This window comes from Heptranchias perlo, chromosome 4 (genome assembly GCF_035084215.1).
Source record: "Heptranchias perlo isolate sHepPer1 chromosome 4, sHepPer1.hap1, whole genome shotgun sequence".
NCBI classification, from domain to species: domain Eukaryota; kingdom Metazoa; phylum Chordata; class Chondrichthyes; order Hexanchiformes; family Hexanchidae; genus Heptranchias; species Heptranchias perlo.
This window is the reverse complement of record NC_090328.1, coordinates 40,370,420-40,514,598: the sequence shown is the minus strand read 5'-3', so window position 1 is coordinate 40,514,598 and position 144,179 is coordinate 40,370,420. Positions and strand designations below refer to the sequence as shown.

General features: G+C 41.3%; 1 protein-coding gene and 1 long non-coding RNA gene across 4 annotated transcripts; one reads left to right on the top strand and one right to left on the bottom strand.

Annotated features, from left to right (window-relative positions):
- Positions 1 to 32,598: 32,598 nt before the first annotated feature.
- LOC137320476 (uncharacterized) lies at positions 32,599 to 67,097 on the bottom strand. Its single transcript, XR_010962541.1, has 3 exons — positions 66,924 to 67,097; positions 38,956 to 39,147; positions 32,599 to 35,966 (listed from the first exon to the last, which is right to left on the bottom strand). It is a non-coding gene; the product is annotated as an uncharacterized lncRNA (long non-coding RNA).
- Positions 67,098 to 67,379: 282 nt separating this feature from the next.
- On the top strand, positions 67,380 to 135,676 carry tmem161b (transmembrane protein 161B). Of its 3 annotated transcripts, XM_067982810.1 has the most exons (12): positions 67,380 to 67,545; positions 75,743 to 75,846; positions 87,866 to 87,949; positions 91,162 to 91,259; positions 96,666 to 96,822; positions 109,849 to 110,000; positions 115,164 to 115,224; positions 120,477 to 120,617; positions 125,138 to 125,251; positions 126,841 to 127,015; positions 129,700 to 129,796; positions 131,591 to 135,676. In XM_067982810.1, exons 1-12 carry the CDS (start codon positions 67,477 to 67,479, stop codon positions 131,866 to 131,868), a joined length of 1,530 nt encoding a protein of 509 aa, XP_067838911.1. In that variant the 5' UTR covers positions 67,380 to 67,476; the 3' UTR covers positions 131,869 to 135,676. The 3 variants fall into 3 exon arrangements, with proteins under 3 accessions (XP_067838911.1, XP_067838913.1, XP_067838912.1); XM_067982811.1 differs by lacking the exon at positions 67,380 to 67,545 and having other exon boundaries at positions 75,765 to 75,846; positions 91,130 to 91,259; XM_067982812.1 differs by lacking the exons at positions 67,380 to 67,545; positions 91,162 to 91,259 and having other exon boundaries at positions 75,759 to 75,846.
- The last annotated feature ends 8,503 nt before the right edge of the window (positions 135,677 to 144,179 follow it).

Sequence of the window (144,179 nt, the reverse complement as noted above, 5' to 3'; positions counted from 1 at the left end):
TTATATGGCTGGTCCAGTTAAGTTTCTGGTCAATGGTGACCCCCAGGTTGTTGATGGTGGGGGATTCGGCAATGGTAATGCCGTTGAATGTCAAGGGGAGGTGGTTAGACTCTCTCTTGTTGGAGATGGTCATTGCCTGGCACTTGTCTGGCGCGAATGTTACTTACCACTTATCAGCCCAAGCCTGGATGTTGTCCAGGTCTTGCTGCATGTGGGCTCGGACTGCTTCATTATTTGAGGGGTTGCGAATGGAGCTGAACACTGTGCAATCATCAGCGAACATCCCCGTTTCTGACCTTATGCTGGAGGGAAGGTCATTGATGAAGCAGCTGAAGATGGTTGGGCCTAGGACACTGCCCTGAGGAACTCCTGTAGCAATGGCATTACTGAACATAATATTATCCATTAACATGCAAATGATATGAAACCCCAACCAGAAAATAGTTCCCATCAATGCTTCCCAGGGACAATGCATGACCCCATCATTCAGTCACACAGCTCTTTGAAATAGAAAAATAAGAATGGCTGGCTCCTTGGAGTTATGAGCTACTCAGTACATTTATGATTGATAACACCTGTAGATAATCAGGTATGTTGGCAAATCAGGGTGTTCACTGCGTAGACACATGGAGTTCTGAAACAACACTTCAGATGCTTAGACCACTTGGAGGGCTTTCCCCGAGAAGGGTGGAAAACCTTATTCTACATGCTGCATAATAATGCAGTAGTGGGAGGTCTCACCATGAGTTGAATGTTCTTTTTCTCTTTCAAAGAGCTCAGTGACAGAATGAAGGTATCATACATACATCCTAGGTAGTGTGCATTCAAGGACATTATTTTCTGAATGGGGTTGCATACTATTTGCATGATAATAAGAACTTGCATTTATATGGTGCCTTTCGTGTCCTGAAGATGTCCCAAAGCACTTCACAGCCAAAGAAGTACTTTTGAAGTGTAATCACTGTTGTAATGTAAGCAAACATAGCAACCAATTTGCACACAGCAAGGTCCAACAAACAGCATTGGAATGAATGGCCAGATAATCTATTTTAGATGTGAGAAGTATATGTTGGCTAGGACATCTCTCTTGCTCTTCTTCATATAGCGCCATGGGATATTTTACATCCATCTGAGAGAGGAGACGGGGCCTCTGTTTCATGACTCATCAAAAGATAGGATCTCCAACAATGCAGCACTCCCTCACTATTGCACTGAAGTGTCATCCTAGATTATGTGCTCAGTCTCTGTAGTTGGGCTTGAACCCCACGACCTTCAGGCTGACACCTTTACTAAGCGGTAGAATGGAATAATAGCCCTTCTAACTAAGTAATGTCACAGCACTGTTGATAGGTGTATTAATGCCTCTGTGCCATTTAAGTTGGGGAAGCCATAATTCTGAAAACATCCTGCTGGCCCCTGCAATAGATAGGTGTATACTGAAAGAGGCCTTTAGTACCTGCTTAATAAAGAGAGCAAAAGAAATAATGTCCGACTCCTTCATTGTCCTCTGTGGCATAGAAGTTGAGGTCAGTAGTGATCTTGATAGTTCCCAGTATAGCCAGTCAGCAGGAATCCATGGAAGACTGAGACAATGCTGGTGAGCAGCAGGTGCTAGCAGCAAACTAGGCACTGCATCCAGGAAAACAGGTGCAGGAGGATTGCATTGCCTGGTTCTTGTCTCAGTGAACTCTGCAATTGGTACACAAAAGTGGACATATTTAATGACAGGAAGCAGAAGCTGGCAGTTGCTTTTTTCTTCTTCTTAGTACTGAAATATGTACCAATTGCTTTACTTTAACAGAAGTGACCCTTAAGTTAAATGCACAATAAATAGACTGCTACATATATTCAGAGTAACACAATTTTATTGTCTTTCATTGCAAAAGATGCTGGAGCACATGTGATGTAAGTGCACATACTATTTATGTGAATGTGGTGTCTCAGTGCATGTATTCTAAGAATTTAAGGAGGGTTTTTTTCTGAAACAGTCCTCACTTCTGACACACATAATTATTCTTCCTGGCTCTCTAGATGGTCTGATTCTAAGTACTTCCCCAGCAAAGAGAGTGGAAATGGTGTGTCCACTCAGACTAATAACCAGATATATGAGATTCAGACATCTGTGTGTTCTTCTGATGTACCTTTATCAGTGCTAGCAGATCCCTTGCTGGAATTACTATAGGCTCAGTGCTTTTGGATGTTGCATCTACAAGTCACTTGTGCATGGCTACAAACTATTCACAAAACTGCTACTCATGTGAGAACTGGCTGCTCCTGTACAACTGTGATTGTTAAATGGCATTTTCCCAAAAGACTCCAAGATTTTTCACAGGGTGAAATACTGGGCAGTGTGAGTTCTCAGAATCCATTGCTGATGGTTGCCTCAATGTAGTGGTTGTATCTCATTGTTCTACAAGCAAGTTGAAGCCAGCCATGGTGCAAAACATCCATACCACAGATGGAGTCAAGCAGCTCTTGAACACTGTGCATGCATCATAATATCCTGTCTGTGAAAGCAGGCCCCAGAAAATGTGTAGCCTGAGACAGGTGAAGAAGGTCAATCAGTCTGTCAGACTTCCACCCTGAAATTACTCAATCCTCATCATCCCCCATCTCTTCTACCCTTCACCACCTGTGTTCTATGTTTCACCCAATATTTTTTCAACCACATCACATTCTAAGCATTGTAAGGAGCTTATGTCTTAGGTGTTTTTTGATCAGATATAGGTGTGGATAGTTGATGCGACATTGTGTTGTCCTGAACGCTCCAACCCACTGGTTTCTCCGTTGTGAAAAGAGTAGAATTGCGAGTACACAAGTAAATGTATCCATTTTGTTGTTTTATTGTTATGCATATTATTAACTATTAAATCAGTCTGCATAGACATCTTAAAGTAACATTTGAAGGAATAGCTATGATAAATAGGATTCATGCCAATTTCTCTACAATATCATCAATCCAGTGCTGCTCCATCGCATTTTGCATTCTTGGTTCTTTTCTTATGTGCCACTTTTTCCTAAATATTACAAGAGTATGCATGTGGCAGTGTGAATTGGCAGTTTTAAATTCATTCATATTTCTGAGTCAATACAAAAGTCAATTTCACCCCCCCCCCCTCCCCATCTATATGTATTGTTTCTATATTTAGGCACCATTATGTAAGAATTTTAGTTTCATTCATATATCAGATTGTAAAAATTAGCCAAGTTCACATCCATACACAGCCATCATATTCATATCTGCCCTTACAATAACACCTTACCTTGATGGTCTTGTTTTCATATTGTAATCTTTTTACATATTTCTATCAGATCCCGTTTGTGACGCTGAGTTCATCCAGTCCTGGATGGATTGCCAGGCTAATTGCCTGTCCATTACAGGAGTTGACTGCTCTGCATCACCAAAAAGACCAATTTTTCCTTGCAGTATTTCATCAGAAAGGTCTTCCATATCACAGTCTGTGAATCTAGCTTTGAGAATTTGGCAGTCAACCATAACAGAAAAGTTTTTCTGTCTCCTGCCCTCTCTGCAGCTGGCTGGAAGAAAATATTGAAATTAATAAGGATTGGCTGGCAATTTAGATCATTGTGAAGTGTTAAAGCAGCATTATTAGTGACGAGTTGGTCTTCGGGCATTGCCGCCGTCAAGTCTGTGTTTCAGGAATTCATTGGCGGGAAAAAGGCCGCTTGCTGCCATTTTGATTAATCGGTGTTAAAACGCTGAACTAATCACAGAAAGAGGAATGGCTTCACCAGTGAGGAAAACATACTCAGTGCTTTCTGTTTCCATCTATTCCTGTGCTGTGAATTCTCATCTCGCTACTTTTTCCCATTGCTTAATGTTTCACGTAAGAATATACCCAGCGAATGTTGAGGGATGAGGTTAAAGGGACGGCACCGCCACAAAGCTCTCTGCAGCAGTCTCAATATTCTCGCAGCAGATAGGCCAGAGTATTTATGTTTTGCTACCATGCAGAGCCACAAACAAAAAAATAATGATCACTGTATACGTTACTATGCTGCAGAAATACAGAAATCTGATCATTAAAAAGTGTATCTACTTTTATATAAAATTACTATGTTTTTATCCACTGAAAACCATGATTGGAAACGTTTCTTATCTGTTGCTGTTCTGTGTTTTCTCTGAATTGATATTGAAGGTAGCATCTTAAGGAACCGCACTCTTGCCTGATTAATATTTTAACCATTACCGTCTGGCTGTCAATCCTTCTATCCAAGTCAGTTTTGCTTCTCTGTAAGTCTGAAGATAGCATAATTACAGTCTCAAACATGAATTAACCATGTGACGCTGGGGTTGACTTATGACTGGTATATTTTGAGGGTTGAAATTCATTTACTTCCCTGATTTGCAGTGTGCAACCAAGCAACCTTCCATTGCGACTAATCTTGTATTTTTTTTTAAAAACGGGACTGTAAAAATAAACGTGGTAGTAAATAGTGACATATATCTGTAGGCTGTGTAATACTTTGAAGCCCAGTTTGTTTGTGAGGTTTTAACTCACTTTATAAACGCGCACCACAGTGACGGATTTCGAGTATAGAATAATTGGGCTAATGATTAAGCAATGCGTGAAAAATCCAAATAAACAAAAAGAAAATGTAGATATAAACACAATTATTCAGTTTGAATCAATGCAAAAATGAATTTATGTTAACATTATTTGGATATATGTCTGAGCTATTATTCATCAAATGCAACTTGATTGGAAACAAGTATGACCATGACAGCTGCTTTCTTTTTTTAATGATACCAAAACACGTGAATGTGTTATTGTTCCAGTCATATTCAAACAAGTCTGAGATACGGAAATAATTACACAGACGAGAATGGGACAGCATCCACACTCGAAGGGAGGAAACTTACCATTGAGCTTGAAATAAGCCAGAGAAAAGGACATCTAAAAGATACACGGCGAAATTGGTACAGAAAGTTGCTTATAATCTGCAGCACTGCAGTCTAGAACATTTGAATTTCTCAAAAGGAATTGGCTGTAAACTCCTATGAGTTGATTATTTGCACAGATCTAGGGCAGCGTGGCTTTTTAAAGGCAAAAGGCACGGTCTATGCAGCAATTTATTTAATATTTTTACTACACCCATCACATGTTTTGAAACCACAAATTTCTCCACCTAGTTAGCGAGGTCATATTTTATTTGTTGCTTAGGAAAATATTTTGTTAGACTGAGCATGCTACACTGTAAGAGAGGGCCTGCAACATTTATAACGCGAGTGATTTGTGCTGCTTCCATCAAGCTCTTTGAGCAAACGTAATCAAACGTAAACGTTGTCATGCGATGCAAGACAGATAAATGTTCGTGAGGAAGAAACCATCTCTCAAAGAAACAGGAACTTGCAGGTGGGCCCATTCCTTCGCCGTGTTCTGCAAATCAAATTGGAAAATAAACCTGGAATACTATTGCACAACAAATATACAATAAATAGCACCAAAATAAAGTTTACCTACCATACTTCAATAGGAACATTATTAAAATGCCACGGGAAAACGGATCCATTATTTATAAGGAGTTGAAATTGTTCTGATCGGTGGAAGAAAGTGTTAAAGCAATGTCGTTAGGTCAGCAGTGTTTGTAATGAAATGGGTTAATCAACTGGCGTGGAACTCTGCTGGGCATAGTTTCGTTAGGTCTAATGAAGTTTTCATTGCAGCCAATGCAAACTTACTTTCAATAATGTTTCGCGTGCCTTTCTCAAGTATTATCAAGGCCATTTGCGGTTTTGAACGGCTGAAATTTAGAAATCTGCTATAGTGCAGTGTGCACTTTGAGCTGGAAGTGAAGGAGGACAACAAGCAGCAGCCGCCCAATGTAAGGTTCTTAGATGATACGCACTATGTGCTTGTGGAGGGTATAATGAATAAGCGAAGGGACATCTTCAGGGGGTCAGTGCAACCCACGGCAACCCAATGCAGAAGGCAACTATGACAACAGATCATTGACATAGTGAATGCGGTGTCTGCTACTTTTTGAACCTGCCGTGAAATGCAAAAAAATGAATGATCTGAAGAAAACCCAAAGGTAGGAATCTTAACAGGGATCATCGTTGCACTTATAACGCTATCATAGCTGATTGCAATGGTGATAAGGTTACGCATGAATGACTCAATTACGAGGAAAATCCCGTTCAGGAATTGATGTCAGTATATCTAGATTAAGTATAAAAAACGTTGGGGACAGGCAAAGGTTTCTTGGCTATCAAATCTCATCTCTCTAGTACACTAACTCTCCCATTTTTTAAAAACAACCCCAGTATACTTGCCTTTACTGTCCTGTATGGTAGGTTGTTCCAAACATTTAGCGCTCTTTGAGTAAATAATTTATTTCTGATAAATCTGTTTGAAGTTTTTCTTTCACTCATTCCCATTTACGTCCTTTGGTCTTGACTTTGAAGTATTATGTGTTTATCATCTTTATACCATTTAATATTTTAAAAGAGGTTATACAGCTTGAGCGTCTCTTCTTTCCTCATAACTCATCCCCTTTACACTTGGAATCAATCTTGTGGCACTTCTCTGTAACTTTTCAATGCATTTATATCCTTCAGTGGCATGGTAGTCAAAACTGAATACGGGATTTTAAATGTGGTCTAAGCAGTATTATATAGGGTCAAGAGCCCTAGCTCATTCAAATAGTACTGTAGAAGCCAAGCCAGGCATTTCTGGCATCTAATACTATTGCAGGGTGACCTCACTGCTCTGATATGTTTTCTTCTTTTACAAGATAATCTAGCATTTAATAAAGTAGAGCACTGGGGAAGTAGCACTCACTCTTCTCCCAGCTTGATCCACATGCTAACCAACTTTGAACAGGCAATTTCAGATATGATAGGCCTGGATTCAGACCATTCCAAGCAAACTGGGAGCAAATCACTCTCAGTTTGCTTTGGGTTTGGAGAGCCAATTTATACAAGTTTATTTAAAACCCAATCTTATTTCCTTTTAAATGCTGTGAAGCCTGTTGACGTGATTGCATCATGATGATGTCACAATATTTAGAACGCATGCACGCATGACAGCATGTGAAATTTACCAGCAATGATAGACAGTTCTTATTATCCTTAGGAGGGGCATCTGATTGTTTAAGTACTTTTTGTAAAATTTCTAATTTACCTGCCTTGCTAGCAAAGTTACGCTTGTTCCCTCACTCTACTGTGCATTTTTAAGTCATCCTGCAGAACTGCGGTCTGGGATCTGCACTTCACGTGTAAAATCTCCAGCTTCTGGGGGTTTCACTTTATCAGTTCCAGTGCCACCTGCTCTTAGATTGCTGGTTTCAATTTCTGATTATACATAAAGTTCAGCATTGGAATGACTGCTGCATGACAACACTGAAGCTGATGTGTAAATATGCCCTTAGAGGATCCAGGTGACGCTATAGCTGTTGTGGAGCCCACATCTGTTAGTTAGTGCCTCAGGCAGCACACATTTTTATTTTCACAAATATTACCTTCACTATAGCCTACACAGTAACTACAGTGCACCACTGCAGGCATAAATACAGTCAATCCTGTAGTCATTTGGATAACCTGGCAAGGGAATGCCTAACCTCCTTTCTTGTTGTAGGTTCCTCAGAAGAAAGGGTGCCAAACACAGCCATTCTGCAATCACCACCCAGCTCAACCCTGACACTCACTGAGAATAATCTGGTGAATTTGAGGAGGGAATACAGCGTGACACATAGGAGCATGAAGGTTGAAGAAAGCCCACCCATCATGGACTGGAGTTCATGCATGGATACTGGTTCTTCAACAATGCTCAGGGATTTAGACTACACTGGACTGGCTTTGAAAAGGAAGATGCTGTGTTTGCTGCAACAGAGTCCTTAGATTACAGCACAACATACTAGAGGGTGATATATGTAATTGCATGAATCATGCAGTGAACTCAATACAGTGTATAGTCACAATTGCAGAAATGGGTGTACTGTACACCATGTAGGAGCATCATTTCCAGGAGTCTCTGGCACTACCTCCTACTTGAACATTTTGATTTTTGGCATTTTTGTGCATTTTCCAGAATTGTGAAGTAGACTTTTACAGATGCATAAATATTTTCTGCTATGTATGCCATTTCATATGAAAGAATGTACCCCACTAAACTGGACTGAAACATATACGGTTGAATTATGAATATAGAAGTAATCTAATAAAATAATATATTTGTTTATTGACTTCTTTCTATATTACTATATCTTTTGTGCCAAGATATTACCATTGGTGAATGATTAATGAATCAATGCTTACCATGTTCATATGATATTTTAATGCAGATGTTAACCCATTTATTTTAAATGGAGTGTCTTCAAAATTTGAGTTTGATTAAAATTGGATAAATAAGTTTACTAAGCAATGCTACTGGAAAAAAAATCATAAATGAGAGCTTTGATGAGGAGGAGGAGAAATATAGTTAAGGATGGGATGTATTTAAATCATTAATCAGGTAGCAGATTTGAGAAATTGGTGAGGCTAAATCAATATATGGGCCACAAACAATTCACAATTGTCCATTTACTAGTCAATGGGATTTCTTATCAGCCCACTTTAATAATAAAGTTGTCCTGAAAATATGGAATATTTAAGAGTGAAGTTTAAGTATATTATGCAATAGTAATGAGGAATGTATAAGAATGTGGATTACACAGTATAATGAAGGGGGATAGAGTATGACTGTGGATCAGCATAGTTTGTATATGTATGGCAAAGATATGCTGAAGAGGACTAAGCATAATGCACTGTTTAATCCTTCTTCATCTGTTTTCCAAAAATCTGTTGGTTTCCAAAAATAAAGAGTGGATATACTTAGTACACCCTCCACTACATCCTGGATAAATAGTTATATGACTCACATTATGGTGCTATCAAAAAGCATGTGCTTGGCCTGCAGAATATCATTGGCACTGTGACAATGTCAATGGCAGCTCAATAGAAACTGCAGGTACATGCCCAAAATGTGCAAAAGAGGCCTCTCTCATAGTTGCCCCCAACTATTGATCATGCATTGCAGATAACAATACAAGATGATACAGATAACTGCTTTGACACACCTTCAACAATATTGCAAACAGGTGTTCTGGAGGAATTCAGCCATATTGTAGCAGTACATCATTCTCTGCTCATACAAAGCACAAGCTACCCTGAGGAGTTACCATCAAGCAACATTATACATGCTGCACCACAATGAGGGGCATTTAGCCCCTATATCAGTGCCAGCAATTTTGTAAGAAGTTACTCAGCAAAACTTGAAGTCAGTGCCAGCACCTCCTTCCATGAGATGTTCAGGTAGAAATAATTCACGAGGTAGAAGCTGTTGCACTAACACAATGAACAGCACTCTGGCACATATATACATATATTCTTAGCTCATTATGACTTTAGTGATATTTGGTAATCAATCATTTTTGTTATAATTAGTATGTAAACAGTCAAAGGGAGTGACAATAATAAGGGACATGTGGGAATGATCTGTAACAACTGGTATTCATCTGAATGGATTGCATGGAGGTGCTCTGTTGAACGGGCCATGCCTATGCATCAATCAATGATGCCATCAATCAGAGACTGATAAACTAATCATTCACCCACCCTCCCAACCCTGACATCTGTAATGGAAGTGGCTGCTCTGCATTTTCATCTTCCTCCCCCTTATGTATATTGCTGCCAGTCTTTGCTGTTAACTCTTCAAAATCCAATAATTAGGTCTCTGTTGATTGCAAGATGGTGCAGCATGCAGCACACTATCATTATTCCGCTAATACATTCTGGGGCATATTACAAGCCCCCTGAGAAGTCTAAGCATCAGAAGCATTGCTTCAAATCTCCAAATGCCCGCTGAGTCAAGCACTTACAGACAGCAGGTTAATTTGTGTACCTATTCTGTGTTCGTGTTTGAAGATGAGATATGGGTGTCAGAAGTTAGAGGTGCACCTGATAAGTGTGGGTTCTAATAGCCAGCCTTTCAACCTCTTCTCGTTGGAAGAGTTGTGAAACACTACTTTGCCTCAAGGTGTAGGCATCGTGAATGTGTTGTGCATGTGTTCACTTGCTTCCATGATTTTCAGACTGATCGTATATTATTTGGATGGCTCTTTCGATGGATAAACATGGAATTGCCATAATGTGTTGGCACTCAGTTAGCCACGTGTTGTCTGTTGCACCTTGTATTCTGGATAGCTACTACCACCATAAAATTGAGTATGTCTTTCCTTTGCTGATGGCGATCCTTGCTGAATTAGATAAGGCTGTTGTAATTATCTGGAAGAACTCAAAAATGTAAAAGTTGACTGTGTTTGTTACTTTCATTGCGGTATTTTGTATTGACTGCTTCTTCTGGTCTAACTGCAGGAGACATCATGGTTTACTGACTGCTTCTTCTTTAAGTCTATGGGTGCGTTTACAATGCAAGCTTTTGCATTGATCTAAAACGATTTTGGCTTCACAACAATGATAAACTGGCAGTGTAAATCTGGAGTCAGGACCAACCTGATCCCAGCGTAAAATAGAGTCAGACTCCCTGCACGAGCAAGCCTCACATCATTTCAGCTTGACACCAATTGGCGTTTAAATCCATCGGCCCCCCTAGGCACTTCGTGAACATCTAATCTTGATTTCAATGTTCACAGAGCGAGAATTCTGCTCTCTCTGCTTTCTAAACATGTCAATTTTTAACTTTTAGGAGAGAGCTCTACCCTAGCCACTATCTAGGCACGTGCACGGCTTTCTCCCAGTCAAGACTATGAGAGTACCAGACAGGCAGGGGCCACGCGATGTAAAGGAAGTCTTTGCATTGCCTGTATTTGCCATGTAAATACATTCCCTGTGATACAGGAGGGGCCCAGAAAGCTCCGGTGGGTGTAACAGACACAATGCAGGGAATATCGATCCTCCTACAATGTCCTATTTAGGGCCACCCTCTCTTACTCCTCATTATCCAGGAACGCGGAATAAGACTTCATAAGACACCCATACTGTGACACATGTAGAAACATGTTTTGGCGCTCATTCCATGGTTGCACTGCGATTGCTGCGACTCTAATGCCATTTTCATGCGACTTTTCAAAGCCACGTAATAAACTGACCCAGTCTTTGATGTGAAACATTCATTATTTTGCTGGTCCCTCGTTAACGCCAAAGTGGGATTTTTTTGGAGAGGCTATAGGGACGTCAAAGAAAAAAAAACCTTTATATAAATTTCCAAATTGCACAGCTAGAAACACCACAAGAAATAGTCGCTCGATATCACTAACACCAGGCACAATTTGGACTTCAAATATTGCAACTGTAAGTACTATTGAAAGAGTAGGGGATGTTTTTAGAAATTTGTATTATTTACAATCAATTTCCAAAAAATGAAGTCGAAGTGGCAGTATATTAAGTGGGTTATTTTATAGCGCAAAATCACTCTTTCGTGTGTATATCAATTCCCCACAGTGCTCATAATCCCCCCCCCCCGCGACAAAATGGCATTTGCCAAACACAAGTGTATGAAATTAAAATGCATTCTGCCATTTACATATCCCCTTTTAGAAAAAAAAACATTTAATTACATTATGTATAAATAGATATACATCGTTTGTATTTATAGCTCATATTTAGGTTTCGCCCATTCTGTACAATGTTCTCTGACACAGTGATTCTGGAATTGAAATCAAAGAGTCCTGCTGATGTTTTATTCTGCCAGTAATAAGCTGACGCTCCTCCCGCCAGTCTCTGAGTAGTGCAGTCACACAATATTACGGTTCCCTGTAGGAAGCAACATGGGAATTAACATGCAAATTATTTCAATTCAAAGGGAAGCAAGTGCGGGCGCTAATGAACACGAGAGCCTTGTGTTGATTCCTCTATGTGATCATTCTTTTTAAAGATGTTAATATTACATGCACCTCGTTTTCCGTCGGTGAGGGTGCAGTATTACTAAAAAAAACCGTCAACCTTCCTACCCCCAACACACACACACGAAACCGATGTAAAGTACTAACCATCCTGCAGTCTCACACTATGAAGACCGATACTGTAAATGTGGCAGCTGAATATGGAAGCATATTAATAAACTAGCAACTTCGCAGTCTTTTAAAGCTCAAGTAGACCCATTCTGTTTACCCTAAAGAAATACATTTTGGACACAATCAAATCCAAATATGGAAAACATTCACCTGACATATTTTCTGCGAATCTGGTGCTACATCAACATTTGCTGCAAATTAGCATTTCCTCCTCGAGGAAACAATGTGTGTATAATATTAGAATGCAATTTCCCAAAAGTCGTGTCACCTGTACCTATTTGAAACTAGGCTGAACTATGTGGCAAGTTTATAAGTTCTGCACTGTAAACATTTGAGTTTAGAAAGTATATTTATGCTTACAAATTCTTCCATAGTAAAATATTGCTGGCAAGGAACCTTATTCAAATTAATGTGGAATTTTTTAAAAAATGTTGCCGAATTTAGTATTTTTGATAAAACACAGTCACGTGACTACAGGGGCCAGTTTCATATGTATTTTGTGGATCTTATGCAAATCTCATAAGAACATTCATTTGTCCTTATCCTAAGCTAACTATTTCTCACATAGTAACAACAAAAGGTGCAAACATCTCAGATAAAAAAAACTCGGTTTAACCTCGGCAGTATAGCACGAATGAAAATGTAGGTACAGTATAAATCCTATCCATCGGTCAAATAGTTAAAAAGTATTCGCCTACTTTGACGTCGTCGAGCTCTAAATATTCCCTCATTTGTATTTAACAACAATACGGCCCATTCTGCTCTAAAAGTAAAAGTCGAGGAATGTCTGTGTAAGTTTTCTTTTATCAATACCTCCAGTCAAATATGTGAAATATCAGACTCCATCAGACCTTAAAGTGAATTCTTCATCGAACAGCATAAAGATTCAGTTTAGGTGCCTTATTAAAATCAAGCGCTCAATAGTTCAAAATATTGAATCTAGGCCTTAAATGTTGGTGCCCGAATGATGTTTTTTTCTACTATTAACTAATCCACTGGGTGATGTCATAAACTGATATCTGGGGTGCTGGTTGATATTTAATCCATTACATCAGAAGTGATTTAATCCGCTGGAAGCAAAGGGAACGACATAAATAAATTTGATAAAACTGACGGATAATTTAAAAACTTTGAAATCTATATTAAATGGGTTCATTAATCAATCTTATTATAATTTAGTTGGAGACATTTTGGTTGCAACTGTCGTTGTGTTTGTTGTAATTTTAAAAGATTTTTCAGCTTTGCAAGCGCTCCCTGGCTACTCTTTTAAGGTAATATAGAAATGGATTATTAGTTTTGGTTTTGATGAAGTAGTTTATCCCAAGAACCATTTTAATATCAACCAAACACCCTCTGACCCATACCTCCCTTCATTACTGCTTCAATTGGCTTCGCCCATACACTGCCTTTCATATTTACATCAGCTTTCCATTATATTTATTCAAAACTACTTTCTGTAAAAATTCGACTTAAGCACATCGGTTCTACTGGAAATGAACAGCAAATGTCCTCGCAGATTTAGCACATACAAGTTGCAACGTGCGAATTTAGGAATCACTTTTCTTTGTTCAATGTCTACTTGAAAAAAAGACTAACTTATTTTCCACTCACATCGATCAATCAAATGGAAGAACTGGTGTCAATGAGCTAGCCACCCAAAGACCTTGATAGACCACAATAAAGCAGAAAGAAAACAGCTGATCCACAAAGGGCCAGTCTAGACGAAGCCCCATCAGTCCCGCCAAATTTTTGTTGTCATTCCCATAGGGACTGTAATATAATTGTCCTGATGTCTGTGTTCATTCCCAGAGCTAAACACCATTCGGAATGCAGTCATTACTAGTGCATCTGGGTGACAAAAAAACACCTACTACAACAATTGGGAAGCTTGTTTGGAATGGATCACTAATAGTAAACAGCTTACAAAAACTAGAATCATTCAAAGATGCTTTAAAGAAGTGTCTTTTTTCTTGGCATGGAAAAACTACACTTCAAAATTTAAAATTACATATTTCTTAATGCATTTCGAAGGGCTATAACTGGTATTAAAAACCCGCTCATTTCTTTACAGATTCATTTTTGAATCACGTAATGGATGGTACATAAAGACAGCAGTGTTACTGCCATCTTATTTGTTTAATTAAGATTCAGATGTCTGGAATATAATACAAAGAGTGCAGTATGTAAAAGTGGACTGAATGTAAGTTCAATTTTGGCAGGTTTATCTGAAAAAATGAAATGCGCAACACGCAAATGAAACTGGTTCCCGTGTTAGGTAAATGATTGAGACTTTTTAAAACTCTTCCAGCGCTAATCCGCCAGAACTTTTCGCTACATTTGCATCAGATTTGGCAAATCGATATTCAAACATATGATGATTCTTCAAAGGAGGTGGGGGTGGGGGCGCTTTTGCTGCAATGGTGTCCTGTACAAAGTTATTGCCATCGTTACGTTTGACATTAAACAACCGGCGTCAAAAATGAAAGAACAAACATGTGAATGGGAAATCGATGCACATGGTAAATGTTGAATACATTTAGTGAGGTTAAAGCCTTTTCAGCCTCAAGCTTTTTTGCGTCTACTCGTACGTTATTTTCTTTCTTGCTCTCATTCTTTCATCTGCGCAATTTAGAATATTCTAGATCCCAATAGAAAGTGTTTTAAATACTCTCCCAACAAGCCCATCAACTCTAAACTGTATTTTTTTATAAGGCTGTAAAGTTATTGTCTGCAAAACAACTTCGAACGTATGTTTAAAGCTTTTTTTTTGGAAGTGTTAAATTCTAGGCAAGGGAAAACAGACTACAGTATAAATTTCCCATAAGAATGAGGCCAACCCCCGAGGTAAGTGTTTGGAACTTTTTGTTTCACACTGTATGAACATTAAATCCAGTGTGGGATAACTTTTGGAACACAGGAGCATTTTTAAAAAGGACAGTTTTGAGTTGTGGACTTGCAGCTGCCTCATTCAAATTGAATGTGTTTTTTTTGGTGGGGGGGGGTGGTGGTGATGAAGAGCGGGCTGTGAATGCTTTCAAATGAGAGATGAGGCATATTGAAAACTATATTAAATTACCCTGATTAACAATTTAGCCACGAACATGGGAGGTTTGCGCTCTTTATACCCAGGACTAGGGACTATTCATGCAAGCAACTCAGAGGTCGAAAGGTTTCTGAAGTTCACAGGCTCGCTCTTTTGTTATGCTAACAGACAATATAGAATCAGCTGCTTAGTGGACCGTGAAATATAAATGATTCCTTGAGAACTTCGAATAACATGTCAGTCTGTCCTCAAATACCAGTGTTGTCCTCTCATTTCTGTCAGAGTCTTGTAGATGCAGTGTCTCATAAGACCCAATAAAAGCCCATTTTGTAGTTCAATAATTATTTTAGAAGAGGGTGCTAAATCCAAGACAAAATGTGTCTTGGTTTGCTTAATAAGAATAAAAAATCATTACACAAAGCCAAGTCTTGGTCAGTTGGAAGTTTTCAATAGCTGGGCGATGATTTGGAGACGGTGTCAGGTTTCTCGTCATAAACTGTTAACAGCAACTGCAGGGTGCTGGGGCATTTATAACGGTCCACCAATTGATTTACTGCAAAATATTAGTCACACGTAAAACTTCAATGCAAAAATTTACATTGTGGGGCACAAGCACACACATGGCCGTTCCCATCTGTAACGGAATCTCTCAAATATACAGGGAAAGCAAAGAGTACATCTTTGTCTTGTTCCAAGTATTTTTTTCGAATACCTCTCCCCCTCCCCGCTCAAAAAAATCATCAACATATGGAGCGGTCGCAAAAACTGTGCAAACGCGATGATGTCGGTTGCAGAATTCTACGTATGGGAAAACTTTCTGAGATACAGAGGTCGCTACAGTTTTGTGCATGCTAATCAGATCACTGCTTGGTGCATTCCATAGTGTGGCAATGTTTTGAGATAATCAAGAAAAAAAGCAAAATAAGTGTAGGAATCAATGAAAACCTGTGATGATGACGGAGCAGTAAATAAATTTACCTCCATGTAAAAAAAAGAGCATTTTTCTATTTTAAAAAATTCTAATCACTTAGATTGATGGCAAGTGGCTGGAACGCTACAACCAGCGTATCTGGATTATGGGTTTGCCTGTCTGAAATAAATGAATTAATTAAACTGAAAAATACAATTTATTATCTTATTAGGTCTATTCAATGTTCGTTGTTTCCCGTACACTCTTCTTTAACCCACACACATATCTGTAGAAATTGTATTTTAGCCAGTATGAAGTTGCAAAAAAAATCCTACTAATTGTGTCTGACTATCATATCTATTTTCTTGATTGGGTGGAGAATTGTGTATGTTGCATCTGAGAGACAACAGTGCAAAGATTTTATGATCATTAGTAAACTATCTTTCATACCAGTTTAGCTTTCTAAGAGAGTTTTAGTTTTATAAAGTTAGTCACAATAGTCGTATCAATGTTCATTATAAGAATCGGTCAATCAAAGCGTTAACAGCAAATATGATTCGTTGTTTTTCATTTTGCGATTTTATTTGGGGGTGAACAAGTTTACATGCGATTATTTAAATTATAGTGCTTATCACATACAAAAATCTTTTGTAAATGTACAATTACTTTTAAATAAACATTGCTATAGTTGCCAGAGTTTCAGAAAGATGCTTCATAGCACTGTTATTGCATCGTTATTAGTTACAGTATTTCCTCTATATTTAGTCCTAAAAATAGAAGCACTGATAATTTGACATTATATAGATGCGCTTTGACTTAACCTTAAATAGCACTTTATTTAGGAAAAAAGATAATCGCCCTCTTGATTTTTAAAAGAAGGAAAAACTAAAAGAAAAAAATGGACAAAAACATACTTGGTTTTCGGTGTATTTTACATATTTTAACTCTGTTACCATTGTGAGTGTTCTTTTTGTATTTTTATAGTTGTTTTGATGCATATGTAGTAGTTTAGGTTCAATAGCAAATAGCACAATTAGAGAACGGGAAAACCTTAATTAAATGCACAAAACCTAATAATTTAATACCCATTACTATTTTATATTGAAAACTATTCTCTGAAAAAATAAATAATTGTAACGTTTTCCTCCTAGAATCATAGAATTATAGAAAGGTTACAGCACGGAAGGAGGCTATTCGGCCCATTGAGTCCGCGCCGGCTCTACGCAAGAGCCTATAAACATATTAAGTACAGTTTTATTGTGACAACCTTATATTAGGATAGTGGTATTTTCTCACTTTGTATATTACATATTTACCTTTATTTAGAGTCTATTTAAATATGACAGTGTCGTCAAAAATAGATTTGCAAAAAAAGAGTTGTTTATTGAATAAAAGCTCTTGTGGATCTCAGTGGCTATCGAGACAAAACTACAATAGAATTTAGAGTTAAGCTTTCATAGACTATCATCATTTCAACATTGATTACTTGATATATTATCCTCTTATAAACGATGTTACTCGTTTAAGGATAATTTGCTTTAAATTTTCGATATGTTTAATAAAGCGACCATGTATTTAGTATCCAGACCGCTGGGTGTTGGCTACTTTTAGCATGGGCTTTTGCTCCTGAGGCATGTATCACCTTGACATTGGATATCTCTACTATCAGGACTATTGGTGTTTTATAAAATTGTTTCCTTTTTCATTTCAGAGCTTCGGATTTGAATTAGTTTAAAGCACTTCTTATATAAGAGTAGGCATAGTCAAATCAAATTAACGTACAAATATTTCGGGGGAGAGGTGGTCCGATATGCCCTACTTCCGGCAACTATAGATTTGTATAGCGATAATTCCTTACATTTAACCCCTTCACTACAGATATTTAATTGGCTTGATCAATCCACATTGGTACCATGTTTATGCAGTTCAGGATTTTTGAAACAGTGGATTTTTTTGTAAATAAACCTCAATACTACCCATGCAACCTCCTAGGAAGCTTACTCTGAATTATTTATTTGTTTATTTATTGAGAATAGAGGGACCATTCATAACGGGAAACTAGGAATGATTACAGGAGAAATGCTTGCCTTGATTTCATTATACATCCATTTTTTTGTAAAACTCAAGGTTTTCATAACTCGTTTCAATTTTGGAGCAACAAAGCAGTATTTGGCATGAAAGGATATGAGAACGCTTTCCTGTATTAATCAAATTGTGCGAATTTACTTTTTAATAGTAAGACCGGGCTGCAGAAACACGTGATGTCTTTATACCAGGTCTCTACCGTGTGCGTGTGGAACATATAATACAATTCAACAAACCAGGACAATAAACCAACATAACACGCATATTAAAAATAAAACTTTCCATATGTTCTTACGTTGAAATGTTTGTAGAAATTTTGACACGCATGTCTATGACTCACATTTAAGTTGCTTACCTCCACAACAATTCTACAATAGGTGGTTCGTTTGTGAGGAAAGGTAACAAAAATTCTTTCAATAATTTAGGGACAATTTTCTAGCTTGCGAAATGAAATCTGAAAAATATACCGCAGCTTTATTTTTTCCAAAGTTGTGATGTCTTTTTAACTAAAACATGAAGGGGATATTTACTTTTGTGCCCATATTGTGCTGGTGACCTTCTTTAACATAACAATGACTCGCAAGTTCATTGCTAAGAGACGCCTTCTAAAATGGTCACCCCTAAACTTATTCAATTGTTTGAAAACAGTTTAAAACAGACCAGCAAATCCCGTGCATGTGTATATTTATACGTAGGCAATTGATCAGCTAAATGAGGAATTTAATAAAATATAGCCCAATTACATCACTGAAATAGATCCGTTTAAACATTACACGTTATCTTCCCGCCGTCATTTGATAACCAGAGTGTTGTCTATCATCTATAGGTAATCTGCATCGTCGCCTCGACAGATAATGTAAACATTGTGAATTTTGTAATTCTGTTTCCTTTAGCTGATTCTTACACTAGGAGATTTGCACTGTGTTTATGAAGGACGTTATTCTAAATTTTGTTCTGGCAGACTAATTCTAAGCGTTGCATTTTTGTCACCTAGTAGCTGCAATCAGCTCTGCTTCCTTCCTTTATCTTTTACACAGTGCAGAACATCAGCACACATCCACAGAACCCCTGGACTGGGACACACCTATCCCTTACTTTTTGTTCCTCGCTGCTCGCTTTCTCGCGTATACAGCCATCTGCATTATTTATATTTTAGGTTGAGATATATTAAATACATTATTTATGCATTTTATTTTTATTTTTTAAGCAGCATTTTATTTGTTCTATTGTGTACTCGAATAAGGCAGGCCCAAGTCTATAGGTAACTGATATATCAATGGCACTAGTTTGGAACTTTATGTTAACGGTTCATTTTGTGTGTACCTGTAAAGTTGCTCCCTAAAAGATTTCCAAACCTCTATTAGTTTTCACTCAGCCCTAAATGACACATTGATAAATACAATAAAGTTATTCCAAGTGGAATTTAAAAATATTTATTTTTTCTTTCTTAATCTGCTTTAAGATGAACTATTTTAGATTAAAAGTATACCAATAATATTTCTATGAGGTTTTTTATCTACTTTAACTCAATATAGTTCCGTTTTTCTGTCATAATACAAAGCAGTCTATTTTATTTAAGTTAGTCTGTTTGCTTCCACTCTACATTTTGCAACACGCGCTACAATGATAAAAGGGGTCATTTTCTTGGGGGTAGGCGATCAGCCCAAATAGAATCTATTGTGAGGAAAATGGTATTTTTTTCGGTTTTGTGAAACGCATGGTATAAAATATGTTTCCAATTTATAGAGTTTTGACATATAAAATACATTAATTACTTCTATGATATTTTGCAGAGTTATGCATGGTTAAGAATTATTTTGTCTTCCTGTAACCTTGGTTTTCTGTGACTTCAAAGATTAAAGCTCTATATAGGCTCAACGTTTAAATACTCTTTAAAAAATTGAAAGTATTTTATTATTAATAAAATAGTTTTTAAAAAAAACTTTTGAAGACAGTGCCTGAAAAGAAATGCCTCCCAAAATGAAATTATGCGCATAGACGAACGCTCCACTGAGAATTTTAAAATATTTAATATACATATTTATGATACATTAAATCTGCATACACGGACACCTGAGTTTACTCACCTTTGTTTGACAACCTTTCTGTTCTAAAAGTCCGTTTTGCTCCACAGAAACCCCAAAGCATTAAACAAGGACTAACCGCATGGATTCAGTTAATGTTAGTAAAACCAAGCAACCTTAATCAGCATGCTGATTGCATCGCCAACTAACAAATAATTTACTACATAGAGCATTGCATTCCATTCCATTAAAACCTCGTTAGATTTTCTGTGCTGCAGTGGCGATTTTTTTTCTTTTGCGATGTGGGCACTTGAAAATAATTAACATATATAGAATCTGTGCTAAATGTTTCAGTGTAAAGCATTTTGGACAAAGATTTTAATGCATTAAAAAATCACGATTTTGTGTAAAGGTTTAGATAATATGGGTCTCGCATCTATTCCAAAAAACACTGCGGTAGGCATTGAAACATAATGCACGAAGAAATCATTTAAGGTGTTTATGTTGTGTTTTATTTTGCACTAAAGGATATAGCTAACATACATAAAGTATATCTAAATATACATACACCGGATGTATCCAGACATATACATACGGACATGTGTACATACCATGACAATATACACGTATGTGTTTGCATTTGTATATTTGGCAGTTGTGGATATATGGCATATCAGATTCTGAATTTCATATGAAGTGCGTAAAGTTGTAGTAGACATAGTTTCACACTCAGTTTTTTCTTGTTTAGGACCATCATACAAAGAAGATGTTAACGGAATCATAGAGCACCAATTGAAGTTTAGAATTATTTTATTCTTTGTATTTCTCTGCGACATCAAAAGTAACTTAACAAAATGAGTCTAATATCGAAATCTTTGTTATACGAGTAATTCAAGTGGACGATACAAATTCAAAATATGTCTCCTTAGTGGTGGTGGTGGAAGGATTGGAGACACACGGGACATGAAAACACCGTCTACAATTTACTGCTTTCTCACTGAATTGATTGCACAAAGCCACTGTATACAGCAGTGTTTAACCTTTGCATTTTCGGATTCGTCTGTAAAACGATGCAACGTGTCGATTTATGTTCGTTCGTTCCAGCTTTATTTACAGAAAATTCCTATTTAATTTTACAATTGTGTTTAAATCCAAATTACCACGAATCGTTTCTGCAATGTGATGTATTTAACCATTTAATAATTAATTCAATGTTTTATATATATACTTTTTAATTGATATACATATATAAATGAGACAATTATAAAAGTTAGGATATACGTAATTTTCAAATGGCACTACTGAAACCTTTTTATAAATGGCAATATACTGGAAAACGCCAGGTTTTTAGAATAAAATCACATATCTACCACTCTAATTAACATACAGTCATGAACTGCTAATTATGTTCATGCACATTTGGGTCATTGTGCGTGAGTGGCTTCCATGTGCCGAACAATCTCAGCTGTTCAGATTGTTGCTGTGTTGCACTGCACTGCCCTCTGCTAATACTGAAATCACTGTCTCTGTCAGGTGTAGTTCTGCATGCTTCAGCAGTTGTCTCATTCACATCCATTCAAATAAAGCAACTCTTACAAGTAAGAGCTTAAATATCTACAGCTTTTACGCTGCAGCAAAGTGGAAAACAACCGATCTCACCGAAGACGCTCTGTTCATTCTCAAACACACACTCGATGACACCCCGCTATAACACGGCACTTCATTGCCACTATTACTAATTGAAATTCAGTTCAATTAACATTTCAGTGCCGTTTGCAGAGGCTGGATTTTTTAAAAAGATATTCATTAACTACTTTAACGATTTCAAGGGTTGAACCTCTTACAGAGAGAGGGGTTGTTGCAATTTATATTGTACAGGGGATTTGAAAGCATGTCAGGTATCATTTAAAAATGAATAATCAATCGCCACACCATATATGTAGAAGATAACATCTGATTTCTCCCAGCCCTATGCTCAAAGCCATGTTTCAAAACAGAAGGAGTTCTACCTGGTCCAATTCCAATGTCTAAAATGTTTAAAGAATCAATTTTACATCCCATTTACTAGTAAGTATTACATGAATGAAATGCGCGAGGGCTATGGCGGTATCTGATGCAATTGTTATTAGTTCTCTGGATCATTATGCGGTGTCACTAGTAGGATACACCCTTGGTGATAGTGCTCATGTATCGTCTATATTAAATTATTAGCGTTGCTTCTGCAAATCTGGGTGAGATTCCGAGGGAGTTACTCACAAACTGAAGAACAAAATATTTTCTAATACTAGCTGCAACTGCAGTATAGTATTTCCATAATATACACCAACAGTAGTAACAATTCCGCCTTGATCTATTATCTCACGTTAAGCACATCAGTTTATTAATGCCAACTCCAAAAAGTTTATTGTGATTTTCGACAAAGGCTTTAGATCAGAGGACTGTTTGCAACGCCTGCCCGCGTTTCATAGCGTATGTTCTGTACCTATGGAATTAGTACACAATTTCGCAACGTCAGTCCCCAGGTGAGTCTGAAGTCTAATGAGGATAAAAAACCTAGAAAACCCCTTTAGAATTATTGCAGCCGCAGGATTTGGCATATCCATTCTTAACGTGCTTGCTCCCTTGACAATGAGAATTTGTTTATGTGCGTACTTGATGAGTGACCTTTGCAGTTAGTTGCTTGTTAATTATGGCAAATAAATCCAGCTCAATATTGTGCGCAGATTATCTGACCAAATTTCATTTTGTTGTTGTGTGCAAACCCAGTACTTAATCTTGACCCTGGAATCATTTTCTTCTGGATGCTTTTTCTCCTAGAACTGTTGTTTCTATTTGGGACCCGATCTTATATCGTAACTGATCCCTGCTTCCTGTAATATTGACGTTGAACCGCTGTACTCTTCTCTTTCGTCTTCAAGCCAAACTATTCAATTTCACTGCAGATAAAAGAACCCAAAACTCATTCCAGAGTTCCCTTTTCTGGAATATCATCAGACTTTATAGGCTATTCTGACTGATAAAGACTGAGGGTCAAGGTCCAATTGACTATGTCTGGCTGTCGTGCAATTCAACTAAGATGGTACAAATAGCTAGGGAAATTTAATGGCCCAGCTAAGGCACTTGATAGACCTAGGCCCCATCATTTATTAGTGCTCAGTTTCATACTGTAAACTTCTTGATCCGAAAGAAACACAAAAAGTAATTAGACCCTGTAATTTCCTCCAGCCCTATGTCCCCATCTGAACACTCCTTTCTTCTGACTCTGCCTCTTGTACAGGTCCCATCCCTTCACCCCACCATTGGCAGCAAAGCCTTTAGCTGCCTGAGTCTTACTCTAGAATTCTGCCTCCCTAAACTCCTCCACCTCTCCGCTTCACTCTCTTTCTTTTAAAAATCTGATAACAATACATCACTTTGAACAAAGTTTTGGTCATCCCTCCTAATCTCTCCTTCCCTAGCTCAGTGTCTATTTGTCATATACTTATCTGTGAAGTGTCTTGGGAAATGCTTTATGTTAAAGGTACTATATAAATGTAAGTTATCGTCATTGGCTCAGAATTTGCTGGAACGGCGCACTTGGCCACAAATGTCATAAGTTAGACCATTGTGCAGCCCGATCCTCCAATGGTGAATTTACGCCAAAATTTGCTGAATAATTCATTAGAATATGCCACAGCGAGGACTGTGGTAATTCTGAAGTGGCATAGCCACTGGAACGAGTTTTGGATTCTTTTATCTGCAGTGAAATGGCCAATATATTAATCTCTCAACATTAACGGCTAAAGTCTAAGAAGGTGCTGCAATCTCCAGCTAAGATACTGTGCTATGTTAAGTTAATTATTTGGGTGTTTATCCAAAGTTAAATGTTAAAGCATAAGTGATTAAAGAGCACTGAATGATGGAGGATCTGCCATGAACTGCAAGAATCCTATCAGAAAGAGCGACTAGGAAGTGGTCAGGAGATACTTGGAGACATATTACCAACTCATTTCAAATCCTGTGTTCCCAGATAGGGTGAATGAACCATTAAGCTAAAACAACTATAGTTGTCTTTTAAAAAGCTATTGTGAAAGGCCTTGATATTTGCAAAGCGTAAAAATTCTGCTTCGGGTCGGCCAGTATATTCAACTACAGGGTATTCAACTTGCTCTTTTATCTGCACATACGTATCTCAATTTGTGTTTAGTCTACCAAATATAATTGCCATTAAATTAGTTGTGCTCGCTGACCTACATTGGCTCCCAGTCCAGCAATGTCTCGATTTTAAAATTCTCATCCTCATGTTCAAATTCTTGCTCGCTCCTCCCTATCTCTGTAATCTCCTACAGCCCTACAACCCTGCGAGAACTCTGCATTCCTACAACTCTAGCCTCTTGGTCACCCCACTTCCTTCACCCCACCATTAGCAGCCATGCCTTCAGCCATCTAGGCCCTAAACTTTGGATTTCCTTCCCTAAGCCTCTCCACCTCTCCATCTCTCTCCTCCTTTATGATGCTCCTTAAAACTCTTTGACCACCTGTCCTAACATCTCCTTTGGCTCGGTGTCAATTTTTGCCTGATTACATCCTGCGAAGCGCCTTGGGATGTTTCACTACATTAAAGGCGCTATATAAATGCAAGTTGTTGTTGTTTAACACTTACTAAGCCAATGCCTTTTCCAGCTTGTTGAAGTTCTCCAATGAATGTTTGCATTCCTGTTCCTTCAATACACATCACGCCGTTGCCAGGTCACCAGGTCCATTCTAGTTCAGTGTAAGTGATCAAAGCAGCATTAATGCAGCAAATTAAACATGATCATTAAATTCTCACTGTTTCGGTGAGGTCACGGCGGAATGGTGCAGAGAGTCCCAGGAAACGCAAGTAATGGCTTAAGAACATAAGAACATAAGAAATTGGAGCAGGAGTAGGCCAATCGGCCCCTCGAGCCTGCTCCGCCATTCAATAAGATCATGGCTGATCTGATCCCAACCACAAATCTAAAGAACACAAGAAGTCGGAGCAGGACCCGGCCACATAGCCCCTGGGCCCTCTCCGCCACCCACAGGGCATTGACCGATCCGAACTCAGCTTCATGTCCAATTTCCTGCCCGCTCCCCATAACCCCTAATTCCCTTTACTTCTAGGAAACTGTCTATTTCTGTTTTAAATTTATCTAATGATGTAGCTTCCACAGCTTCCTGGGGCAGCAAATTCCACAGACCTACCACCCTCTGAGTGAAGAAGTTTCTCCTCATCTCAGTTTTGAAGGAGCAGCCCCTTATTCTAAGATTATGCCCCCTAGTTCTAGTTTCACCCATCTTTGGGAACATCCTTACTGCATCCACCCGATCAAGACCCTTCACAATCTTATATGTTTCAATAAGATCGCCTCTCATTCTTCTGAACTCCAATGAGTAGAGTCCCAATCTACTCAACCTCTCCTCATATGTCCACCCCCTCATCCCCGGGATTAACCGAGTGAACCTTCTTTGTACTGCCTCGAGAGCAAGTATGTCTTTTCTTAAGTATGGAGACCAAAACTGTATGCAGTATTCCAGGTGCGGTCTCACCAATACCTTATATAACTGCAGCAATACCTCCTTGTTTTTATATTCTATCCCCCTAGCAATAAAAGCCAACATTCCGTTGGCTTTCTTGATCACCTGCTGCACCTGCATACCAACTTTTTGATTTTCTTGCACTAGGACCCCCAGATCCCTTTGTACTGCAGTACTTTCCAGTCTCTCGCCATTAAGAAAATAACTTGCTCTCTGATTTTTCCTGCCAAAGTGCATAACCTCACATTTTCCAATATTATATTGCATCTGCCAAATCTCCGCCCACTCACCCAGCCTGTCTATATCCCCTTGCAGGTTTTTTATGTCCTCCTCACTCTCTACTTTCCCTCCCATCTTTGTATCATCTGCAAATTTTGATATGTTGCACTCGGTCCCCTCCTCCAAATCGTTAATATAGATTGTAAAGAGTTGGGGACCCAGCACCGACCCCTGTGGAACACCACTGGTTACTGTTTGCCAGTCCGAAAATGAACCATTTATCCCAACTCTCTGCTTCCTGTTCGATAACCAATCCTCCACCCATGCCAGAATATTACCCCCAATCCCGTGATTTTTTATCTTAACTAATAATCTTTTATGTGGCACCTTGTCGAATGCCTTCTGGAAGTCTAAATACACTACGTCCACTGGTTCCCCTTTATCCACCCTATACGTTATATCCTCGAAGAACTCAAGCAAATTTGTCAGACATGACTTCCCCTTCATAAAGCCATGCTGACTTTGTCCTATTAAATTATGCTTATCTAAATGTTCCGTTACTGTCTCCTTAATAATAGACTCCAAAATTTTACCCACCACAGATGTTAAGCTAACTGGCCTATAATTTCCAGCCTTCTGCCTACTACCCTTTTTAAATAACGGTGTTACATTAGCAGTTTTCCAATCTGCCGGGACCTCTCCTGAGTCCAGGGAATTTTGGAAAACTATCACCAAAGCATCCACAATCCCTACTGCCACTTCCCTCAAGACCCTAGGATGGAAGCCATCAGGTCCAGGGGATTTATCCGCCTTGAGTCCCATTATTTTACTGAGTACCATCTCTTGAGTGATTTTAATCGTATTTAGCTCCTCCCCCCCGAGAGTCCCCTGTTTGTCCAGTGTTGGGATATTCTTAGTGTCCTCTACTGTAAAGACTGAAACAAAATATTTGTTCAGCATTTTTGCCATCTCCATGTTTCCCACCATTAATTTCCCGGTCTCATCCTCTAAGGGACCTATGTTTGCCTTAGCCACCCGTTTACTTTTTATATAACTATAGAAACTCTTGCTATCTGTTTTTATATTTTTTGCTAATTTCTTTTCATAATCTAACTTCCCTTTCTTAATCAATCCTTTAGTTACTTTTTGCTGTCTTTTGAAGAATTCCCAATCTTCTATCCTCCCACTAAGTTTGGCTACCTTATATGTCCTTGTTTTTAGTCGGATACTATCCTTGATTTCTTTACTTAGCCACGGATGGCTGTCATTTCTTTTACACCCTTTTTTCCTCAGTGGAATATATTTATTTTGAAAGTTGTAAAATAACTCCCTAAATGAACACCACTGCTCATGTACCGTCTTACCCTTTAATCTATTTTCCCAGTCCACTTTAATCAATTCCGCTCTCATACCATCATAGTCTCCTTTATTCAAGCTCAGTACGCTTGTTTGAGAATCAACCTTCTCACCCTCTAATTGGATATGGAATTCAACCATGTTGTGGTCGCTCGTTCCAAGGGGATCCTTAACTAGGACATTATTAATTAATCCTGACTCATTACACAGGACCAGGTCCAAGGTTGCCTGCCCCCTTGTAGGATCAGTTACATACTGCTCAAGAAATCCATCCCTGATGCACTCAATGAACTCGTCCTCAAGGCTGCTCTGCCCAATTTGATTTGTCCAGTTAATATGATAATTAAAATCCCCCATAATTATGGCTGTTCCCTTATTACATGCCCCGACTATCTCCTGATTAATACTTCTTCCAGCAGAGTTGCAACTATTAGGAGGCCTATATACTACGCCCACTAATGTTTTTTTTTCCCTTATTATTCCTTATCTCCACCCAAACTGTTTCATTATCTTGATGCTTTGTCCCAATATCATTTCTCTGTATTACAGTGATTCCTTCCTTTATTAACATAGCCACCCCACCTCCCCTTCCTTCCTGCCTGTCCTTCCTGATTGTTAAATACCCTGGCATATTTAATTCCCAGTCGTTGTCACCCTGCAGCCATGTTTCTGTAATGGCCACAAGATCATACCCATACGTAGTTATTTGTGCCGTTAACTCGTCCATTTTATTACGAATGCTACGTGCATTCAGATAAAGAACTTTCAAATCTGTTTTGTGACGCTTAGTTCCTGCTTTTTCCTTTTTTAACACTTTACCTATTACTCCATACCTTCTGTCCCTTCCTGTTACGCTTTCCTCTCTCTCCCTGCTCAGGTTCCCAACCCCCTGCCACTTTAGTTTAAACCCTCCCCAACAGCACTAGCAAACACTCCTCCTAGGACAGCGGTCCCGGCCCTGCCCAGGTGCAGACCGTCCGGTTTGTACTGGTCCCACCTCCCCCAGAACCGTTTCCAGTGTCCCAGGAATTTGAATCCCTCCCCCTTGCACCATTCCTCTAGCCACGTATTCATTTGAAATATCCTCCTATTTCTACTCTGACTAGCACGTGGCACTGGCAGCAATCCTGAGATTACTACCTTTGAGGTCCTATTTTTTTAATTTACCTCCTAACTCCCTATATTCTGCTTTTAGGACCTCATCCCCTTTTTTACCTATATCGTTGGTGCCTATGTGCACCACGACAGCTGGCTGTTCGCCCTCCCCCTCCAAAATGTTCTGTAGCCGCTCCGAGACATCCTTGATCCTTGCACCAGGGAGGCAACACACCATCCTGGAGTCTCGGTTGTGGCCGCAGAAACGCCTGTCTATTCCCCTTACAATTGAGTCCCCTATCACTATAGCTCTGCCACTCTTTTTCCTCCCAGCCTGTGCAGCAGAGCTACCCGTGGTGCCAGGAAGTTGGCTGCTGCTGCCTTCCCCTGATAAGTCATCCCCCCCAACAGCATCCAAAGTGGCATATCTGTTTGAGAGGGGGATGGACACAGGGGACCCCTGCACTACCTGCCTGCATCTCTTACTCTTCCTGGTGGTCACCCATTCACTTCCTGCCTGTATACCCTTTACCTGCGGTGTGACCAACTCGCTAAACGTGCTATCCACGAGTTTCTCTGCATCGCGGATGCTCCACAGTGAGTCCACCCGCAGCTCCAGCTCCGAGATACGATCGGTCAGTAGCTGCAGGTGGACACACTTCCCGCACACATGGTCGGCAGGGACACTGGTAGTGTCCATGACTTCCCACATCTTGCAGGAGGAGCATATCACGGGTGCGAGGTCTGCTGCCATGACTTGCCTTAGCTGAGTTACCCCTTTTAAATTACGTTGAAATTAGAAAATGTTAACTATACTAGGGACCTAGGTTCACTAAAAAAAAACACTATCTGCTATAAAACCTGCAGATCTTCCCTTTCTTATTACTTTACTTACAGTAAAATGGTAGAAATACTCACCTGAACCTACTCACCAATCAGCTGCCTCCCCTTGAGGCACCTATGCTACAATTTCCTGGAAAATCTGTGCCATAGTAATGGCGTATGTCATAGATGTGCCATTACTATGGTACAAGGATCCAGCAAATTCTGACCCTATGATTCTTCTGATTCCCTTCTAGTAGTAGTATCATTGCTGGAAGAAGTCACATCACTATCGGAATATACAATTTGTTGCATGGGCACAATCATCAACTGTCTGATGGCAGGGCGTCAAATCAAGGAATGGCTTGAGCCATCACAGTGGAGAGTTTGATGTCATGGAGAGGATGATGGAAACAATGAATAATTCCTTTACTTTGTAATGAGTACAATTTTAACAACCTTCATAGAATCTAGGAAGGTTTTATTGAAGTTTCTTGATACCCACAGTGCAATAGAGGTTGAATTCACACTCCTTCAGTTTCGTGTCAGTGTGAAATGGTTGCCACCAAACTTGGAGTGTAAATCGGATGCCAAGATCCAAAGCAAAATGGAGTCAGACTACTTCAGCTTTCTTCCGGTGTCATTTGGGGCCCTGTTGCCAGATACACGTTGCTTTTCCACTATAACTGCAGTGACAGTATGAAGCTAAACTACTTCTTATCCTTGCTATAAATGAAGTATGAATGCCCTGTTAGATGCTTAGTGTACTTGTTTATAAAAAGGCTTAGTTGAAGTCATCTGATCTAGGGGTCCTGAATGTACATATTGAATAAATTGTTTGAAATATTAGGGTTATTCCTTTCTGTGAAATGATTGGAGATTCAGGTCCCCTCACTGGGTGAGTTGGATCCCAAAAAAAGAATTAAGGTCTCTGCTCATGCTGCACATTGTGAGGTGTATGTTTTTTCTTGGAAGTTTCTGAATTAGTAATTAATACCTTCAGAGGGGATTGTAACTTTATCCTTGGAAGTAAACAACCTCTAAGAACAACTATTTTAAGAAAATGTGCTGAGAGTCTATCTGTTCTACGTCCATGCTTCAAAATATGTGCCATTGGCCTTAAAAGGGGTCACTAATAAGACTGCACATATCCTCTTGAAAAATATTAGGTTGGTTTTGCTTCCTGCCGTGATCACGGCTCCTAAAGTGCAGCCATGTCCAACACCATATTCACCCCCAGGACAATTATATGATAGTTAACAAATTATATTATTTCCACCATAGCAATGTTAACATATAGAATGTGAAAAATAAAACTGAGAAAAAACTCACTAGTTGTGAATAATAGAACTATTTCTGTCTCCCTCACAACAGCCACAAATGTACCACATTCAGATAACTAATGGCAGAGGTACCACCTGGCTTACCTACAATAATGAAGTAGTAAGTGGAGTGTTTCTTTCACTAAGACAGAGGGTGGTTGTAGAGGGTTGTTTTCAAATTGGAGGCCTGTGACCAGCGGTGTGCCTCAGGGATCGGTGCTGGGTCCGCTGTTATTTGTTATTTACATTAATGATTTGGATGAGAATTTAGGAGGCATGGTTAGTAAGTTTGCAGATGACACCAAGATTGGTGGCATTGTGGACAGTGAAGAAGGTTATCTAGGATTGCAACGGGATCTTGATAAATTGGGCCTGTGGGCCGATGAATGGCAGATGGAGTTTAATTTAGATAAATGTGAGGTGATGCATTTTGGTAGATCGAATCGGACCAGGACCTACTCCGTTAATGGTAGGGCGTTGGGGAGAGTTATAGAACAAAGAGATCTAGGAGTACAGGTTCATAGCTCCTTGAAAGTGGAGTCACAGGTGGATAGGGTGGTGAAGAAGGCATTCGGCATGCTTGGTTTCATTGGTCAGAACATTGAATACAGGAGTTGGGATGTCTTGTTGAAGTTGTACAAGACATTAGTAAGGCCACACTTGGAATACTGTGTACAGTTCTGGTCACCCTATTATAGAAAGGATGCTACCAGGACTTGATGGTTTGACTTATAGGGAGAGGTTAGATAGACTGGGACTTTTTTCCCTGGAGAGTAGGAGGTTAAGGGGTGATCTTATAGAAGTCTATAAAATAATGAGGGGCATAGATAAGGTCGATAGTCAAAATCTTTTCGCAAAGGTAGGGGAGTCTATAACGAGGGGACATAGATTTAAGGTGAGAGGGGAGAGATACAAAAGGGTCCAGAGGGGCAATTTTTTCACTCAAAGGGTGGTGAGTGTCTGGAACGAGCTGCCAGAGGCAGTAGTAGAGGCGGGTACAATTTTGTCTTTTAAAAAGCATTTGGACAGTTACATGGGTAAGATGGGTACAGAGGGATATGGGCCAAGTGCAGGCAATTGGGACTAGCTTAGTGGTATAAACTGGGCGACATGGACATGTTGGGCCGAAGGGCCTGTTTCCATGTTGTAAACTTCTATGATTCTATGATTCTAAGTGGCCAACACTGAATTTAATCATTTGTTTTCATTTTCTGTGGTTATCCCACATCACTGAGCTAAATGCTCCTACTAGTTTATTGGCTCACCAATGAAGGAGTAGTATTTGGGGTCAAGACTGCCTGTCAAATTTTCCTTCAGGTGAATTTATGTGTACATGAAAGTTTGCAATTTCAATTTACCTCTTTCCAGTATGCTGGTATGGTATGGCAGCAACATACGTCTTCACCTCAAGCAGCTGCATCCTCATATGAAATGCACGTTTATCATTAGGGAGTCCTTTAGTTTATTTTAAATTATCACGAGGCATTTGTATATTATAAGTGGCCTACCGCCTGAAGCAGACAGGCGTTCCGGTCACCCATATCAACATCCTATCCAAGGTGGCAGCGGTTAAAGTACCTGCCAGCGTAAAGCAGGGGTTAAGTTACTCAATGCCATTTTCAGGCTGCTCCTGCCCCATTTATGCCAAGTGGGGATCTTTAAAATCAGCCCCGGAGACTGGAAATTGAAGAAGTATTTGAAATGGAAGAGTATAAAAGGATGTAGGGAAAGAGTATTGAAATGGGATTAGAGTAGATAGTTCAACTTGAACAGGTAGCATCAGAACAGGCATGATGGGCCAAATGGCTTCCTTCTGTGCCACAATATCAATGATTCTATTATTATTATTCTATATTAGGACTTTTGTGTATTTTGAGGTGCTATTTTAGCATGATCAAGATAAAATATTGTAAAAATAGTTCACTGTATTGTACATTGATAAAGCCATTTACTAAACTACTCTCATTATAATGTGCATATATTAGAGTAAAGTGGTCCAGTTAAATTTTTGCAGCCTAAATGTACAGGTAATTTAATTCAAACAAATGGGATTTAGTCAAGGTTTGGTTACATTTTGGATAATTACATTTTTGAAGTGCTAGTGAGATGCAGGATATTTTTGAATAATAAAGACAACATAGAACCTAGTTCGATTAATTACATTATTATTAATATTTTGTCAGATAGTCAGTCATTTTATTCTGAAGATCAGCACATCTCCTTGTTGCTCTGCTGGTCTGTACAAAGACTAGGCCGAGTACCATAGGCTTTACACAATCATGGTTGGGGAAATACAAGTATTTAGTTACATTGTATACGTACATGAGCAACAGGTGCAGTATTACACTTGTGAAGCCCTTAATTATCTACATATAACTAATTAAAAGTGTCATGAACTGTGTCTAATCATTCATACTGCCTCTGAACATATTTAGTGAGTTTTCCACCTTCACTGATCTGTACCCTGCTGAGGAGAAGATAAATCAATAAACAAAGTGGCATGAACGGACCCAAGCAAGATTGGCACTTACCAAAATTGTGATGGACCAACATTGTGCTAGTGCCTGATGTTGGCCCACATTATTTATGCAAAGTGAGCTCCTGATCCAAATTGGGCTGGCACTCAAATCTTGCCAAACTTGGGAGTGGGGGAGGAATCGGTCTTTAAAGGGCTGTAGTCAAAATCTATAGGGAATCTGTCCTTTAAATAGCCACACCAGGGGACAACAATTATTTCAGTCTTTACAAAAGCTGCATGGGGCAAATGAAATGGCTGGCAAAACTCAAGAGAAAATAAAGTAAATATGGAGGCTAGAAACAAAGTCTGTGGGTAAGTGAAGCAGTGATGCAGTATAATAACCCCGTTGCAAGCAGTAGCGACAAGAAAGGTTTTCCTATTTGGTACTACAGGGAACCTTGCCCAGAAGATAATAGTGTAACATGCCTGGCAGAAGGTACCTGCAACACCCAGGAACAGATAATGCACGTTTTATATTTTTGTATTCCCTTGAGTATAGAAGATTAAGGGGTGGTCTAACTGAGGTATTTAAGATGATTAATCATCTTAAACTATTTCCTCTGGTGGGGAAGTCCAGAATAGGGGGGCATAACTTTAAATTAGAGCTAGGGCCGTTCAAGGGTGATGTCAGGAAGCACCTCTTAACATAAAGGCTAGTAGAAATCTGGAACTCGCTTCCCAAAAAAAGGTGTTGATGATAGGTCGATTGAAAATTTCAAAACTGCGATTGATAGATTTTTGTACGGCAAGGGTATTAAGGGTTAGGAATCAAGGCGGGTAGATGGAGTTAAGATAAAGATCAACCATGACCTAATTGAATGGTGGGACAAGCTTGAGGGGCTGAATGGCCTACTCCTGTTCTTATGTTCCTACCTTCAAGGAAGTTACCAAGTTACCCAACAGTACCATTTACCAGGTAAATGGTCCAAGAATGCATGTAAAGTGTTGCATATCAACCTATTTGATATTTGCTGCTGGTATATGCTAACACCTCGCACAACCTTACAGCTTTTTCATTGCTTATCATGCATGCACATACTCCATAAAGACACACAAACAGTGGGAAAGGACATGAAATTGCTAGCCATCATAACCTATGTATCAGTTACCTGTTTGATACATGTTTGGACAGCAAATTGACTAGTCTGAAGATGGCACATGCTAGTCTGAAAGGAGGTAGAGGCCAAAAAGTTGAGGGAGGAGGTGACCATGACTGCAACTTGGCAGTGCCAACCTTATGGTATAAATTGGCTGCAGGTGCCCTCACAGCAGGTAGCACAGATCTGGAATTGGATCCATGCTGACCTGGAGCCTATGGAGACAGTTTCCTATGGTCACTGTCAGGTAGATGTGCTGGATCTCCCAGATATGGCCGGTGGCATAATTGCCAGTGTTGGCAGTCCATCTCTGATGCCTGCTGATTTCCTTGGCCTGCTTTCTTTCATCTTGTACCACTTCAATCATCAAAATCTGTGCTCACGGTGCTTCAAAACCAACCATTAGCTCATTTTAATTTAACTTGGCAATTGTTACATGAATCGTCACTTGGGTGTGTTGCCACTTCCTGTGCTCTCATGCAAATTTGTATTGTAAAAGTACATTTTCACATCCCCTTTTCCTCAGCTCTTCCTGTTGTGCTGGTCTTAGAAATGCTTCAATTATAGTTGGCTTTCTGCTGAATTAGCAAACAGTTTAGCTATATTAGGTTCTACACATACATTACCTACTGTTGGATGAAAAAAATTTCAAAGCAAAATTTATAAAACAAAGATTAATTTCTTTTTCATAAAAATGCCAATAAAAATTAATTTTAAAAGTATTAAAATGTACTCTAAAGCTGAAAGGTAAGAGGCCTGAGAGCTGCACTGCCCACAGTTGGCCCAATCCTTTGGGGCAAAGGGAGTGCACTCCCATACTAAGTGGCTGGAAAATCACTCCATGCTTTATTTAAATGTATTATAATATTTAAATGAAAATATAGGTCATTTTCAATCATACCACTTTAAGCAGATCTATAAAGCCTGTTCTTGACGTTAATGTACTGCAGATTCAATTATATAGAACTGAGCCAGATTTTCTGGTTCCCCATTACCTGTTCTGTTCCTGTGCCACCGACCATAGCAACTTGAAAATATACTTTTTGGTATCAGCCTGTTCATTTGATGAATTGCTGATTGGGTAGCCATTATCATTAGCAGTAACAAGTGGCAATCTAGGAACATAAGAACATAGGAACAGGATTGACCATCCAGCCCCTCATGCCTGCTCCGCCATTTGATAAGATCATGGCTGATCTGTGATCTAACTCCATATACCTGCCTTTGGCCCATATCCCTTAATACCTTTGGTTGCCAAAAAGCGATCTATCTCACATTTAAATTTAGCAATTGAGCTAGTATCAATTGCCATTTGCGGAAGAGAGTTCCAAACTGCTACAACCTTTTGTGTGTAGAAATGTTTTCTAATCTCACTCCTGAAAGGTCTGGCTCTAATTTTTAGACTGTGCCCCCTACTCCTAGAATCCCCAACCAGCGGAAATAGTTTCTCTCTATCCACCCTATCTGTTCCCCTTAACATTTTATAAATTTCGATCAGATCACCCCTTAACCTTCTAAACTCTAGAGAATACAACCCCAATTTGTGTAATCTCTCCTCGTAACTTAACCCTTGAAGTCCGGGTATCATTCTAGTAAACCTTTGTTTTGCTGATAGGTCTGAGGAAGTTGACTCATCTCAATTGATAACCTATGTCAGCCCAATGTCATTTAGATGTGACATATCAAACGATACAAGCTTCAGGTCGTGATATTTAGCTCTCTATTGCAGTGCCAACACATAGATTCCTCAGGAAGTGTACTTCATTCCATGCATCTTCTAGTTGATTAATGACTTGGTAGATGTCTTCAAAAGACACGTCAGGGTCAATTTTGTGAGGTCATACTAGCACTGCAGGTCCTTGCTCATGGCAGGTGGGGGCCAGGAAATCACATGTCTGATTCTGTAGAAAGTGCAGGGGTGAAATTAAAAAGGAAATTAGGAAAGCAAAGAGAGGGCATGAAAAAATATTGGCAAATAAAATTAAGGAAAATCCAAAGATGTTTTATAAATACATAAAGAGCAAGAGAATAACTAAGGAAAGAGTAGGGCCTATTAGAGACCAAAAAGGTAACCTGTGTGTGGAGGCAGAAGACGTGGGTATAGTTCTTAATGAATATTTTGCATCTGTCTTCACAAAATTTGGGGATGATGCAGACATTGTAGTTAAGGAGGAGGAGTGTGAAATATTGGATGGGATAAACATAGTGAGAGAGGAAATATAAGGGGTTTAACATCCTTGAAAGTAGATAAATCGTCAGGTCCGGATGAAATGTATCCCAAGCTGTTAACAGAAACAAGGGAGGAAATAGCGGAAGCTCTGACCATCATTTTCCAATCCTCTCTGGCTACAGGTGTGGTGCCGGAGGACTGGAAGACTGCTAACGCTGTACCGTTGTTTAAAAACGGAGAAAGAAATAGGCCGAGTAATTACAGGCCAGTCAGTCTAACCTCGGTGGTGGGCAAATTATTGGAAAAAATTCTGAGGGTCATCATTTAGAAAGGCATGGATTAATCAAAGACAGTCAGCATGGATTTGTCGTGTCTGACTAACTTGATTAAATTTTTTGAGGCGATAACAAGGAGGGTTGATGAGGGTAGTGAGTTTGATGTAGTCTACATGGATTTTAGCAAGGTTTTTAACAAGGTCCCACATGACAGACTGGTCAGAAAAGTAAAAGTCCATGGGATCCAAGGGAAAGTGGCAAGTTGGATCCAGAATTGGCTCAGTGGCAGAAAGCAAAGGGTAATGGTCAACTGGTGTTTTTGTGACTGGAAGGCTGTTACCAGCGAGATTCCATGGGCTCAGTACTAGGTCCATTGCTTTTTGAAGTGTATATGAATGATTTAGACTTAAATGTAGGGGGCATGATTAAAAAGGTTGCAGATGATACAAAAGTTGGCCATGTGGTTGATAGTGAGGAAGAAAGCTGTAGACTGCAGGAAGATATCAATTGACTGGTCAAGTGGGCAGAAAAGTGGCAAATGGAATTCAATCTGGAGAAGTGTGAGGTAATGCAATTGGGGAGGGCAAACAAGGCAAGGGAATACACAATAAATGGTACGATACTGAGAAGTGTAGAGGAACAGAGGGACCTTGGAGTGCATGTCCACAGATGCCTGAAGGTAGCAGGACAGGTAGATAAAGCGGTTAAGAAGGCATACGGGATACTTTCCTTTATTAGCCAAGGCATAGAAAATAAGTCCATCACCGGCATCTCCACATCATAGAAAATAAGAGCAGGGAAGTTATGCTAGAACTGTACAAAACACTAGTTAGGCCAAAGCTAGAGTACTGCGTACAGTTCTGATCGCCACATTACAGGAAAGATGTGATTGCACTCGAGAGGGTACAGAGGAGATTTACGAGGATATTGCCAGGGCTGGAGAATATTAGCTATGAGAAAAGATTGGATAGGCTGGGGTTGTTTTCTTTGGAACAGAGGAGGCTGAGGGGAGATTTAATTGAGGTGTATGTAATTATGTGGGGCCTAGATAGAGTGGATAAGAAGGACCTATTTCCCTCAACAGAGAGGTCAATAACCAGGGAGCATAGAATTAAAGTGATTGGTAGAAGGATTAGAGGGGAATTGAGGAGAAATTTTTTTCACCCAGAGGTGAGTCTATGATTTGCAACATGCTGCTTCTCCAGTCTATCCATGTAACTGAAGTCGCTCATCCCTGGAACCATTCTAGTAAATCTTTTCTGCACCCTCTCTAAGGCCATCACATCCTTCCTAAAGTGCAGTGCCCAGATTGGACGCAATACTCCAGCTGTGACCCAATCAGTGTTTCATAAAGGTTCAACTTAATTTCCTTGCTTTTGTACTCTATGCCTCTATTTAAAAAGCCCAGGATCCCGTATGCTTTTTCAACCGCTTTCTCAACCTGTCCTGCCACCTTCAAAGATTTGTGCACATATACCCCAAGGTCTTCCTGTTCCTGCACCCCCTTTAGAATTGTACCATTTAGTTTATATTGCCTATCCTCATTCTTTCTGTCAAAATGTATCACTTCGCACTTCTCTGCATTAAATTTCATCTGCCATGTCTCCGCCCATGTCTGTCTATGTCCACTTGAAGTCTATTACTATCCTCCTCACTGTTTGCTACACTTCCAAGTTTTGTGTCATCTGCAAATTTTGAAATTGTGCCCTGTACACCCAAGTCCAAGTCATTAATATATATCAAGAAAAGCAGTGGTCCTAGTACTGGCCTTTGGGGAACCCACTGTATACCTTCCTCCAGTCTGTAAAACAACCGTTCACCACTACTCTCTGTTTCCTGCCACTTAGCCAATTTTATATCCATGCTGCCACTGCCCCTTTTATTCTATGGGCTTCAACTTTGCTGACAAGCCTATTATGTGGCACTTTATCAAATGCCTTTTGGAAGTCCATATACACAACGTCAACCGCACTGCCCTCATCAACCCTCTCTGTTACCTCATCAAAAAACTCAAATCAAGTTAGTTAAACACCATTTGCCTTTAACAAATCCGTGCTGGCTTTCCTTTATTAATCCACATTTGTCCAAGTGACTATTGATTTTGTCCCGGATTATAGTTTCTAAAAGCTTCCCCACCACCGAGGTTAAACTGACTGGCCTGTAGTTGCCGGGTTTATTCTTACGTCCATTTTTGAACAAGGGTGTAACATTTGTAATTTTTCAGTCCTCTGGCATCACCCCCATACATGGATATGTTTAGAGGAGACCTGTCTTCACTGTCTCCACTTCATGAATCAGGATGCCACAGAGTTGGACCATCAACTATGAGATGACTTGCAGACAACCTCTGGAACAGGGATGGCTCTTTCTGCAGAAGTGAAGGTTATCACAGAATGAAGCTTTCATGCTACTGGATATTTCCAAGCCACAGCAGAAGATACCTACCTCATCAGGCAGTCTGCAGTGCACAAATTTATCAAACAAGTGACAAATGCAAGCAGCAACAATTTCATCATTTTCCCTGTGGAAAGGAGGCATCAATTGGAGCTATTACCAAGTGGCAGGGTTCTCTTGAATGCAAGGCATTACAGATGGCACTCAGATGGACACCAGGACTCCTTCCATCAATGCTATGACCTACATGAACAGCAAAGGTTTACATTCAATTAATGCTAAGGCAGTATCTGACCACAGAAACATCATTAGGCACATCAATAGCCATTATCCAGAAAGCAGATATGATGACTTCATTGAACAAAAAAAAATGCAGAAGGTAGAAATCTGAAACAAAAACAGAAAATGCTGGAAATACTCAGAAGATCTGAGAGCATCTGCGGACAGAACAGAAGTTGATGTTTTGGGTATAATCCCTTCCTCATGTGGGATGGATGTGTGGAGTTTCAAGGGGTGGGAGAAGGAGCAGACTGGTGCTTCGACTGGGCATCCCCGGTTGGAACACTGCTGACAAAGTGATCTGCATCTTTGTTTTTGACCTGTGTTTTGCACATTTAAGCAGCCTTATGCTTGTTTCAGGCAGGTGGGCTGCTTGTCCAGTTACAGGCCCGGCTAAATATGGCATCAGGTGGGCCTTTGACATCATTGCTCAGGCCAAGGTGGACACCGATGTTCAACTGCTGGGTACTTGTTTTTCAAGCGCAAAACGGGTGGCCATGAGTTGAATTTCTCCCCAGTGGCAGTGTGGTCAAAAAGTTCTTGTGTTTAGGCAGTTGCTTACCTGTATTTTTTTTGTATATCAGGTGGTGGAACCAGAAAGGTAATTGGAACAGGGACAGATGCATCATGAGTCATGAATATACAATGAATAATTTTCTAACTTTGTGCTTTTGCTAGGGGGCTTCTCCAATTGGTAGCACATTTCGGAAATGGTCGGGCAATCGCACATAGCGTGCGCCCAAATTGCCAACACATCTGTCAGCGGATGAAGCTGCCCTGAAACGCAAAGTCAGAAAATTACTCCTACAGGCTGCAGGAACATCCAAGAGTTGGATGGAGGTTCAGAGACACATGGAGCAGTATGTCTGTTGGGGCAGCATCAGGAGGTAGGCTGCCAGCGGCTCCTGGGTGCACTGCACACCGAGGAATCTGCGACTTGCTCTTAAGTACCTTAGTGCAATTTTTTCAGAATATTTTTGTGTGCCCAGCATACACCAGAGCCAGATTCATGGTACATTTGTCCTCGTTCTAAATAAAATTGTTGTTATATCACATAATATGCAAACAAAAATACAAGTGTCACTGACAACCTCCTAAACACCTGACAGAGTTTTTGACTACACTTGCCATAAATAACAACTTCATCTAAATATATTAAACATATTTGTCACAAAGCTTTTTAACAATTGATCATGAGGGCTCCCAGTCATTGGTGCGACTAGCATAACAAGTAACCGATCAAGGCCATCTCCAGTAATGAAAGCAGTTTTTCATGAATGTCCTTCAGCAAGTACCACTTGCCAGCAGCCCACTGGATACATCGAACACTGGAAATCAGCAAGTGTGTCCAGTGCATCATCAATCTGTGAAAGTGATACCAATCCTCTAAATGTGACACTGTTTCAGTTTCAAATAGACAATGCCTAAGGATTTGATAGTTCAATAACTCCAATATTCTTGGATCATAGGGGTCTAAATTCCACGTGATTGCGCCCGTTTCTCAGGTGAGAAATGGGTGTAACGATAACTAATTTTGAAGTGCGACCGTCCATGCTCGATTTACGCATGCACCTGGGCACTGCTAAAATCATCCAGACATTTCTTTAGGCGGCCCTGGCTCTCATGTTTGACAAATTTAATGAGTTTTTTGAAGAAGTGAATGAGAAGTGCAGGTAGATAAAGTCATAAAAAAGGCCAATAGCATTTTGGGTTTTATAATAGTGCATAGAATACAAGAGTAAAGATGTAATTCTAAATTTGTACAAAATGTTGGTTAGACCTCAATTAGAGTATTGTGTGCAGCTTTGGATAGATAAAAGGAATGCAGTCGATGTGGGGGGATTCTGCTCTTCAGCTTGGTGTTCCGGCAGGGCAGGACTTCCGCCCATTCACCCCTCCATATCTGCCCCAGCGCCTCCATATCTGCTCCAGACCAGATCCTTTTTCCTCGATGGGCTATCGGCAGGATTCCTGCCATCAAGAGGGATCCCACCGGTGCAATGGTGGAGAATCCTGGCAATGTTGCAGTAGGCACACCGCTGCAGCACCAGAAGATCCAGTGAGGGAACTTAATGAGGCAGAAGCGCCCCAAGATTACAGGAGATGTCCCACCAAAGGCTTTGGCTGAGACCATAGCCTTCAACAGGTAAAGGGAGAGGACACCATTACAAGGCCCTGTTTCTCCACTAGGCACCTCAAAGCTGTTACCGCCACTTTCTGGGGCCCACCGTCACCTTCATCATAAAGCCCCAAGAAGCAGCAGTAACACAGGTGGAAAGAAGGAAATTCCAATGATAACCGGAACTCACATCCCTGCCAACATTTGCACATGGCGGGCGGGGAAGGAGAGGCAGTGGCAGTCTCGGTGAGACAAAGGAAGGGAAATCCCATTTGGGATGGTGAGACAGAGGTAGGCCTCACTGCCCATTTTCCTGCTGTTTTTGCCACAAAATTGCCTAATTTGACAGGAAGGATACAAAAAGTTAGAATAAATGGGTGTTGATCAGACTGGAAAAGGGTTGGAAGTAGTGTACTAGAGTGGTCAGAGCTGGGTCCACTTTTGTTATCATACATATAGATGATTTAGATTTGGGCATAAGGAACAAAATCTCAAAATTTGCTGTTACCTCAAAAGTTATAGGTTTGGCACACAGTGAGGAGGACTGTAAAAAAAATGCAGGAAATTATCGATAGATTAGCAGAGTGGGCTAACAGGAAGCAGATGCATTTAATGTGAATAAGTGTGAGATAATACATTTTGAGAGAAAAGCAAGGGACGGAAATATACACTCAATGGAAAGACACTGAAGGGGGTGGATGAACAAAGAGATGCAGAGATTCAAATACATAATTCCATGAAAGTGCAAGTGTAGGTAGATAAAACTATAATAAAGGCTAATAAAATGTTGGGCTTCATAAAAAGAGGCAAAGAACACAAGAGAAAAGAAGTAATGATTAATTTCTACAAAACATTGGTTAGAGTACATGTTAGAGTATTGTGTATAGTTTTGAACATCTAATTTTATAAAGGACATTAAAGCCTTTGAGAGTATATAGTATAGATTCACCAAGATGTTGCCAGGGATGGAAAACTACAGTTAGGAGAAGAGACTTGAGATACTTGGACTATTTCCCCTGAAGCAGGGAAGGCTAAGTTGAGATTTAATAGAAGTTTTAAAAATTATAAACAGTTTTTATAAAGTGAATGGGGAAATACTATTTATCTGATTAGGGATTCAGTGACAAGAGGCCTCTAAGAGCGAAAGGTAAGAAGATATTTCTTTAAGCATTGTGTTGTTGGAGCATGGAATGCTTTGCCTCAGGAACTGGTTAAGGCAGAGACAATACATCTTTTAAGGGAAAATTAGATAAATATTTGAAGCAGAGGAAGATACAGGGCTTTTGTAAGTGTGGGATTAGTTTTGGATTGCCTTAGCACAGACACGATGGGGTGAATAACCTCCTTCTGCACTGTAATCTTCAATGGTACTATGGTCTTGCTCTGCCATTGTTTGCGGGTAGGTTTGCTCCTCCTTCATTTACTCTATTATCCTGGTGGCTGTGTGGACCTTGTTTTATCTTTGTTGTGCTGCTGTTCATGGCTGTCTTAATGGGCTGAAGAGGGTTGCCTTGGTCTCCTAGATGCCATCCTTGTATTCTGCCTTCACTTTCCAGCCACCCTTCAAGTCTGCCTTCTCTTTCAAATACCCCAGACGGAGAAGATTGTCTTAAAATGAAGACAGCATCACCGCTGCTTGGGAAGCAGACATTGAGCTATATGATTTTATGTGGTTGGTCTCTGATCGCCTACACATTGCAGGAATGGAACCAATTGTGGTTCGTGAAGCCCATGGGATTGTGTGCAGGAACCCTTTTAGTCACATGGGTGTCACCAATAATGTCCTGAAATTTGGGGAACCTGCAACGTGAAAATTTTTCAGCATCCTCTCATCCAGGGGGAAAATTATGAAGTTGTTTATCCTAGGAAACAACATATCAGTGACCTGCTTGAAGCATCTGTGTACTGTGGATTAACTGACATTGTTCATGTCCCTTGTGGGAGCTTGGAATGGGCCTGGGCATAAAAGTTCTGGACTGTGGTGACCTTGTAATGATATCCCTACGTGGTAGAGGTCAGATTCAAGTAAACATCAAAAGTCTGTCACTGCCTCCTTGATAAAATGGAGCCTTGTTGGCAGTTTTCCTGGGACATTCCCTGATAGATTTTTTACAAATTCATTCTTAGGATGTGGGCATCGCTGACAAGGCTGGCATTTATTGCCCATCTCTAGTAGACCTGTGAAGGTGGTGGTGGGCGGCCTTCTTGAACTGCTGGGAGCAGTTTTGATACAACTGAGTGGCTAGCTAGACCACTTCCAAGGGCAGTTAAGAGTCAATCATGTTGGTGTGGGACTGCAGTCACATATAGGCTAGACCAGGTAAGGACAATAGGTTTTCTTCCCTAAAGGATATTAACGAACCAGTTGGATTTTTACAACAATCTGACAACTTCATGGTCACTATTACTGATACCAGCTCTCTATTTTCCAGATTTTTCTTTTTGCTTGGGTCAGTTGAGTTGGCTGAATGTGTAAGGGTGAATGCAGGCAGTCTGCATCCAGTGCAATCAAACTGCCTCACATCCATCCTTTCATCCCCTTCCTCCTTCTCCAAATATTAGAAAGAGAGTGCAATACTCACTGGAATTTCTATATCTAAAATTTTGATTGTAGCTATGGTAAACTTTGCTGCCAAAAATTCTGGGACAAAGACCTCCCAGAATAACTATCCAAACAAACACACTAAAAATTTCAGCAATCGCAAAGTCAAAGTTAAAGTTTGTTTTCGTATATAAGGTTGTCTCCCCTTTGAACACTGAATGATGTCAGCCTAGAATTTGCCTGACCATATTTACAAATTTTATATAGGTGACCTGAGTGCACAGCTCATTTCCTGCAAGGAAATCAAGCAGTTGTACCTGTGCTGATTTACATCTCATTTACATTGATTGTAATATTCTTTCACACATTGCACTCTGATACCAGCAGCCAAAGCAACCAAAGAAATTGATCCTAATATCTCCTTAGCTTTTAGATGAATTTTATGCTTTTCAAGGTGAAGCATGTCATTGATGGGGAGTGTCCAGTTTACAGACAGAAAATTGATTTTCATCCCATAAATCTGGATTGGATGCGAACTCAGATCCAAAGTGAATGTACAGTATTCTAACCCTCTTCCCCACTGAGTCCTGTCATACACTAATGTGTTAAAACATCAACAGGCATGTCACTCTGAAAAATTTTAGTAAATAAAGCAGAAATTCCAATCGGCAAAATTTACATACAAATGCTTCATGCGTTCATGTGTGCACTATTTTTACACAGGCTTCAATCCGCTTAATTTAAAAATGTTAACACCTGCTTAAAATAGCACACACAGGAACATAGTACAAGAACATCAAGAGTTTGCACATGCACTTCACTGATTGGAATGTTTACCTTAATACATCTATTATTTTGTAATTAGAGACATTTGTAGCATTTAATATCATGTATCAACAATACATGAACATCACACAAAGTAGGGTCACCTGATGCTGAAATGAGTTGTCTTCAAGCGATTTTTTTTTGGCAAGCCACAAGCTCAGCAAATCCTGTTGCACTTGGGATATAACGGAAGTCAGCCTTTTTTGTGAGTGACAGCAACATCGTAATGATACCAAGGGCTTACAGAGCTCCTGCTTATTTCCCTGGCAACCCTCAATAGCACAGCACCAGAGGTACTGCCTCAAAGCAAATCAGACTGATGTATCTGTTGGCACTGCTGCTCAGTGATTTCATTTGAAAATCAAGAAATTTATTGGTGGTGCTTTATCTTAAACGTGTAAAGAAAATGTGGGAAAAATAAATATTTATTTATATTTTTTTAATAAAGATAGTAAGGTTTTAATATTTAAATACATATGCATTACATTGACCAATCCAGCAGTGAGGATTTCCTCCTTATTTGGAATAAACTTGCCCATCTGCCTCCAAGAGCACTTTTACACTGCAGATACTGGTATGAGACTGGTAGCTGCAGTTCAGGTTTCAGCTAGACAGAACCTTGTTTACACTGCTTCAGTGAAACTTGAATTATGCTGTCCAGGAGAAAGCTGTGCATGTGTGCTTACCTTCATGTGCAGAGTTCCCCTCCCAGCAGTTAAATTTTAAACGTGTAGAGAGTGTGAGTGGCAGCATCCACAGTGTCTAAACATTTAAATTAATTGCAAGTGGATTTATGTGTCCAGGAGGTCCATGGAATGTTGTGGTACTTTTTCCACTCCATTTGATACCAGATTCTATACAAGGTCAAAAAAGTAACACTGTAAAACTCCGTCTCCAAGGAGTCTTACTCCACTTTCCCCTGTGGTCAGGCCAGTCCTAATTCTTAATTTACCCAACTTTAGTGCATACATGCCAACCCCACTTTTTTCACAGACTGTCAGGCCGAGAAATTTGGGCATGCACATACTTTGGCCTGCGGGGGAGGGGTGGGAGGCGGGGCGCAGGGATTAATCTCTGTACCTGAATGGTGAGATCCGAGGTGCCCCTGATATTGGACCTTGGGTCACATTTCCATCAAGCCGGCGAGAAACGAAGAGCCTGCCGGCAAAGAGTGAATGAAGATTGGGCCGCTGCTAGTGTTGCTGCAACCCTCAGGTAAGTGATGGCAGGGGGTGGGGGGGGGGATCAGATCAGAGGTTGGGTCGGGGGAATGGGAAGCTGGGTCTGGGGGGTGGGGGTGTGGAGGTGATCAGGTGGGGGTGAAGCAGCACCCCCCGTTCTTTAAATGTAGGATCAGGAGGAGCACTCTTGCTCCTCCCGGTTCCACATTCTGGTAACTACATTTGAAAAACTAACCCTGTTGGTCCCAAGGCATGGTTTTCCTGAGTGCAGCCAGTGCTGGCGCCATCTGCCTCAGGGCAAATCAATCTTTCAGTGAGTTCCCAAAACAGGCGTTAGGCCCCTTATCTGCATATACAAAGGGCCTAGGGTTGCCAACTCTAATTGGAGGTTTGACCACGTGACATTTGATCATGACATCTGACCACATGACTTCTACAAATGTTAATACATTTACCTTATAAAGGTTGGGTCCCCTGTTGTTGAGAATCTTTGCTTGTGGTTTCGTGCTAGCAGCTGTTTTGCGAGAAGCTCGAAGAACCATGTGGCCGCCATGAGCAGGCGAAGAGGGGCAACCGAGGGCGGGGAAGAGGGGCAACCGAGGGCGGGGAAGAGGGGCAACCGGCTCTGTAAGAAATGCTGGTCCCCACCCCCGCTCCATTCTCTTCACTCCAATTTATAGAGGGGAAATCAAAGGTGGGAGGGACTTTGATTCCACCAGTAACTAATGGTAACTCACTGAAATTGCACTGAAAATTAGTGGTAATACTGATTGAGAGTACACTGATGGAGCGGTAATTGGCCGGATTGGATTTGTCCTGCTTTTTGTGGATAGGACATACCTGGGCAATTTTCCACATTGTCGGGTAGATGGCAGTGTTGCAGCTGTACTGGAAGAGCTTGGCTAGAGTAGGCTCGTTAGCGCCCAAAAAATGGGCACTGAGCGGCTGAATTTCTGGGTCTCAGTATTTTGCATCCGGTATCCGCATGTCTACATTTGTTAGTAAACATCAGAGGAGGTTTACACTGCCCGAGGCACTAAGGTTACCCCCATGAACCACCGCAGCTTCTTTTTAATGGTCTAGCTTGATGCTTCTGTTAATAAGGATCTAACTCTGTAAAAACTAATGATAACAACTGGAAATTATATCACATGAACATGGCCTAACAAACTTTATTACCTCCTGGAAATTCCCGACCTTGCAATAGTTTAGTAAGATGTGAAACTCATGCCCACAGTTTGCAGCAGAGCTGAATTCCTGAGCAAACTAACAGGTAGGAAAGAAACAGGTGTTATGGTGAATCAGGGGAAAAGAGTCTCTATGAACAGGGCAGGGGGGAAAGACTGCCTCTGTGAATGGGAGGGGGGATAGGAACTGGGGAGCAGGAAAAATTCTAAATGCAAAATACTGGCCGTTCTTGTGAAATATGGGGTTGGCATGTATGCACTAAACTTACAGAGGCTGAATTTCCATGGAGGTTTTCCTGCTTACCCACCGTAACTTCAGCAGAAGAGCCACCTCATTTTTACGGTAATTCTGTGGCTCCTCTGTATGGTAATGGAAATTTACCTATGTGAACTGAAGAGAAGAGGAAAATAGTATCACTGTAAACTGGGGGAAAGGGAAAAGAGAGTCGCAGTGAACTGGGAAAGTAGGTACGGTTGCAGTCGAGGGTCAATGGCATATGCCCACTTTAAAATTTTGGAGGCTGTAAACTGACCTCAACGAGCCGATAAAATCCCTCTAATGCTGCAGCAGTGACAGAAACAGCACCAGCAGAAAATGCAACTCAAGAGTTGGCAGCAGCACAAGGGATAAGAAAATTGGAATGGGAGAGATGCACTTGGTACATAAGATTTTTACATGAAGCTATTAGTCAATACAGATGTCTTATGCTCTTGCTGCTGCCGCCTCTCCTGCTCCCACTGCTGCTCCTGTTCCCAATGCTTCTTCCACTCTCAGATTGCTGCCTCTCCCCCTCCTTGTGGCTCTTAGTTGCAGATTCTGCCACTGCCTCTCCTATTCCTGCTGACTCTCCTGCCATCAATTTTTCTCTCAGTGCCAATTCCTTGTATGCTCCTACTGGCTCTCCTGCACCTGTTCCCATAACACGAAGAACTATTCTGCTGGTGGTTATGCATGTTATATTTGTTTTAATTATACAATGTGTTTTTGCACATTACATTACAGGATTAGGGGGAGAAGAGTGCCTCTGAGCTAGGGGAAGGAGGCTTCCTTCACAGTACTGTAAACATTGGTATATACTTACCTCAACTACTAGACAGAATACATCCGCTGCTGCAGAAGTGATAGAATTAGCAGTGTAAGAGGCAGCAGGAGAATCTGCAACCCCAGAGCTGGCAACAGCCTGAGAGATGCGAGAGCTGAGAGTGGGAGAGGTGCACGTGGTACACAAGGCTTTTACTGTGAAGTTATTAGTTAATACAGACATCTTGTGCTCTTGCTGCTGCTGCCATCTCTATGGTTACAGATCTTACCGCCTCCTCTACCAGTGCCACTGCCTCTCTGTGACTCCTGTGGAAACTAGTAAGGTTTAGCAGAGAGCACCAATACATATCCACAATTTCTCTGCAAGAAATAAAGGATAATTTTTGCCACAATTGTATACTAAACAAGTGATGAAATGTTGGGTAAACTTGCACCTTAAGTTATGACGAGCTCATATATTTTCAGTGTAACTATATGCCATAGGCCTATATACCATAAGTTTTGAGTTGTCAGCATTTGGAGGATTGTGTTGGCTTTTTGTAACCTGTGGGTCATCTTTTGCTAATCATTTGGGTTGGCATGTATGTTACTGCTTTGCACCAACCCTAAAATGGCAATGTAAATACACTGCAAATCATTCCAGGGCATTGATTGCCCTCTTCTGTAGCCAGATAGTATAGGGGTGGGATTTAGAATCTTTTTTTCCAAATTCTACATATTAAATGAGTCTTTGTAAAGATCACATTTCAATTTATACGCCTTGAGATTTAGTATAGGAGTAATTCTTGGATTTGATCCAGTTTTAGGTTAGGTTCGCTATCCTCTTATGTCCTGCAGGCATAGTTTGTTGTGGTGATCAGATTTCAGTTCAATATCTCATATGCCTCTCATTTCAAGCAATGCACTGCCTATTAACCAGTATCAATTTAACACAGCATGTGGAATCCAACTCTTTGACTTTTTAAATCATCTGTCAATTTTTTTCTTTTTCCGTTTCCCATCTGATCAACATAATTTTGCGCTGTTTTAAGAAACTATCTTTGTAGACTGTGGATCTGTAGTCAATGTATTACATCCTTATTGCGTCAAACATTGTTTGCTGCTTTGATAGTTAGAACAAAAATAGTTCACCTCTTTTTTATATTAATCAATATTAAACAACAATGGAAAAGCGACCTTGTGCACCACTGAGCATGGACTGTAGTATATATGGTGCCATGATGCAGTGTTGAGTATAGCTAGCTGAATGCGCAAATTGTAACTTAATTGCTTTTCATCAGACTTTCCTGTCCCTGTTTCCACCATTTTTAAGCTGAATCATACGAGGGAAAAGTAGTAGTTGCCCCAGCTAATCAAAAGCCAAAAACACTTTAAAAATGGTACAAAGATTGTGTGGAAACTTTGCTAAGTCAAGGACAATTGACAATTCTGTTTAGTGGTTGAAAATCTGATCACAACAGACCACAACTGCAGGACATAAGAGTACAGCAAACCTAAACCAAAACTGGATCAAATCCAAGAATCACTCCTATGCTAAATCTCAAAGTCTATAAATTGAAATGTGATCTTTAAAAAGACTTAGTTAATATGTAGAAATTTGAAGAGGATGAAAGTTTCATTGCACCAGAGGCAGATTGCCCCACTCTCGCCTGTGCCCATGCAGCCATATCTAAACACTCAGACGCATAATCCAGGAATTATCCAGATAAAATTGCCTCGAAGGCTCCATGTCACCAGGAAGACAATGACAAACTTATGGGGGGTAATTTTAACCCACAAGAATGTTTGGGTTGGGGGCGGGTGGGCAGTAAAAATAGTTCATTTTTGGAGCGGGACCACATCCTGCATCCAACACTTACAGGTTTAACCCAGGCGCATTAGGATGTGCGCGCGCAACAGACACCCGGAAGTCCTGCCGGCACTTATTGCACTGCTTGTGGACCAGGAGGAGCAGCAGTGCTTCATTCAAGCCCAACAAGCTCACCTGGTCGACAGGACCCATGTGATCGGCCGACCCTGACCCCCCTCCAATCAATGCTGGACGCCCCTCTGCCCCTTCCCCGATGGTAGACCCCCCCCCCCCCACAATGATCTTCTCCCATGCCCATCCAATGTCTTCCCCAACGTCCCACTCACTCCCCTTTTTTTTTAAGTGTCTCATCCTTTGCCAATCCTCTCTTTGCTCCTCTGCTGCTTCTCTTCCTTACTGCTACTTTCTTTAATTTCACACAATAACCTGCCTCACACTTCTCTTCTGAGTCTCCCTTTACTTATTTTTGCTTGTCTCCTCTCTATTCCTGCTGTATTTCTAGATCTCCCTTCACTCTCACCCACTATGTCTCTCTGACAGTAAAACATTCCTCCAATCCCAGCATCCTTTCATTACCTATATTTTCTCCTTTCCTTCTTGAAAATGATTCCACAATTTATAATTTATCCCTGAATTACCTTTAATCCCAGCCACCAATTTTTAACATTTGTAGTATTTCCAATAAAGGTCGATTCATTGGGCTAGCCCCAATAGGTATTGGACTGTTTGACTGCCAAAAGCTCTGGAACTTCAGGCTCCTGAGCCAACCAATTTTTTCAGATTTCAGCTCACACATAGAGACAGTGAAACAAGCTTTAATATTAGTGTTAAAGCTGCTCAGATATTAGCAATAATGTTATTACTGTAATATAACAATAAACCACTAAAATACTTTTTTTAAATTGCACATTGACTTCCCCAGTCTTTTCTCTTTTCTCATGTTTTTTCTTTAATTTTGCTGTTTAAATTTTAGTCTTGTTATTGCTAAATGATATACTTTATTTTAACTTTTCTGTTTTTCTTTTGAATCATTTAAAAATGATTTACGGCCCAAGATCTCTCTTTCCCTCCTCCCTCTCCGATTCATGGCTCCTTTCCCTCCTGACAAGCAGCTAGCCTGTCAATCTGGTTGCCTCACACGTGGGATACCCGGAAGCACAAATACTTACTATCAATTGAGTTGCGATCACAGATTGTGACGCACTTAATTCGCTTACGGGTTTCCCACATGAACATCTACCCACCTGCTCAGTTCCCAGCTCCATGCTAAAATCATGCCCATGACGTCTGCTGGAAGTAGACCTATCGAGAACCTCTACCACAGGAAATGCACTATCATAGAATAGAATCATAGAAAGGTTACAGCACGGAAGGAGGCCATTCAGCCCATCGAGTTCGCACCGGTTCTATGCAAGAGCAATCCAGCTAGTCCCACTCCCCTGCCCTTTCCCCATAGCCCTGCAAATTTTTTCCTTTCAAGCACTTATCTAGTTCCATTTTGAAGGCCATGATTGAATCTGTCCCCGCCACCCCCTCAGGCAGTGCATTCCAGATCCTAACCACTCGCTGTGTAAAAAAGTTTTTCCCCATGTCACTTTTGGTTCTTTTGCCAATCACCTTAAATCTATGCCCTCTGGTCCTTGACCCTTCCGCCAATGGGAACAGTTTCTCTCTATCTACTCCGTCTAGACCCTTCATGATTTCGAATACCTCTATCAAATCTCCTCACAATCGTCTCTGATCCAAGGAGAACAACCCCAGCTTCTCCAGTCTATCCACATAACTGAAGTCACTCTTCCCTGGAATCATTCTAGTAAATCTCTGCTGTATCCTCTCTAAGGCCTTCCATCTTTCCTGAAGTGCAGTGCCCAGAACTGGACACAATACTCCAGTTGTGGCTGAACCAGTGTTTTATAAAGGTTCATCATGACTTCCATACTTTTGTACTCCATGCCTCTAATTATAAAGCCCAGGATCCCGTATGCTTTTTTAACCGCTTTCTCAACCTGCCCTGCCACCTTCAACAATTTGTGCACATATACCCCCAGATCTCTCTGTTCCTGTACCCCTTTTAGAGTTGTGCCCTCTAGTTTATATTGCCTCTCCTCGTTCTTCCTACCGAAGTGAATCACTCTGCATTTTTCTGCGTTAAATTTCATCTGCCACGTGTCCGCCCATGCCACCAGGCTGTCAATATCCTCTTGAAGTTTATCATTTTTCTCCTCACTGTTTACTATCCTTCCAAGTTTTGCATCATCTGCAAATTTTGAAATTGTGCCCTGTACACCGAAGTCCAAGTCATTAATATATATCAAGAAAAGTAATGGTCCCAGCACTGACCCCAGGGCTACACCACTGTACACCTCCCTCCAGTCAGAAAAACAACCGTTCACCACTACTCTCTGATTCCTGTCCCTTAGCCAATTCTGTATCCATGTTGCTACTGCCCCCTTTATTCCATGGGCTGCTATCTAGATGACAAACCTACCATGCGGCACTTTATCTAACACCTTTTGAAAATCCATATATACCACATCAACTGCATTGCCGTCATCTACCCTCTCTGTTACCTCATCAAAAAACTCTATTAGGTTAGTTAAACACGATTTGCCTTTAACAAATCCGTGCTCGCTTTCCCTAATCAATCCACACTCGTCCAAGTGACTGTTAATTCTGTCCCAGATTATCGTTTCTAAAAGTTTCCCCACCACTGAGGTTAAACTGACTGGCCTATAGTTGCTGGGTTTATCCTTACACCCTTTTTTGAACAAGGGTGTAACATTTGGAATTCTCCAGTCCTCTGGCAGTGGCAGTCAAGATCACCATTGCTCTGAAAGTTTATGCCTAGGGCTCATTCCAAACTACTGCTGGGGACATGAACAGTATGGGGGTGATTTTAAACACTAAGACGGGTGGGTTGGGGGCGGATGGGAGTTGAAAATAGTTGTTTTTTGGGTCGCGACCGCAACCCGGTTTTATTTCCGGGATTAACGTCAGCGCGTAAAAGTAGAGGCTTCCCACTGGGAATGCAAAGTCTGAAAATTTTGCAGTTGTGACCCAAAAAAACGACTATTTTCAACTCCCACCCGCCCCCAGCCCATCCGTTCTTGGGGTTGAAAATCACCCCCCATAAGTTAATCCACAGTGCACAGATGCATCAAACAAATCACTGACATGTTGTTTGCCAGGGCAAATGTCTTTATCACTTTCCCCCTGGAAAACTAGCAACACAATGAAAGATCTCTGCAATTTTTCCACATGCATGTGGGGTCTGAATCCCAGGGCTGAGGAAGGATGCAAGCTGAGTTTCCAGACACCGTTCCTGTAACTTCTCTGCTACTGACGATCCGGATTCTTTCCCCTCAGTCTGGTTCAGTAATAACTGAAGTCGAATACATTTTAAAGTTCAACACATCTTTAATAGCAGGGTTCTTAGTCTGCAGCATTGATTTGGACTCCTGATAGAGTCCCTCTATGCTGGCAGAGCAAGAACAAAAACATACAGAAATCCACACGTTTTTATACAAATCAATAGGGTTGGAACATACTTAACGAGGGTCAACACCAATCATAAGCCGGGCATAGGTTGCCATGCGAGGTTACATTATTTCCGGCCAATCATAAATCGTCCATGTGCTGATCATGCTGCTGTTAGACATCAAAGGGGATACTTCCTCATCTTCCAACTTGGAATGTTCTTCCCTGTCCCTTCTGTTCCTTATCTCCCAACCTGGAATGTCTTTCAACTTTGGCTAAGCTCGTTACCTATATTGATCTGCCATAAACATGGAGACATTCAGACCAGTCCTTGACTCACATCAAAGACCTATCATTGATAAGACAATGCAGGCCTGCTGACGAAGCAAACATATGGCCCAGCAGGAGGGCCAGGCCACTTGTATCAATCTCAGTTACTAACTAATTAACCCTTTCTAACCATTTTGCATTCTGCTTCTTTGCCACGTAGGCATTTTAATATTTTACTGAAAACTGACCATGTAGGGATTCTCACTACCACCACACGTTCTTGCTCACTCAAACTCCGCCCTTCACTGAGTGCCCACTCTTCAAACTAATTTTCCAAATCCCCTGCTGGATGCCTGTGCTGGTGCTTGCTATGGAGTGCTTGACATAGGCTTCTGTCATTGGTGCTGGGTTACTGGCTATCTGGGGCAGGTACAAGTGGTTCTTGGTAGTTGCCTATAGAAATAGAAGAGGAACATGTGTTAGAATGCTGTTTGCCAAAGATCCCTTCAAACAGTACTTACATAGTTAGAGCATGTATTATGGTGGCATACTGGAGTGTGAGAGAGTAGGCAAGTGAGTGAGCAATGGGGTAGAGAAAAAGTAGCTGGAAGGATTGTACTAGCCCACAGCTTCAGAGAGATCCTTGGCTTTACCCCAGCCATCCCTCAATATTCTTTGACCCTCAGATGTCCAGCATGGCCTGTTTTAAGAAATTTAAGGCCCCAAAATTCTACTGAATCTTTCAAGATACCTAAATGCAGCAGGACAGGATTTTAGCCTTCCGGTGATTCCGTACTAAATCCCAGGAATAGGGCCATTTAAATATTTAGGGTGGTTATCCCATACCCATGGAGGAGCAACAGAGTGAAATTGATCTTTGGCAGTAGCACAAAATAGCCGTTAATGAATCAGCAGCCCGTTTTACACTCCGCCCATTTTACAACCGGCCCAGTTTACCCCCATCCCGTTTTATAGCCTGCCGGGTTTACACCCCGCCCAATTTTCTTTTCCAGTGACTTCAATTCACTATCGCCCGTTTTGCGCAACCGCCGAAGACCAATTTCACCGTCACCCACTCTAATGAGATGGTGGAAGTCACAGCAGCACCCTGTTGCTCGGAATGGAGGCGCCCAAAGTCCTGAAAGAGAAATGGCCTTGCAATTTTCACTGTTCCTCAGGAGCCTTTTAATTGCATCTAGACAGATAGGCTCTGTGAAATACTAACAATTCAAATGATAACATGTTGAGGATTCCAACTCTTCTCCCACCTTTCCTAGCATGTGATTACCAGGTCAATGTTAGATTTCTTCAGTATCTAACATTCAAAATGTTAGATACTGAAGAAAGCTTGTTACCCTTATAGAGAGTTACTGATTTTATATTCTTAGTGCTGAGGATACACCATTTGCCTGTCCACTCTTAATATTTCACTGCAGTAATTTGGTTGCTCTTGTCTTTCAGATATGGAGTTAATCATTGTATAAAGTTTGGCATCATCAACAAAGGGAACAAATGATTTCTGAAGACATCTTCAAGGACATTGATGAAGGTAAAGAAAAAGTATCTCGTGAGCATATAGACTCCAATCCCTACTGGGATGTAGATCGTAATTAAACAGGTTATTGCGTGCAATTTCAGACACCCAATCATCAAAGGGACATTGATGCATTGGAGAGGGTTAAGAGAGTGAAAAGTAATGATGATTCTGCGACTTAAGGCTCAACATTGTGAAGAGTCTCACAGATTTAAACATGTTTTTGTTGGAGAAAAGAAGATTAAGAGGGCCATGACTCTCAAATTGCTGAAAGGCTTTGATAATATAGTTTTAAGTAGGTTATTTAACTTAGACTGTGAGCATAGAACTAGGGAACCAATTCCATAATTAACAAACCTGAAGCAAGAACAAGAAATTAGAAGAAATGTGTTTCCCGCAGAGCAGTAGAAATGCGTAACTGCCTTTCAGAGAAAGTAATAATGTTGCACACATTAAATTCTTTAAAATAGAGTTAGATATATAACTAGTTAGGAATACAATGACAGGAGCTACTCCATTACTCAGTGAGTTTATCCACTCAGTAGTGAGTAGCTGAGCCATACAGACCAGGAACGCTCTAGTTTAATCACCAGTCTATCTTGAGTAAGTTGATCTCAATTGGGGCAGGGGTATGGCTGCTATAATTGCCCTCAGTGCCCCTGCACTAGGAAGCGGAAATTGTGCAAGCTTTCCTGCTCTCGATCGTTATCCAACAATCTCTATTGTAGTTGAGGACAAGACAAGGCTCGGTTGTGTTGCCTCATTGTAGGTCATTTAGGAGTAGTTTCAGAGGACAATTGCTCTCCTTGGATCACAATAAGGAGTCAACGCCTTCAAATTATGAATTAGCAATAAATGCTGGCCTCGCCAGCGACGTCCACATCCCATGAATGAATTTTTTAAAAAAGAGCACACGAGAAAATTAGTGAGAAGAAAATACAAGATTGAAAGTTTGAAGGATGACAATAGACATAAATGATTAAATACTCCATGAAACAGGCCAATTGTAACTCCCGATGGGACCAGATGGCAATCCCGTGCGGGAGTTTGAGTTGGTGGTCCAACAAATTTTAACTGCCAGGTCTCAGTTGAATCAGCTAATCGACCATTTCTGCCACAAAGGCGAGGATGAAGATCAGCGGCCAGGCAAGCTGACATCAGAAGAAGGCTGCCGGCAGCAAGATAAGGTCCGGTGGGAGGGTGATCTGAGGTTCTAGTGGCAGGGAAGGGGATGAGAGCCCATGGCAGCAGAGGCCTGCACTTTCCTTGTGGGGCCCGGAAGAGCACCCCTGCTCCTTGTGGCTCCACTAAGAAAAGTTTTTTTTAAAGTTATCTTAGAGGGTCACGCTGCCTTCCCGCCAACTTTACCTGGTGGGAGTGCCTCACTCAGGAGCGGGTTAAAATGCCATCAGGGTCCCATGTACGTCATTGGACCTTGATTTGCATTTACTAATGAGACTCTCACAGGAGTCTGACAGAAGCTTCATCCACTGTCAAAACCAGTGACATTAAAATCACAAATTGGCAAGAATACAGCAAGAAATTGAGCCACTCCATTTTAAGTGCTCCCCGCTTTTTTTCCGCTGATCGCAGAGAGTTAAAATCACCCCCAGTGATTCCTATGTTACTGAGACCATGGAAATGCAACTAGGGTTGAGTAACATAGGTTGCAACATTAGATTGGAAATAATAACATTAAATATAAGGCAACGCTTGTGTAGATCACAAATGCATCAACAGAATAATCAGTGATGTCAGCTATCACATATTTACATTACAATGTCATTCATTGTGCCACTTTACTGAATGTGACTGAAGTAACTGTAGGTACCAACATGGAGACTGAACAAACGTTTGAATAATGATATATTTAGATAACAAGACTTTAATCTAAGTACTACTGCAAATAGAACAGAGCAATTGTGTGACATTGTCTCAAGAGCCAATGACAAAATTAATTGGTGAACTGGTTTCAAACAACTATTTATTTCCACTTTTACACAGGTCTCTGACCATTTTTGTGTAAAATACAATTTTTTTTTAAATGTTTCTCTTTTTGTCCTAGTTTTATCTCCTCTTGTCCTGAAGGAGCTGACTCATGCTCGGGTAGTTTCATGGTCTCTAAAATTCATCCATTCTTTGTGTGTAAGCCTGGACAATGAGTGTCAGCAGGCTAATTGACCAAAGGGCATCATAACTAAGCCTAATACTATCATCACCCAAAGACCACACAGATGCATTTACCAGCAGGGGCACTGGATAGTGATTGGGAATGGGAACTATGCTTGATTCTTCCTTTCCTAGCTTAGGGGCAGCGAGGCCAGCCATCTACCCTAACTCCGCCCTGAAAGTGCGGATATTGTAAAATCAGACTCAAATGCCATTATGATGTTTGAGGAATGTAAAGATATTTTAAAACATGAGTGATGCTATGTTGTTGCACCCTGATAAACAAACCTCAAAACTTTCCTAACAGCCTAGTGGGTGTGGCGATGCTTCTTTGAAATGTGACACAAAGATCTTGTCAACTAACTACCTTTATTTCCCATTTATAAAATCATGACCAACCATACTCCTAAGCATGAAATCTCCGAGCAAACCAGTTGTGTGTTTATTAAGACTCGGCTATATTATATATAAGCTAAATCACAGGTTTTGAAACTGATGCCCATCAGGTTTCTAACTTACCACAAATCTCATTCTGGATTTTTTTTCCCACTATTTGTTGATCTATAATGTATTCCCAATATGGTAACATGCCCATTATTAATTATTTTTTAACTCAACCTAGATGAACTTGGTCTGTAATCAAGTCTTAATTAGTAAGATTGTCCTGTTACATATTTGCGTTTTTACTATAGAAATGTTTCTCAGATTCAGCATCTCAGGCCACTACCATAGGTGAGCCCTTGCTCTCTCTGAACTGGATTGTACCTTTACCTGCTCAATATCTAGGTGATTTGTGGCAAATCCAGAGTTTGAACAGAAAATCCTTGCCAATGTATTTTATCTTATTGGATATATGTCTTCCACATGATCTTCCTCAACTATGAAAGGTGAGAGAATAAACACTACACCGTAGCTTAGGCCATAAGTTGCCTAACAGATTTATTAAACAGTAAAGAGATAAGTGAATAGTAATAATGACACCCTGTAGATTTACAGTAGTTACAGGCTCGACCATCTACCATCAAAAGATGGAAAATAACAAGAGTCCTGTCTGCTGTGCTTCAATGTAAACTGGACGAGGCACAAGTTCCCTAAATATTAACTTTTCGTGGCAGTTTGCTGCTGACTGTTCAGAGTCTCTCTGACTTACCTATATCTTTCTGATGCTCTCAAACTACTCAATTTGAACAAAATAGACTGAAAGGAACAAAGAGATCTATGCTTCGAGGCAGAGGGCATTGCTGAGATACTAAATGAGTACTTTGCATCTGTCTTTACCAAGGAAGAAGATGCTGCCAAAGTCACTGTAAAAGAGGAGATAGTTGAAATACTGAATGGGCTAAAAATTGATGAAGAAGAGGTACTTGAAAGGCTAGCTGTACTTAAAGTAGATAAGTCACCCGGTCCGGATGGGATGCATCCTAGGTTGCTGAGGGAAGTAAGGGTGGAAATTGCAGCGGTGCTGACCATAATCTTCCAAACATCCTTAGATATGGGGGTGGTGCCGGGGGACTGGAGAATTGCAAATGTTACACCCTTGTTCAAAAAAGGGTGTAAGGATAAACCTGGCAACTACAGGCCAATCAGTTTAACCTTGGTGGTGGGGAAACTTTTAGAAATGATAATCTGGGACAAAATTAATAGTAATTTGGACAAGTGTGGATTAATAAAGGAAAGCCAGCATGGATTTGTTAAAGGCAAATCGTGTTTAACTAACTTTATTGAGTTTTTTGATGAGGTAACATAGAGGGTTGATAAGGACAATGCGGTTGATGTTGTGTATATGGACTTCCAAAAGGCATATGTTTAAGTGCCACATAATAGGCTTGTCAGAAAATTGAAGCCCATGGAATAAAAGGGGCAGTGGCAGCATGGATACGAAATTGGCTAAGTGATAGGAAACAGAGTAATGGTGAATGGTTGTTTTTTGGACTGGAGGAAGGTATACAGTGGTGTTCCCCAGGAGTCGGTACTAAGACCACTGCTTTTTTTATATTAATGACTTGGACTTGGGTGTACAGGGCACAATTTCAAAAACTGCAGATGACACAAAACTTGAAAGTGTAGCAAACAGTGAGGAGGATAGTAATAGACTTCAAGGGAACAGACAGGCTGGTGGAACGAGCGGACATATGGCAGATGAATTTTAACGCGGAGAAGTGCAAAGTGATACATTTTGGCAGGAAGAATGAGGAGAGACAATATAAACTAAATGGTACAATTCTAAAGGGGGTGCAGGAACAGGAAGACCTGGGGTATGTGTGCACAAATCTTTGAAGGTGGCAGGACAGGTTGAGAAAGCGGTTAAAAAAGCATACGGGATCCTGGGCTTTATAAATAGAGGCATAGTGTACAAAAGCAAGGAAGTTATGTTGAATCTTTATAAAACACTGATTCGGCCACAGCTGGAGTATTGTGTCCAATTCTGGGCAATGCCCTTTAGGAATGTTGTGAAGGCCTTAGAGAGGGTGCAGAAAAGATTTACTAGAATGGTACCAGGGATAACGGACTTACATTATGTGGAGATACTGGAGAAGCTGGGATTGTTCTCCTTACTGCAGAGAAGGTTAAGAGGAGATTTGATAGAGGTGTTCAAGATCATGACGGGTTTAGATAGAGTAAATAAAGAGAAACTGTTCCCATTGGTGGAAGGGTCGAGAACCAGAGGACACAGGTTTAAGGTGATTGGCAAAAGAACCAAAGGTGACAGGAGGAAAAACTTTTTTACACAGTGAGTAGTTATAATCTGGAACGCGCTGCCTGAAAGGGTGGTGGAAGCAAATTCAATCGTGGCTTTCAAAAAGGAATTGGATAAATACTTGAAGGGCTACAGGGAAAGAGCGGGGGACATAGGCAGGTGTAGGGGGTAACATATTAGCATGGATAAAGGATTGGTTAACGAACAGGAAACAGAGAGTAGGCATAAATGGGTCATTTTCAGGTTGGCAAGATGTAATGAGTGGAGTGCCATAGGTATCAGTGCTTGGGCCTCAACTATTTACAATCTATATCAATGATTTGGATGAAGGGACTGAATGTATGGTTGCTAAATTTGATGATGACACAAAGGTAGGTAGGAAAGTAAGTTGTGAAGAGGACATAAGGGGCTCGATATTACCAGGGCGGCGGGTTTGCGGCGGGGGGTCTATTGGGCGTGTGGGTAACGCGCCCGGTGAAATCAGTCTGCCCCGCGTGCGATCGCAGGCTAATTGGATCCACTTACCTGGTCTTCCGGGTTCCCCGCTGCTGATCTGCGCGTCGGGCGGACTGCGCATGCGCAGTAAGGTCTGTCAGCTGGAGGAGCTCTATTTAAAGGGGCAGTCCTCCACTGACTGATGCTGCAGCAAATAGGAAAAAAGTACAGCATGGAGCAGCCCAGGGGGAAGGCTGCTCCCAGGTTTAATGATGCCTCACTCCAGGTATCATTGGATGGGGTGAGGAGGAGGGGGAGGACAGAGATCTTCCCCCCGGCGGGCGGGAGGAAGTGGCCTGCCTCTGCCACCAAGAAGGCCTGGCTCAAGGTGGCAGAGGAGGTCACCTGCACCACCAACATATCGCCCACCTACATACAGTGCAGGAGGCGCTGCAATGACCTAGGTAGGTCAGCCGAAGTGAGTACACTTACTCATTCCCCTACACTCCGTCTGCCACATCACTGCCCCCACCCCACACCTCCTTCTGCACTACTCTGTCACATCACCCCTCACACCCACTCAAACCTCATCTTCATCTTACCTGCACTTACTCACCTCGCCAGTACTCATCCCGCCACTACCACTCAACCCAATCCTCATACAATCTCATGGATCTATCTCATACTCACCCTCTCATGCATCTCTTTCACGGTCAGCCTCACTCAACCTGCCACTACCTGTGCTGCAGCCACAGGGCATGCATCACATATGTGCAGTAGGCAGCGTAAGGCAAACGTGTCGTGAGTATGAAAGGGATGCACAAGGGTGTTTGAGGGTTTGTCATGGTTTTTACTTGTATTGAATTTCTGAGCAACTCACATCACATATTATATTGGCACCACTACTGCCACCTCTTTGCGAATCTTGTCTGGTTTGTGCAATAATGCCCTTTCCTGAGGATCACAATGAAGACCCACACCTGATGCCACCCATTGTGTCACTGCAGAGTGGGTGTAGGTGTATTTGCAGGGCTCTTTTGTGCAGACGACTGAGAGACGTCGGCAATGTCCTCGGTGGCACCCTGGAAGGATGCGGAGGAGAAGTTGTTGAGGGCAGTGGTGACTTTGACAGCGACAGGTAAGAAGATGGAGCTCGGGCCAGCCGGGAGCAGCTCGGCATGAAGGAGGCTGCAGATGTCCACGAATACATGTCGAGTGACTCTGAGCCTCCGTGTGCACTGCTGCTCAGAGAGGTCCAGGAAGCTGAGCCTCGGTCTGTGGACCCTGTGGCGAGGGTAGTGCCCTCTGCGATGCATCTCTCTCTGCCGTTGCCCTCCCTCCTGCTGTGCAGGTGGATGTGTCACATCACTGTGCTGTGGAGCTCCACGTGTCAGAGGTTGACGGCGTGGCCGGCGAGGCTGGTGATGCTGTTCGCCCTCCGAGGAGGTCATGACTGCAGCTACGGCGGCCCCCATCCGGAAGATGTACATCTGAGGGGGTCCGCAAGGTAGGTACATGTGTCTGGACACCGGGGTAAGTGTGCAAGTTGGTGAATTTGATTGTTAGGAGGAGGGTGGTGGAGGCCAAACTTTGTCCAAAGTGACAGAGTGGCCTCCTGCAATGAGTGAGGGTCTCCCCCCACCTGTCAAATGGACCTTTGCAGCTGCCACAGGCTGATGGCTGCAACACATCCATTTGAACTGGGAATGTTTCCCCCAGTACGGGAAAGAGTCCCAGTTGTTTGCAAAATCCCACCCCATGTAAAATATCTCCTTAATCAGGTCTGTAAACGACCTGAAATACCTAAATAAATAGCTTAAGTGGCACCCCGCCGGCTTTAATTGCCTGTGGGAGTCCCACATGTGGGGGCTGCGCGCGCATGTCAGCGCGTCTGTGAGAAACCCGGAAGTGGGCGGGTTGGAGCCGGGCTCCCGACCCGCCCCGGGAATCCCCGATTTTCAGAGCCCCCCCCCGCCAGGAACGCACCCGATAGCAGGTGCTAATATCGAGCCCAAGGAGTCTGCAAAGGGATACAGATAGGTTAAGTGAATGGGCAAAAATTTGGCAGATGGAGTATAATGTGGGAAAATGTGAACTTGTCCACTTTGGCAGGAGGAATATTTAAATGGAGAGAGACTGAAGAACTCTGAGGTACAGAGGGATCTGGGTGTCCTAGTACATGAATCACAAAAAGTTATTGTGCAGGTACAGCAAGTGATTAGGAAGGCAAATGGAATGTGGTCATTTATTGCAAGGGGAATGGAATATAAAAGTAGAGATGTTTTGCTACAGTTGTACGGGGCATTGGTGAGACCACATCTAGAATACTAGGTGCAGTTTTGGTCTCCTTATTTAAGAAAGGACATAATTGTTTTGGAGGCGATTCAGAGAAGGTTCACTTGACTGATTCCTGGGATGAGGGGGTTATCTTATGAGGACAGGTTGGACAAGTTGGGCCTGTATACACTGGAGTTTAGAAGAATGAGTGGTGATTACATTGAAACATAAGATCCTGAGGGGACTAGAAGGGGTAGATGCTGAGGGGATGTTTCCCCTTGTGGGAGAGACTAGAACTAGGGTCCACAGTTTAAAAATAAGGGGTCTCCCATTTAAGACAGAGATGAGGAGAATTTTTTTCTCTCAGAGGATCGTGAGTCTGTGGAACTCCCTTCCCCAGAGAGCAGTGGAGGCAGGGTCATTGAATAATTTTAAGGCGGAGTTAGATAGATTCCTGATTAAGAAGGGAGTCAAAGGTCATAGTAGGTAGACGGGAAAGTAGGGTTGAGGTCACAATCAGATCAGCCGTTATCTTATCAAATGGCAGAGCAGGCTCAAGGGGCCGAATGGCCTCCTGCTCTTAATTTGTATGTTCGTATGTTCTTACAAAGAGCCGGCTCGATGGGCCAAATGGCCTACTTCTGTGCTGTAACCATTCTATGACTCTATGATTCTAAGAAATTTAAACATGTATCACAAACTCAAATAGAGCTGTCAATAAAATAGATATTCAAACAAATCCTACAGGGTGCTTATATTTGAACTAAATGGGTTGGCCCCTCCCTTAAATACCTGTTGCAACAAATGAGTGACTGAGAAATAAAACTAGCCCTGTGGTAGACAGTAACTCGTATGGAAACCTGACTTGAGTTAATATTTCTAACAATATTATGACCATTACATCCACGCCTTTTGATGTGAGAGCTACTGTGTGTAGATAACGAGGCATTTCATCTATCATAGTTAATTTATACCATTTCCCTGATTGACTCATCACAGGCATGGGGCCTACCTTTAGGAAATCTTTACAGTATGCCCACAGTATGACTCTCTGTCAGATCTGTAACGGTTCTTGTCCCATGATTTGTAATGTTAGACCAAAAGCTCATCTTCTTAACTATATTCTACTTGTTCAGGCTGCAAGGCACTGATGCCCTGAGCCTGTGAATCCTCTAATGTAGGGTCACTGTCCTGACCCTCTCCAGATTACCAAGCACACAGGGAAACCTCGGCCCTCACATGCTCCTATGCTGCCCATCATCACTGCGGCAACAGGGCAACCTGTCGCCAGGAACTGGATGCTGGCTCTGTTGCCAGGTGGCCTGAGCTAACCTAGCATGTTAGTACTAGAGTCTATCTTAGCTTCACAGTCTTTGTCTAACTCCGAGTAACCATGCAAGCTTTCTCCCTTTTAATCATGCTAGCTATAACATCCCTATCATTCAGATCATTCTCCTGCAGAACCTCAAATGGCACAAGTGTATACACTCTTACTTCTTTCATGAGTGATATTTCAACTGAAGTTTGACCAGCCTACATCAGCTAATCCCATAAATGTGGATTGACTTACTATCCAGAAATTGGTTGTTCAGTACCAGGTCTGGTTGGACATATCCTGCAAACCTTTGATTCAGAGCTAACTATTCTGCTTTTTAATCTAACATTTAGCTCCTCAAATTTCCTTTGCAAAAACTGTATCCTGTTATTCCCTATATTAATGGTTCTAATACAAGCCATGACTTCAAGCTGCTCATACTCCCTGTCCAGAATCTTCTACACCCACTTATCTATGTCCCTTACCCTGGCATCTAAAGGCACATCATATAGGATTCCTGGTCATAGCTGCAGAAAAGACAATCTACCCCTTTAACAAACAAATCACCAACAAGTACCATTTTATTTTTCTCATCACTATCACATCTTTCCCCTGAGTAACCACTTGCTCCACAGTGCTGTGGCATTGATCGTGATTGCCTTCCCCTGCTAACTGTCCTATCTGCATCATAGATATCCAGCCCTGTATATCTATCAGACAACTTCAATCCCCCTTCCCCCCCAGGGGTTTCTTGCACTGCCTCAGTTGGACTACTACTTCCCTTCCTCAGTCTGACTATTCCACTCAAGCTGTGGGGTGATCACTGCCTGCAGTGCACATTCCAATAACCATTCCTCCTCCTTGATAGTAAAGAGAGTGTTTCTGAGAGTACATAGATTATTTTGTGTCCAATGTCAATTCTGCCAGTCACCCAGCTCTCTTTTTATACATGCCAACTATTTGCATTCGATGCGGACAGTCATTGATTTGGAGACACTGTCCGCATGTCCACGTTCACAGGCGAATATTAGCGTGGATCAGGCCCCTCTCCAAATGTTGCTCTGGCACTCCTGCTTTGATTCAGCTGCTGTACACTGTGGGTGGAATTCTTTCAAGGTCAGGACTTAATGCCTACAGTGTGTAATGGCATCAATCACTTACAGCCAGGTGGTAGAAGCTCTTTGGCAGCACTTGGGGGGAGGAGAAGGGGAGAAGCCAAAAATAACAATTTTGGGGAGGGAAAGACATTTAGTAGAGGGAGAGAGATGAGAGAAACTGGAAATGGCACTTTTGAGGGAGAAGATAGAGGGGAGAAATTTGGAGTGGTGCTTGGAGAGGAGGGGGAAAAGCCAGAAGCTAAACTTTGGGGGAGAGAGACAAGAAGTTGAAGGCAGCACTTTGTGAAGGGAGATATGAAAGAAGCCAGAAGTAAAACTATGGTGGGCAGAAGGATGCCAGGAGTAGCATTTTGGAAGGGAAGCTGGAAGTGGTGCTTTGGGGTGAAAAAAGTGCCAGTATTAATGGGTGGGGGAAAAGGAGAATGCCAGCATTTACCGAGGGCTGAGAGCAAGGAGAATGCAGCATGAACTAGCAGCAGTAGAAAAAGTATGTCAGCTTGAATTGAAGGGAAGGAGAGGGACAGCTTAAACTGGGTGAGGGGGAGAAGTGCCCCCTAACTGCGGGAGGAGAGGGAGAAGAATGCCAGCGTGAACCGAAAGGATTGGAGGAGGAGAGAGTGTGAACTGGGTGGGGGACGTTGAATGTGGTACAGTGCCTCTGTGAACTGGGAATGGATTGGAGGGAGAAGAGTGAGTGTTGAGGCACCTTTTAGGTCTGGTTGGTCACTTGAAAACCCAAATGTCATTTTACTTTTCCTTTATTTTAAGATTTAAAATGTATTATTTGTGAAATTTACAATGTTCAAAATTAATCAGAATTTTAAAGGTAAACATTTTTTTTTCTAGTGGAGTATGCCACTAGACTGCTGTAGAAATACACATCAGTATGGAGAGCGGGGAAGGTAGTTTTTGGAAAGTGTGTGTGCAATTATAATGCCCTGATTGAAATGATCATATTGTTAGTAAACTGTGTGAATCCTTTGCATGCTATTAGGCATTTTTTTTAATTAGAAGAAAATTTATTAAAGCTCTTTCTCCCAGTATCAGATTATGGGCTGATCTTGAGAAAAACTTTTAAAATATAAAGAGAAATAATTAATTCCTAAAATGGCAAATAAAGAATAGTTTTTAGAAAACTGTTTGGGGTGCCTGAGGTAGGAGATTACCAGCATTAACATAGAGCATGGGGAGAGTGTCGTTATGAACCGAGGAAGGAGGAGGGAGTGCCAGCTTTAAGAGATAGAAGAAGAGTACCAGCTTAAGTAGGTTGGAGGAGAAGAGTGGTAGGTTGAATTGATAAGGGAAAAGAAGTATTGCGATATGAACTGGGAAGAGAAATGAGTGTTTCTATGAAAGGTTGGAGAGTTTGATGGGATGCAATGTCTCTGTCAACTGGGTCTAGAGAGGGCAGAGGGCCTTTGTGAACTGGGGCAGTGGGCTGTTGGATGTGGAACAGTGGAAGACTGACTTAAGGTAAGTTTTAGGCAAATGATTGTTTGATTAGTCTGTTGAAAATCCAACGGTCACTTTGTTTTTCATTTAAAAAAAATAAAAAGGTATTGCTTGTGGAATATAAACGTGCTTAAAATGAACCAGAATTGGTACTTCCATGTAAAAAATATATACTCTTTCCGGGGAAGGTCCCTGGATTCCCCCCCGAAATGCACCATATTACACGTATTTAAACATTTTGTTATTGCACTTTAGGTATCTTTAGTAAGTGTCATTTATTAAAACCTACCTCTCTGACCAAGCTTTTAGTCACCTATCCCAATATCTCTTTATGTGGCTCGGTATGAAATGTTGTCTGATAACACTCCCGTGAGGCGCCTTGGGACGTTTTTACTACGGTCAAGGCTCAAGTTGTTGTCAGTGTTCTAGCCAGTACATTTGATCATTTTGTTCTCCGTCAGCAGTTCCTATACCAAGATGGCGGCGGCACGGCTCCTTTCCACCGGAGCGACCGGCGCTCGGGGGCCTTTCAGACCTCCGGGCGCGGCTGTCAACAGCAACCAATCATAGAGTGATGTCTGCACTTTGTAAGGATCCATTGAATTTCGCGTGTGGATTCCATAGCTCAGACACAGACGTTAAAAATAAAATCACTGAGTTTTTGTGACTGATTTAACGCCTTATGTTCCCTCCCTCCCCCCCCCCCCAAAAAAAAACTAAAGTAATTCTGCGGGGAGCGGGGCAGGCGCGGGTCCTTCGTGACCTCTGCTGGAAGTGGAGGTTGAGACATGGCGGCAGTTCGTTACTTCAAACCGCTTTAGACAGACGAGCGAGCGGGACTTATGAGCGCAGCGCAGGGGAGGCGCTTCCTGTTCGTTGACTTTCCTGGAGCCGAGGTGTCGGACGACATGGTGAGTGCGATCGCGGCTGCGGCCTTGTAATTGGTGAGGGTGCGGGTGAGGGTGGGAGTGGGGGGGAGGTCTGTGTCCTCACTCAGCCGGAGCTGCTCACAAACCCCTTTAAACAGCCTGTTTCAGATTGGGATGCACCAGGCCGACTCACACATTTAAACCCGAGGGAGTGCAACTTTGGCAGGCTCGCTTTCCTCACTGTCAGAGGACTGGTTAATTCATATATATGGAAATAAAGCTCTATTTTTAAATACATTTCTCTCTCTTCCTCCCCCGCCCAATCTTTTAATTATCCTACTTATAACCTGTTGACAAGTGAATCTCCTGACTCTGGTTACTGTGACTCTGGATGGCACTAGACTGGAGTGGATTAGTGGAGATGTGAGGATGGACAAATAGTTTCATTGTTTTGCTTGATTTACCCTTAGGGATCAGTGTTTTTTTTCAGATGCAAAGCTTTCCCTCAGGAAATTAATAGGTGGGGTAGAGTCCATGCTGGTGTGAATTGTATGTGGTCTATGGAAGGAGGGTGATTGATGAGGTAGTTTACCTTTAGGTCCACCAAGTGTCGTTAGGCTACATATATGCTCCTGCTGTACCATAGATGTTGAATGGTTTCACTATGCTTGTGCCTCAGCTATTTACAATCTATATTAATGACTTAGATAAAAGGAACGAACATAACGCATCCAAGTTTGCTGACTAGGTGGGAAAGTAAGCTGTGAGGAGGACACAGAGTCTGCAAAGGGACATGGACAGGTTAAGTAAATGGACAAGAAGGTGGCAGATGGAGTATAATGTGAGGCTATTCACTTTGGTAGGAAGAATAGAAAAATTGTATATTTTTTAAATGTTGGTGTTCAGAGAGATTTGGGTGTCCTCGTACAAGAAACACAAAGTTAGCATGCAGCTACAGCAAGGAATTAAGAAGGCAAATGGCATGCTGGCCTTTATTGCAAGGGAGTTGGAGTACAAGAGTAAGGAAGTCTTACTGCAATTATACAGGGTTTAGGTGAGACCTCACCTGGAGTACTATGTACAGTTTTGGTCTCCTTATCTGAGGAAGGATATACTTGCCTTAGAGGCGGTACAATGAAGATTCACTAGATTGATGCCTGGGATGAGAGGGTTGTCCTATGAGGAGAGGTTGAATAGAATGGGCCTGTACTCTCTGGAGTTTAGAAGAATGAGAGGTGACCTTGTTGAAACATACAAGATTCTGAGGGGGCTTGACTGGGTAGATGCTGAGAGGTTGTTTCCCCTGGCTGGAGAGTCTAGAACGAGGAAGTATAGTTGCAGGATAAGGGGTCGGACATTTAAGACTGAGATGAGGAGAAATTTCTTCACTCAGGGTTGTGAGTCTTTGGAATTCTGTACCTCAGAGGACTGTGGATGCTGAGATTGAGTACATTCAAGGCTGAGACAGATAGATTTTTGGACTCTAGGGGAATTAAGGGATATGGGGATCGGGTGGGAAAGTGGAGTTGAGGTCGAAGATCACCCATGATCTTATCGAATGGGGGAGTAGGCTTGAGAGGCCATCTGGCCAATGCCTTTTATGTTCTTGAACAGAAATGGTAGATGAGGGAAATGCAGTGGATGTAGTGTATATGGACTTAAAGAAAGCCTTTGACCAGGTACTATGTGGGAGGTTACTAGAGAAGATTAAGGGGAGGATGGCAAACTGCATTAAAATTGGTTAGAAGGGAGAAAATAAAGAGCAGAAGTTATGGGCCCTTTTTCATAGTGGTTGGAAGTGGGCAATGCTGTCATGCTGGGTTCAGGTCTGGGACCACTTCTGGTCACTGCATATCAGTGGTCTGGATATAGGTCTAGAGGGAGTCATGTCAAAATTTGAAGATGACATCAAAATAGGAGAGATAGTTAATTCTTTAGAAGATCAAAGGAAGCTACAGAGGGATATTGATAAGATGGGGGAAAAGGGCTAAAAAGTGACAGATGGAATTAAGTGTCAGTAAGTGTGAGTTGCAATGCATTTTGGTTTTTTAAAAAAATAACAGCAATATTTATACTTTGAATGGAATTATGCTCAGTGCTGTGGAAGAGCGGAAGAATTTGGGGGTACAGGTTGACAGACATTAAAGACAGCAGATCAGGTTGATAAGGCTGTTAAAAAAGAAGCTAATGGAATTCTCTGTTTTATCACGGGGCATAGAATATAAAAGCCAAGAGGTAATGATGAGCCTATATAAAAACTTAATTGGGCAGAAATTGTGCAGAGCGGCAAGGCAACGCTCACCGCAGCTCCTGCGAAAATACTTACTGCGGGCTCTGTGGCGTCGAATTGCTTGAATTTTAACTTTAAACAAAATGTGCGCTATCAACCCAGCCTCTGAGCAGTGTGAGTTGCGGCACCGTTGAGCTCCTCCGTTATTTCGGGAGCGATTTCTGGCCCAATAAGACCTGAGTTGGAGTACTGTGTGCAATATTGGGCTCCATACCAAAGGAAGATTATTCAGGCTTTAGAGGATACAATGCAGATTCGCTAGATTTCATAGTATCATGGTAGGTACTGCACAGGAGGAGGCCATTTGGCCCATCGTGCCTGTACGGCTCTTTGAAAGAGCTATCCAATTAGTCCCATTCCTCTGCTCTTTCTCCATAGCCCTGTAAATTTTTTCCCTTCAAGTATTTATCCGATTCCCTTTTGAAAGTTACTATTGAATCTGCTTCCACCATCTTTTCAGGCAGTGCATTCCAGATCATCACAACTCGCTGCCTGAAAAAATGTTTCCTCATGACGCCCCTGGCTCTTTTGACGATCATCTTAAATCTATGTCCTTTGGTTACTGACCCTGCTGCTACCGAAAACAGTTTCTCCTTATTTACTCTGTCAAAGCTCATCATGATTTTAAACATCTCTATGAATACTCCCCTTAACCTTCTCTGTTTTAAGGACTTCTCCAGTCTCTCCACATAACTCAAGTCCCTTATCCCTGGTACCGTTCTAGTAAATCTCTTCTGCACCCTCACTAAAGCCTTGACATCTATATGAAGAAATACAAATACGCAGAAAGGTGTGAAAAATTGGATCTTTTTACATATTAAGCAGATTACTATGTGATACGATAGAAGTATTTAAAATATGAAAGGATGGGACAAGGTAGATAAGCAGACTGTTTCCAATAATTGAGGGGTCAAGAGCAAGGGGCCCTATATACAAGATTAAATGTAATAGATTTTGAACAGAAGGCAGAAAAAACTTCTTTACACAGAGTTGTGAGGCTGTGGAATTCACTTACAGGGTTAGTGGTTGAGGCAGAAACTGTGTCAGCATTCAGGATTAGATTGGATAGTGGATGAAGGAAAAAGGATTAGAAGTATTTGCTCAAGTGAAAGGTAAATGTTAACACGGACTTGGTCTGGATGGTCTGCTTTCGTGTTGTAATGTCTATGTATTCTGTACATGTATTTTTTTCTTCCTCCAATACAAATGAAAGAATGTTGGGCATATGTACAGCTTTTCACAAGTCATAGGCTTGTAATCAGGGCCACTTTTAAATTACCAACTTCTGGAGAGTTGTTTCAGCCTTTTGAAGCTGTCGACCAGCTTTTGCTAGTTTTCTAGGTTGACCTGTTATGTTCAGTGCAGACAGGGTCACTTATTAGTACTCGGTTAGTTTTTTCTGCTATCGTTTGAACCAGTACCTTTGTTTTCTACTGTTTTTTTAGATTTCAAAAAATCATTGCCTGTGTTAAAAAAAAATAACAGAACTCACTATTACCAGTGATTTCCATCATGACAACTTCATGCAAGAAGCTCTGAGAACTGGAAATAATTCTTCCTCTCAAACCTAATATCAAATTCAATCATATTACAATATCACCTTTACTCAGGAGGTATACTCTGGATCTGTACCTCTTCTTTTCTCCATCCTCCTAACTGTGTGTTTCTAGGAAGATGAACAGAACATTGCAGATTATAAGTAGTTCTCCAGGAATCTTAGAATCTGCAGTACAGATGGATGTTATTTGGCCCATCCTTTCTATTCAAGCTCTAAGAGTATTCCATTTGCAATGTTACCTGATTTCCAGCAAAAGTAAAAGAAAGAAAAAAGTCACTGTTGTAACTTAGGGAAATGCGCACAGCAAGGTCCCACAAACAACCATGTGATAATAACCAGATAATCTGTTTTAGTGATATTGGCTGAGGGATAAATATTGTCCAGGACACCAGGGTGAACTCCCCAGCTCTTCGAAATAGTGCCATGGGATCTTTTATGTCCACCCGAGAGGGCAGATGGAGCCTCGGTTTAATGTGTTCATCTGAAAGATGGCAGCTCTGACAGTGCAGCATTCCCTCAATACTGCACTGGAGCATCGGCCTAGATTTTGTGTTCAAGTCTCTGGAGTGGCACTTGAACCCACAACCTTCTGACTCAGGCGAGAGTTCCAGCACTGAGCCAAGGCTGACACCAGCTAAAGTACTTGCAATATAACTGTTTGCAATGCTACTTCTGGTGCATATGACAGTTAAATACAACTTTATGGCTGCCTTGCATGAGAAATTAAAACTGACTTTTTTTGTTGGCAGAAGGAAAAATTTCAGGTTGCAAGCCAGATATGTCGGGCAGCGCAGATCTTTTAAGACGCGCTTACTTTCACCTTAAGGCTGGAGCCCTCTCTTCTCACTGCCTGTTCCCGGGAGTCCCCGGGTGGTCTGCGGGGAAAGGAGCCTGCTTAGTCAGTTTCCCAGGAATGCTCCTCAGATACATGGAGCAAATCTGAACCATGGATGTCATACAGCAGATTTACCGGATACATCAGTGGCAAGCTTTTCTGACTTTGGAGATTTTTCTCCCGGGTTGTTCGCAGCAGTGCCTAGAAGATCAATCTTCAATTTTGGGAAAATCCTTGGCAATCCGGGAGGGTTGGCAACTCTATGTACAGCATTAATTTTAATCATTCTGGTGTATTTTTGAAAAATAAATGAAGCATGCAATGGAGACAGTGTACAATTTAGGTGGAATTGTAAATGGTTGTTTAGGATAAATTACATGTCTTCAGTCTGGTTCTAAATATGTGCATGCACATTACCAAAGGAAAAAGCAGACTCTTCTCCCTTCCTTCCTCCCCCAGCAAAGTTCTTTGTCTGTTAGAGGCTAGTTAACTCTTGATATGTTTTCTAAAAGGTTTTGCTGATAATTATACTAACTCCTACTTAATTATTTTAACGTTGGAACCAGTATCTAACTATATAGTTAAGCAGGCTATGGCTAGGTGGTGCATTTGGGTTAGGGTTCCAGTGAGCTTTCATGTCGGATAGTTGCTGGAGTACAAGTTTGTGTTTGAGTTCTGATCCCTGTCATGTGATGGTGTGTGCATATTGAGATGAGGCTTGTCATTACCCTACAAGGTTGTGTCACGCAAATTAAAGAATTATCTTAAATTTAAGATTATAACCATATTTGTTGACGTTCTACAGCACAGCAGGCCCAGTAATGTCATTAAGGGGTATGAGTTTGGTCCAAGGACAACCTCTATTGCAACAAATATATGGTTATTTGACTACGCTGTACCACGTTGTGCGAATAAGTCAATTAATAACTGTTGTGTGACTAATATCTCATCCTTATTTTAGTACAGCATCCACATCAACATCATAACGGCCCAGAATTTGCTGGAGCAGGGCACCTCGCGGTGAGCGCCGTGAATTAGATCTTTCTCCCCTCGCCCTTCAGCTGCAATTAATTTTGCGTCGCAAATTGCTGGAAGTGCAAGTTGATAACGGCGCGGCAAGATCAACAGGGCATCTGGGACCTTGGTGAACGATGGGACTAACAGTGTATCTCCTTAACCAATGAGATCTAAGGATAGAGAAAGAAACAGTGGAATGTCGGAGAAGGAAATAGGGTGAATTAGAGTCAAATTAGATTCAGAAAGAGAAATAGAGGAAAAGAAAGATTAGATTACACAAAGGGTGGTAGAAGTTTGGAACTCTCTTCCGCAAACGGCAATTGATACTAGCTCAATTGCTAAATTTAAATGTGAGATAGATAGCTTTTTCGCAACCAAAGGTATTAAGGGATATGGGCCAAAGGCAGGTATATGGAGCTAGATCACAGATCAGCCATGATCTTATCAAGTGGCAGAGCAGGCACGAGGGGCTGAATGGCCTACTCCTGTTCCTATGTTCCTATTAAGGGAATTAGCATCTTTGAAAGTAGGTAAATCATCAGGGCTGGATGAAATGTATCCCAGGCTGTTAAAAGAAGCAAGGGAGGAAATAGCGGAGGCTCTGACCATCATTTTCCAATCCTCACTGGATACAGGCGTGGTGCCGGAGGATTGGAGGACTGCTAACGTTGTACCATCGTTTAAAAAGGGAGTGAGAGATAGACAGAGTAATTACAGGCCAGTCAGTCTAACCTTGGTGGTGGGCAAATTATTGGAATCAACTCTGAGGGACAGGATAAACCGTCACTTAGAAAGGAACGGAGTAATCAAGGACAGTCAGCATGGATCTATTAAGAGAAGATCGTGTCTGACTAATTTGATTGAATTTTTTGAGGAGGAAACAAGGCGGGTCAATGAGGGTAGTGCATTTGATGGATTTTAGCAAGGCTTTTGACAAAGTCCCACGTGGCAGACTGGTCAAATAAGTACAAGCCCATGGGATCCAAGGGAGACTGGCAAGTTGGATCCAAAATTCGCTCGGGCAGGAAGCAAAGTGTATTGGTCGACGGGTGTTTTTGTGACAGGAAGGCTGTTTCCAGAGAGGTTCGGCAGGGCTCAGGACTTCTGTGCCATAAATTTTCTATGATTCTATGTGCAGACTTAAAACATTAAGTCTGTTCCTCTCTCCACAGATGCCACCTGACCTGCTGAGTGCAGCATTTTCTGTTTTTATTACAATGTTCTAAGCCTGGTCTAACTAAGGTTCTGTACAAGTTTATCATAACTTTTCTATGATTAAGAGAGGAAAAAGAAAGAGACAGATAGGAAGAGTAAGAATAAATTTTTTTTTAAATTGAAGTTTAAAAAAAACCTCTAGGAACAATTTACTACCTGCAGGAGTGAGACCGCACAGTTTCAGTTGTTCCCTTTCTGCGCTTCCAAGGGTGAGTGGCATTGCAGGGACATAAATCTCATCATTAAAGAGTCCATACGTAAAATACCAGCCCTAACTTTCTGTGGCGAGTTTATTTTGTATTTACAGCGCAAATCCAGCAATTTCTTGGAACTCGTGGGGAGATTGATGTCGACAACCCGTTTTTGCAAAGCTAACAGTAGAGTGGTGCAAATCGTCCAGAAAATTGTGGTGGTTCACAAATCACGGTGCAACTCTTCCTTGCCACAAATTGCTGGATTTTTAACACTCTAATAATGGTGTGTGCCTTTTAACTCGCTGTGATTTTGCCAGCAAATTCTGGCCCATTGTGTTAGCCGTGGCTCAGTTGGTATAACTCTCGCCTCTGAGTCAGACAGTTGTGGGTTCAAGCCCCACTCCAGAGATTTCAGCGCAAAATCTAGGCTGATACTTCAGTGCAGAACTGAAGGAGTGCTGTACTGTTGAAGGTGCCGCCTTTCAGATATGACGCTAAACCGAGGCTCCATCTGTCCTCTCAGGTGGACATAAAAAGTCCCATGGCACTATTTCGAAGAAGAGCTGGGGAGTTCACCCCCGGTGTCCTGGCCAATATTTATCCGTCAACCAATTATCATTGAAACAGATTATCTGTTTGTGTGACCTTGCTGTGTGCAAATTGGCTGCCGCGTTTCCTATATTACAACAGTGACTATACTTCAAACGTACCTCATTGGCAGTAAAGCGCTTTGGGATGTCCCGAGGTCATGAAAAATGCGAGTCGGTCTGTCTGTCACTCACTAAAACTTGACTGTGGACCCATTGAGGCAGTTCTGTTCTTTATTGTTCCACGAGGAATATTTGCAATAGATTAGCACTGTATTGGCTCCAGTCTTAACACACTGAGCTAAGCCATGGGACCAAAAGCTATTGTGTCATGATACACAATGTCATTGTGATGGTGCAGGATATTGAGGAAGCTACTGAATCTTATGGTGATTATCAGTTTGATATCATGAGCTTACCTACGGTGTGGATACATTAGAAATCCTCTTAACTGCAGAAATACTGTTAATTTATTAAGAAATATTATCCATAGAGTTTTGAAACTTTGACGCATGGTTCACCCTGACTTTTTTTCCCTTCCAGGGTGTGATAGGCGTTCAGTTGGTGGTTACTATGGTAATGGCCAGCATCATACAGAAGATTACACCTCACTACTCATTTGCTCGCTGGTTGCTTTGCAATGGAAGGTACGGGAATTATTTTCAAATGGGGGGTGGGGTGGGACAACTTTTTTGGTATTTGCAGCTTATGTTTGTGTATCTGTTTTTAAAACAGATTTTTTTTGCCAAACTAATGTACTTTACATAAGAGGAAGGCATCTTATGGAATTTGCTTAAGTGTTATTCAGTCAGCATTTTTCTTTTCTTCCCAGTTGGGTTACTGCACACCATTTCTGAGTATAGGAAAGGATGCCCTATTCTTTTTGAAGGTTGCTTTCAGATTGACCTGGATGGCAGTATTGAGATCGAAAAGCAAAATACTGCAGATATTCGAAATTTAAAATAGAAAGCGCTGGAGGAACTCAGCAGGTCAGGAAGCATGTGTTGAGAGAGCACAAGTCGACATTTTGGTTGTTGAATGCTTCCTCAGAACTAGAATTAAAAGAGGGAAGAAGAGGGAAATACACAATGACCGTACACACAGAAAAATAAATAGTGATGTAAATTGCTTAGGTGGAGAACAGGAGATTGTTAAACAGAACACGTGTGGTCTGCAGCCTTGCTGTTGACTTCTGGCCCACTCGATCCTGCTCCACTTTAACAGTTTTTTCATGCTTACCATTTTACTTACCTATCCCCGTTTAGCTAGTCACACACTCTCTATGTCTTGTATATGTATTTTACACCTTTTGTCTCATGTGCATGTTACTCCTGCCATTTAACCATCTGTTCTCTACATAAGCACTTTACAGGTCATTCTATTTCTTTTCCTGTGTTCATGGTCCTTGTGTGCATTTTCCCCCTGCCCCTTCCTGCTTTCTCTTAATGCGTTCCTTTTTAATTGCTGTCCATCTGTAATTTCTTCCAGTTCTGAAAAACAGTTCAGCACCCAAAATGTTGATTTGTGTTCTCTCAATACCTGACCTGAATGTTTCCAGTTTTTTTTGTTTTTGTTTCGGAAGTTTTGAGAGTTTGTTGCTGCCTGCCCTCTTGCCTCAGTTGATTGCTGGAGATCAAAATATCAAGGATTTATCATCAGAAAATCTCTCAACGTATCTCATCCAGGGAGGAATGATTCTCTCGATCTTCCCAGCATTCATGATGGAGGGATTTGGATTAAATATTTCCTTTTCCTCCCTCCCCATAGACTGGTGGTGGTCAATTCATGTTAGCCATGTAAAGTAGAACTGTAACAGCCATATATATGTGTCTGACTTGGTAAGCAGATCAGGACACCAGTCTATTTTCTTTCATTTTAGCTGCTTCGTTCAGCATCTTGGAGTATCCATGAACTACTGTGAAGGTCTGCCCTTAAAACAAAATTTCTGGATTTTGCTCTTAGCTGATCTTGGTCTGGGTGGCAGTGTAGGGGCTACAGCTATCCTCTGCTTATCCAGGCTAGAGATGGGAGAGACAGTTGCATAGAACTTAATCCTGATCACGATCCAGCCTTACTGGAAGTGTACTTGTGTGAATTGCATGTGAGTCAGACATAGCAGTAATATGCCTCAGTGAGTAGCCTGCTGTTAGTCGCTGTCCTGGTTCAAGCAAAGTGAACACTTTTGAGCAGGTTACTGGAGGATTGCTTTTCATGGAAATATGAGTTGCTGCCAGGACAGGTGACTGAAGGGTTCAAAATTCAGAGAGAGAAGGAAAGCAAAAAAAAAATTCATCTTTTAAGTGTAGTAAATGTCTTTCTTCAACGATGGTCTGACTCTCACCAAGGGAGGCTATGCTTAGGAAAATCAGAGGGATGTTTGTCACTCTTAATGGCCACACAAGGCAGGATTTATAGTTTTGAGCTTCTTGGTGGGTGGAGGATTATACATTCAAAACTAGGTTTCTATTTTTAGTCCTGTGTCAAATTTTCCCTGAGACATTTTGACTCACTGCTGGACACCTTCCTTACTTGACTGGGTTTCAAAATTCACCCATTATTTAGCATTCCTGAACAATATGGTATTAATTTCTGACATATTCTTCATATTCTTTTTGATCTCTGCTTTCATTGTATATGCATTGTAGTTTGCTGGTATGGGATTGAGTAATGAGTTATTTTGTGTTGGTTCTCTTAGGAATTGTAACTGAATCAGGTGTTCTTTTGTATAGGATTTTTTTCAAATTAATGTTAGTGGTTGTCACCTTGCTTGCCCTTGGGGTGCTATGGGTGTTACAAATTTGAATTAGTGAATGTTTGTCACCTGATTTCTTATCACTGTTTTTCATGAGGTAAACTGAAAGCAAACTGTAACCTATCCAGATTTGGAACATGTATAGCATTCTTAAGGACTAACAAGCTGACAATCATTAACGTAAGTTTGAAAATTCTACTGATGACAAGATAAAGACAGAAACCTAACAGAGAACAATCAATACCCAATTCAGACAATTATTTTCTTGCTTGAGGCAAATGTTTGATTTGCAATGTATCCTGCATGTAGAAGGTCAGTGGGGTTACATCTCTGTTTAAAAAGTGCTTTTGTGTGGTTGACTTGTATTCTTGCTTGGCTCTGTTTGCTACTACTTTGACAACGCTTGTCAAATTCTGGCCATTACGATCCTGTTTTATTGCCTACTCTGGTGTTTAAGAATCCCGATCCTTTGCTTCGCTTTTCCCGAATACATCTACAGCAGAACTGCTCCATTCTGTCGCTGATTGGAAGTTTAGTGGTAACTTGAAGGCCTGAGTTCTACCTTGTTGATACACCAAATGACATGTAGTTGGGACCAAGAGCTTGCTGATAAGCTCCACAGCTCTTGAGGATGTCATTGGTCATTACAGCGATTTTACAATAGAGGAGGATGCAAGCACATCACGTAACTTCTTGGCCCATCTACCAAGCTGGTAGAAATTAAATGTCATGTGCAGTTTCAGATGTCTGAGTGTTGCTTTTGGTTCCTTCCATCAATCTAAATGTCTAAGATAATTTGAAAGACAATTCTGGTCACAATTGCAAGTCATTACAGATGACACTGCACGTAAACCCCAGGGCAACAACAGTTTGTCTGGCACTGTCTCAGTCATAGACAAAATCATCTCTGATTACTTCCTTGCATTCCTCACCACTCAAATCCCCACTCACTTCTACGTCTGCCCCTGGGCAAAACTTTCCCCCAGGTCACTTACAAGGGAAAACTCCTAACTGTCTAGCCTTTGGTACACTGTTTGAGCAGATCGACAGCTGCAGAAGTATCATGGCAATCACTCTCCATGCATTGTTTTGATGCTGAGGCTAGTTATATCACCTTTCAAGAAAATACTCTGCTAGGAAGGAAACCAGAGGGAGGACATGATCACATATAATGACACCCCCACTTTAATTTCCAAGACTACGTTGAATCTAAAATGTTGAATTGCTTGGATGGTGTAGTGCTAGTAAGATTTCCACATTTAGTGGGGTAGATTTTCATCTTTACCGCCTGGGCAGTAATCTGGTGGGACAGATCTCCCGCCCTTTATAGAACCCGTCTAATTTTTATTCCATTGATTTCTCTTGACTGAAAATAGGGGGGTTCTATAAAGAGCAGGCGACCTGCACCACCAGATAACCACTCAAGCAGTGAAGACGAAAATCTACCCCAATAAGTTTATTAATGAACTGTATAAGGAGGACGTACTTTCCATTCCAAGCAGTTCTCCGCAAATATCCTTTAACCTAAAGATGGCTGATCTCTGATCTGTAAACCTACCCATGAGAAGCAAATACATTCGGCAATGAGCAGCAAATATAATTTGATCTATTATGCACTCAGTTTCATCTTGCATTAATGTTTAGAGTTATTTGACCGTCACTCTCAAAATCACGGTACATAGATGTCTAGTTTTGGTTTTAATGCATAAGCAGCTTAAAACAAACACTTCAGTTTAAATTATTTTACCAAGCTTATTTCTACAATTGTGAACATTTCATTATTTAGAGATTTGAGCAAGGAATATTTCCAATTTAAACAATGCTGTGTGATTGTGTATATGACTGTTCCTTTTTAAATTTGAATGGTCGACTATTTCAAAATCCTGGAAGTCCCAGTAAAACATTTCTGGTACATAAAAAATGCTGCTCTGTTTGAATCTGAGAAAATCTTTTTGAAGAGTTTGAAACTCCTATGAGAGAGGAGAGAGACAAAACTGGTTTGAAATTTAAGAACATAAGAAATAGGAGCAGGAGTAGGCCAATCGGCCCCTCGAGCCTGCTCCGCCATTCAATAAGATCATGGCTGATCTGATCCTAACCTCAAATCTAAAGAACACAAAAAGTAGGAGCAGGACCCGGCCACTCAGCCCCTGGGCCCGCTCCGCCACCCACAGGGCATTGACCGATCTGAACTCGGCTTCATGTCCAATTTCCTGCCCGCTCCCCGTAACCCCTAATTCACTTTACTTCGAGGAAACTGTCTTTCTGTTTTAAATTTATTTAATGATGTAGCTTCCACAGCTTCCTGGGGCAGCAAATTCCACAGACCTATTACCCTCTGAGTGAAGAAGTTTCTCCTCATCTCAGTTTTGAAAGAGCAGCCCCTTATTCTAAGATTATGCCCCCTCGTTCTAGTTTCACCCATCCTTGGGAACATCCTTACCACATCCACCCGATCAAGCCCCTTCACAATCTTATATGTTTCAATAAGATCGCCTCTCATTCTTCTGAACTCCAATGAGTAGAGTCCCAATCTACTCAACCTCTCCTCATATGTCCACCCCCTCATCCCCGGGATTAGCCGAATGAACCTTCTTTGTACTGCCTCGAGAGCAAGTATGTCTTCTTACGTATGGAGACCAAAACTGTATGCAGTATTCCAGGTGCGGTCTCACCAATACCTTATATAACTGCAGCAATACCTCCCTGTTTTTATATTCTATCCCCCTAGCAATAAAAGCCAACATTCCGTTGGCCTTCTTGATCACCTGCTGCACCTGCATACTAACTTTTTGATTTTCTTGCACTAGTACCCCCAGATCCCTTTGTACTGCAGTACTTTCCAGTTTCTTGCCATTAAGATAATAACTTGCTCTCTGATTTTTCCTGCCAAAGTGCATAACCTTACATTTTCCAATATTGTATTGCATCTGCCAAATCTCCGTCCACTCACCCAGCCTGTCTATATCCCCTTGTAGGTTTTTTATGTCCTTCTCACTCTCTACTTTCCCTCCCATCTTTGTATCATCTGCAAACTTTGATACGTTACACTCGGTCCCCTCCTCCAAATCGTTAATATAGATTGTAAAGAGTTGGGGACCCAGCACCGACCCCTGCCGAACACCACTGGCTACTGGTTGCCAGTCCGAGAATGAACCATTTATCCCAACTCTCTGTTTCCTGTTAGATAACCAATCCTCCACCCATGCCAGAATATTACCCCCAATCCAGTGATTCTTTATCTTGAGCAATAATCTTTTATATGGCACCTTGTCGAATGCCTTCTGGAAGTCTAAATACACTACGTCCACTGGTTCCCCTTTATCCACCCTGTACGTTATGTCCTCAAAGAACTCAAGCAAATTTGTCAGACATGACTTCCCCTTCATAAAGCTATGCTGACTTTGTCCTATTAAATTATGTTTATCCAAATGTTCCGCTACTGTCTCCTTAATAATAGACTCCAAAATTTTACCCACCACAGATGTTAGGCTAACTGGTCTATAATTTCCAGCCTTCTGCCTACTACCCTTTTTAAATAAGGGTGTTACATTAGCAGTTTTCCACTCTGCCAGGACCTTTGCTGAGTCCAGAGAATTTTGGAAAATTATTACCAAAGCATCCACAATCCCTACTGCCACTTCCCTCAAGACCCTAGGATGTAAGCCATCAGGTCCAGGGGATTTATCCGCCTTGAGTCCCATTAATTTACTGAGTACCAATTCCTTAGTGATTTTAATCATATTGAGCTCCTTCCCCCCTAGAGCCCCCTGTTTGTCCAGTGTTGGGATATTCTTAGTGTCCTTTTTTTGCAAGAGATAGTTTAGATTAGTACGGATCCCTGCAGTGGTAAAGTATTTAAGAAAAGAAATAGTAAATAAAAGTTGTTTGCTAAGTATTAGCGTAATCCTTAAGAGTTGTAACCCTTTTTATTTTTTTTCCATTCTGAGTCAGGTACATGTACAAAGACAAATAAGGCTTATACAGAGCAAAACAATGATGAGTACCAAAAACAGTTTAAAAATAACTAAGGCTGCTATTAGATTAGCTAACAGATCAATGGAAAATAGGAACATGGACAACTGTGGTAGCAAAAGGAAAATTATAATATTTCAGCTACGTTAAAAGGTAGAGGACCATTAAGAGACTATTGGGCCACTTGAGGACAGTTCAGGAAGGACTCTCAAAGTATGGCAGAAATATTAAATGTGTACTTTGCATCAGTCTTCACTCTTGAAGATAATGTGCAACTGGCAGCATTAAATGGTGCTGTTAACAATAAAATTGTTAGTATTAAAATAGCTGAGAATATTGTTTTGGAAAGAATAAGGAACCTTAAAATAGATCAGGCTCCCAGTGCGGATGATGTCCACCCGAGGGTCCTTAGGAGATGGACAGGTGCTGTGAGAGCCCCTTGCATATATCTTTAATAGCTTGCTGGAGTCGGGGACTCCTGAAGGAGGCTAATATAGTTCCAATTTTACAAAGGGGGATAAGGCAGAACCTGGTAACTATAGGCCTACTAGCTTGAAGTCAGTAATAGGGAAGATGCTCGAGGGAATCATTAGGGTTATAAATATGTCCACTTAAACAGAAGGCCATATCAGAGATACTCAATACAGCTTCTGGGGAAAAAGGTCACGTGTTAACAATTTGATTGAATTTTTTGAGGAAGTAACCAGGTTAGTGGATAAGAGTAATGACTTTGTCTACCTGGACTTTCAGAAAGTTTTTGATAAGGTACCGCATAAGAGACTTCTCTACCAGATAGAATCTTGTGGAATTAGAAGTAATCTGCTGCGATGGATTGAGAATTGGCTGAATGCCCGTAGGGAGATAGTGGTTGTCAGTGGATTTGGATCTGCTCGGAGACCGATCGCAGTGGTGCACGCAGGGATCGGTGTTGGGATCTTCTATTTACTATTTTCGTTGATGATCGAAATGTAGGTGTTGGGGAAAGTATCCTCAAGTTTGCAGACAATACCAAGATATGTGCGAGAGTTGGGACTGTAAAGGATGCTCGATGACTACAAGCAGATCTAGATGTGCTGAGAGATTGAACCTGTATTGGCAAATGATGTTTAAATTGGAAAAGTGTAGTGTCATGCATGTGGCCAGGTCAAATGCTAAACGTATGTACACCCTACAGGGAAAATAATTAAAGCCAGTGGTGAAAGGGAGATCTGGGTATTTTAGTGCATCAATCTCTAAAGGTCTATGCCCAATTCCATGAAGCTAAAGCGAACAGGTTTCTAGAGTGCATTCCCAGGATAGTTCACTACAAAACAAAGTTACATTTTGTCCTTGTACAAGATCTTGATTAGGCCTCAGTTGGAATATGTCCCCAGTTTTGGTCATCTCATGTGGTGGATATTGAGGCTTTGGAATGGGTGCAGAGGAATCACAAACTTTAAAACACCTTAGTTACCCAGATAGGCTCAACGAGCTGGGTCTCTCTACTTTAGAGAAGCGTTGACTTAGGTGTGATTTGTTCGAGGTTTATAAATTAATGAAAGGACTAGATTGTGTGTAGGTAGACCATTTCAACTGAATAGGTTAAGGAGGACCAGGGGTCACGCTTACAATTTATATAAGGGCAGAACTAGGTTAGATGTTAGGTGGTTCTGTTCCCAGAGAATAGTGGATCTGTGGAACAGGTTGCCAGCTTGTGCGGTGAATGCTGATTCGCTGTATTCCTTCAAGCAAGAGCTAGATTTGTTCCTGGCTGGAGCAGAGATCACCTTGTACAAGAGATAAGTATTCTGTAACGTAAATCAGGGCCAATGTGATCTCATGCACTAGTTTCTATCACCTAAGGGGGTGGGAGAGGAATTTTCCAGATTGACCTTTGTTACTTGATGTTGAGAGATTCATTTCTGGAAGCAGTTACAGACAATCCAAGCCTACGGATGCTTGACTAGGAATGTAAGACCATGAAGCAGTTAGACAAATGAACAAACCGTTGTGTGAAGGCATGAGCATTGATATCCCAGCAACCAAATGGGCACTCAGATTCATCCCATCAGTCAGGCTGTCCATCTGTAGCATGAGTATTCAGTATTTACAGTCGAAAAAGAGGATAGCATGCCAGAAATCCCAAGAAAACTTATATTGAATCGGGGACAGGGACTCGATAAAATTAATATAAGTAAAGCAACAGTAATGAAGAAAATAATAGCACTAAAGAGTGACAAATCTCCAGGACCAGATGGTTTCCATCCCAGGGTTTTAAAGGAAGTAGGTGAGCACATTGCGGATGCCCTAACTATAATCTTTCAAAGTTCTCTAGATTCAGAAACTGTCCCTCTGGATTGGAAAATTGCACATGTCACTCCACTTTTTAAGAAAGGAGAGAGAAGGAAACCAGGGAATTATAGACCAGTTAGCCTAACATCTGTTGTAGGGAAAATGCTGGAGTCTATAATTAAGGATAGGGTGACTGAACACCTCGAGAATTTTCAGTTAATCAGAGAGAGCCAGCATGGATTTGTGAAAGGTAGGTCGTGCCTGACAAACTTGATTGAATTTTTTGAAGAGGTGACTAAAGTAGTGGACAGGGGAATGTCAATGGATGTTATTTATATGGACTTCCAGAAGGCATTTGATAAGGTCCCACATAAGAGACTGTTAGCTAAGATAGAAGCCCATGGAATCGAGGGAAAAGTACGGACTTGGTTAGGAAGTTGGCTGAGCGAAAGGCGACAGAGAGTAGGGATAATGGGAAGGTACTCACATTGGCAGGATGTGACTAGTGGAGTCCCGCAGGGATGTGTCTTGGGGCCTCAATTATTCACAGTATTTATTAACGACTTAGATGACGGCATAGAAAGTTTCATATCTAAGTTTGCCGATGAGACAAAGATTGATGGCATTGTAAGCAGTGTAGATGAAAACATAAAATTACAAAGCGATATTGATAGATTAGGTGAATGGGCAAAACTGTGGCAAATGGAATTCAATGTAGACAAATGTGAAGTCATCCACTTTGGATCAAAAAAGGATACAACAGGGTACTTTCTAAATGGTAAAAAGTTTAAAAACAGTGGATGTCCAAAGGGATCAAGGGGTACAGGTACATAGATCATTGAAGTGTCATGAACAGGTGCAGAAAATAATCAATAAGGCTAATGGAATGCTGGCCTTTATATCGAGAGGACTGGAGTACAAGGGGGCAGAAGTTATGCTGCAGCTATACAAAACCCTGGTTAGACCGCACCTGGAGTACTGTGAGCAGTTCTGGGCACCGCACCTTCGGAAGGACATATTGGCCTTGGAGGAAGTGCAGCGTAGGTTTACTAGAATGATACCCAGACTTCAAGGGTTAAGTTACGAGGAGAGATTACACAAATTGGGGTTGTATTCTCTAGAGTTTAGAAGGTTAAGGGGTGATCTGATCGAAGTTTATAAGATATTAAGGGGAACAGATAGGGTGGATAGAGAGAAACTATTTCTGCTGGTTGGGGATTTTAGGAGTAGGGGGCACAGTCTAAAAATTAGAGCCAGACCTTTCAGGAGTGAGATTAGAAAACATTTCTACACACACAAGATTGTAGAAGTTTGGAACTCTCTTCTGCAAACGGCAATTGATACTAGTTCAATTGCTAAATTTAAATGTGAGATAGATAGCTTTTTGGCAACCAAAGGTATTAAGGGTTATGGGCCAAAGGCAGGCATATGGAGTTAGATCACAGATCAGCCATGATCTTATCAAATGGCGGAGCAGGCACGAGGGGCTGAATGGCCTACTCCTGTTCCTATGAGAACCAGGAGGCACATCAAAGTTTTTAAAAAAAAAACCTCTGGGTGACACCAGAGATCTCGTGCTCTAACTGCAACAAAATGAGGCCATCGAGCAATCGCAGGTCTAAGCATGTGGCCTGGTATCAATTGGAAAGACCAGCCCTGTTTATAAGACATGAAACTGAGACATGACATTTCTGCAGGAGTTCCTCAAGGCAGTGTCCTAGGCCCAACCATCTTCAGCTGCTTCATCAATGACCTTCCCTCCATTGTAAGGTCAGAAATGGGGATGTTCGCTGATGATTGCACAGTGTTCAGTTCCATTCGCAACCCCTCAACTTTGAGCACCTCATACCATCCCCAGATGAATGAACTGGTAGAGGTTAAATGCCACGATCATTCGTTCGCTACGCTCATGTGCTGAACAGAATGCCAAGAACTGGAATAAAATGCTATTGCGTGTACTATTTTCTTATAAAGAGGTGCCCCAAGGCTTTACAGGGCTCTCACTATTTGAATTACTGTATCGATACTCAGTGCACAGTCTGACGACACTAATTAGAAAGGCATGATCAGGGAAGACCGCAGACCAGGACAGAAATATAGTTGAATATCTACTTGCATTAAGGGATAATCTAAGCAGGTTGGCTGAACTTGCACAAGATCTTAAAACATGCGCCAAGGCAACTAGATAGCTGGTATAACTGCAGTGATAGGTACTGGTTGCCTCGGGTAGGGCAGAGTATTGCTGCTGTTTTATAGTGAAGTGTTCCAAGTTTACTGAGCAGGTACACAGTGGTAGAAGTATGTAACAAGGTAGCTTACGTGCTAGAGATACCTGGTAAATCACGTAGCCACCGGATTTAACACATGAATGTATTAAAGCCCCAAATCTCTCGCTAGAAAGTGGTTCTATGTATTGTTGCTGCCTCTGGAGGTAGCCAAAGGCTAGATTATAGATCTCTTATCTGAGTAAAACATATTCCTCGGTAGATGAGATCATTCAATCAGTTCCGTTACCTTCAACACACCAGCAGCAAGCCAGGAAATTGACATAGGTTTTCGGTCAATGTTCATGAGGAAAATTATGCAAAGCAGTTTGTACATTAGTTAAACATGGGCAGTACAAAACCAGTGTACCAATACACATATCTTGTGCCACACAGAGTGAGGGAACATATAGTTAGGGAGGTGCAGGAAATCCTGGAATAGGGAGTAACATGACCATTCTAGGGTTCATGTTCATAGTCAGTAGTGTTAATGAAGAAAGACTTAACTGACCTGAATGGTTACCTTTTGCTATATTTCAGCTTGACCACAAGCACTTTGATACATTTTTATAAAGCACTAGATTTAGTCCTGCAGTGCAGAAGAGCATATCCTGTTAATATACCATTAATTGGAGGCTTCTAGCCCAGACAATCCTGGATGAAGGTAAATGCTTGGTGGAGGACTTTTAATTTAATTCTTTTCAAAGTGAAGGAATGATGACTGTTACCTGTTTTGTTTAGGGGAAAAAAAGCTGCGCGTGAGCGTTGATCACATTTCCAATTGATTCTGCTCCAGATATCCAAACAAGCAACTGCTGCCTCAGATTTAGGGTAATTCTAAAGAAACTTGACCGTGTCAAAAAACACAATTCTGTACACTCCTACACATTCAATTTGTAAAGATGCTATTTGATTTTCTACGGCACTGCTTGTGGATGAAAAGAAAATCACCACTCTTTCTCCTTTTCTCTCTTCTAGTAAACCCACTTCTAATTTGCTTACTATAGTATTTTCCTGAACCAGGCTGGATGCTTTGGGGGGAGTGGGGCGGGGGCAGGCGGGCGAGGAGATTCAGGTTGGGTACAGTAGATCAGTGCTGGGGTCGTGGAAGAAAAAGGTAAGGGGAAAAATAGAGAATTAAAAACAAAAGTGAAATAAGGAAGTACAAGCAGAGTAAAAGTAATACAATGGTTAACTTGTGACTTTTGGGGATGTAATTGGTTGTAGTGACTGATATGGGGTTAAAATGGGCTAATTAACAGCATTGGAAGGATTATAGTCAACAATATTGCATTCTTACAGGTACAACATTTTTTGTGTGTGTGCACTTGATTTATTTGAAATGCTGAGGGTTGGAAATGAAACCTTTTGAATGTCGATAATTTTGGATCTGTATTGTTACAGCTTGCAATGGTATCAGCATCCTACAGAAGAACAACTCCAAGCCCTTGCTGGAAAACAACAAAAAACAAAATCCAGGAAAGACAGGTAATGGCTATGGCATTACTTCCTATACATAGGATCTAGTTTATCTGTCAGGTTAAACAGATTATCTGGTCATTATCTCATTGCTGTTTTTGGGATCTTGCTGTGTGCAAAGTGGCTGCTGCTTTTCCTACATTACAATAGTGATTACACTTCAAAAGTACTTAATTGTCTAAAGGGCTTTGGGATGTCCTTAGGTCATGAAAGCACTATTTAAATACAAGTTCTTTAAAATATCCACGATCACAAGGATTATTTCCCAGTTATTTTGACTCTACTGAGAACCATCTGGTGGATCTTTTGCCCCCCTACTCCTCCCCTTTCCCCCTGCCCTTGGATGTCGGCCGTGGCTCAGTGGCACAGTCTTCCCTGTGAGTCAGAAGGTTGTGGGTTTAAGTCTCACTCCAGAGACTTGAGCACAAAATCGAAGTTGATGCTTCTAGTGCAGTGTTGAGAGTATGTTACGCTGTTGGAGGTGCCATCTTTCAGATGAGACGTTTAACCGAGGCCCTATCTGCCCCCTCAAGCGAGTGTAAAAGATCCCACTGCATTATTTCAAAGTACAGCTGGGGAGTTCTCCCCACTCTCCTGGCCAATGTTTATCCCTCAACCAACATTTAAAAAAAACACATTATCTGGTCATTATCACATTGCTGTTTGTGGGACCTTGCTGTGTGCAAATTGGCCGCTGCATTTCCTACATTACAATAGTGACTACACTTTTTTTTAAAAAAAGCACTTCATTGGTTGTAAAGTCGTTGGGACGTCCTGAGGTCATGAAAGGCACTATATAAATGCAATTCTTTCTTTCTGTCTTGCTTTCTCCCTTTTTTCCCCTCCCTTTTTTCCCCTTTTCTTCCCCTTTTCTCTCTTCCCTTTTTACATGCAAAGGTATCCAAGGAAGGGAGGGTTTAGCAGATCAGAGGGAAAGGGTGAGGGGCATGAGTGAGGAAGGTGACAGAATCGGAGTTCAGAGAGCAAGACCCAAGGGGCATCGAGGAGGGCAGTGCTGCAGGCCAATGGGTCATGGGCACCTTTTGGGCAATAGGTCATGACTGGCAGGTGAGGGAGAGATATGTAGACTACAGACTGCAGTTTTGGGTGGTGAATGTTGGGTACCAATCAGGCAGGGATGCAGCAAGATAGGATGTGGTAGGAGGGTGATGGAAAGGGTGTGGAGCAGGTAGGCTTGAGGTGAGAGTAGGAAAGGACAAGCACAAGGCCCAGGAAGGAACGGATGCTTGGAGTGGGAATGTTCCAATGCCCTCCCACTTGGCTTTAGGGAAGGTCCTGTTATTTATTAACAGGCTTCCTTAGACTCATGGATAAACCCTAAAGGGAATTCCTTCCCTTCCAAAACCAGTTCCTGGCTCTAACCAGGAATCTGTAATTTTAGCATGGAGATTTTTTTCTCTCATACACAGTTGTAGCCCTCCGTCTTCGACCAAGCTTTTGGTCACCCCTCTAAATCTCTGGTAACAGTTTGAGACCAATACTTGCTTAGAAAAATGCAGGTCCCAGTTAATACTGCCTGTTCCAGTAGTCAGGCAAAGCCAAGATCTGCAAATGTGTATGCTTACCCACATAGAATCATAAAAAGGTTACAGCACGGAAGGAGGCCATTCGGCCTATCGAGTCCATGCCGATTCTATGCAAGAGCAATCCAGCTAGTTCCACTCCCCCGCCCTATCCCTGTAGCCCTGCAAATTTTTTCCTTTCAAGTACTTATCCAGTTCCCTTTTGAAAGCCATGCAGAATTCCAGTCACCCGTGTCCAAATGCTGGTTGCATGTTGAAAAATAGCTGCTGTGAAAGTCTGCACCTCAGTCCAACCAACTGGAACTTTTTTTAAACGTTCGCTTTGCACCAATTGCAATTGGTTTCTGCCCGTGTATTTGAACAATGCTGCACTTGGCATTTGAAACAAAGCCCAAACTAAAAGTCAGTTAAAACACCAAGGGATCAATAAAAACGTAAAGTTGGATTTATTTTAAAGGCATCTTTGTGGAAAGTAAACATAAAGCTGACAAGTGGATCTCTGAATAACAGTGCATGCTCTTAAGTTGTCAACGTGATGCAATCTTCTCACTTGAAAATAGTGGTAATGAGATCCAAGCTAAACTCTCTCGATCTTGTTCTCTCACAATCTCCCCCTCATTCTCTCTCTTCTCTCCCCCGACGACTCCTGCCGGTGTTTTCAATTTCCCCCCACCCCTTCGCCGTCCCTCGCTCGAGACCCGGACGCTCGAGGCCAAAGCTGTTGCCTTCAACCTTCACCACAAACTCCATCTCATCACCACTGGTTCCATCCTCCCCTCCCTGATCACTCTCGGGTTCGCAAACTCAGCCCTGTTTAACCTGAGCTCTGTTTCGTATCTTCTTTCCTCTCCATCACGAAGACCACATACTCCCACCTCAGTACCATCACCCACCTTTTCCCCTCCATCTTCTGTTGAAACCCTCATACATGTCTTTGTTGCTTCCATTCCTGATTACTCCAACGCTGGTGTTCTATCCTTCATCCTCTACAAAGTCTCGTTTGTTCAAAACTCAGCTGCCCGTGTCATATCCACACCAAGTTCCACTCACCTATCACTCCCAATTGTCAGCCTCCATTGACTAACCATGCCCTAGCATCACAAATTTAAAATTGTTGCCCTTGTCCTTGTCTTTGAATCTGTCCATAGCCTCACACCTTCCAAGCTCCATAACACCATGCAGCCCTGCATCTCGCCGTGAACTCTCCATTCTTCTGCAATTAGCCTCACTTCCGTTTCCCCCCCGCCCCCCAACCTTCACTCCACCAATGTTGCTTTTGGCTGCCTTGTTCCCACTCTGGAATTCCCTCATAAACCCCTCTGCCATCTGTGCCTCTCTCCTGCTTTAAGATCCTCAAAAATCTCTTCTACCAAACTTTTAGTCAACTCTGTTAATTTCTTTCTTGGCTTGGTTTCTGTTTTCTCTCACACATCTATGAAAGCCTTGTATTTTATATAGTAAATGTTCTTCTATAAATGCAAATTGTTGTAATTGTAATGTTTACAGCCCCTTCCAAGTAAGTGGAAGAATGTCAGTGTTTGTTTGCAATGTTTAGACGTGGTCAATATTAATTGTTGCCAGGGATGAGATGGTAAGGATCTTCCATCTGGAATCAGAGTGAAGGAACATGAGTTTCCATTTGTAGACTTATAGCCACTTATATCGTGGTTTTGCCAGGAAGTACAATGGGCACATAGAAAGCAAGCCACTGACTGTTCCTAAGGATATTGATCTGCATTTGGAAGCAAAGACCATTACAGAGGTGGATACACGAGGTAGGATGTATGGCTGAAGATGCACATTTCATTATTTAATTGAAAAACCCCTTGAAGTCCATGTGGTGAGTACTCTACTCACTAATTTTCTTTCAATATAACTGAGAAATAAGCATTTATTTTTCAATGTCCCTGTTTAGTGTAAATGGAAATATTTTAACTAATGTTTTTTAAATCATTCTCTACTTCTATTATCAGATTTGTATAAATGTGGCACAGATTCTTTAAAAAGATTTGCTTCTCCTGACCAAAGCAGCTGTCTTTAATTGATTTATCTTGGTCAACCACCAGGGTGGAACAAGTCATTGCAAAAGCGTCCTCCAGGCATTTTATTCACTGAGGTCATGTGAACTTTTCTGATAGCCATAGTCTGTAAAAGATGCTGACCATTTTTTAGTTTTTTTTTCTGCTGATGTCAACAAATCAGTTCCTTGCCATTGAAAGTTCTGCTCAGTAATACATAATTTATTTCTTCCTTTGCCTGTGCTACGTGCCTTTGTGCTCCAATGCACAATGTCAGCCTTCTCTTGATGTGGTCCTGTATTTCTTGAACTTCACATGGACTGCGGCTTGGCTTTAGTTTTACCACATCAAGTTTTGCAATAGGTTAGTTCATTTTTTATTTGTCACTTGAACGGGGAATTCTGAGACCTCATCTGAACCATTGTCTTCAGCTTCCTCCCCTTTTTTCTTTTGATGCTGCTGGCTCATAGTAGGGTGCATTTGTACAAATGGTAGCCCCCCCCCCCACCAAAACCCTTCCCCAAATCTGAGAGAGCCTGGGCAGTTCGTGCCACCAGGTTATTTTGTCTTAGTGAACCAAGACCGAATTTATGCTTGACCTGATATCTACATGCACTTTCCAGCAGTGATCAGGAACAGGTTTCCAAGTTGTTTTTTTTTTCTTCTCTTCCCTCCCTGTTTCAAGGATACCATGACCAATTGTAATGCCTCTGCCACTGGCTGAGATCAGTTACTCAACAGAGACCGGGATCAAATCTGGAACCTTCCTGGTTGTATGGCTCAGAACCACTGAGTCACCAAACGCTGAGATGAATTTTACAAAATGCCTCCCAATTCCATCTTTCTCCAAATAAGGGGCCGGATTTTGCTGTGAGCGGTGAAGGAACAGCGGCAGTCATTTGTTAGACTTGCACTTGCCCTTAGACTTTCTAGGAGCTTTTGTACAGCAAGTAGCTGTCAACGGGACAGCCAAATGATGTGGTGCCCTCTACAGGGCATCTGGGACCTGTGCGAACAGGGCAAGCAGCTCTGTATCTCCTTAATCAATCAGAATAAAGAATCATTAATAACAGCGCAGAGTCTTAACCAGGTAGTGTAAGTTAGAATAGTGAATTCAATGTCAAATCAGGTACAGAAAAATAAATAGAGAAGGTAAGACTGATAGTCTCTTAAATCAAAGATAAAAGAGACAGAAACAAAAAGTTTAAAAAATAATATTTTATTTTAAAATGTCTAACAATAATTAAAATCTGAAGGAATGAGACTCCACATTTGTAAAAGTTAATTTTCAGTGCTAGAGAGGTAGTTTGTCAATAATTAAGACATACCACGCCAATAAAAGGGTACTTAGACTTGAAATGACTTGACTTAACTTTTTCTGGCATCTTTAGTCTGTACCTACGTCACTACAGGAATTTCACACTGTTCAATTCATTTGAATGTTGAGTCAGCCAGCGAGATGCTGTTTTTGCACAGCTTTTGGAGGAGCATCGCATCTTGAACAGCAACTTCCCGATTTCTGCGTTTAACTGCGCATGTGCGATCGCCAGAAGTCACTGTTCGATTTGCACGTAAATAATGGTGAGCGCTGTTAGCTGCACAGTTGTTTTTACAGCAAAATCCGGCCTAATAGCTTCAAAATACTTTGTGACTGCTTTTCCTGGAAACTGAATGCAAATTTCACTGATTTTTTAGAGAGCTATTCTCTCAATAATACAAACATGTTTTGCATGAAGCTAAATGGCATATTTCATTTGCCTGGGTTCTTTTATTGTAAGATGGTTTAAATGCCAGTATATACAGTGCCTGCAAACTACTGTAAGGTGATTTGATGCTAATAGGAACAGTGCTTTCAGTCTCAAAGCTATGAATACAAGTAAAGATAACGGTGCTGGACTGGACAAATGTGAAATTGAGCAAGATAAGGAATCTTGTCCAAATTAACTGGGAAGAGAAATTACCGAACAGATTGACAGTTCAGCAGTGGGAAATCTTCAAATATGAGATTCATAGAGTAAAAAAACATACATTCCTATAAGGTGGAAAGGAGTTCTGTGAATAAAGAGATTTAAACTAAACAAACTTAAAAGGGAGGCATATGATAAGGTTAGGGTTAACAATACTAAAGATAATCATGAGGAATATAGAAAATGTAGTAGAGAGATTAGAAGACCTAAAAGGGAATATGGAAAAAGGCTTGTGGATAATATAAAAGGAAATAGTAAGGACTTTCAATAAGCAAATGAAATGTGAAAGAATAGTTAGAGAGGGTAGAGTGCGTGGGGATGAAGCAGGAAGTCTACGTTTTGGAGGATGAAGGTATGGTAGAGATCTTAAATAAATATTTTGCATCAGTTTTTACAAATGGTGGTGGAAGTGAGAATATAGGTGTACTATAGGGGGATATGAAATAATTGTCAAAGATACCTGTGGAAAAGAAATTTGTTCTCAAAGTTAGCAGAACTCAGGATGGAGATGTCGCTGGGCCTGATGGCACATACCCTAGTCTGTTCAAAAAAAGTCAGAGAGGATATAGCAGAGGCTTTGGCCACAATTTTTCAATCCTCTAATATGCAATTGTGCATTTGGACTAGAGAGAAGCCAATGTAACATCTTTGCGGATGAGGGGAGAGAATAAATTGCATAACTATAGACCAGTTTGTCTAATGTTGGTTGTGGGCAAGCTCAGAATTCAGAATTTGAGATAAAATTATGCACACTTAGAAATGCATGGGATAATCAAGGACAGACTGCATAGTTTTGTTAAAGGCAAATTGTGTGTGTCAAATTTAAGGGTTTTTCATGAGGTGACCGATTGGATTGGCTAGATAAAGGGAATGCAGTAGATGTCATATATAAGGATTTTCCGATGGCATTCAATAAGGTATCTCACGAGGTTTGTTAGAAAAATTCAGTACTATGGTATAAGAGAAAGTTTAGAAGCATGGATAAAAAATTGGTTGATGGCCAGGAAACGGGGTTAAGGTAAAGGGGAGTTGCTCAGATTGGAGAAGGATTGGAAGTGGTGAAGTGCTAGGTCCACTTTTGTTCTTGGTACATATTGATGATTTGGATTTGGGTATAGGGAACGTAATCTCGAAATTTGCTGACAACAAAAAGTAGAAGGTTTAGCCAACAGTGAAGAGGACCGTAAAGGCTTCGGGAAGACATAGACAGGTTAGAAGACTGGGCAGATAGGTGACACATTCAATTTAATGTGGAGAAGTGTGTAGTAATTCATTTTGGGGGAGAAAACCAAAAGCTGGAAAGATGCTGAAAAGTGTGGCTAAACAGAGATGTAATCCCCTAAAAAACTGAGTGTGGGTAGATAAAGCTGTAGAAGAGGCCAAAAGCATTTTAGGTTTCATAAATGAGGGCATAGAGTACAAGAATAAAGATGTAATGATAAATTTGTTCTAACATTAGTTAGGCCACAGTTAAAGTACTGTGTTCAGTTTTGAGCATCCCATTATGCAAAGGCCATTAAAGCCATTGAGCAAATACAGCATTACATGAAAGTTTACAGTGTAGATTTACCAGGAGGATGCTGGAGATGGGAACTTATAGTTATGAGGAGAGATAGAAGATACTGAGACTATTTCTCCTTGAGCACAGAAGGTTAAGAGGTTTTAAAAATTGAGGTGTTTTTATAGATTGAATAGGGAAAGACTATTTCTTCTGGTTGGGGCATCAGTAATGAGGAGTCATCAATTTAAAATTGTTACTGAGAGTAAGGAGAGATTAGAAGAAATTTCTTTACACAGAGTTGTTGGAGCACAGAATGTTTTGCCATAGGGAGTGGTTGAGGCAGGTATCATTGCATCTTTTAAGGGAAAATTAGATAAATATTTGAAGCAGAGGAAGATAAAGGGCTAAGGAGAGAGTGAGGCAGTGGAATTAGTTTTGGATTGCTCTAGCAAAGAGCCACCACAGACATGATTGGCTGAATGGCTGCCTCCTGCACTTTAAACTTCTATATGATAGTTAAAGAACAGCATATACAGTGCCTTCAATCTTTGCCATAAGATGGTTTATTTTCCAAACATTCTGATCAAGTTTGAAAGATTGTTTAAGGGGGATTTGAAATTCCAACAATGTTGGGCTGATAATGCTCAATCTCTAGGTAATCCAATGTATATAAATATTTACAGTAGAGTATGTGATATATATATATATATATATATATATATATATATATACAATTATACTGTCTTGCATATACTTAACTCAAAGTTGTGTCCTCCAGCAGTATTTTAAAGAAAAAATTACGGGTTTTGAAATTGGGTGGGTAGTATTCAAAATTTTGGATTTTCTTACCAAAAAAAAGCTAGCAGAAGTAATCTTTTCAAAGAGAAAGATCATGATTAGAGTTGGTTTTAAAAAAAATCAGATTAAATGAGATACAAGCTGAAAAGGACACTTGGGGGTGGAAGGAAGCAGAAATATGACCATTAAAAGCATTTAACGAAAGTAGAGCTACCTTGAGATTAAAATGAACTTGAAGTAGGAGTGTTAATGGGAGCAGGATTAGGAGAAAGAGAGAGAGCAAACATAAAAATGTATAATTCAAAAAAAAACTTTGATAGGACTTTGAACGCAGTGAACACAGAGTATTGATCAAAGTACTTAACCAAGTAAACTCAATTCTAGAGAAGGTCTACAAGGGAATTATATCAATAATACACACTAAATCTTAGCTTCAGAAATGTTTCTGAATGTTCCAAAGTAGCACTTGAGATAGATGGGGAAAGATTATCTTAAACATTTATGTTGGGTATTGTCACAAGTGTTTTCAATTGGAATGTTCAATTATATGACGTAATTTTTAAAGTGTAATACTGTCTCGATCAAATAAATTTGCATGTGGTAACAGGCTTATTTTGCTTAAAATTTGGAGTAGGTATTGGAAAGTAAACAACAATCTTTTTCTCTTCCCTTTCAATGTCTCCTGGATCACAAATGAAGCATGGGATGAGCTTAGATCCATGTCATAGTTGGATGCAGTATGCATTTATCCATGGCAACTTGAATTGAATGTGGAACCAGTTGGTTATATTAAAAATACTGGAAGTGGTGTGAACAGCTGATGGGTACTTTTTTTTTCTATTTCTGTGAAATAGTTTCAAAGTACTTGGTTGTTGAAACATTAATTTTCTTCCACAGTTCTGCATTACTTCCCTGAATACCAGTGGTTGGTGGATTTCACTGCTTCAGCCACAATTGTATACATCATTACTGAAGTCTACTACAGTCTGACAAACCCACACAATGAGATGAATATTAGCATAGTTTGGTGCCTACTAGTCCTTGCCTTTGTATTGTATCCTTTTAATGGCTGCAAAATGTAGCATTTCATTCCTGTATTGACTTCTCAATTTATTTTAAAACGTGCAAGAATCTGGCTGAAGTTGCGAGCTGCATTGGACAGTTGAAAAAGAAAATAATGAGTTGCGTTCAGCTTTGTTATTTATTTAATCATTAGCTGCAGTAATGGATTGGGGAGCATTGCTAAGATGCATCCAATCATTAACATTGGTTACATTACCATGTGACCAAGTTTTGTTAAACAACGTCCAATTTCAAAGCATGGCAAATTGTCATTTTATGCACACATTCTTTGTCATTCAGACATACACTGTAGGAACTTATCCAATCCTGATTAGTTCTGGGGAATCACATTTTTTGTCTTAATGGCTGTGGCAGCTTTGCAAAAAAGCATCATTGAAGTCTTGAGAATAAGGTCTGAGTTCTACAAATTCTTCAGACACACCTTTGCAGCACCTGGGGCCTGGCTCAGCTTTTCGTGGCACCCCTAGAGAAAAAGAATAGGAAGATCATTATGGTGTCTTTATGAGCAACTAGGTAAAGTGCTTCAACCTATAAATTTGTTGCCAGTAAGTGAATGAATGAATAGGATAAATCATAGAATGTTACAGCACAATAGCAGGCCAAGCCTGTACTGTTTATTTTTGGAAGAAAGATCAGCAGAAAGTTATCACAAGCTGTGGATTAGCTGCAGTCTTCCTATTTCCCCATCACCAGCAACTTCTAAGGCCTCCCTTCCCAGGATTTATAAAGCTTCCACCTCAGGATTAGAGGATGGATGTTAGGAGGTCCTCTCCTTATAAATGTTATCTCTGTTATTATGAGTTGCTTTCTTCTGCAACCAGAGTAGAAGTAAGAAGTTCCAAGTGTCAAGATAATCTCTTGTAATATTCAAGTGTCAGCATGCAGACCATTGTCGGTTTAATGACCTGTATATGCAACATTCAGCTAGATGACAGGATTCTTTCGGGTTGTATGCATGTAAGGAAATTAGTGAAAGAATACTTCCATGTGAAGACTGGGGATGCTAAGTGCACACTGCTGCATAATGGTAAGATTAATTACTTTAAGACAATGTGAGGGGAAGATAATTGTTAAGTATCATACACGTTTAGTACAATGCATTGATAAAAGTAAGTGTGGGTTCTCTTGGCTGATCTTGTAAGGGTCACAAAACCTCTTTTGACAGTGCTTTCAGGTGTGCTGTATGGCTCGACAGAGCAGGCTCGAGGGGCCGAATAGCGGCCTCCTGGTCTTAATTCGTATGTTTGTTCGTGAAGGTGGCATTCACTAGTCACCACTTCCTTTTGTTTTCCCAGGCTGCTCTTTTTGGGGACCTACCATACGCCCTGTCGAGGAAAGTCCCTCTCCTCAGCCTCAATCTCCATGAGAATTTTAGTGGTTCCATCTGAAAAATGGGATATTCTCTAGCTTCCTTATACTCCTTATTGACATTTTTCTAAATAAACTTGCTGACTTCCAAGTATGCAAATAAGAACATAAGAAATAGGAGCAGGAGTAAGCCATACAGCCCCTTGAGCCTGCTTTGCCATTCAATCAGATCATGGCTGATCTTCAACCTCAACTCCACTTTCCTGCCCGATCCCCATATCCCTTGATTCCCCTGCAGTCCAAAAATGTATCCATCTCAGCCTTGAATATACTCAACGACTCAGCATCCACAGCCCTCTGGGGTAGAGAATTGCAAAGATTCACAACCCTCTGAGTGAAGAATTGCCTCCTCATCTCAGTCTTAAATGGCCGACCTCTTATCCTGCGACTATGCCCCCTAGTTCTAGACTGTCCAGCCAGGGGAAACAACCTCTCAGCCTCTACCCTGTCAAGCCCCCTCATAATCTTTTATGTTTCAATGAGATCACCTCTCATTCTTCTAAACTCCAGAGAGTATAGGCCCAATCTACTCAGCCTCTCCTCATAGGATAACCCTTTCATCCCAGGAATCAGTCAACATGCCTGCCCCTTTAAGCTGCTACACGCCTTTGAATTCTGTATCGACACCTGATTTGCGACCCACCAACTAGTGAGCTTCCAATTGCAGGTGGATTCCAGCTGGGAATTCTTCCATATTCTGGTAATGAGACTGATCCCAGAAATACATGTGGGGTTAGCGCATTAAAAGTAGGGGAGGTGCTGTTCCCGAACTGCCTATTTCTGGCCAAGCTTGTGCCTCTCACCATGTACAACCAAAGTAAATCCTTACGGTAGAAGGAATCCAGTAATTTTATCCATAACCTTCAACTTAAATTAAGTTGAAGTAAGAGGAAACTCTAATATTAAATTGAATAAAAAGCTCTGTGTAAGCTTGCACAGTAGATTAATGCTAGTAACTATTTGATAGTTGATAGCTGTAGCGAGTGTTGCCTCATTACTGTTCCTTCTTTAGTGAAGTAGCAAATGTTTTTGTTGACCCACAATGCTCACTATATTTAAATGATCTTCATCCTTTGTTACAGCAGAATGTAATGATTGGGCTGTTCCTCAATGCAGTAAACCCGTTTATTGATCCTTGTAAAGTTGAAGCAGCGATCCCAAGTTAGCATGTGAGGAAAGGTGTTATTGATGGGTCAGTGGAGTATTTGACATGCAAGGAAATACTATTAGCACAATTGAGACAAGTGCAATATGGTCACAATGGGTTGTGGAGTAGCAATAGCTAAATATTTATAACTGAACTAATTGCAATAGGTACAAACTCACTAATATTGCACACTTTTGTTTCCCATTAGCAATTTGCCAATCAAAATATATAACTTTCAAAAATGCTTTATTTTACTCTCTTGTTACCCTGCTAACTGTTTTACAGCTGGGCAGACTGTAGCCTGACCCAATTTCGCTGAATGCCCTTTGGCCAATAATATATGCTAGGCTCATAATGATGCCTGTTCGCTTTAGCTGATTTAAAGGGAAGCAGGGACAGCAATGTTAGTAATTCATGGAAACAACTTTAACCAAGTTTGTTTTTGTGCTTTTTTTTGAAGAAATAAAATACATGGGTATGGTAATTTAGTGGCTATGTTACTGGATTAGTAACCCACTGGCCTGGACTAATAATCCAGAGAATATGAGTTAAATCCCACCATAACAGTTTGAGAATTTGAATTCAGTTTAAAAAAAAATCTGGAAATAAAAAGCTGGTATCAGTAAAAGTGACCATGATGCTGTCAGATTGTAATAAAAACACAAATGGTTCACTAATGTCCTCTAGGGAAGGAAACTTGCTATCCTTACCTGGCCTATATGTGACTCCAGTTCCAAAGCAACGTGGTTGACTGTTAACTGCTTTCTGAAGTCGCCGAGTAAGTCATTTTGTTGTATCAAGCTACTACAGTACCAACGGTTCAAGAAGGCAGACTACTATCAGCACCTTCTCAAGGACAATGAGTAAAAGACATGAAATAATAACCATGGGAGATTTCAACTGCCCCCAAATAAACTGGAAAGAAGAGATAGGGAAAAGGGAATGGAGTTTTTAGAGCGTTCAGGGCATCTTTCTTAGCCAGTACATTATAGGAACATGGGAACAGGAGTAGGCCATTCAGCCCCTCGTGCCTGCTCCGCCATTTGATAAGATCATGGCTGATCTGTGATCTAGCTCCATATGCCTGCCTTTGGCCCATATCTCTTAATACCTTTGGTTGCCAAAAAGCTATCTATCTCACATTTAAATTTAGCAATTGAGCTAGTATTAATTGCCATTTGCGGAAGAGAGTTCCAAACTTCTACCATCCTTTGTGTGTAGAAATGTTTTCTAATCTCACTCCTGAAAGGTCTGGCTCTAATTTTTAGACTGTGCCCTCTACTCCTAGAATCCCCAACCAGCGGAAATAGTTTCTCTCTATCCACCCTACCTGTTCCCCTTAATATCTTATAAACTTCGATCAGATCACCCCTTAACCTTCTAAACTCTAGAGAATACAACCCCAATTTGTGTAATCTCTCCTCGTAACATAACCCTTGAAGTCCGGGTATCATTCTAGTAAACCAACGCTGCACTCCCTCCAAGGCCAATATGTCCTTCCGAAGGTGCGGTGCCCAGAGCTGCTCACAGTACTCCAGGTGCAGTCTAATCAGGGTTTTGTATAGCTGCAGCATAACTTCTGCCCCCTTGTACTCCAGTACTCTAGATATAAAGGCCAACATTCCATTTGCCTTCTTGATTATTTTCTGCACCTGTTCATGGCACTTCAATGATCTATGTACCTGAACCCCTAAGTCCCTTTGGACATCCACTGTTTTTTAACTTTTTACCATTTAGAAAGTACCCTGTTGTATCCTTTTTTGATCCAAAGTGGATGACTTCACATTTGTCTACATTGAATTCCATTTGCCACAGTTTTGCCCATTCACCTATCTATCAATATTGCTTTGTAATTTTGGGCACGATTTTACCGTCAGGTTTCCTGTGGGTTTCCAGCGGGGGGGCCCCCGAAAATCCCGATATCCAGTCACGTGACCGGATCGCGCCACGATCCCGACCACTTCCGGGTTCCCCGATGATGTGCGGGGCTGCGTGCGCGGCCCCCGCTGGTGGGAATCCCGCAGGCAATTAAAGCCAGCGGGGTTCCACTTGAGTGTACTTACCTTGCTTGTTGAGGTCATTAAATGAGCTGAATCAGCTGTCAAAACAGGAAGTGTGGGATTTTACCTTCAACGCAGAGTGTTTCACACACTGGGGGAAACAGTCTCCCTCCAACCAGGCGTGTTGCAGCCAGCAGCCTGTGGCAGCTGCCAAGGTGCACTCCACGGGGGTGGGGGAGAGCCCTCACCCACGCAGGAGGCCACCGCGTCACATAGGGCAACCCCTGCCCCCCACCACCCCCCGCCAAGCCAGAGGACAGACCGACGCGAAACCGCAGCCCCAGTCCGAGGAACCACCCACCTACCCTGCACAACCCCTCAGACCAACACCTGCCAGATGGGTGGTGCGTGGACACCCTCGGAGGACGAACAGCATGACCAGCCTCGCAGTCCACGCCGTCCGCCGCAGAGACGTGGAGCCCCCCAACACGGTGCTGTTGCACGCCCACCTGCACAGCAGGAGGGAGGGCAACCGTAGAGAGAGATGCGTCGCAGAGGGCACTACCCTCGCCACAGGGTCCACAGACCGAGGCGCAGCTCCCCGGACCTCTCCGAGCAGCAGTGCACACGGAGGCACAGATTCACTCAACATGTAGTCGTGGAGATCTGCAGGCTCTTTCATGCCGAGCTGCTCCTGGCTGGCCCCAGCACCCTCTGCTTACCAGTCACTGCCAAAGTCACCACTGCCCTCCACAACTTCTCCTCCGCATCCTTCCAGGGTGCAGCCGGGTACACCGCCGATGTCTCTCAGTCGTCTGCACGGAAGAGCCCTGCAAATACACCTGCACCTACTCTGCAGTAACACAATGGGTGGCATCAGTGGTGGGTCCTCATAGTGATACCCAGGAGCGGGAATTATTGGACACAACAGACAGGATTCGCGGAGACATGGCAGTGGTGGTGCCAATATAATGTGTGATGTTTGTTGCTCTGAGATTCAATATAGGTAACACCCATGGCAAACCCTCAGACACCCTTGTGCATCCCCTTCATGCTCACGACACGTTTGCCTTACGCTGCCTACTGCACATATGTGATGCATGCCCTGTGGCTGCAGCACAGATGGTGGCAGGTTGAGTGAGGCTGGCCGTGAGGGAGATGCACGAGAGGGTGAGTATGGGATAGAGCCATGAGATTGTATGAGGATTGGGTTGCGTGTTAGTGGCGGGGTGAGTACTGGCGAGGTGAGTAGGTGCAGGTAAGATGAGGATGGGGTTTGAGTGGGTATGAGGGGTGATGTGACAGAGTAGTGTTGGCGGTGCCGAAGGAGATGTGGGGTGGGGGCAGTGTTGTGGCAGACGGAATGTAGGGGAAAGACTACGTGTTCTCACTGTGGCTGACCTACTGCGGTCATTGGAGCGCCTGCTGCACTGTATGCAGGTGGGCGATATGTTGGTGGTGCAGGTGACCTCCTCTGCCACCTCGAGCCAGGCCTTCTTGGTGGCAGAGGCAGGCCGCTTCCTCCCGCCCGCCGGGTGGAAGATCTCTGTCCTCCCCCTCCTCCTCACCCCATCTGATGATACCTGGGGTGAGGCATCATTAAACTGGGAGCAGCTTTCCCCCTGGGCTGCTCCATGCTGTAATTTGTTCCATTGGTTGCAGCATCCGTCAGTGGAGGACTGCCCCTTTAACTAGAGAGCCTCCAGCTGACAGATCGTACTGCGCATGCGCAGCCCGCCCGACGCGCAGACCAGCAGCGCGGACCCCGGAGGAGCAGGTAAGTGGCTCCAATTAGTGGATTGCCTGCTACGATCGCGCGGGCAACCCACTAATTTCACCGGGCGCGGAGGCCACGCACCCGAAACCCAACCCGCCGGAAACCCGCAGGCCTGCTAAAATCAGGCCCTTTATGTTTACACTGCTTACAATGCCACCAATCTTTGTGTCATCGGCAAACTTAGATATGAGACTTTCTATGCCTTCATCTAAGTCGTTAAAAAATATTGTGAATAATTGAGGCCCCAAGACACATCCCTGCGAGACTCCACTAGTCACATCCTGCCAATGTGAATACTTACCCATTTTCCCTACTCTCTGTCACCTTTCGCTCAGCCAATTTCCTAACCAAGTCCGTATTTTCCCCTCGATTCCATGGGCTTCTATCTTAGCTAACAGTTTCTTATGTGGGACCTTATCAAATGCCTTCTGGAAGTCCATATAAATAACATCCATTGATATTCCCCTGTCCACTACTTTAGTCACCTCTTCAAAAAATTCAATCAGGTTTGTCAGGCACGACCTACCTTTCACAAATCCATGCTGGCTCTCTCTGATTAACTGAAAATTCTTGGTGTTCAGTCACCCTATCCTTAATTATAGACTCCAGCAATTTCCCCACAACAGATGTTAGGCTAACTGGTCTATAATTCCCTGGTTTCCTTCTCTCTCCTTTCTTAAAAAGTGGAGTGACATGTGCAATTTTTCAATCTAGAGGGACAGTTCCTGAATCTAGAGAACTTTGAAAGATTATAGTTAGGGCATCTGCAATCTGCTCACCTACTTTCTTTAAAACCCTGGGATGGAAACCATCTGGTCCTGGAGATTTGTCACTCTTTAGTGCTATTATTTGCTTCATTACTGTTGCTTTACTTCTGTTAATTTTATCGAGTCCCTGTCCCCGATTCAATATTAGTTTTCTTGGGATTTCTGGCATGCTATCCTCTTTTTCTACGGTAAATACTGATGCAAAGTAATCATTCAACATGTCCGCCATTTCCCCATTGTCAATGACAATATCCCCACTTTCAGTTTTTAAGGGGCCAACACTGCTCCTGACCACCCTCTTTTTCCTAATATAACTATAAAAGTTCTTTGTATTGGTTTTGATATGCCTTGCAAGTTTCTTTTCATACTCTCTTTTTGTAGCTCTTACTATCTGTTTTGTGACCCTTTGTTGATCTTTGTATCTTTCCCATTCGCCAGGATCTGTGCCATTTTTTGCCTTTTTGTATGCCCTTTCCTTATGTCTTATACTGTCCCTTACCTCTTTTTAGTTGTCCATGGCTGTTTTTTTTGGCAAGTAGAGTTCTTGCCCCTCAGGGGTATAAACCGATTCTGTATCTCGTTAAATGTTTCTTTAAACATTTCCCACTGATCATCAGTCGTTCTACCCATTAACAGATTTGCCCAGTTTACTGTGGACAGTCTCTGTCTCATCCCATTGAAGTCGGCCTTACCCAAGTCTAGAAGGCCAACGGAATGTTGGCTTTTATTCCTAGGGGGATAGAATATAAAAACAGGGAGGTATTGCTGCAGTTATATAAGGTATTGGTGAGACCGCACCTGGAATACTGCATACAGTTTTGGTCTCCATACTTAAGAAAAGACATACTTGCTCTCGAGGCAGTACAAAGAAGGTTCACTCGGTTAATCCCGGGGATGAGGGGGCGGACATATGAGGAGAGGTTGAGTCGATTGGGACTCTACTCATTGGAGTTCAGAAGAATGAGAGGCGATCTTATTGAAACATATAAGATTGTGAAGGAGCTTGATCGGGTGGATGCGGTAAGGATGTTCCCAAGGATGGGTGAAACTAGAACTAGGGGGCATAATCTTAGAATAAGGGGCTGCTCTTTCAAAACTGAGATGAGGAGAAACTTCTTCACTCAGAGGGTAGTAGGTCTGTGGAATTTGCTGCCCCAGGAAGCTGTGGAAGCTACATCATTAAATAAATTTAAAACAGAAATCGACAGTTTCCTAGAAGTAAAGGGAATTAGGGGTTACGGGGAGCGGGCAGGAAATTGGACATGAATTTAGATTTGAGGTTAGGATCAGATCAGCCATGATCTTATTGAATGGCGGAGCAGGCTCGAGGGGCCGATTGGCCTACTCCTGCTCCTATTTCTTATATTCTTATGATAGCAAGCTGGTTACAAAACTAAAAACGGAGAGTGGAGTTAAGGGTCGCTCCTCAGACTGGCAAAAGGTGGGAAGTGGTGTTCCATAGGGATCGGTGCTGGGACCACTGTTGCTCACAATTTACATTATCGATTTGGACTCAGGAATCGGAAGTGCAATTTCAAAATTTGCGAATGACACCAAATTGGGGGGTGTAGTTATTACAAAACAAGAATGCATCAAAATGCAAGACAACATTAATAAACTTGCAGAATGGATGTGTACTTGGCAAATGAAGTGTGAGGAGGCCACATACTGCTTGGATAATAGGAGTTTAAATGGCAAAAAGGAGTAAAGGGATTTAGGGTATAGATACATAAATCACTAAAAGTAACGACACAGGTTAATATGGCCATAAAAAAGCAAATCAAGCACTGGGGTTCATTTCTAAAGGGATAAAATTGAAAAGCAGAGAAGATATGTTAAACTTGTGTAGAACCTTGATTAGACCTAATGTGTTTCCTATATTTGAAAAGGGAGATAGAACAAGTCCAGAGAACTATAGACCAGTAAGCTTTAACGTCGGTGGTAGGAAAGATAATGGAATCTTTATGCAAACATGTAATAGAAAAACATCTAGAAACCGAAAATAAAATAGAGTAGTCAGCACGGATTTCAGAAGAGAAAGTCATGCTTGAGCAACCCTTATTGATTTCTTTGAAGAAAGCACAGAAAGAGTGGAATACCTGGAATACTGTGCACAGTTCTGATCTCGATATTATAAAAAGGACATGGAGGCATTGGGGAAGGTGCAAAAAAGATTCACAAGGATGATAGTCTCTCTAGAAAAGAGGAGGCTGAGTGGTGACCTAATAGAGGTCTTCAAGATAATAGGTTTTGATAGGGTAGAAGTAGAGAAAATGGAAATACAAGATAGTCACTAATAAACTTGAGAGAGAATTCAGGAGAAACTTCTTCACCCAAAGAGTGGTAAGAATGTGGAACATGCTACCACAAGGAGTAGTTGAGGCTAATAACATAGATGCATTTAAGTGAAGCTGGATAAGCACATGTGGGAGAAAGGAATAGAAGGGTATGCTGATAGGCTTAGATAAAGAGGGTTGGGAGGAGGCTCATGTGGAGCATTACAATCCACTCCGAGGGGAGTGGCAGGTGGGGAGTTTAACTGGTGTGGTACACCTTTCACGCTGTAGCACAGGTATCCTATGGCAAGCTCAGGGAGGACAGAAACCTCCTGTGGTGCAGAAGTGCCAGTTTGGGCTGAATGGCCTGTTTATGTGCTGTAGACTTTGTGACAACTAGGAATGGGCAATAAATGCAGTCCTTACTAGTGACACCCACATTCTGAGTGATTTTTTTAAAATGCCCTATACTGATGAAAAAAGTGTACTGCTTTTAAGTTTTTTTTTTCATTTTCTTGTGCCATTGCTTTGATCAGATTTTACTTTGTTTTCCTTTCCATTTTCCTTTTGTTTCTTGAGATTTTTTTTTCCCCCCCATCTGCTGAAACATTTCACTCTTTCTCACTGTTACCCTGTGCTGGCTTGAAATTGTTGTTTTCTCATGTTTTCCTTTTGTCATATTTTCAGAATTTTGTTGTTTGCACAATAAAGTTGGTTATCAAAAACTTCAGCCATTACTGTCCAATATTGTATCCTGGGAATTTGTCCCACCTTATCGAACCAAGAAAAATACAAACTTAGTTGCACTGACCATTTCTTTCCTTTCTTGTGAAGCATTATTCTACATAACTGCATGAAATTTGACACAGATGCAGCCTCATCATTTAAATGTTACAATGAAATTGAACTTTACCAGTTATGAATGTATACTTTGCAAAAAAAAATGAAAATGGTTTGAAATTAGCCAACTTTAGTAGAGAAAAAGAAATAGGAGATTTAGACAATGCCTGAAAGGTAGGTCAGTGGCTAAATATTTGAGCTGCAGAAATACAATGTGCATTTGGAAATGCATTACCTTTTAAAATACTTGCTAAACTGTATATTGCTTGTGCATACAATTGTGTTCATTACTTTTGTAAAATGTCATTTCTCTGTTAAATCCTCCCACCCTGACATACAGATGATACATTATCATTGATGTAAAATACATAAGCTGGAATTTTAATTCTCTGGCGGAAAGTTCAAGGGACCCAGGGGTTGGACAGTCAAGAGCTGCAGTGGGAGGCCCAGTCCATTTTAATCCCAGGCTGCATTAACATGCTGCTGGCCAGCTGCCTGCCTAGAATGGGTGTCTAGAGGCAGCTTGTCTTTGGGCTTGTGAGGATTGGGTGGCTCAGTAGTCAGTTAAGTCGCGGGGTGGGGTTTGGGAGGGTTTCGCAGATGGAGGGGTGGGAGGGAGAGAGTCTGGGGCTGGGGCAGCCCAAACTTCCTTTGTGGAGTCTGGAGTACTCCTGCTCCTCCTGGCCCAAAAAAAGATGTTTTAGACTTACCTGACAAGGCCTTTGATGGGTGCTGCCAGGTTGTACCAAGTACAACATACACAGGGGATGCTCTGATCAGTAGGCAGTTAAAATTGCATCAGGCTCCTAATGACATCATCAGACCTAGATTCATAGTTATTCATGAGATTCCCACCTGAGTCAACCTGGCACCTTAACTGCCCAAGGAAACAACTCCATTAAAATAGGAAAAGAGGAGTGAGTCCACCGCTTGGACTTTTAACTCCTGTTCCACCCAATTTCTGCCAGTGAGAGGGAGTTAATATTCACTCTGTAGTTTTCCCATTACATGATGTGAAGTTTCACAAAAAAACTTGCTTACCAGATGCCATTATTTAGTAACCATGACAGAAGATGCAAAATGTCATCCTTAAAATCAGGGCTCAACAGTTCTTTTCAATATTTATTGTAAACTTCTTGAGAGAGTGTTGCAAATGTTACTTATTCCCAAACATTCAACTATTCAGACCTCATGAACTAAATGATGCTGTGATTTGTGCAGGACAGTCAGCTATTATACCTTGTTGTGGAGGGTGTTTTAGATTGTAATTAAAGCTTCAGTCTGTGCTCTCTGGTGGTTTATGATGTTATTAGAACCCCATGATTGAATTATAGTCTTATAACTCCCTCCACCATAGTCATTATTCTATGTATTTGGCTTTGTGTAAAAGTGTTTTATTTATGAGCCAAATCTTCCTTCAGCACACAAGCAATCTATCTATGGTGATGTAATCTTACCCAGAATGCCCTCAGGAATGGAATGTTACTCCCCAGATGCAATGTTGCAAGCTTGATTGCTCTTTTACTGAGGTGCACATGGTTAAAGGACTGTTTCTGGAAAACTGTTTTTGTAAAATAGTGTTCCTCTTTAATGAAGAACAAATAAATAAATTGAGGAACAAATTGACACATTGAACGTGGGAAATCTTCCGTATGTGAGAACCTAAAATCTTTATTAAATTCATATGAATAAATCAAACAATATCACTGTTATGACTTGCCTCTTGTCAGTTGGCCTACTCAATGAGTGGTGCAAGCGTTTTATTTGGAAAGGTAGTACAGAACTGATTCTTTCCTGAGATGGCTTGTCCTCCCGTTGCAATCTTACTTTTCAACAGAATTGTATCTTATTTTGACCTAGCTTGTAGACATTGGTTGGCTGAAAAATCAGCCTTTGGAACAAGTTTTTAGTAGATCAGAGGCATGTTTATCGGCATGGATCCCATCTCCAAGGTGGAGGTTAGGGTGCAGGAAATGACAGAAAGCAGGACTGTTTTTTTTTTAAAAATGAAGAAAAAGGGGTTTGAAATAGCAAATAATTAAAAATAGAGAGAATGAGGGGATGGAAAACATGGCCATTTTAAAATAAAAAATTCTGATCTAGACAGCCTGGAATTCTCAAGTTGGCAATTTAAGGGTTAGTGTACTTCACCTTTTCAGGTTACTTCGTCTTGAGATGTGCATGGCTGAGTACTAACCATCATGCAGAGCAACTAACCTTATTGAAAACTTTAAAAAAAAGACTGAAGCCAGCAACTGGCAAATCTAGGAATTCTTTGCCTGGATTATGTACTGCAAACATTTTCTTCTGCATGAATCCTGCTATAACAAGCCCAATGTATAAATGTTTTGCCATTCATAGGGACCACATCTTTAAATTTGTAAGTAAGAAAATAGAAAGCCAATTAGAGGTTCTAGATTAAGTTGAAAACCATAACTAAAGAATAAACAGCTTGCTTTTCTAGTAACTCTGAGTATCATCTGGATGAGACTTGGATATGCAACTCACTGTGGAATAAACTGTAAGCAAACTGCATTCAATAACAGAACAATGGTGCCATTTACAGTATTCACGTGAAAGGGGCGGAGGAGAGAAAAAGATTGATTGGATTTGCTGCAAGAATACCAGGAGCAGTGAAATACCTGAAATTTGTGTAAGATACCTTGGCTCTGAATTATTTGTAGCACTGAAACTCTCCTGGAAATCAGTTTTTGTTTGCCTTAAGATTCATTTATCACGTTCGATCAATTATATTTTGCATGTAAACTATTTTGAGATGCTACATTTATCATAACTTGTTTTCCTTAATAAATGCTCTTCAGTAAGGTACTGTTTTCTCTGACCACTCATTACTTTAAAGTGGAAGAAGGTGGCGAGAGGTCAGTGTGCATCACTTTTGGCTTCTTCTTCTTTGTAAAAGCCATGGCAATCCTAATTGTGACAGAGAAATATCTGGAGTTTGGACTGGAGACAGGTACTTGTGCTGACCCTGGAATTTTTAAATTTTAACTGATTACTGTATATTGGAATGTCACATCTTATCATTACATCTCCATTTTTGCAGTGCTGTCATTTATACTGCGGCATCGGTTCAATATGTCTTTTAAGGAGTTGATCTCCTGTGATGCTGCTCACTTTTAATCGCTCTTCCTGTAGCTGTTTCTCTGCTTACTTTCCGCTCCATAATTCTTTATGTGCTCTCTCTTTGGTGCATGCGTGCGCACTCACTTTCACACCACTGGTGCACTGGTGGCTGAGAAGGGAACACAATGCGGAGAGATGGGACCAACACAGTCTCGCCCCATTTGGCCTTCACAGTTGCTATCAGCTGATATGTAGAGGGGATGGCCAGAGCCAGATGAATTGACAAGGAGTCATCAGTGCCTCGCACTCCGTATGGTATTGATGGTTCCACACTAAGATAAGGAGGAACCTGTAGAGCTTGGGGCTGGACTGGGAAAATTAGCATGGGTGGTTCTGCATTGAGATTGCTTAGACAGGAGTAAAACTTTGGTTCCTGGCCAAAAATACCGTAATAGTCACACAGAGTCAAACACACTTTATATATCTTATGTGAAATATATAGATTTTTGAACTATTCTTAATATTAGAAAGTTGTGTATTTTTATGTATCCACTATTTTAGTCCTGGATGGGTTAGATATATGGCTTATTTGTAATGAACTATTTTTATCTTCAGCGCGGTAGAAACAGCTGCCTTACCTAGATTTTCTAAATAAATGCAAATATCCCACACTAAACGCTTTGAGGAAAAACAGTTCTATTTTAAAAAAAAAGTAGTGCTGAGTGCTGGATCAAATTGAAACCTTAGAGTTAAGGCATAGGGCTGATAATCTATCTCTTTCAGCATTGGGCACACCTGTTAGCTGACCTGTTGATAGTGTCACCACAGTCCAGGTGCTGGTAGGATTCTCGGCTCAAGGGGTGCAATAATCACCTCCAACGGCGCTTAAAGGTATGTTCATTCCCTTAAAGGTGAAGAAATGGTCCCACCAATGGAGTGAAAGAAAACTGCAACTTTTTAAAGATATTGCTTTGAAGATCCTGCTGCAGATGGTCCTCCACAGAATGGTGCTCTTATTTGATAACTGAGCATAAGCATTTCATGAGTGTGTGCCAAGCGCCCTGAAAAGTTTGGGTATGTCTGTGCAGGAGTCCACACCCCACATTTGTGCATTGTTGCACAACTGCTTGGATGAGCTGTCGATACCTTGAAGAGTGTGATTACTTTCTACAGCAGAGCCGCCTGTGGCTGAGGTCCTTAGCTCAGGTGTAGTTTCCATAGTAAATGCAGTCGGACTCTTGGGCTTAAATTTGTAGCAGTCTGCATTGTCTACATTCACTGTTGGAAAATAAAGTTAAGACAGTCACAATGCAGGGCTTCAACAACTAAATTGCTGTCCAGTGTTCGCTGTTTGGGGTAGAGAGTACTTCATCGTCTTTCCCCATTGTGACCTCCTCCAGTCCTACAACCTTCTGAGATCTCTGCGCTCCTCCAATTCTGACCTCTTGCGCATCCCCGATTTTAATTACTACCATTAGCAGCTGTGCCTTCAGCTGTCTACACCCTAAGCTCTGGAATTCCCTCCCTAAACCCTTCCGCCTCTCTACCTCTCTCTCCTCCTTTAAGACGCTTCTTAAAACCTACCTCTTTGACCAAGCTCTTGGTCACCTGACGTAATATCTCATGTGGCTCGGTGTCAAATTTTGTTTGATAACTTTCCTGTGAAGCAGCTTGGGATGTTTTACTATGTTAAAGGTTCTATATAAATGCAAGTTGTTGTTGTTGTACTGACTGGCTATTAACATACTGCGCACAATTAGTTCCTTGCATCATGAACAGATGGCTGAACAAAGTTCTATGGAGGAGCAGGTGCTGATGATGCAACTATTAAAGCACATCAGCTTGTGGGTTCAAGTCCCACTCCAGAGACTCGAGCAATCCAGGCTGATGCTTCAGTGCTGTACTGTTGAAGGTGCCATCTTTCGGATAGAATCATAGAAGTTACAACATGGAAACAGGCCCTTCGGCCCAACATGTCCATGTCGCCCAGTTTATACCACTAAGCTAGTCCCAATTTCCTGCACTTGGCCCATATCCCTCTATACCCATCTTACCCATGTAACTGTCCAAATGCTTTTTAAAAGACAAAATTGTACCCGCCTCTACTACTGCCTCTGGCAGCTCGTTCCAGACACTCACCACCCTTTGAGTGAAAAAATTGCCCCTCTGGACCCTTTTGTATCTCTCCCCTCTCACCTTAAATCTATGCCCCCTCGTTATAGACTCCCCTACCTTTGCGAAAAGATTTTGACTATCTACCTTATCTATGCCCCTCATTATTTTATAGACTTCTATAAGATCACCCCTTAACCTCCTACTCTCCAGGGAAAAAAGTCCCAGTCTGTCTAACCTCTCCCTATAAGTCAAACCATCAAGTCCCGGTAGCATCCTAGTAAATCTTTTCTGCACTCTTTCTAGTTTAATAATATCCTTTCTATAATAGGGTGACCAGAACTGTACACAGTATTCCAAGTGTGGCCTCACCAATGCCCTGTACAACTTCAACAATGAGACGTTAAACCGAGGCACCGTCTGCCCTCTCGGGTGGACATAAAAAATCCCATGGCACTACTTCAAAGAAGAGCAGGGGAGTTCTCCCCTGTGTCCTTGCCAATATTTATCCCTCAACCAACATCACTAGAACAGATTATGTGGTCATTATCACATTGCTGTTTGTGGGACCTTGCTGTGCACAAATTGGGTGCCACGTTTCCTACATTACAACGGTAACTACACTTCACACACTACTTAATTGGCTGTAAAGCGCTTTCAGACGTCTTGAAAGACGCTATAAAAATGCAAGCCTTTCTGTCTTTAATTTTAGCATTATATGTTCTAAATAGTTGTGTATTTTGTTATTTACTCAAAATATATTGTATTTGTTCCTTCTGAAATGTTGTATTGAAAGGTATTGTATATTTATTTCTTCCAAAGTTATTTCACTGGTTAACAATATTTTTTAATTGAAAAAACACATACTTGCTGACAGCAGTTTTCTCCTTTTAAAAAATTTTGAACCAAAATTCGAGGAAAAAAAGTGAAAAGCAGAAGACCTAATTACAATCCATCAGGGTGTTTCCAAAAATAGATATAAATACTAATGTATTTATTTCATCTGGTGCCAGCTGATCATGCTTTGTGGCTTTTGAGTATCAAAGACTTTTACGATTCCATTTCATAATGGAATTCTATAAATAAATGTTTTAATCAATAGAGATGACATTCCACTACCTGTATTGATGATAACTTCTGGTGCTAACCATACCTGATCAGTTTTTGTCTATATTGTATTAAACTCATTAGGAAAATATTCATTTCATAGAATGACAGAAATTACAACACAGAAGATGACCATTTGTCCCATCATCCTTTGCTGGTGCTACCTTTTCAATTGGAGCTGCGTAGTCGGATCCTATTTGCTGATTTGTTTGCTGAAGCTAATAGTTTTCTTGTGCACAGCTTTATAATGATAGTCGTTAGATTTATTTTTGCTTTTACATTCACTCTGGTGCACATTTTCAATTTTGATCTGCATGCTGGATCTTCCTTCATATGTTTTATTTTCACGATGTAAATTTTTTTTTAAAGCAAATGTAAGAAATATTCATTGTGAAATTAAAATAGTTTGCCAGTTTAGAAATGCCTGTTCTATTTGTTTTTAACTTTAGCAATGCAAATTACCTTGTTATAGAACCTGCAGTAAAATGAAAAGCACTACTCATGCTGGTGTACAATTTCATGGGTGTCTAATCCCTTCTGATATTTTGCCCAAGTGCCCATTCTGGTATGAGTCTAGACAGTAAATGTCAGCAGGCTATTTGACTGAGTCAGTATGAGGGGGCATCATTACAGAGTCCAATACTGTCCTTGCCTATCATAAAAACAGAAAATGCTGGAAATACTCAGCAGGTCAGGCAGCATCTGTGGAGAGAGAAACAGAGTTAACATTTCAGGTCAATGTCCTCTTGTCAGAATTTTTTCCTCACCTGCTACTCACACATGTGCTCTTTCAGGGTGGGGAATCCTGGCTGATTTCCTACCACTCCCACCCTAGCTCAGTGGTACTAAGGCCAATTGTAGCAAGGTCATCAAACACCTCAACAAAGATCAACTAACTTGGGCATCAAACCTTTGACCTCCCTGGTCTGTAAGACTCTGTTCTACCTGGACAGTACATTTGCTCTTTGAATTATTGCTTCTGTTTGTTGCAGATTTTCCATATTTACTTTTGTTCACAAATGTATTGATGCGCTCTTGAAATTAAGATCAGATAGATAATTACTTGTAGCTGGAAAAGTGCAACACAGTTGCATATGAGTGGAATTTTATTCCATTTTCTATAATAGCAGAAAGAAATGTCTGATAAACACTATCTCTTAGTTGAGAAGGACCCCCAGGACAATGCCAATGTTGGTTAGTAACCAACTGCTAGAAATGCATGAGGGAAGGCTGGAATAACCTGAGTTTTCTTTTCTGACTCAGACACCTCCAGATCAGCATCCAGCTCCCAGATGCTTATCTGCAGGAGTTCTGATTGAGCTGCATACTTACACTTCTGTGTCTGGTTCCAATTAAGTGACTGAAATAGAAATAAAAATGTCTTCTAAGAGGTAGGAAATTTTGTTTTTAAACTCAAGTGAATGCATAGGTGTGTATATACTCTCTCTCTTCCTTTTCTTTGAGCTTACCATGTAGGCTACCATGGTATTTTTCAACAAACCCATACTGGATTTTTGGCTTTATTTAGAAAAAAAGTTAAATTCTGATTCAGTGTACTTTTTTTAATTCTACAATATTAGAATTTTCATTCCATTGCTTTTTTGGTGATTATTTTATGGTTAAAATGAGTTGGCAACATTTTTTTTAAAATTCAGTATTCGAGAGGCATCAAGATCATTCAAGTAAATGATCATTCAAGTATGCACCTTTTTACGGTACATAAAGGCAATATGCCTATCCATATTATTCGGTCAATGTATCCAAAACACAATTAAATTTCTGTCAATTTAACTGCTCTTTTTTTAACTCTCTTTTCCTCACCACCCATCTTTAGGGTTTGCAAACTTTTCTGGCAGTGCTCTGCAGTTCCTTGAGAAACAAGGCCTGGAATCCCAGTAGGTTTAATAACTTTTACATTTTTAATTACCGTTAAAGTAATGTTTAGGTGACCAAACACCATTGTTCATAGAATTATTAAAACAATTCTTCTGCTTTTGAGATGAAAAATAAGTTCTGTGATTTATCAATTGCTATTGTGTACTTTCTATTTTACAATATATTCTGTAGTTAATGCTAGTTACCATAGCACATATATTTCCAATATATAAACATTTGGAATGAATGAAATTTGAAGGATAAATGTAACAATGTACAATATTTATTTGGTGGGTTAGAATTTTATTCTGAATGGCAGTGATCTATCAGCGTTCATTGAATTGAGTTCAGTAGACTTACTTAGCGGAGACAATTTATGCCAGAATTTGCTCACTTTGCTATTCAGCCAGCTGGTAAAAAAATGTCCTAGAAAAGTTTATAATATCGTAGTATGGATAGGAGGAGGCATTCGGCCCATCGTGCCTGTGCCGGCTCTTCGGTAGAGCTATCCAATTAGTCCCACCCACCTGCTCTTTCCCCATAGCCCTGTAATTTTTTTTCCTTCAAGTATTCATCTAATTCCCTTTTGAAAGTTACTATTGAGTCTGCTTCCATCATCCTTTTCAAATGTAAGGAGTCGCACAACACCAGGTTATGGTCCAACAGCTTTATTTGAAATCACAAGCTTTCGGAGCTTTGCTCCTTCATCAGGTCACCTCACTGTTTACTACCCTTCCAAGTTTTGTATCACCTGCAAATTTTGAAATTGTGCCCTATACACCCAAGTCCAAGTCATTAGTATATATCAAGGAAAGCAATGGCCCCAGCACTGACCCCTGGGGAACACAACTGTACACCACCCTCCAGTCCAAAAAACAACCGTTCATTACTACTCTCTGTTTCCTGTCCCTTAGACAATTCTGTATCCATGTTGCTACTGCCCCCTTTGTTCCATGGGCCGTAATCTTGATGATAAGCCTACCAAATGGCACTTCATCAAACGCCTTTTGAAAGTCCATATGCACTACATCATTTGCATTGTCCTCATCTACCCTCTGTGTTACCTCATTAACTAACCTGATAGAGTTTTTTGAACACGATTTGCCTTTAACAAATCCGTGCTGGCTTTCACTAATCAATCTGCACTCATCCAGGTGTCTGTTAATTCTGTCCCGGATTATCGTTTCTAAAAGTTTCCCCACCACTGAGGTTAAACTGACTGGTCTATAGTTGCTGGGTTTATCCTTACACCCTTTTTTGAGGGTATGTACCTTTTTAACTACATCTTTATCTATTTTTATCCTGTCCAATATTGTTACTACCTCCTCCTTTACTGCTACATTGCCAGAATCCTCTTCTCTAGTGAAGACCGATACGAAGTATTAATTTAGTACCTCAGCCATACCCTCTGCCTCCACAAGAAGATGTCCTTTTATGTCTAATCGACTTCACCCTTCCTTTGACTACTATTTTACCATTTATATGTTTCTAAAAGACCTATGAGTTCCCTTTTATGTTAGCTGCTAAACTATTCTCATACTTCCTTTGCCCCTCATATTCCCTTTTTTAGATCTCCTCTGTAATTTCTGTATTCAGCTTGGACATCTACTATATTATGAACATTTGTCATAAGCCTCCTTTTTCTAGTTCATTTTATTCTCTCTATCTTTGGTCACCCAGGGAGCTCTAGCTTTGGACGCCTTTCCTTTCCCCTTAGTAGGGATGTGTCTACTCTGTACCCGACCCAACTCCTCCTTGAAGCCTCCCATCATTCAATTATTGTTTTGCCTACCAATTTTTGATTCCAATACCCCTGGGCAAGATCCCTTTTTAACTCACTGAAATTAGCCCTCCTCCAGTTAAATAATTTTATGCTTGATTGTTCCTTGTCTTTTTCCATAACTATTCTAAACCTGATGATATTATGATCACTGTTCCCCAAATTTTCCCCCACTGAAACATGCTCCACTTGCCTCACTTCATTCCCCAGCACTAGATCTGGCACTGCTTCCATCCTCGTTGGGCTGGAAACACACTGAGCAAGAAAGTTCTCTTGAACACATTTCAGGAATTCTTCCCCCTCTTTGCCCTTTACACTATTACTAGCCCAGTCTATATCGGGTTAATTGAAGTCCCCCATTATCACTACTCTATAGTTCTTGCATCTTTCTGTAATTTGCCTGCAAATTTGCTCCTCTATCTCCTTCCCTCTAATTGGTGGCCTATAGTATACACCCAGTAGCGTAATAGCTCCTCTATTCCTTAATTCTAACCAAATAGATTCTGCCTTTGACCCCTCAACTACATCATCCCTTTCCAGTGATATAATAGTTTCTTTGATCAATACTGCCCGCCCCCTCCCTCCTTTTCTTCCTTCGCTATCTTTTCTGAATACCTTGTAGCCAGGAATATTAAGTACCCAATCCTCCCCTTGTTTGAGCCAGGTCTCTATTATTTGCCACTATAATCATAGTCCCATTTGGTGACTTATGCCTGTAGCTCATCAACCTTATTTACCACGCTACGTGCATTTACGTACATGCACTCCAAACTCATCTAAGACTGCCTCGCATTTGTTCCCATCTGGTCCCTCCTATTTCTGAACTATTCTTTCCCCTAGTGCTATTTGTCTGTCCCAGTCCTTTGTGCACCTTATTGCTCATCTTTAACGTTTCATCCTGGTGCTCATCCCCCAGTCAAATTAGTTCAAACCCTCCCCCACAGCACTAATTAACCTCCCCGCTAGGACATTAGTCCCAGCTCTGTTGAGGTGCAACCCGACCATCTTGAACAGATCCCTCTAGCTCCAGAACTTGTCCCAATGCCCCAGGAAACTGAAGCCCCTCCTCCTGCATCATTTCTCCAGCCACACATTAACTTGTCTTAGCCTACTATTCCTATACTCACTTGAGGTTGTTTTACCTCTGCTCGGTTGCCCAGATATCTTAGCCGAGTTGAGGAATTTGGCTTATACTGAATTGTGGACAAAAAGACAGTATAACTTGCATTTATATAGCACCTTGTAAAGTAGTAAAACATCCCAAGGCGCTTCACAGGAGCATTATCAAACAAAATTTGACACAGCCACATAAGGATGTATTAGGACAGGTAACCAAAAGCTTTGTCAAAGAGGTAGGTTTTAAGGAGCGTCTTAAAGGAGGAGAGAGAGGTGGAGAGGCAGAGAAGTTTAGGGAGGGAATTCCAGAGCTTGGGGCCTAGGCAGCTGAAGGCATGGTTGCTGATGGTGGAGTGATTAAAATTGGGAATGTGCAAGAGGCAAGAATTGGAGGAGCACACAGATCTCGGAGGGTTGTAGGGCTGGAGGATATTAGAGATAGGGAGGGGCGAGGCCATGGAAGGATTTGGAAAGGAGGACGAGAACTTTAAAATTGAGGCGTTCCCGGACTGGGAGCCAATGAAGGTCAGCGAGCTGAGGGGTGATGGGAAAACGGGACTTGGTGTGAGTTAGAATACGGGCAGCAGTGTTTTGGATGAGCTCAAGTTTATGGAGGGTGGAAGATGGGAGGCCAGCCAGGAGGTAACAAAGGCATGGATGAGCGTTTCAGCAGCGGATGAGCCTTGCAGCAGCAGATGAGCTGAGGCAGGGGCGGAGACAGATGATGTTAGAGATGGAAGGAGGCAGTCTTGGTGATTGAGCGGATATGTGGTCAGAAGCTCATCTCAGGGTCAAATAGGACACCAAGGTTGTGAACGGTCTGGTTCAGCCTCAGACAGTGGCCAGGGAAAAAGATGGAGTCGGTGGCTAGGGAACGGAGTTTGTGGTGGGGACCAAAGACAATGGCTTCAGTGTTCCCAATATTTAGTTGGAGGAAATTTTTGCTCATCCGATACTGGATGTGACAAATGAGAGACAGTGGAGGGGTAGAGGGAAGTGATTGTGAGGTAGGGCTGGGTGTCGTCAGCTTACATGTGGAATCTGACATTGTGTTTTTGGATGATGTCGCTGAGGGGCAGCACGTAGATGAGAAATAGGAGGGGGCCAAGGATGGATCCTTGGGGGACTCCATACGTAACAGTGCGGGAACGGGAAGAGAAGCCATTGCAGGTGATTCTCTGACTATGACTAGATAGATAAGAATGGAACCAGGTGAGTGCAGTCCCACCCAACTGGACGACAGAGGAGAGGCTTTGGAGGAGAATGGTGTCATGGGTTGCAGTCAGGTCGAGAAGGATAAGGAGGGATAGTTTGCCATTGTCACAGTCACATAGGATGCCATTTGTGACTTTGATAAGGGCCGTTTCAGTACTGTGGTAGGGGTGGAAACCTGATTGGAGGGATTCAAACATGGAGTTGCGGGAAAGATGGGCACAGATTTGGGAGGCAACAACACGTTCAAGGACTTTGGAGAGGAAAAGAAGGTTGGAGATGGGGCGGTAGTTTACAAGGACGGAGGGGTCGAGGGGTTTTTTGAGGAGAGATTTGAAGGGGAGGGGGACAATACCCGAGGACAGGGAACCGTTAACAATATCAGCTAACATGAGGTCCAGGAAGGGAAGTAGTCAACAGTTTAGTGGGAATAGGGTCCAGGGAGCAGGAGGTGGGTTTCATGGTCAAGATGAGCTCAGAGAGGGCATGAGGAGAGATAGCAGAGAAACTAGAGAAAGATGCGAGCTCAGGGCTAGGGCAGGGGGGACCGTAGAGGAAATTTGGCTTGGTGGGCTAGGGGAAGAGAAGGAAGCGGCAGAGGCAGCTGAACAGATGGTCTCAATCTTAGTTACAAAGTAGTCCATGAGCTCCTTGCACTTTTCATTGGAGGTGAGTGTGGAGGAGACACAGAGAGGGGTTTAAGAAAATGGTTATCTTTACATTCCAGGATGATCCTGGAATAGTGAGCAGTTTTGGCAGAGGAGAGATGACCCGATAGTGCTTTATGTGATCCGGCCAGATCTGGCGATGAATGGTTATACGAGTTGTCCGCCGTAAACGTTCAAGTCTGCGTCCTTTGTATAGCACATTGGTACATCAATGTGTGTCACTAGAATGCCATGCAATGAATTGTTAAGTATAGATGAGTCTATAGTGGCTCGGCCGTGTGTTTTTAAATAATCAGTAAATCTACATCCAAGTTGAGGTTTGTTTTTTTGTTAACTGATTATGTTCTATAATGAACAATACTTTGTACTCGAGAGAGACTCATTTTATTATTTTTTTACTCTTTCTTGCTTGTTGTGTTACTTTTTTGATCAACCGTTTTCAGTATTTGTATGCATGATTGATTTTAAATTTTTTTTTCAAATTTTCTTATTCTAGGGGTCCTGTCTCGAAACTGACCTTTAAAATGTTCCTGGCTGTTTTCTGCGCTCTCATTGGTGCTTTTCTGACATTTCCTGGCCTGCGGTTGGCTCAGATGCATCTGGATGCTCTGAATCTTGCAAATGAAAGGCTAATGCAGTAAGAAACTTGTAATTATTGTGGTGAAATTAATTAAGCTTTTCCATTGTAAAATTCAGAACAACTTATCCTATTGGTATGATTATCCCATTATCTACAATAATTTTGAGTCAAAGCACATTGGGGGTGCTATTCTAGATTCTGGTGTAGAATATCACTAGTAGTAAATTTATTGTTTCATTCTAGTTATATCAATATACACACTGAAGCCAAATAAGTCCGCAGACTTGTGGAAGAATTGGGACATTCCTTTTAAGATTGCATTGTGCCATTCCCGGTTTTACTATTTTGAATGTTATAAAACAGCTATCTCTTGCCATCTCTTTCTCAGTCCTTTATAATCCTGTTCATATTAGTCATGCGTTTGCATTGATCCCATGTCAAAAAAAATTATAGTTACACAATGAAGGCACAAGCCAGTTCAAAAGTCTTGAAGTTAGATTTATTTCAGTTCTCAGCACTTCTAGGGTTAGCCTTTTCAGGCACTAGTTGCAACCAGTTTCTTCACAATATTTCCACTAATTATGACTTCATAATGTATGAGTTTTGCGATAGAGTCCAGACAAGATTCAGGAAAATTATCTCCTAAAGCTGGAGAAGAGTAAAGGCAGCAGCCACCTCTTGCCTGCCTCACTGTACAAGTTCTGTGCCACCCCAATGACTTGTCTCTTTTTACAACTTACTTGGAGATAAATCAGCATGTACCATTGGAACCAACTCGCTGGTTCTAATTTTCAGAGCTCAACTTATCAGAAACGAAGTACTTGTGCTGAGGAAGAATATATGCAGATTGATCAGTAAAGAGACTGTCATTGCTGGATATGCCAACCTCTTCTCTGCAAAGTGGTGATTTTGAAGGTGAGATCTGACGGTATCACTGATGGGTAATCGACATTCTGAAACTGATGCATCAGATTTGAGTCCTCATGCAGGTATTGGATTGATGAGTCTGGAGTCGCACTCGATGGGTTAGCTGGTGCACTAGGCCCTGTGAGTGCTTTAATTTTGGTTACCAAGTGAGCTTCTTCCCCTCTACTGTTGTTGTTAGATGAACCCTTGATAATATTTAAGCTCCATGAAAGGTGAATGTTATTGCTTTTCTTTACATTCTCCAAAACATCAGTGAACTCCAGGCCCGTAATGGATATTAGAAACCTGAACAAGTTTCTTGAACAGAAATTCAGTCACTGTTATTCAGTCTATCTCTTGAGGACTAGTTGTACGTCCAAGATCTCAACCTCAATTCAGGGAGAACTTCTAAAGGCTGGCCACCTATTACCAGTTCAAATTGTTCTTTTTCATATTAAGCTCACTCAAGTTTCACCACATGCTGAATAATTTGGTGTATCCTTATTCTTGGAAGACTGAGTAATCAGATTATCTTAACAAGAGAGAGGCAGGAAGGTGGTCAAGAACATACTGCTCGAGATCAAGGAGCTGATATGCTCCTGTTGAACATAAGAACTTCATAGATGCCATGCTTCAGACACACTGTGCATCTCCTCCTGAAGAATATTTTTTGGATATCAAGAAACTTGTGTACCATCACTATCCACATGCTGCAAATCTGAAAAACATGCATTTACTTTTGCCTTTTGTCCCCTAGCAATCTCTCTGTGCATGTAGCAATATTCCCTTTAAAACAAGGTGCTTATTTTCCATAACCACTTTCTTATTTGGCAGCTCATCAGGCACCTTCTGAAAATCTATATGTGCAATATCAGCCATGTTCCCTTTATCTCTACAACAACTTGCATTTATGTAGTGTCTTTAATGTAGAAAAAAAATCCCACGGTGCATCATAGTGGCGAGAGGGGAAAAAATAAATTGATTTCCTCAAAAACTTCAATTCAGTGAGTAAAACATGGCCTGCCATTTACAAATCCATGTTGCCTGTCCCTGATTAACTATATTATGGACTCTAGACGTTTACTTACAACTGAAAATGGGCCTACAATTTTCTGGCAGATCTTTTTCCCCTTTCTTAATCAAGGGTGTAACATTTGCCACCCTCCAGTCCACTGGCACAATTCTTGTTTCCAAAGATTTTTGGTTAATTATGCTTAGTGTCTCTGCTATCTCTTTCCCATCTTTTGTATTTTTGGATGCCTACCATTTGAGCCAGTGACTTTTCAAATTTTAGCCCCATTAAAGCCTTCTGTATTCCTCCAGTTCCACTTTCACATTCCTTTGTCGGCACTGAAGCAAAATAGTAATTAAACATCTCCACTATTCCCTCACTCTTTAGCATAAAGTAGCCCCTTTGTCTCCCTAGTGATTTCACCCTATCTTTAACTATCCTTTTGCTCGTGCCTGTAAAATTCCTTGATGTTTCCTTTTATGCTGACTGCCACTTCAACTTTTATGCCACTGTCATTCTTCTTAATCTCCCCCTTGCTTCTTTTCTGTGATTTTTATATTTCATCGTTTTTTTTAATATTCTCCTTATAGTCATCACATGCCTCTTTATATACCTAATTTTTGCTGAAACCTTGCAATTTATCCAAGGAATTCCAGGTTTGACCACTAGCAGGAATATATTTAATCTGTATCTTACTCATCTTATACTTGGATATCTCACACTGTTGTTCTCTTGTTTGATTGGGCAAAAAAATTGCAAATCAACTAATCTTCCACTGAAATTAGCTAATTTCCAGTCTATATCTTTACTGTGGACATCTCTTTTTCTTTATCTCTTTTCAGTGTGTTCCTTATTAGGTTATGGGCACACTTTCCTAAGGGCTCCACTGCTTTCTGATTGCTTTCTTGTCTAATTTTGTTACCCAGGATCAGATCTAGTACTGGTCCTCCCTTGTTGACCACGCAACATATTGATTAAGGGAATGGTCCTGTGTGTATCATAGAAACCCCTCCCCACTTTGACCGCAAACTTTTGTCTCATCCCAATCCCAATAGTTGAAGTCCCAATAATTAGAACTCTTGTTACTGCATACCTCTTTAAATTGTCTACAAACCTCGTCCTTAATTTCTTTTCCACTATTTGGTGGTCTATATTGTAGTACCAATATAGTATCAGATTCCTTATTATTTCTGAACTCAACCCAGACAGACTGTGCCTAAGTCTTACAATTGATCAAAGCCTTCCTTTCTATCGTAATTGTGTCCTTTATGTGTAAGGCCTCCTCTTCCTTTCTTTTCCTTCTCTCGCTCCTGCAAATGGTACAGATGGGAATATTTAGTTCAGAGCCAAGTTTTTATCAAGACTACAATATCAATGTCCCTCCATTCTAATTAGTGTCCCCAGTTTCCAGACTTTATTTCTAACCCTTTGCACACTCAAATATATTCTTCTTTCCTTCACTGTCTTCCTTCTTAAGTATGTCACTGTATCCCTCTCTTGAGCTTACTATTTTTTACAAAGAATGTACAGCACAGAAACAGGCCATTAGGCCCAACAGGTCCATGCCGGTCCATATTTTAAATGGCTCTGATTTCTCACCATACTTATTCTAAGCGCTGTCCTGTTTCCATATAATTTGCCCTTCCGCTGCTTCATTAGTTTAAATCTTTCTCACTCTGTTAGGATATTGGTACGAGTTTAGTTTAAGTGAAGCCCATCCCATCCCATCGAGCATTCTGTCAAGATCCCCTCATCAGAAAGCTCACTTTGAACCCCTCCATGCTCTCCAATTGGGAGCTGCGGTACGAGCATCAGAGTGAGGAACAACTAGAGCGCAACTGACTTACAGAGCAAGTTTGGTTTTTAACGTGAACTCAGTGGAGAGCAAGAGCACAGCTGACCCATCAGGCTACGGTCAAGTACAAGATGATTGGGTCTGATATCCATTTCCTGTACCTAAATGAATGGAAAAAAAGAAGAAAGAATCTACATTTATACAGTGGCTTTCACGTCCTTGGGACATTCCAGAGAGCTTCATAGTCAATGATGTACTTTTGAAGTGTAGTCGCACCTGTAATGTAGGCAAACACAATAGCCATTTTCCCCCAGCAAGGTCCCACAAACGGTAGTGAGATAACTGACTAGATAATCTGTTTTAGTGGTGTCAATTGAGGAACATTGGAAGAACTCCCCTGCTTTTCGAATAGTGCTATGGTATAAGTATCAGCCTAGATCAAATGCTCAAGTGGGTTTTGAACCCATGACCTTCTGACTCAGAACTGAGAGTGATACCACCGAGCTACGGCTAAATGAAGGAGGGATGCAAAATGTATTTTTTAGGGCAATCACAAAAAATGCAGAATTTTACTTCACAGTTCCCACTCCATTTGGAGGAGATCCAATCATCCATATTATCAGCTAAAGGGATTGTAAGAGAGTCAAAAGTTTCTATGCAAGTGTACTTTGTCAAAATTGCCCAGCATCCTGGGATGCCTGGTTTGTTAAATTGTAAATAGCTTTAAGTTAAAGGTCATTCTTTATCAGCCACAATTAAGTAGCTGTATGATATCTGTCAAAAATGCTATCCTGGCTGATCAAAATGTTTAATAATAAGATGCCTGATTAACCATGTGCTTTGTTTGGGTTTCCTGACTTGTAGGACTCTGCTTCATATAAATTTCCTGTCACCATTAATTATGGTACTCCTGTGGGTGAAACCTATTACAAAGGACTATATCATGAATCCACCACTCGGTAAAGAAAGTATTCCTTTGTAAGTATATTTGTTTGATGAAGAACCTACTTGCATAACAAATTGCATTCAGTTCACTTTAGAGTGTGATCTTCTGTGGTTTGCTCCAGTTTGGCTTATTGGGGTAGGTGGGACAGCTTTAATTACCAATCCATATCTGTTGAGCTTTACTTCTCAACAGAAAACCAGAAGAATTTAACATTCAGCATTTAAACCAGTGTGATGCAAATCTCCTGATCTGTAGCTCTGACATGATTCAGTATTCAAATAGATGTATGAGCTTTTATGCTAAGTTAAGGTCAGGCTGGTTAACTACATGCTGATTATGCTGAGAACTTCAGTGTAAATTATTTGCATGTTGCAACCACAGTGTAAACTCAGCTGAAGATTTATTTAATTTCCTCCCATTTAAACAGGGAGGGAGCAAATTCAACCTCAATGAGTCATCATAATTTAGTGGCTACAGTAGAGGAAAAAAGAGTCCCACATTGTTTTAAAAACATTCTCATTTTAATATTTATTTGACCTATCATTAGATTTTAAATACAGCTAAAGAGTTTTTTCAGATATAAATTTAGCTTCACATCCTTGAGACATGCAATCAAAATAATTTCTTTTATCTATGTAGAATGCAGGCAGAACGTTAACCAAATTGGATAACAATTTGGGATAAGTAAGGTAGAATGTTGAGAGGTTGGGAAATTGCATATGTGTTGAATTAATTCTTCATATCAGTCTTCATGAATAGAAAATTGTAAATCTAGTTAAAACAAGCTTTAGAATCTATAAGAAGTAGAGGTCAGTAAACATATATATTACAGAAACTTAAAGCATTAAGTTTTAACCATTTACATGGACCAGATCAGGTACAGGGGTGTCCAAGACATGGCCTGTGAGCCAATTGTGGCCCATGAGGTCTTTTTGATCCAGAACCAAAATGGTTTCTCAATGACCGAGTACTAATCAGGAATAGACTTCGGTCAAAAGCAGACAAGGTTAAGGGGCGATTTGATAGAGGTGTTCAAAACCATGTCCGGTTTTGACAGAGTAAATAGGGAGAAACCATTTCCAGTGGCAGACGGGTCAGTAACCAGACAACACAGATTTAAGGTGATCGGCAAAAGAACCAGAAGCGACATGAGGAAACAATTTTTTACGCAGCGAGTTGTAATGATCTGGAATGCACTGTCTGAAAAGGTGATTCAGTAGTAACTTTCAAAAGGGAATTGGATAAATTCTTGTAGGGAAAAGATTTACAGGGCTATGGGGAAAGAACGGGACTGGGACTAAATGGATAGCACTTTCAAAGAGCCGGCCCAGGCACGATGGACGAAATGGCCTCCTCCTGTGCTGTACCTACTATAATGCTATGAACTCTTGTCATTTGACTACCGGTGAAGAGAAATAGGCAAATAACTGCTCAAGAATTGAAGGTTATAGGAATAACTTTAGGTGGTGATTGGATATTGTCTGTATGAACTTCAAAGAACTATGTAGGAATGCCCAGTTTTAAAATAGACTAAAGTAATTTGATTTGTTCTGAACGATTCCAGTCCTGGATTTCCTTTTAGTCTTTTGTTTGAAAAATATTTTTGTTAAATGATTTACAGAATGTCAGAGACTACATATGACTCATTGCGATTGTGGATTATTATCCTGCTCTGTGTTCTCCGACTGGCCTTAATTCGCCAGCATCTGCAAGCGTACCTAAACTTGGCGCAGAAGGGTGTGGAGCAAATGAAGAAGGAGGCGGGGCGAATCAGTACGAAGGATCTGCAAAAAATGGTAAGAGAATGAGGTCAGAAAAGTGGAATGCATAAATACCAAAAGTATTAAGGTGAATGAGAGCAGCTAGAAATTGCACAAAAGGATGAGGTGGAAAAGAAAGTGGGGTCTGTTCGTGCTTGAGAATTGTGGTGTTGTAGGGAGAAGGCTGGGCAGGAGATTTGAGAAAAAACTAGGCATCGTAGTAGTGTTAAATTCATAGGAGGGCAGAAAGTGGATGTTTTGATTTGATTTGAACATGATCATATTGTGCATGTACAGTATCACAGTTATACTACAGTAGAGCATTGGAAAGATGCTCCATGCATTAGGTTTTGATCTCCGACAGGAAGGAAATTACGTGACAAAATAAGTGGGAAAACACAAGACCTGGGACTCAATTTTAAACTTCAATTGCGGGTGCGATGTCCCCACGATCTTCCCCTCTTATTCCCTCCCCCCTCCCCGATCTTCCCCTCTAATTCCTCCCCCCCGCGATCTTCCCCTCAAATTCCTCCCCCCCGCGATCTTCCCCTCTTATTCCTCCCCCCCGCGATCTTCCCCTCTAATTCCTCCCCCCCGCGATCTTCCCCTCTAATTCCTCCCCCCCGCGATCTTCCCCTCTAATTCCTCCCCCCCGCGATCTTCCCCTCTAATTCCTCCCCCCCGCGATCTTCCCCTCTAATTCCTCCCCCCCGCGATCTTCCCCTCTAATTCCTCCCCCCCGCGATCTTCCCCTCTAATTCCTCCCCCCCGCGATCTTCCCCTCTAATTCCTCCCCCCCGCGATCTTCCCCTCTAATTCCTCCCCCCCGCGATCTTCCCCTCTAATTCCTCCCCCCCGCGATCTTCCCCTCCAATTCCTCCCCCCCGCGATCTTCCCCTCTAATTCCTCCCCCCGCGATCTTCCCCTCTAATTCCTCCCCCCCGCGATCTTCCCCTCTAATTCCTCCCCCCCGCGATCTTCCCCTCTAATTCCTCCCCCCCGCGATCTTCCCCTCTAATTCCTCCCCCCCGCGATCTTCCCCTCTAATTCCTCCCCCCCGCGATCTTCCCCTCTAATTCCTCCCCCCCCGCGATCTTCCCCTCTTATTCCTCCCCCCCGCGATCTTCCCCTCTTATTCCTCCCCCCCGCGATCTTCCCCTCTTATTCCTCCCCCCCGCGATCTTCCCCTCTAATTCCTCCCCCCCGCGATCTTCCCCTCTAATTCCTCCCTCCCGCGATCTTCCCCTCTAATTCCTCCCCCCCGCGATCTTCCCCTCTTATTCCTCCCCCCCGCGATCTTCCCCTCTAATTCCTCCCCCCCGCGATCTTCCCCTCTAATTCCTCCCCCCCGCGATCTTCCCCTCCAATTCCTCCCCCCCGCGATCTTCCCCTCCAATTCCTCCCCCCCGCGATCTTCCCCTCTAATTCCTCCCCCCCGCGATCTTCCCCTCTAATTCCTCCCCCCCGCGATCTTCCCCTCTAATTCCTCCCCCCCGCGATCTTCCCCTCCAATTCCTCCCCCCACGATCTTCCCCTCTTATTGCTCCCCCCCGCGATCTTCCCCTCTAATTCCTCCCCCCCGCGATCTTCCCCCCCTTATTCCTCCCCCCCGCGATCTTCCCCCCTTATTCCTCCCCCCCGCGATCTTCCCCACTGATATTCCCACCCCCCGCAATCTTCCCCTCTGAAACTCCCCCCCCCCCCCCCCCCCCCCCCCCGCAATCTACCCCTCTGAAACTCCCCCCCCCCCCACGCGATCTCGATCTCTCCCTCTCTCTCTTTCTCCCCCCACCCCCCCCCCCCCGTAAGTTTTTTTTAATCCGGGTTTGCCACGCGCACCTTCACCACCCCCCCCCCCACCTAGCTGCCGACCTGCCACAATTTAAAAATTGAGCCCCTGGTGTTTCTCACCCACCTCGACCCTTCCCACCTTGAATGAAAAGCAGTACAGTGGGAAAAAGATACATCTGTAAATATTTTGTTGTTCACTAATCGATTATTACCTTTTAATAAATTTTGATTCTATTTTCATGAATAAGGCATATGTTGCAGAAGTCCCCTAAAACTGTATGGTAGCCTAGTGAGGAGCTTGATTTGTGGGTGAGAGAGGCAGAAAACTGCAGAACACTCTGCTCCGAACCAGGTGCCGACTGAGTTTTTTGAGGTGGTGGGGGGTATGAGCCATTCTAGTGACCTAGTTATTGATGCAGTTTCCCCTTTTATCGGTTTTCTTGACAAGTGCCCGGCCCAAAAGAGAATGCAGTCGCAAGTGCACTTAGAATTTCAGAAAAGTTTTCAAGAATAAGAAAGAGCAAAGTTATTACAGTCAGATGCCACATGGATCCTGAATAAACAAGTTATCGGGACACAATATGGAAAGGCTGGTGTAAAACTGGCATATTAATACTCTGTACTCATTGTGAATTTTGAGAGGATAGGCAAGAGCTTGGATATAGCAAGAGCTTAGAATAAGGGAATAGCTGTGAGATGGGGCTCATTAAAGTACTTGTAATTTTACCAGGGCATTTAAGCAATAAATGTGTACATTGCAACATACCTAATAACATTTTAGTAAAAACAAGTTTTGGCTGCTCAGTTTTACTTTAACCCATTTGCTAGGAATAGAACTCGAAAAGCAGGTGTTTCGAAGATTTGCTTTTGTTTTTAAAGCAAGCAGCCTATTGAGGTAGATAAAGTAACTATTTTTTCTCTGCTTAAAGGTTGCCCGGGTTTTCTATTATCTTTGTGTGATTGCACTTCAGTATGTGGCACCTATGATTATGCTTCTTCATACAACACTGCTTTTAAAAACTCTGGGTGAGTGCAAATTGTCAGTTCATTTTCTATTCAACTTATATTTTTCTTGCATTAATCTGTATAAAATACTGTTCAATCACAATTCTCAGGAATTCTGTTCCTTTGATGGTTTGGTGGTCCAGACAGCACCTGGTTCGGTGTTTAGCCACACAGACCATAATGTCCCAGGTTTGATTCCTGACCTCAGCCAGTGCAGTGCTTAGTGGACTGCAACTGGCCTCAATGCCACTAAGGAGGAAAAATCAGAAAGAATTTATGCTTCTGTTCGCTACTCAGTGATCCCTGTTGAAAAGTATGTGCACGTGGACATCAAGAAAGAACCCTATTGCGCTTGCCCAGGATGCCACCATGGAGAATAGCCTACCGGCACTCATTGTGTTGGCTTACACATGAAGAATTGCCACTTGGGCATGGTATTGGGAGGGCTGCCAGCACCCATGGAAATGTACTCCGTTAAACTGGCACCATCCAGAGAGAAATGAAAATTGGGGATCAGGGGGAGGGGAGCGCCAAAAATATCTGTCTGATCATTTCTGGTGTAGGCTATTCAGTTCAGTTCAAATCTACAGTGTGTTTTGTTTCAGGCAAGCTGTATAAATCTTTAAAAATTACATGCAAAGCAGTTGCTACTAGTTCTTCTTTTGTTAATGGCCTTTAATGTGTTTAAATAGTTAAGAGTTGTTCTATGTAGTAAAGTTAAAAAATATTGGAAAAGACTTTTTAAGGATGTTTGCTCCATTGCTGCTGAGCATATGAGAGTGCCCTCTGTTGGCTGGTTGCATGTCCAATTTCTCATAACTGCAATAATGCTTGTTCTTACCTAAGTTTGACTTCCTATTCATAATCTTGCTCTCTTTCTGAATAAAGTGTGATTCAGTGAAATGCAAGATAGCTGCTAGTAACACAATTCTACTCTTGAGACTGATCTTAAATTGGACTTCTAGTACAATCTTATTGCATTTCTAAATCGTGCATCTCAATAAATCCAGCATGCCTGCCAGTGGAATTTTATTTGTGATTTTGAATAGTTCTATTCTAACTGTTGTCTACCTCCAGGTTTATTTTTCAATCTTAATGAGGAAAAAATGCAAGGGTTTTATTATTTTTGTAAGAAAAGTGAAAAATGCATATGCATAGAGAGGGGGCAGCGGCCCCGGCACCGGGGGAGAGGGCGCAGAGTTAGTGATTGAAACAGAGACCATGTCAACTGTTAAGAATCGGTTAGATAGGTGGTTGTAGGAAAGGAGAATAAATGGATATGGAAACAAGTTGGGCACATGGGATTAGGACTACTGCTTGCATGTAGGATAAATACCAACATGGATTGGTTGGATTAAATGTTTCCATGTCGTAATTCTATATAAGTTGTGAACTCACGTGAGACTGGTTGATTGTGGGAGTGTTGGATGGCCTGCCAATGAAGTAGTAGTCGGATGGCCTGCCAATGAAGTAGTAGAGCCTCCCTTTTCAATAAAATGGTGACCAAGTTAAATCTTAAGCCTATCTGCCACTCGAATCCCTATGTCAGAATTGTGACAGTTTTAATCTGGTGTGTTGGCTCATCAGAAGGATTTCATTTTGGGGTGGGGAAGTTAGGGGAAAGAAAAACTTGCTGCACTCCAGATGTGCATTGAGCCATGTGTTTTGTTTCCATTAATAGGGAAATAACCTTTTTCCTTCCCTTTATTGTTGAAAGATATAAGAATGTCCTTTTTAATAGGTATGATACAGATTTGCAAATCAAGCTTAAGAAACTGATTGACAACTGGTGTTTCATTATCTTACTTGAAACAGGTAACCAGTCCTGGGGAGTCCTGTCAGAATCTTCCTATGTGTCTCCTACGGAGATCGTTGAAGCCTCCAATTCTGTCAACTCAGCTACCCTCGTAGCTAATGAAAACAAGAAGCTAACGGTTGCACAGTTAACGATGGCACTGGGTGGCCTGCAGAACGTTTTTACTCCTTTACTCTTTCGCGGCCTGCTCTCCTTTCTAACCTGGTGGATTGCAGCTTGCCTGTTCTCCACAAGTCTTTTTGGTCTTTTCTATCATCAGTACCTGACCGTCGCGTAAGTGACTAGCATAATAAAGCTGAACTTCAAAATACTCCTCTAGATCTGAACCTAAAATCAAAGCCACTTTTTTGGGGTTGGAACAAAAGGAAAACTTTAAACCATTGTGGAAACAGCATATCGTTAAAATGCAGAGCACAGACCAACCTGCTCATTTCAAATGCTTCCTCTGGTTCTCAGGGTGAATAAATGTCTTAACAATTTGAAAACTAAAAGCAGGGATGATGTCATGTTTCTAATTCCATGGATAGGTCATTTATCACTGGTCTTTGATGGAACTTTAGGATTACTGGAGGTTATCAACAAAAGATAATTTGCCCTAATTGGTTGGTGAACCAGCAGGCCAGAGGTAATGGTATAACCATGAATAGGATTAAACTCTGATAGTCTTAAGTCCCCATCTCCACTTGTAAATTTGCATTTGCTGTTAAATTACAGCTCATCTGAATTTTAAGTGCAGTCAAAATTTAGCAAAGGAATAGAAATGCACCATGAAGAAACCATTTTAGAATTAGCTTTCCAAAATGCCAGTCTGGCTAATGTACAGTTTGATTTGAATCTCAACATTTTTTGTTGACCCTCAGTTTTTCCCAGCATACATGCTGTACATTAACTTGATCCTGTTTCTTCTTTGCAGATGCATAGTTTTGCAAACAGAGAAAATAGGGAAGGGAGTTCGTTCTTTTCCCCTTTTTTTCCCCCCTCAAGTGCATATGGGGCCTTAAACTGCTAGTTTACCAGTTCTAACCCCACAGGGATTTTGAATATAACATTGAGGATCGACTTTTAAATGGTTGTAAATTTTGAGCTAGTGATGTTAAGCAAATCTAGTTTGAACAACAAAAAAAGGTATTGACAGATTTCTTGGCAGTAACTGAGCCATATGTTAAAATGAGTTGTGTTTATTCTACTGTTGGGCAATCCAGCATTTTTCACTGTGAAGAAGTCTTTGCAGCTGGAATATGAATATAACTACTGTATATTACAGTAAAGCTTAAATATTTCAGATTTTTTGGGGAACAAATTACTTTGACGTTGTGGCTGTTGCTGTAAGAGACTTGTCACGTTACTTGAGGTGAGGCATTAGGAGGGTGAATTTTTTTTTAAATATTGTTTTTGCATTGTCCAAAAAGCCCTGCAGTACTATGGAACTCTGATACTCTGGCTGTCTCAGCGGAGGAAGCATGTTTTTATAAAGCACGTCAGGTATAACTGCATTAAGTGGAAAAATTACTGTCCCCAATCTTTACAACTCTCAAATCCAGTGAATGAAACGTCATTTGCTTTCTGTTGGATTTATTTTTCTTTGTTTGATGCTGCAGCATCTTAACTTTTCCATAATAAAATCTGCTGCTGAATTCTGATTTTCATTGTAGTCAGAAAGCCACAACAACACAAATTAAATGTTTAAAATCTCTGTTTAATGCACTTCAACATCAGTAACAACACCTTGCAGTTAAATAGCTCTTTTCATATAACAAAACACCACAAAGGGCTTTTACCAGGGGATCGGATGAGACTAAGCAGGAAGTGGGAGAAAAGTTTATTAAACAGGTTCCATAAGATAAAAGGCTAGTATGATTAAAACCTTCTTCACTAGCTATTTTAATGGTGAACCTCTAACATTTCCATCAAGATTTTAACATTTTAGAAACAGTAAAAAGATAAGACAACAGGTACTTTGGGGAAAAAAAACATTTTAAACTACATTTCAAGATGTTTTAATAATCAATAGTCTATAAAAGCTGATGATTGCACTACCCCAGTATTATGTTGAATTTCTGTACTTGATGTAGGAAATTTTAACGTATTAAGAGTATCCTCAAGAAAATCTAATGTGCCAAGCAGTTTTTTTCCCCTTTTTGTTTTTGTTGTTCCTTATCATATTTTATTTACCTTGTATATTTGTTGCAGAGCAACATCTGTTCTTGTGGACCAATTAAATGCAATGAGTTTAGGAAAAATGTGTAACTTCACATTTCACTTGTAATCAATTGATAGAAATGCTACACACGATTAAATAGTCCTCCGGCTATAGATTTTAATCCAGTTTGCTAAGGACATGCAAATAACAAATTAATTTCAAGCTTCCAATAATCCTATTGGATTTTGTCATTTAAACTACAAAATTGTGTATAGCATCTTCGAACAATTCTGTTTACGGCAAATCATAATCTGGTCAAAATGTAGTTCCATCCATATTTTTCCAATGCAAGTTCTTTTGATATACCATCGGCCACCAATGGTAGAAATCTCTATCCATTTTAAACAATGCTTCCTTTGAACGGCAAGTTCAATTTCTCATCTAACTTTTTTTGTGTAAGTGAAGTGCATTTACAGTAGATGCAAATGAAATAATGAAAACTTATCAGACAAGTAATATTGAAATCTAGTTTATAAAATGAAATGCCAGAAACAAAGTAAGTAAACTTATTTGACCGTTTATAATGAGACCTGTCAACTTATTAAACTATTAATACCCAGTTGTAATAGCTGCTAAATTGTATACAGTTGTGTGTTCCTAAGCAAATAAAATTGGACCTTTCATGTTCCTTGCCTATGTAATAACATCTTCCTCTGTGAATGTTACTGTTTTACTGACATCGTAAGTTTGAAGATAGTATGATTGGATAGCTCTTTTAAACAGCCGGCACATGCACAATGGGCCGAATGCCCTCCTTCTGTGCTGTATCATTCTGTGATTTTATGATCATTTTAATGGAATTGTGCCAAACTTGAAATCAGAATTGTCAGAAATTTGAATTGGCCTGTACTTGAATTGATTTAATTGTTTATCATTACAAATTGATCTCTATGGACAAAATTATATAGTTATTTATCAGTCTCTGTTTCGCACCATAATGCAGAAAGACAGAAGTAATATAATAGTAAATCTTTGTAGGCATTACTAGCGAGACAGTAAAAAATGGTTAATCCAATAATTCTTCTTTCAAAAAGCTATGGACAGATGTAGTTTGCTTCAGTTCATCTTCTCAGATTATGAATTATCCAGTGCTAGCTGAAGTCAGCATTGAGCATTGTCACAGTACTGTGGGAAAGCTTATATTATTGTTTATCATTACCTCTAGTTGAAGGGGCATTGGGTATTAGATGGCCAAGGTACTTAATAACAATGTTCAATTTAGTGCAGATACTAAATGGGGGAAATGACCTTATTCAACCACGCCAGCATTGATCTCTTCTCCACCCAATTTTGAGAAACTGCAGTTTAACTTTAACAAGTAGGGCATTGGAAAGTGGGGGGGGGGGAGGGGGGGGCATAAAGTAAAACAAGGCAATTGTTTCCCAACTTTATCTAAGACACTCCTACCCCCAATCAAGGTGGATATTTTAGTTATTATTGGTAAAGTACCTTGCACAGTGTGACCATGCAAAGGTGAAATCCCATCTGCACAATTGTAGATGAGATGGAATTAGTAGGTCGTCGAGGTAACTTGTAATTTAACAAGGACTATATAGTCCATGAAGAGTATTAAGGACTATAAATCTCACATTTCATGTACACTGAGATTCAGTATCATGGGGATGATTTTAATGTCAGTGAAGTCAAAATCCTGGGAGAGCATTTGAACATTTATAATTCTGATTCATAGTCCTAAAGTTGGTGCATCAAACATAAATATGTAATCAGGTAATCTGTGGCACATGATTAATTATCCATAACCAACAGTAAATGTCTGAGGCCTTTCTAAAGAATTGTACAGTTACACTTGATGTTTGGTTAGTGCAGTATTGCACTCCAAGGGCTTGTAGCCCTTTTTAAAATAAATCACTGTTATTGATTTGAATACAGCAGGGTATTTTATTTCTGGTGCATATGTGGGTGGCTTTTGCTTGGTATGATAACGATATATGTTGCAGTAAAACTAGTGTAAATTGGTCACCTTAGAGACTATACTAAACTGGTTGCTTAAAATAGATGGTCTTTGAACATAGGTAATATACTTTAGATTTATACTCTAAATCCAACCAAAATGATGCATGTAAATAATCATTTTATTTAATGCAGCTTCATAATTCAATTTACTTCTATTATATTGGGAGTATGGTATTGTAGTGGTTATTTGACTGGACTAGTAATCACGAAACCTGGACTAATCCAAAGAATATAAATCCAAATCCTAGCATGGCACTTTGAGAATTGAATTCAATTTTTAAAATATCTGGAAATAAAAAACTGGTACCAGTTAAAGTGTCCATGAAGTTGTCAGATTTTTGTAAAAACCCAACTGGTTCACTAATGTCCTTTAGGGAAAGAAACCTGGCATCCACCTTGTCTGGCCTATTTGTGACTCCAGTCCCGCACCAATGTGGTTCACTCTTCACTAGCAAGCCACTCAGTTATATCAAATCGCTACAAAGAAAATTGCAATGGTTCAAGAAGACCCACCACCACCTTCTCAGGGCAATGAGGGATAGGCAATACATGCAGCGATGCCCACATCCCAAGAATGAATAAAAAGATTAAAATATCTGATTGAAATAGACTTGTATAGCAGCACTGAGTTCTGTCACATTTTAGATACTAGCAAGTGGCTAGACCATAGCACCAATACTAACGTGGGCTAAGATGCATAGAGCTATTTTGGGTTGCATAGCCTTGCTTAGCCACCCATCCCATCCTTCAATTCAACTTGGGATACTTTTCACAGGGAAATTCTGCATGATTAAAATTGTATATGCTGTTTACTTCACATAATATTATCATTTTATAAGTGTATATATGTGACCCCCCCCCACCCCACCATTCCTTTCATTCTAGTGGCTGTTTAAGGAATGTCCCGTGTGAACAGTATCACTAATCTTGCTATTTTATAATGCAGCTCTCCTATTGCAAAATTTGGCCAAAAAATGACCCACTCATTCCCAGTTCCCAATAAAGGGCCCTTAGTAGCAAAAATGCTCAAACCTCAAGATGACCTAATAACCACACACTCTTAGTCCTCACAGGTTTGTCATGAGGTTTGGATGTATCTTTAATAACCAAACCTATCACACAGTGTCATCAGATGGTGACTGCTTAATTCAGGTCCAGATTCTGTTCCACTAAGTAAATAAATAGTGGGATTGAAGAAAAATCAAGGTGACCAGAAGAACTAGTTTCACTGTAACACATAATTGAGCTAGGTTTCAATACAGGGTAGAGTTTTTTGATTATAAATACCAAATATTATCTTATGAATCAATTTTCTGTTTTATATTTGTAAATAATTCTTGGATGTGCATGTTTTCCGATTTAAGATTGTGAAGCGGTTACACAAGCAACTTGATGTTTTCAATAAGTTATATTGTAAGAATGTCAATTAAGGAGCAGTGGCAATGTATTTCATCCATATTTTATTGAATTTAGGATTGGATTGTGTACTTAAAACATTGATTAAAATACAAGGCAAAAAAATGGCTTATTTTGCATTAAAACCATGTCTAGTTCAAAGGATCACCAAACAGAAACTGTTGTATGAATGAACAATGTGCTGTATTTTTATGCACAATATAAAACCTCAGAATATTGTATTTTAACTATTCTCTTTTACAGCATTTGTAACTAAGCTGAGGTAAAGGTACAGTTATCACTAGTGATTTATTCCAAAATGCAGCATGATAATTATAACTACATCATGTTTTTTTTTAAAAGTTGAACTGGGATTGCAGTGGGTATAGCAGCTGAATGATGCTGAACCAGACCGTTCGCAACCATGGTGTCCTGTTTGACCCTGAGATGAGCTTCCGACCACATATCCGTTCCATAAGAAACATAAGAAATAGGAGCAGCGGTAGGCCATACGGCCCCTCGAGCCTGTTATGCCATTCAATAAGATGATGGCTGATCTTCAACGTCAACTCCACTTTCCCACCCAATCTCCATATCCCTTAATCCTCGTAGAGTCCAAAAATCCATCTATCTCAGCCGTGCATATACTTAACGACTCAGCATCCACAGCCCCCTGGGGTAGAGAATTCCAAAGATTCATGACCCTCAGATTGAAGAAATTCCTCCTCATCTCAGTCCTAAATGTCCGACCCCTTATCCTGAGACTATGCCCCCTGGTTCTAGATTCTCCAGCCAAGGGAAACAACCTCTCAGCATCTACCCTGTCAACCCCCTCGGAATCTTATATGTTTCAATGAGATTTCCTGTCATTCTTCCAAACTCCAGAGAGTATAGGCCCATTCTACTCAATATCTTCTCATAGGACAACCCTCTCATCCCAGGCATCAATCTAGTGAACCTTCGTTGAACGCCCCCCCCCCCCACCCCGGGTCTAAGGCAAGTATATCCTTCCTTAGATAAGGAGACCAAAACTGTACACTGCTCCAGGTGTAATCTCACCAAAGCCCTGTACAATTGTAGTAAGACTTCCTTACTCTTGTACTCCATCCCCCTTGCAATAAAGGCCAACATGCCATTTGCCTTCCTAATTGCTTGCTGTACCTGCATGTTAACTTTTTGTGTTTCTTGTACAAGGACACTCATACCTCTCACAACACCAACATTTAATAGTTTTTCACCATTTAAAAAATATTCCGTTTTTCTATTCTTCCTTCCAAAGTGAATAACCTCACATTATATTCCATCTTGCCCACTCACTTAACCTATCTATATCCCTTTTCAGGCTCTGTGTCCTCACAGCTTACTTTCCCACCTAGCTTCGTATCGTCAGCAAACTTGGATACATTACACTCGGTCCCTTCATATAAGTCATTAATATAGATTGTAAATAGCTGAGGCCCAAGCACTGAACCTTGCGGCACCCCACTAGTTACAGCCTTCCAACCCAAAAATGACCAGTTATCCTTACTCTCTGTTTTCATCATTCAGATGTGATAGAGAGGGGGATAAAAAGGAAGTGGGGGGGTGTGTGGAAATTTTGGTTAAGGAAACAGTTACAGTTGTGAGGAGGGATGATATTTTACAAGGATCATCAAATGAGGCCTTATGGGTTGAGCTAAAGAACAAAAAAGGGGTAGTCACACTACTATAGACCCCCAGTCAGAGGGAGATAGAGGAACAAATATTTAGGCAAATATCTGAGCAGTGCAAAAACAATAGGGCAGTAATAGTGGGGGATTTCAACTACCCTAATATTAACTGGGATACAAACACTGTGAATGGTATAGAGGGCGCAGAATTCTTAAATTGCATGCAGGAGAATTTTTTTAGCCAGTATATAGTAAGCCCAACGAAAGAGGGGGGGGGGTGCTGTTCTGGATTTAGTTCTAGGAAATGAAGAGGGGCAGGTGGAAGAAGTAGCAATGGGAGAGCATTTTGGTGGGTAGTGATCATAATAGTTAGTTTTAGAATTGTTATGGAAAAGGACAAAGAGAGCAGGAGTTAAAGTTTTCAATTGGGGAAAGGCCAATTTTACTAAACTGACAAGTGATTTAGCAGAAGTAAGCTCGAAGGAGCTAGATTGACTTCCAAACACAAAAGGCATCAAGGAATATGGGGGAGAGCGGGAATATGGTATTGAGATCGAGGATCAGCCATGATCATATTGAATGGCGGAACAGGCTCGAAGGGCCGAATGGCCTACTTCTGCTATTTTTTTCTGTGTTTCTAAGTAAACTGGAATCAGCTACTTGAAGGTAAATCAGTGTCAGAACAGTGGGAGACATTCAAGGGGTGATTCAAGGGGTTCAGAGTAAACATGTTCCCACAAAGAAAAAGGGAGGGGCTGCCAAATCCAGACCCCCTGGATGTCAAGAAGCATTCAGGGTAAGATAAGGCAGAAAAAGAAAGCCTATGATAGACACCGGGAACTCAATACTATGGAAAGCTTAGAGGAGTATACAAAGTGCAGGGGTGAAGTTAAAAAGGAAATTAGGAAGGCAAAGAGAGGGCATGAAAAAATATTAGCAGGTAAAATCAAAGAAAACCCAAAGATGTTTTATAAATACATTAAGAGCAAGAGGATAACTAAGGAAAGAGTAGGGCCTATTAGAGACCAAAAAGGTAAACTATGTGTGGAGGGGGAAGATGTGGGTATGGTTCTTAATGAATACTTTGCATCTGTCTTCATAAAGGAGAGGGATGATGCAGGGATTGAAGTTAAGGAGGAGGAGTGTAAAATATTACTTGGGATAAACATAGTGAGAGAGGAAGTAATATAGGGATTAGCATCTTTGAAAGTGGATAAATCACCAGGACTGGATGAAATGTATCCCAGGCTGTTAAAAGAAGCCAGGGAGGAAATAGTGGAGGCTTTAACAATCATTTTCCAAACTTCACTGGATACAGGCGTAGTGCCGAAGGATTGGAGGACTGCTAATGTTGTACAATTGTTTAAAAAGGGAGCGAAGGATCGACAGAGTAATCACAGGCCAGTCAGCCTAACCTCGGTGGTAGGCAAATTATTGGAGTCCATTCTGAGGGACAGGATAAACTGTCACTTAGAAAGGCACGGACTAATCAAGGACAGTCAGCACGGATTTGTTAAGGGGAGGTTGTGTCTGACTAACTTGATTTAATTTTTCGAGGAGGTGACTAGGAGGATCGATGAGGGTAGCGCAATTGATGTAGTCTATGTGGATTTTAGCAAGGCTTTTGACAAGGTCCCACATGGCAGATTGGTCAAAAAAGTAAAGGCCCATGGGATCCAAGGGAATGTGGCAAATTGGATCCAAAATTAGCTCAGTGGCAGGAAGCAAAAGGTAATGGTCGATGGTTGTTTTTGCGACTGGAAGGCTGTTTCCAGTGGGGTGCTGCAGGGCTCAGTACTAGGTCCTTTGCTTTTTGTGGTATACATAAACGATTTGGACTTAAATGTAGGGGGCATGATTAAGAAATTTGCGGATGACACAAAATAGGCCATGTGGTTGATAGTGCGGAGGAAAGCTGTAGACTACAGGAAGATATCAATGGACTGGTCAGTTGGGTAGAAAAGTGCCAAATGGAGTTCAATCCAGAGCAGTGTGAGGTAATGCATTTGGGGAAAGCAAACAAGGCAAGGGAATACACAATAAATGGGAGGATACTGAGAGGTGTAGAGGAAGTGAGGGACCTTGGAGTGCATGTCCTTCAGATCCCTGAAGGTAGCAGGACAGGTAGAAAAGGTAGTTAAGAAGGCATATGGAATGCTTTCCTTTATTAGCCGAGGCATAGAATATAAAAGCAGGGATGTTATGCTGGAACTGTATAAAACACTAGTTAGGCCATAGCTTGAGCACTGTGCACAGTTCTGGTCACCGCATTACTGGAAGGATGTAATTGCACTTGAGAGGGTGCAGAGGAGATTTACGAGGATGTTGCCAGGACTGGAGAATTTTGGCTATGATGACAGATTGGATAGGATGGGGTTGTATTCCTTGGAACAGAAGAGGCTGAGGGGTGATTTGATTGAGGTGTACAAAATTATATGGGGCCTAGATACAGTGGATAGGAAGGACCTATTTCCCTTTAGCGGAGGGGTCAATAACCAGGGGGCATAGATTTAAAGTGATTGGTAGAAGGATTAGAGCGGAAATTAGGAAAAATGTTTTCACCCAGAAGGTGGTGGTGGTCTGGAATTCACTGACTGAGAGCATGGTAGAGGCAGAAACCCTCAACTAATTAAAAAAAAAAATACTTGCATGTGTACCTGAAGAGTCGTGACCTGCAGGGCAACAGACCAAATGCGGGAAAGTGGGATTAGGCTGGGTGGCTCGTTTCTCAGCCGGCGTGAACACGATGGGCCGAATGGCCTCCTGTGCTGTAAATTTTCTATGATTCTACCACCTGCTTCCACCTCCGTAACATCGCCTGTCTCTGCCCCTACCTCAGCTTATCTGCTGCTGAAACTCTCATTCATGTCTTTGTCACCTCTAGATTTGACTATTCCATATCCTAACTCGCACTGCGTTCACCCATCACCCCTGTGATCGCTGACCTACATTGGCTCCTGGTTCAGGAACGCCTCGATTTTAAAATTCTCATACTTGTTTTCAAATCCTTTCATGGTCTCGCCCCTCCCTATGTCTGTAACCTACTCCAGCCCTATAACCCTCAGCGATCTCTGTGCTCTTCTAATTCTTGCCTCTTGCGCATCCCCGATTTTAATCGCTCCACCATTGGCGGCTGCACCTTCAACTGCTTATGCCCTAAGCCCTGGAATTCCCTCTCTTAAACCCCTCCACCCCTCTACCTCCTCCTTTAAGATGCTCTTTAAAACCTACCTCTTTAACCAAGCTTTTGGTTCCCTGTCCTAATATTGCCTTATGTGGCTCGGTGTCAAATTTTGATTGAAAATCGCTCCTGCGAAACGCCTTGGGATGTTTTACTACACTAAAGGTACTATGTAAATGCAAGTTGGTGTTGAATCCACGCAATGATAGTGGAACCTGCTCAAGTGAATAAGCCATTTGTCAGCAAAACTTAGTCATTAAAAACATCTCTGCCATTGCAAGATATTTACTACTAGTCAAATAAAAGCTAATGGCATACAATTTAGAGTGAAATGCACACTCAAGTTTTTTTTTAAAAAGAAGCGGTACCTTTACTCAAAACTTGTTCACTTATTAGGGTTATTTTCCCAAATAATCTTCCTTAACAGATGTCAGATTGATAACACAAGTGAGAACTAGGCAGAATATAGAAAGTTCAGAGGGGAAGTGAAAAAGGAAGTAAGAGGGACAATGAGTGAGTATAAGAATAGACTGGTGGCCAACATAAAAGGAAATCCAAAAGTCTTCTACAGGCATGTATACAGTAAACAAGAAATGAGAGGAGGGGTGGGGCCGATTAGAGACCATAAAGGAGATCTACTCATGGAGGCTGAGGTACCACATGAGTACTTTGCATCTGTCTTTACCAAGGAAGGAGATGCTGCCATAGTCTCAGTAAAAGAAGATACAGTTGAGCTACTGGATGGGCTAAAAATTGATAAAGAAGAGGTACTTGAAAGGCTAGTTGTACTTAAAGTAGAAAAGTCACCCGGTCCGGATGGGATGCATCCTAGGTTGCTGAAGGAAGTAAGATTGGAAATTGCGGAGGTACTGGCCATAATCTTCCAAACATCCGTAGATACGGGGGTGGTACCAGAGGACTGGAGAATTGCAAATGTTACACCCTTGTTCAAAGAAGGGTATAAGGATAAACCCAGCAACTATATGCCAATCAGTTTAACCTCAGTAGAAACGATAATTCGGGACAGAATTAGCAGTCACTTGGACAAGTGTGGATTGATTAGAGAAAGCCAGCATGGATTTGTTAAAGGCAAATCGTGTTTAACTAACGTGATAGAGTTTTTGATGAGGTAACAGAGAGGGTAGGTGAGGGCAATGCAGTTGATGTGGTGTATATGGATTTCAAAAAGCGTTTGATAAAGTGCCGCACGGTAGGCTTATCGTCAAGATTGCGGCCCATGGGATAAAGGGGGCAGTAGCAACGTGGATACAGAATTGGCTAAGGGACAGGAAACAAAGAGTAGTGGTGAACGGTTGTTTTTTGGACTGGAGGGAGGTTTACAGTTGTGTCCCCCAGGGGTCAGTTCTGGGACCACTGCTTTTCTTGATATATATTAATGACCTGGACTTGGGTGTACAGGGCACAATTTCAAAATTTGCAGATGATACAACACTTGGAAGGGTAGTAAATACTGAGGAGGATAGTGATAGACTTCAAGAGGATATAGACAGGCTGGTGGCATAGGCGGACGTACGGCTGATGAAATTTAATGCAGAAAAATGCAAAGTGATACTTTTCCGTAGGAAGAACGAGGAGACGCAATATAAACTAGAGGGCACAACTCTAAAAGGGCTACAGGAACAGAGAGATCTGGGGGAAAATGTGCACAAATCGTTGAAGGTGGCAGGGCAGGTTGAGAAAGTGGTTTTAAAAAAAAGCATATGGGATACTTTTGTACTCCATGGGAGGCATGGAGTACAAAAGTATGGAAGTCATGATGAACCTTTATAAAACACTGATTCAGCCACAACTGGAATATTGTGTCCAGTTCTGGGCACTGCACTTCAGGAAAGATGTGAAGGCCTTAGAAAGGGTGCAGAAGAGATTTACTTGAATGATTCCAGGGATGAGGGACTTTATTTATGTGGATAGACTGGAGAAGCTGGGGTTGTTCTCCTTGGAACAGAGATGGTTGCGAGGAGATTTGATAGAGGTATTCAAAATCATGAAGGGTCTAGACAGAGTAGATAGAAACTGTTCCCATTGGCGGAAGGGTCAAGAACCAGAGGACAGAGACTTAAGGTGATTGCAAAAGAACCAAAGGTGACATGAGGAAAAACCTTTTTACACAGCGAGTGGTTCGGATCTGGAATGCACTGCCCAAGGGGGTGGTGGAGGCAGATCTAATT

Coding starts and splice junctions, on each gene's coding strand:
- tmem161b (XM_067982810.1), top strand. CDS start 67,477: ATGAGCGCAGCGCAGGGGAGGCGCTTCCTGTTCGTTGACTTTCCTGGA. Junction 75,847..87,865: donor TGGTTGCTTTGCAATGGAAG/GTACGGGAATTA, acceptor GTATTGTTACAG/CTTGCAATGGTATCAGCATC. Junction 129,797..131,590: donor ACTGCTTTTAAAAACTCTGG/GTGAGTGCAAAT, acceptor TACTTGAAACAG/GTAACCAGTCCTGGGGAGTC.